Source organism: Adiantum capillus-veneris, chromosome 26 (genome assembly GCF_014529385.1).
Source record: "Adiantum capillus-veneris isolate H3 chromosome 26, ASM1452938v2, whole genome shotgun sequence".
Taxonomy (NCBI): Eukaryota; Viridiplantae; Streptophyta; class Polypodiopsida; order Polypodiales; family Pteridaceae; genus Adiantum; species Adiantum capillus-veneris.
This window is the reverse complement of record NC_140956.1, coordinates 42,558,140-42,702,318: the sequence shown is the minus strand read 5'-3', so window position 1 is coordinate 42,702,318 and position 144,179 is coordinate 42,558,140. Positions and strand designations below refer to the sequence as shown.

Sequence of the window (144,179 nt, the reverse complement as noted above, 5' to 3'; positions counted from 1 at the left end):
ATTATGCTAAACTAGCAAAAAGATACTATGGTCCTTTCCAAATCTTGAAGCCTATCAATGAGATGGCTTATCAACTCAAGTTGCCCAACCATTGGCTTATACACAATGCCTTTCATGTAAGCCTACTTAAGCCCTACAAAGGAGAGCCACCAATTGAGCCAATTATTGAAGACCCTCCCGAAATTGAAGACCAAGAAGAGGTGCTACAACCCAAAGCTGTCCTTCGGCATGAAGACAAGGTACTACGACATGGTAAGATAATCCGACGGTATCTTATTAAGTTCAAAAATTATCCTTTTGAAGATGCTAGATGGATGCAAGGAGTACAACTTAAGGATAGTATGAACCTTGTCAATGCTTACAATGCTACATTAGAGTAAGCAAATGTACAAATTTCTTTTAAATGACTCATGTTTTTGTCTTATATGACTAGTCCTCTTTTTAATTGTGCACAAATTTAACTAGTATGCATGCTTAGAATCATGTTTGTGATGACGACGTCTCTCAAACACCAAGTAGAATTTGTCACTCTACTTTGGGAGAATGAAATGGACTAAAGAGCAGACATGCTTGCGGCAGCTATGTCTCCCAAGCACCAAATGGATTAGTCATCCATCTTGGAAAGATGTCGTAGGGTAAAAAAGGGATCCTCTACCCGCTAAGTACGATTGACTAATGACTAATCCTTTATCTCTTCTACCTCATAGTCGAGGACGACTATGATTTCAAGAGAGAGATAATGTCATAAAATCTAATATCTAACCAACCCAAATGATTTTCTCATATTAAATTGATCACTTAATGTGGGAGAATAAACGGGAACAAGTGTTAAGATATAGATATGTGCTTATAGATCTATCTCAACACGGGGCCAATAGTAAAGGGGCCCAAATGGGAGATGGTCTATCAAGAGCAAGGCTAACGAATGGAGCATAAGACTTTAGGGTTAGCTTCATTGAAGACCTCCAATAATGTGTGTAAAAGTCCTTTGACCTTAGGTAAGCTAGGGCTGAGCTTGAGGTGGGAACCCGGCCCAAGCTCGAGGTGCTTGACCTGCTTGAGGTGCTTGTCGTGCTTGAGGTGTTTGTCCTGCTTGAAGTGCTTGATTAAGGTGCTTGAGGTGCTTGACTTACTCCATGATTGAGGTGATTGACTTGCCACTTGATTAAGGTGCTTGAGGTGCCTTGACATGCTTTCCTAAGATGCTTGTGGGAATACCCCCTAGTCCAAGTGCTTTGTCATGCTTGATGACTAAGGTGCTTGAGCTCCTAAAGTCAAAAGCATCCCTACAAGGGGGGGGGGGGGGGGGGGGGGGGGGGGAGCCCTTTTCCTAGGGATTAGAAAGAGAACACACACTCACACTCACAAGGGAAGCCCTAGCTTGAAGAGGCAGCAAGGACACATGTCAGGTCCCTACCCATGTTACCTTCATGTGTTGCTTGAAGCCTATTGGCTAGGCTTCAAAGGGGCCCAATGATAAATTACTTGAATTATCTAATTGTTTTTGCATTTATCAAGTCCTCTCTCTCAAAGGGGAAAGGGGGACACTTGTCCCAAGGCTATCCCTGTTGCTTGTAATGGCTTCTGCTTGTGATTGGCTAGGCCTGGAGGGGTCCAATGAGCTTCAAGCATGAGCTACAAGGGGGGGTCGACCCAAGCAAGCTAGGGGGGTGCTTAGGGGGTATACACACCCACACACACTCACAAGAACTCTCATTTGTGTGCTATGTAAAGTGGAAGAGCTCCCTCTCCAAGCAAGTAAAGGTTGAGAGCCTACACCAACACTCTTGGCTATGGAGTGCAAATCCAACCAAGATCCATGCTTCAATGCTTAAGCTTGCCATCTCCTTCTTCTTCATTACTATGCTATTATGTATGCTAGCAACAAGAGTATGATAAGTGAGGAACTAATTCTTTCTCCTACGAAATGTTTCTTCTTCCTCTTCCCTACCCTCATTCCCTGCTAGCTCTCTCCACCTTCGAAGGTGTTTGAGGTCTTGGGACTGAGGCTTGGGATAGTTAAAGCTTTCTTCAAGTTTATGTTATGTTTGTGATGCATGAAGCCTTCCATCTTCATGGCATCACCTAGGTCACAAGGAACACAAAGACTGTATTGTAACAAGTCTCTCTTTATGGGAGAAATCATAATACAAATGCCTATTGGAGGGGGGACCGGCTCCACATAAATCCGGTCCTCAACTGTTGTCATGTTCTCTAAACTCTCTCTCTTGCAAAAGTATTGTCTATGCCAAGTTAACTAATTGCTATGATTATGTTGCTATCTTCAATTATGTCAACCCGCTATGCTCACAAAATCATTTCTTGAGAGTACTCTCATTAAATTCGGCTACTCTCAAATTGAATAGGCAAATTCCATTACAATAGATAAGCTTTATAAAAAGCTCTCCGGTTAAATTGGAGTATCAAAAATATTTTTTATTTCTTTTCTAAGTGAATTTACCCAATAGATTGATGTAGTGACTTTTTTAAATAGGGAGAATGTAATATTAACTCAGTCCCTAGCCATTTTAAGTAGTAGCTTCATAATATAGGATTGAGTAGAAACAATTGTTTAGAGTCGAACAGATAGTTGGGCCTGCAATGTTAAACCAAACATGATATTTATCAAGTATCTTGCATTTTTAGCTTGTGAAAGTCAAAGTTTGGTTTAAGTAACATAAAGGAATCTCATGGCCTATAGAGATATATGAGTGTTTCTCTGATAATAGAGTTCAAGGTCTTGAAAATTTACCATATTGAACTAATGGTGTGTGTGTGTGTGTGTGTGTGTGTGTGTGTGTGTGTGTGTGTGTGTGTGTGTGTGTGTGTGTGTGTGTGTGTGTGTGTGTGTGTGTGTATTCCTACCCAAACCAAGGCACACACACTCTATGAGGTGGTTGGCCCATAGAGTGGGGCCTACTGCCTCATCAAAGAGATAAGAATATTTTTGTTGGATTTAGTTCTTGAATGATAGTTTGATTTTTTTAGGTTTCAAAAAATCATTGTGTAGAATTGTTTTCTATAAGTTGAAAATTTTCTTTAAATGCCACAAATGAGTTGCTAGAAGAGTACAAAATGAGGTATAGAATGCCCAAACAAGTATTTAGAGCATTCTTGTATGGTCTATTACTTTTTTCTTTGACAAATTCAACAGTAGTAGTGAATTTAAACTTATCGAGTTTTCAACTATACTTTGTAGTAAAATCCCCCCATATAAGGTTCTAATAGTGTGAATTTTAAAGTAATAAGTGGTGCTAGTAGTAAAGGGTTCCTTGTTTAGGAAAATCATTGTGTCTGCAGTACTTTCAATTTTGAGAATGTCTAACGGATATATGTCCTCAAGTTGTTCTTCAAAGTATTTATTATTTAGACTGAGGATATCATCCATATATCTTGATGTATGGGTGAATGGTGTGAGTATTTTTTGTGTTTCGGAGCTATTAAGTTGTCTAATGTATCATTTGCATTCAAAGTATGCTAGGTAGAGGTTACATAGTACGAAAACTGAACAAGAGAAGCACCCAATTGGATGATGCTATTGTTGAGCAACCAGATGAAGGTGTAGTACTAGCTCTACTTGGTTAAAGTGAAAAGGGGTAGTATGTGTGCATTTTCTAACCCAACTCGGGTCCTTAAAGAGTGAAATAGAGAAGTTTTTTTTTCCTCTATTTAAAGGCAAGGTCAATTAGCTCTTCTAGAATAGAGAGCAAATATATAGGTCCAAAAATAGGGATATTCTCGTAACATTGTGTTGTATATGCCATATATGTGTAATCTATTCTCAAAGATTTAAGAATAGCTCTATACTATATTTAATGATCCAAAAGGGGTTGTAATTGATGCCAACGAATTCATGCGTTGTGTTTTGTTTAGTAGCACAATGGTTTCTACTTCTATGAGAATTGGATTAAGACATTTAGTCATACAATCTATAATTTTTGTATAGATTCCATTTGAAGGAATCTATACAAAAATTTGTGTTTGTGTGCTTTGTAAGTAGGGAAAAGTATAGGACAACAACTAAGCTAAACCATTTTAAGTAAAGATAGAATTGTCACCTACATCCTTATAAACAAGACAACTATTCATAGCCTTGAATACGTATTACATTTTGAAACCTATCAGGTGCTACCATTGTCCTGCTTCAAATTTTTTAACTTGAACTACTATCCGAAAAGTTTTCTTTGTATAAAGGTTTAGAGTATATATAAAAATGTAATGAATAGTAAGGTCATCACCCCTTCCGATGCAAGTGGCAATACATGTCTATATGTTCTGTTTATTGTTTACAAAGTATGAGCCAATCTCAAGTAGTTTCCTTATTACAAGTTTAAAGTTTTCCAAGTTAAAACCACATTTTCCAAGTTGCATCCTTAGGATCATTTCCAGTCTTTATCCGAAAGTATCCATTTATTTAAACCAGGCAATCCACTTTTGTCCATTTGATCCAACCTAAATTATGTTTTAAAAGTGTTTTGAGAAGCTATTTTCTAATAACCAAAACCATCTTAAAGAAAATTCATTTTTTCTTGTATCCTAAGCCATACACCAAACCTAAAAACTGGGGAAGCCCAAGAAGTGTATTACTCAGAGAAAGCACCCAATAAATAGATTAAGAGTATATAAAAATTTAATGCATCAGAAGGACATCATCCCTTCTGATGCAAGTGGCAATACTTGTCTTTAATGCGATAAAGCATTAAGGTTTATTTATTGTCTACAAAGTATGAGCTAGTTTCAAGTAATTGTCCTTATTTCAAGTTTTACGTTAAAACTACATTCTCCAAGTAGCATTCTCAGAACTATTATACGCATTTTCCAAAATTATCATCAAGATTATTGCTAAAAATCTAGAACAAATATTCCCTATCAGAAACAACCAACCAAGCAGTCAAACAAAATGAGGTCATAGATTTGAGGCAGATGGGAAGAAGAAAGCCCCATCATCTTTTGTGCCCAAGACTACATACCCCTACTAATAACCAAATATAACTTTCCTTAACCAAAAGTCACATCAGTATTATGCCATATGCATAGCGTCAACAAAGTTTGAAGGGCAGCAAACCATCAAATAAGCAAGTTAAATTAAGAGGGAGTCAACCGTCAAAACTCAACCTATAATATTTTGTAACAAAAACAAAAACCAGTGCCAGAATCCACTAGACTCTTTATCCGATGCAAGCATAACTAGTCCAACATATGTACTTTGCTATCCTCACAAGGATCACTCATATACACTCAATTGTCTGCAAAATAGAAGAATCAGTCAGATGCACTCATTTCCTAGCCAAACCAAAAGGATCACTCATGTGCACTCAGTCCCACACAGAGGGATCAGTCATATCACATAATTCCCAACAAACCATCTATAGTAACATTATCTTATTATATGCGAGGACAGTTGACTAGTATAAAGTTCCAAGTAATCAAAGTCAACCGGTTATAGCCCACAAATTTTCACCAATTAGTAAGTTTAAAACAATAGGTTCAATTCAAGTCCAACTTTAATTATGTTTTCACAATGATTTGAAAAGCTATTTTTTACAATTGTACCATCTTAAAGAAGTAACAAAAAAAAATCAGATTTTTTTTAGCCATAAACCAAGCCCAAATATTAGAACAACCCAAATAGTGTTTTGATCAATGAAAGCACACAACAATTTACTTAGAAATATAGTGAGCCAGGCCAAAATTAAGTATTATGCATCAAGGTGTGTACATAATGTCTTAAAAGGATCCTGGCCTAGAATAGGTTAGGTCTAGGACATCAAAATTCCTGAGCTATGTACTAACATAAGCCAAAAAATCTTCAGTTCAGCAATTGGCTAGTCAATCAATAATAAGATCAAAGATCCTCAATAGAATTTTAGAGTTCCAACACCCTAAGTGTACTAAGTCAATAAATATAAAGAAGCATTTTCCCAAATAAATCATTCAATAAGAAGTGCAGCCACAATTAGATAGCAACCACACCTTTTGTTGCTCCTCTAAAACCTGAGAAATCCAGCACCAATACCCTATTGTGACTAGTATCTTACCTAGTCCAAAATGCAAAAATCTAGCACCGATGTTACCATATACATGTGGTAGTGATGTGTGTGAACACAATAGGACCGCCGGGGCATTTTTTCCCTCTTTAGGAGGTTTTTTCCCTCGTGCATTGTATATATGCACATCACTCTAGAGCTATCCATCTTTCCATTGCACACTAAGTAATATACTCTCTGTTCTGTGCCTTGAGCTTCCTTCGTCTTCTCCAAGCTGTGTGCATTTCCCTGCAACCCTAATTCAAACAATAAGTATCAAAGCAAGTCACGTCCTCCCAGCTTAGTCTCCAAAACACCCCTGCTCATTTTCTCAAATTTCAAGGAGGTTTGGCGAGCATCAGCAGGTCGATAAAAAATTTGGGTAAGCTCGTAGAGCTTAGTCTGCTCAGAATTTCATTTTCGGGCTCATTTCGACCTTCGTTTCCACTATAGCCAGGTCTGCACATGCAATTTTGTTATTTTGTGCAAAATTTTTGTCAATGTCAATTACTACATAACATGTCCTATACAGTCTACTACGGGTTGTGCTATACAGCATGTGTTAGTCTCACTCAATTTCTCCTCATTTTGGGTAGTTTCCACATCAAGTGCGGGCATTTTCCATGGCTGACAACAACACAGATGTGTTCAAGATATTTGATGTTGAGGACAGATTGGATGGGGACAATTAGCCTATGTGTGCTTGCATGATGCAACATGTACTTGTGTCAAAGGGAGTTTGGAACATTGTGCAAGGCATTGATGTACGTTCTGGTACTGTGGATGCAGGCAATGTTGAGGATGCTCCATGTTTTGCCGTCAAGGTTGCTGTTGTCTGAGCGGGCTCGTTTGGATGTAAGAGATACACAGGCTCATGCATTGATTGCATTGTCTGTGAAGCGCACTATCACTCCTCACATCCATTCAGCAAAATCTACAAAACAGACTTGGGATATTCTGGCTGGTCTTTATGCAAGCCGCAATGAGGCTAAAATTGCTTTGCTGTGTAAAGAGATGGAATTGAAGATTATGAAATGAAAAGCCTTTCAAAACATCTTAAGTGCATAAGTAAAGGGTAAGTTTAGGAGACTTATGGAAATGGAAAACCAAAATACTTTTTGTGTCCATATAAAAAGATGGTCGAGTGCAAATTTATACATGTGTTTTTCTTTAGCTTATTTTCTCTTTAGCATTTTCTTCTATGTAGAGTGTGTCCTTGCCCTATATATATATGTAGTGAATATATCTTTTTTGAGGCCATTAGGAGAGTGATAATATATTTTGATATGTACTACCTTGCAAAATATTTTGATAGTTCAATTATTTATTGATTATGATTATCCTAGAGTTTTAAGCATACAAGTGAACAAAAAAAAAAAATGACCTTGAAAGTTGCTTTTCTATAACATCAAAATTGTGGGCTTTGGGCCTTGCAATGTGGCAACTTGCACAAAATCTTAACATAGGAATCTTGGTATCATCTTTGTGTAAACGGTAGAGAGGTGCATCTCTTGTCTCTATTACTTATCCTTGCAAGACTTATACCCAAATGAGTTTGTGGGCAAAAGCCAAGATCCATCAATAAAGGAAAGTTCAAGCTATCGAGTCATGGTAATAATGCAAAAGGACAATATAAAGTTCAATTTTATTGTCGTATTGATCAAGTACTACAATGTCCCCAATTAACATTGTCATTGCCCAAAAGTGGGTATAGAACTACATACCAATATATGGAACACAAACATATGAATGCACAAGCTTATTTGGTCTTTGTTTTGTAAAGCATCAAGGCTAACAAAACTGTTAAAAAATGTTCCTTGTTTATTGTAAAGAAAACATATGCAAGATCTCTGTAAGTTGTTGGAAGTTAACCCAAATGGGCGCCCTTCGAGTCGACCCCTTCTTCCATGAGCCCTAAAATTTTGATGTATCTTCATTATGTTTTTGGAAATCCTTGTAATTATTTGATAATCTTTGATTCTAGATACGTAATCTTTGAAAAGCTGAGTCATAAAGTCTGTAATGGAGTCTAAGTCTTGTAAAGTCAGCCACCACTGGCTAAGAGAGTTCTAGGTATAAATTATTTTTGTAAAGTGGAAAAAGGACCCTTATTGTTATCAAGTTTTGAGTTTTGAACCGCACGATTGAGAGCGATTACTCTCTTGCAACTGATAATCTTCATATCTTGAGCTCTGGTAATCACATTTCGATTCCAAAACTTGCATTGTGTTCCTTAACCATTGCTCTTTCGTTCAAGAATATTTATTATCGATTCTGTGGTGATTTGTGACTACACGTTAGTATGCTAAATCTGTTATTTTGAGTGCATTAATGACTATTTTTTTGACATTCTGACCATAGGAGAGTGTTCCTAGACCCTAGGGCAACCTTTCTCGTATATTCTGTTACAGTTTTAAAAACCTTGATCATGATAGATCGTGATTTTGGTACCTCCTCGGATTGCAACCAAACTTGGTAAATTAGTGGCCCTAAGGGTCTTAGACATCCTCCTAAAGTTTTGTAGCACTTGAATTTTGTTCGACTTCCAAAATAGGTTGATGACTGAGTGCAGTGACATGGGACATAGACATGTTGCTAGATCCTAGAGTGATCGTTATGCATGTGCTAGAGATATTGTTGTTCCGTAGGTTCACTTCTTTAGGTTGACACCCTCAAAGAGTCTCTCTGCCCCATCCGAGTTGCTTCCTTGAGTATTGACATTATGTTAGTGCCGAAAAGATATGCTATAGATGTCCATCATAGCAATCCGCTAACATTGGCGCCATTGTCGGGGACAACAATCCTTAGGTGGTGACTGACCTAGTCGTTGCTTTTTACTTAGAGACCGATTTTGATTTCCACTTCATTTACACTTTAGCAGTCAAGCAGCTAGACAAGAATTTAGTGCTTAGTAGAGTTTAGATCTATTCTCAAGAGGTAAAGAGAGTTATGAGTGTGATAACCAAAGCATTTTATTCTTTGATTTTCTCGTTACTTTCAGAATGTTGTATCGTTATCCGTTTCGACTTTATTTTGTACTATTTTGCTCGTTTTTGTTTCATGTTTCATTTCAATACTTAGAAGTAGGATAAGTAGAAACTACCACCAATAATTTTGGCCTGAAAGATCAGAGAAGAAAAGAGTGAAAACCATATTTTGGACAAAACAACCATAAACTATGAAAAACTGAAAAATTGATGGTCAGAACTCCAAAGCTGATCTAAATTTAAAAATAAGTACAAAAGGGTATAACCAAATCATAGAGAGTGAATCTCAAAAGTTTCATGCAGTTTGGTGCAAGAAAATGGATCGCAATCCATGTCCCCCTGTGACCTGTTGAGCAAAAATTGATACCATTGGATCTAGTATGGTTCTACATCACAGAATATACGCTTTTGGTGGAAAAATTGATACAAAAAGTCATCCAAATCAAGGAAATTGGGCAAGGACATAAAAAACCTTGGAAATAGAAAAAGATTGGATCTTTTTGACTTTTTGATGTCCAAACTAAAAAATAAGTCAAAATCTGACTCTATGAAAATCTAAAAATCTGGTCTTGAAATTGTTGATCCATAGGTTCACTTCTTGAGGTTGACACCCCCAAATTTTATGACCAGATGAGATGGAACATGAATCGCGATCCATGATTCCTTAAAGAACTTGAGGCTGAGATTTAGGCAATAAGAAGCTCATACCATTTGGAAAAAATTTTGTGAAGGTCATCATAGCAAAAACAAACAACAAAAAGTTGACAAACACACCATAATACAAGCAGTAAATAAAAAAACCGTAAGCAGCCACAAAATTTTGCTTTTGGCAAGGTGAAAGGGTTTCAAATCATAAATAAGTGGATAGGTAGACTCCACTGGCTGCAAGTAACAATCTGACCAAGTTTGGGGTTCACATATGGTGGAACATGAATCACGATCCATGTCCCCATGCTAGTTTTTGGAATTGCATGCCAAGTTTCAAGTGATTTTCACAATGGGATACATGGATCGCGATCCATGATCTCCTATCACAAAAGTTTTCGAGATTGATACCAATGTTAGCACTAGTCCTTGAGAGCATAGTGGGGTTTTCAAAATTCAATTTGGAGTTAGATTATGAAAATTTCAAGCAAAACAGGAGTTGTGTCCAAAGTTCGACAAAATTCTGATTCCACTAGATTTTGACTAACCCAGCGGCTGTAAAGCTATAGCCACTGAGTGAATTTTGTACAACTTCTGTGAATCAGAGTTGCGGTAAGTCACCTTTGGTCCAAGGACTAAATGCACCATAAAAGGTAACAGGTCAGGGTTTTGCAAGCTTCATTTTCTTGATGTATTTGTGGTCAGGAAAATTTTAATAAAGTAGAAACCCTAGCATTAGAGACCAATCAAGCCTTATTTCAACAGAAGGTAGTGTCAATCAAGGGACCATACCCACCTTAGAGCCAATCTTGGAGGAGAGCCTTTCTTATACCTCTTTGGAGAGATCATACACCTATATGGTTGAGGGATCCAAAAGTGTGAGTTTTAAAGAAGAAACCAAAATGAGAGCTAGCGGGGCCATCGCAACCTGCACCAAGCCTGAAACTTTTGCACTTGCAGTATCAGTTCAAGAATGGGCGGGGTTCTCAAATCTATAAAGATGGTATGGATCGTTACTGTGTTAAATATGAAGAGAGGTCTAGTGAGCTTAAGCTCGTAGTGCCCATAGATTACAGTGGCGATTGGTACTTTGATGAAGAGGGAAACATGTATATAGTTGTGCTTAATCCTTTTATTGTGAACAAGTAGGGATTAACAGGCACGAAAGAAAAAGTGGACATAGAGCCAAAGGAGAAGCCTCCAAAGCTAGACATTATAAATGTCAAGCTTAAACGAGTAAATATGGCTACATGCGTCAACACTGACAACACGTATGTGGGCCTATATAAGTTCTACTATAGGTGTGAGGAGCCCAATGTGAGGGTGTTAACGGAGGAGAAATACTTGTACGTATTTATATTTGAGGTTGAGAGAGATACACAAATAATCATGTTAGACAAGTATGGTCGGAAGTATTCAGTAGAGAGCCGTAATGAGCTCGAGGGATATATGTACTTTGGGAGCCCACTTCATCTGTACTCACCCCAAGCGTGCACATACCTACAGTCTCAGAATCAACAAGACTAAAAACTACTAGAGAGAGTCCTCTGAAATATAATGTGGAAGACTCATTTAGTCAAGCGCATCTTTCTATATCGAGCCCGATGGGATCCTTGGATTTCCGGGTTCTTATGTCTACACATGGAGGTAGTGATATTGCAGACACGATCTTTAGCACGAGGGTATCAAATTTCAAAACCAAAAGCCGGGATGTAAGACCCAAAGGAAGAGCGGCTGATCGAACCCCTTCTAGAACACCTATCAGTGGATACGAGACAAGAGATATATGGTAGGAGAACCTAGAATGAGAGGATGGTAGAAAAAACTCAAAGAATGCAAGCTTCTCAAGTGGCTAAGTATGTGCCAAAGAAGTTTAGTGGATCAGGAGATTCATACGCTCATGTTTCCATTTTTAAGCAAGTCTTCAGAGCGAAACGAGTAGCGGATTTTCACACACTATACGATGGATTTGGTTTGACACTAGAGGGAACGGTGTTGACTTGGTTCCAACCACTAAATAGTAGAGATTTTCTAAACATTCATCAACTCTTATGAGAATTTGTTGAGAAATTCTCTAAGAGGAGAATCAAGCACAACACGGTTTCTAAAATTTATGCCTTCAAAAAGAAAATGAAAAGGTGAAGGAATCTTCACTTTGTTTCAAGCAATACATTGAAAGATGTCCAGTGAGAGAGTTACCACAAGACGATCACCTATCGGTTCTCTTTATCGAGGGCTTGAGAAACAAAAATCCCAAAAAGGACTTACACTTAAAAGCATACACAACATTCGAACAAGTCTCTAGGGAAGCATTGTACCTAGCTAATAATTGCAAAATATACGGTGGCGTAAGTGAGGACGTAGAGACCATACTAGCAGTGTCTCTTATCAACTGAAAAACATAGTGCTCCTACTTCAATCACACAAAATGTGGATCAGTTAGTTGAAGAAGTGGTCAGCAGAATGAATCAGACCTACAAGAAAAATCCAGCCAATGCTCCAAGAATGTTGAAGTGGTGTGCCATAGAGAAAAAGTAAATGAACCATGACACTCGTGAGTGCTTCTATAATCGGAACTACGTGAGGAAAAGGTCACATGGACCATCGGCAGTGCAACAATTGTCACCATCTCCAAGGTGCCAGATTGGTACTAACCACGTGATGCAAGGAGGGGAAAAACCGCAACCAGTATTGGGACAACAACTACCTTTACCTCATGATAATGGGATCATTGTGTGTTATATACAACTGACAAAACCTCTCATAACTCAATCGATGATGCCACCAATTGTTTATTCTGAGGAACCAGTTAAAAGCCATGTGAGAGAGACGTAGATTATGATTGATTCAACCAAAAATTGATAATTATACTATTATTGAAAACCACCTTTATCTAAAAGGAATAGATGACAACTTAAGAATTTGTGCTGCAAAATATGAGTACTTGTCCATTCTTGAGCAAGCTCACGCCTACCTAGCTAAACAACACTTTTCAGCTGACAAAACCATGAGAGCAATACTCCTAGCAAGGATCTAATGGCCTACTCTATTGATGGATGTTGAATATTACGTGAAATAATGTAACGCTTGTCAACGTATTAAAGGGACGTGATGACATGTCCTTGTGTGACCAATAATGGGAGAATGCGTCTTTGCCAAATGAAGAATAGATTTTGTAGGGCCTATGTCGCCACCATCATATAGAACGCATGCTCTACATTATAGTGGCAACGGATTATTTGACCAAATGAATTGAGGCTAAGGCAACAAAAAAAAATAATGCTAGAACTACAACACAATTCTTTTACGAGAACATTTTCACGGGGTATGGCCTTTCGATTGAAATTGTGAGTGATCGAGGCACTCATTTTCTCAATGACATGGTTGATTATTCGTTGCATGAATTTATGGTACTTCATTCTAAATCAGTTCCATATCACCCTCAAGCCAATGGACAAGTCGAGAGCACCAACAAGATATTGTGCACAGTGTTCACAAAGATTGTCAGTAAATGTAGATCAGCTTGGAAACTGAAGTTACATTCTGACTAATGGGCATATCGGGTAGCATATAAAACACCACAAAATACAATTCCTTTTAACTTAGTATTTGGGATAAATGTCATACTGCCAATAGAGTTCTTGATTATTACACTACGCGTAGCTCAACACTTGGGGTAGACTGGACATGAGTTGTTTGACAGACTGGACCAACTATGCAATTGGACGAGACAAGACTTCAATTGGTTATAGCTATGTATGCGCAAAATCGACAAATGAAACAATTACATGACCAACATGTGAAAAACAACGAGTTTCAAAGGGGTGACTACGTATTAATCTACACCCTTAAGCAACATTTCAATAAGGTTAAAAATCGGGATAAGGGTCCATTTGTAATCAATTACATATCACCAAGTGGAGCCATCCAGCTGGCAATATTAGAGGGAGAAGTTATATCTAACTGGATAAATGGTTGCAGATTGAAAAAGTATCAACAACCTCCCACCGTGGACATTTAGCTAAGGAGCGAGTAAAAAAAGTTCAAGCAATCAAAGATCAAGCACGGGAGGAAGTTACGGAGTTTAAAGTGAAAGGAACACCATCAACCACCACCTCCTACTGCAGCAGTTCAAGTCAAACAAACTTGGCTAGGCGATATGGATATTTGGATCAATGTCCAGCTAGTCGATGGCACAACCGAAAGAGCACTTGCGAATACTAGAGCATGTGTCAATGTTATGCAATATTCAACCTACCTAAAATTATCAGATTCAATGATCAAAACAACCCAGATTGAACTCAAAGAGGCCAGCAGGGAAACCACAGTTAGTTTCGGACAAGGCGAAGTCTCAATTAATGTTGATGGAAAACAGTGTCCACATCAGATCCACATTATGGCTAATACAGATCTCAATGAGCGCATCTTTTTTGGAGTTTCGTGGTTGCGAATTTACAGAGCTGTTCCAGACTACAAAGATGACGCACTTCATTAATATCTCAAGAATCGGTCTTATGTTACACCATTCGCGCAATCACATTTGGGATGACCAAAAGGATTCAATCAACTGTGAAACAGGGAAAGAGTTGCCTACTACTATGCCAGGACTACATGCCAGTAATCGTGCAAACAGAATTACCAAAGTTTTGATCCGGAAATCGATCGTGGCATCAAAGCTGACACATATTTGGATCCCAAAGACAATGCTTGTTACTTGCTTCTACATCTCACCACCACACATATTTTCAACAAAGCTAAACAAATCCAAGAGTAAAACTTAAATCGACCAATGCAAGCTTCAAACAGGCTTAACAAATTGTAAATGGATTCCCAAACCCAAAGTGGAGCTACAACAAAAATCAACACCCAAATGGGAATGGAAAAGGAACCAACAAACAACCCAATCTTGTCGCAATCTCTCAAAACAAGTGTCAAATGGATTCTTAAAGTTCAAACCGATCATCTCTTGGCCACACAATGACTAATCACAAAACCAATTCAAGAAAGGGCATTTGCGCTTTAGAAACTTCTATTTGGCAAATGCACACATGATGAAACCTCGCCAACAAAAAACACTAAGGAGTTGGTTCAATACCCACCTCTTGCACAATACTGTGTTATCCAATGTATCTCTTCTCTAAGAATAATAGGGCCATCTTACAAGGCCCTGCATAGAGACTTTGTTTTTGCCCATGCACATAGCACGACCTTCGTCCAGAGCCACTCAGAATGGGAAGCAGGAGTAACAATAGTGGCTACAGTAGCTGATGCAGCAAATTGCAAGATACTAAGGTGCAAGATGTTGAGAGATTATGTGTACAATGTATAAAGTGTATTTGATGCTTAATTTTTTTGTAGTTTTTTGACAACTTTTCGCACATTTTTACTCTTGTCTTGCAAAGTATTGAGCTATATCGACAAATTTCAACATAAGAAATAATTAGAGTGAGAGTAGGTACATACAAGTATGCAGAATAATTTTGATAAAAAATTCTACCATAAGATAATATTTGTTAGTAATTTTCTTTGCTTTTTAGCCTAATAATAATCAAAAATTAATAAGAAGAACCGGAAATTTTGGATTTGAGATCTGAAAGAAAACGCCGAACCTGTAAAGCAAGAGCTTCAAGCTGCATAACAAATATGGAATGATTTGACAAAAGTCAAATTTAGGGCTAACTTCAAACATACCAAAATTGCAAAATCAAGAGCAAATCACGATCAGAATTCCAGACGACGAGCCTCTGAGTCAAAGGTGGATGTCTTGCAAAAAGTGGGCAAATAAGATAAGTATGCACTCTGCATTGGAGGTAAGTCGGGCACATATAGTCAAAAGGGACAGAAAACACCTCATTTGCATTATAAGAGTTTAGAGAGAGAGCTACAGAGTTTGTGTGACCTAGAGCACAGTGTCGTGGTTCTGCCTACTACAACCACACCGGACACCTACACTTCACCAAATCGGTCAAGTATGATCCTTTTCAGCTCCGCTACATGTGTGAATTGCGAAAAACACCCAACACATGCACAAAAAGCATAATCAATCAAATCAAATCAAGAATTTGTACAAACTGACAAAAGTCTTTTGGAAGGGCAAACCAGGTTCAAATTCAAAGATAAGTACATGGGAATGCTCCCCTCATCCAGTTGAACCTAACCATGTAATCACAATCCACAAAGGGGGTGGAACATGGATTGCAATCCGTGGACCCCACCTCAGTTCACAGAAAAAAAGTTGTACCTAATACTCCTTTTGAAAGCACCAATAAGTTGCAGCAGTTACAGTTGGGTTCCAAAATGTTGTTGGATTAGATTGCGATCCAGGTCCCCCAACATTCCAGAATGGGGAAATTTTTGACCCCACAGTTTGAATTTATCTTGGGAAATGAGCCCTGAAACTTTGGGATAAAATGGACTTAAGAATCGCCAAAAACCAAGCCAGATAGAAAAGTTAGTCTCCAAATGGTTGTTTTGGCCCATAATGAGGAAATCTGACACAAACCCAGGAAAAAGTGCACCATAGGGGTAGAAATCATGTCCACAAGCTATCCCCAAGGTTGGTCAAATTTGGGTTCCAAAAATGGATCGTGAACCATGACCCTCTGAGCCAAAATTATCAGCAGTTGGTTGTAGATTGTGTGCACAAGTCAAAGAGTATGAGATGTGGAAAAAATTCAGTATTTAAAGTGTCAAGTGCTATGATTCTCAACTTTAAGCATTGTCTAATTGTCAAGTGCAGAAAGTGTGACCATGGGCAAACTTTTGGGTATCAAATGAAGTTGTGAACTCATTGTAACTCAAGCAATGTCCAAAAATGCCTTACAAATGAATCAAAGAGTCACAAAGCTCCAAAGGCTTTTGATGGTCAAAATGCTAATCAGATTGATCACCATCAGGATCTAAAGTGCCACCCAAAACCACATATGGCAAAGTCAAACCAAATCATACCATAACATGGGAAACTGGGAAAAATAGAGATAAACTAGTCCAAATTTGAAATAACTTCACCAGCATGTTAGGATAGACTATATGAACAAGCTTCGAAAGTTTGACCCCAAAAGGCTGCCCAACATGGATCGCGATCCATGACCCCCTATGAGCTCTCCAAGAAAAAACCATATCACCTTATCCCAATTATCAACGATAACCCCTAACCCTAAATTCTCAAGTCATTTGGACTTCAAGATCTTTGTCAAAATGCCAAAAATCTCTAAGTTTCAGAATTTTTTTAAAACTTGGCATGAAATCCCAACCAGTGATCTAAATTCAAAAAGAAGTAAACCATAACATCCACAAGTCATGCTTAATCAGATGATACCACTAGGAGTTCAAAATGATGTCCAACATGGATCGAGATCTATGACCCCCTGAACCAAAATTGACCCGCAGCCATGTGACCCGGCCTAGTGCATGTAGCTACCCTAGATACAGTGGTGAAGTTTGGACAAATTTGAACTTTTTTTGATCTACTTATACTCATTTTTCATTTTATGATCAAAGTTTGCATTTTTTGGCTTTTCTTGACAACTTGTTTGCTAATCTATGCATCTCACTTCCGGAATGTCTGATCATAGAATGCCTCGAAGATGACCAAAGAAGCAATGGGAAGCACCACCCTACCAAGTGGTGGAAATTTCATCGAACGAGAAAGATCATGTATCAGAGGAGGAGCTCGCTCAAATCCCAGCAATCATTTTCATCGGTAGATTCGAAGCAGCCGACGGTGGTGCAACCAAACACTGTCGACCCAAGGACATGCAAGAAGCACGTACAGGAGGCTTAGCAAGTGGATGACATAATGCTTGAGCAGGTGCATGATGCAAGGTTCAACAAGTCGTAAGCTAATGTGTATGTCACATGTGACATTTAACAGGGCAAGGATGGATTTCCACCCTATTGGTCAGGATGCTCAAAGGTATTAAAAATTGGTGGATATCTCTATCAGATCGAGCCATAGTGTATGCAATATGACAACTCCATTTGGACGACTTTGAAAGCTCTTAGAAGGCTTGAAGATTGATGGCTAGTAGCTCTCCAATGGCGGCTCTAGTTTGTCAACAGTCATGGTAATCATGCCACTCCTGGTGAGATGCTTTTCATATGAGATACATTCTGCAGAAACAGTTATATCAGGTTATATGGTTATCGGTGTGAGAAATTCTCTTTTTAACAAAGCTTCATGCAAGGCAAAGCTTTAAGCGGGGCGGCAATGAGTTAAGCATGTGCTTTGTAATGTGGTGAAGGTTTTTCGACCTTCGACAGTTGCAGGCATGTGTGAAACGAAGCCTAATAGGGATCTTTTAAAAAAATAATGGAGCTGAAAGCTAAAAATTAAACAAAAAGAAGTAATTCTATTGATAGAAGGTGGCGGAGCTACGACCTGCAGCAACGCAACAAGGGAAAGGAGAGACAGTTCCACCATCTGGAGGGCAAGCAAACCGGGAGGGTGCATGCAAGACACCATGAGTGCATGAGAAGGAGATGAAGCCAGCTAGTTGCAGGAGGGCCTGGCCATAAAACGAGGCAGGTGGTGCTACACAAGGGGGCTGCAATTGTATGAGGGGCCGGGTCAGTTTGCTGAGGGGAGGACCAATAGCGAGGTCGCTATTGGCCAAAGAGGAGGAGAGCCATGTGTGCCAGAGGTTGAAGGGCCGCTAGCAGGGGAGGCTCAGAGGCGTGACCAAGGGGGGTCCATCCAGGGCCGCCTTGAGGTGAGCAAGGAAGGGAGTGACTTCAAGAGAAGGCAGAAGCGCCATATTGCAGCAAGGTGTTTAAGGGCTGCCAGTAGCGTAAAAGGGAGGAGCTGCAGTGGGCTGAAGGTAATCCGGACAGAGGCCGCCACGGGCCAAGTTCCAGAAAGGGAACCTTCTCAGAGCGTGCAAACTGCCATTTACAGAGGGCGACAAGTGAAGGTAGGAGGGCTGCAGCCCATCGAGTTCTTTGGTTGCGCTATATGCAGAGAGAGAAGGGCTGCCAAGTGCCTGGTTATAAGCAAAGGCAGGGAAGTACAAGGTTGGAGGATGGTACAAAGCCGCCAAGACAACGAAGGGTGTGGCCGCCATTTGCATAAGAAGGACGAGGGGAGCCGGCTATGCTATCCCATTCCTTTAGCCCTTTCAATTCATTGGATGCTTCACCGAGGGAGTTTTCTTAGAGAGGTCCATCATTGTACATGTTTTGCTAATCGAAACAGCTTGAGCCCCTATATGCTCGTTGTTTGAGTGATCAATATATGTCGTATTTTTCTCACCCGCTCTCTTACCTAATGTTATCGGTTATACTTGTGCTTCTGAGGGATGTTGGGTGTAGCTAGGGATTCTCTCTATGTGGATGCAGTGTGTGTCATGAGGGTGTAAACTCGTAAGCAAACTCATGTATGCCAGTGGTCATGAAAGCATCTATACATGTTAGCATACCTTTAATCACCTATATGCAATTATATTTGTTCTGAGGGGTTAGAAGCAGTAGCCATCATGATGTGCTTCGTGATCGAATGTGTGAAGTTAGGGTTGGTCGAGTTCGGGCTTGGACATTGATTGTTTGCAGATAGGGAGTCTAGGTGTTTGTTTGCTAGGGGATAGGGTGCTGTGAAATCACTGGGCTATAGAGAGGCATTCAGATTGTGTGCTGGTGGTTTTCTCATTTCCCCCTTTCCAACGGCATGAAAGTTAAGACCGCCATTTTTCCTAAGGAACTCTAGAATCTACATCAACAACAAGAAGTGCTTGAGGGAATAAGGTGTCCTCAAATAAACACTTTTTTTTTTCTAACATGCATGGGATACAGATTTCCAAAGAGCACATGAATTGATGTCGTTAAATCAATACAACGGACAAGAAGCTCTGACAGATAAGAATGGAGAAATTGTGAAAGTCCGAATCACTGCAAATATGATCAACCAATCCCTATACTTGACACCAAGCAACCACAACTTGCTGTTGAAGACAAAAGCTTCAGACAATGACAGCTTTCGTCAAGCAATAATGACATAAATTTACATGCAAAGATCTTGTGTACTGTGAGATATAATCACCATTGCGTCTCATCTCACAACACTTGAAGGTCCAGAAGCCACATATATACACTGAACCTAATCTTTACATTGTTGTGGTGATCACCATCGGACTATCAGAGCAAAGGATGGTTAGATGTGATCTCAGCACGAACATATTAGAGAATCTGGTTGAAGAAAATCTCAAGAACAATGAAAAAACTAAGACCTATATGAATGGGGGACCATTGTTAACAATAATTGCAAAACAAGCATTGGCAATGATTGATGAGCTACCCCAGGCCGAAACACGGTTGGATTTACTACATAGGTCCAAGCATGTTGTTTGATCAGTGGCAGGGTCCTCAACAGTGCAACCCCCCAAGAAAAGCAGTTGGACAGAGCTCCAGAAGGAAAAAGTCAGATAGTGAGGAGACGGAGTCCAACATAAAGCTCAGCGGGGAAATTAAGCCAAAGAACAAGGACACTCCTTCTGAATACCAAACCTTTGAAGAGGAAGAGGATGATGAGGAAAAGGGAGAATGCACAGTCCGTCGCGTACGCCTAAAATGAAGACCTGTTGAGCATAGACTATGGAAGACCTGTTTTGAAGGCAAAAGTGGTTTGAGAAGCATCCCACGGATGAAACATACTATAGAAACGCACCTCAACATCTAAGGATCAATCTGACCTTCTGTCCTATCAGGCGACGGTCCTAGGATAATTTTTATGAAGACCACACCAAGGATAGCCTAAATTGAAGACCTGTTATGAAGGCAAAAGTGGTTTGAGAAGCGTCCCATAGATGAAACATACTATAGAAACGCACCTCAACATCTAAGGATCAATCTGACCTTCTGTCCTATCAGGCGACGGTCCTAGGATAATTTTTATTCCTGGCAAAGCAAAAGATCAACTGTACTGAACTACTCAGTTCTCATGAAGCCAGTAGGTAACTTCCCTCGAACAAAGAGGTATATGGTCAACAATCTATTAGGCGTCATGAATTAGATGAAGGATGTTTCGAGATGTCAGATGCTAGTGAAAATTGTCACAATGGTCATCACCTGCATGACCTCATTTGAAGACAGAAACTCTTAGCGAGTATTCCTAGAAGGGGGCAGAGGGGTATGTTGAAACCTGGAGACAGAGGTTTCGAGCTGGAACATCATCATGGGGTTGTATGCCCGTGTCATGTTCTTGTCCTCTCACTACATGCAAGCTCTCGAAGAGGCATTCATGACTGAGTACTTTGAACTCCATTCATCCATCTTCAACCCCATCCAAATAATCTACCCGCTCGCCATATTGCTTATTAGGCACTTTAAGTAACAATATTTTCAAAGAGTTGCAGCAAAAGTAAAAATTGAAGCTATGGCTAAAAAGTGAAGGAGTACAAGCGGAAGTGTGACGCGAAGCGAGAAGAAGAACACGACGATATGGTGAACTCGCTCTACTGTAATGTGTAGAGCATAGTGAGTTCTTATTAGGTTTTTACAAAAGAATATGTGTACATATCTGGCGGCCCGCCCACTTACCTGGGCGACCACATTGGGCTTTATACCCCAACAACCTCCCACTTAAAGTCCAATGTGGTACTTTAAGTGTGAGAGAAGCTACTATACAAGCTAATATACAAGAGATGTAGAGAAGTGATGTACTACCCTACACCTAACTGTTTGCGAAAATGCGCAAAGCTCTCTGAGGGAAGTCCTTTTGTAAGTAGATCAGCAGGATTTTTTGTGGTGTGAACTTTGACAAGCTGAACTTGCTTATCCTCGAGCATTTCCCTGATGAAATGATACTTCACATCCACATGCTTTGTCTTTGAGTGATAAACTGGATTGTGAGCCAATTGTATAGCACTCTGACTATCACAATATAACACAGACATCTCTTCTTTGATTCCCAAATCTGTTACTAGTCGATTAAGCCAAATTGATTCTTTGCATGCCTCTGATGCTGCAACATATTCAGCCTCTGTAGTAGACTGAGTAACACAATCTTGTAATATAGAACGCCATGATACTGCTCCACCAGCCAATGTAAAGACATGCCCTGACGTAGACCTTTGGTTGTCTAAGTCACCTGCATAATCTGAGTCTGTAAAACCCTTTACACTTAGCTCCTGACTCCCATAGCATATGCTCATACTCTTTGTAGCTTTCAGGTATCTCAATATTCCTTTCACTGCCTCCCAATGTTTCTTGCCTGGGTTTGCAATGTATCGACTTACTACTCCCACTGTAAATGCAATGTCTGGGCGAGTAGCAATCATTGCATACATCAAACTACCCACTGCAGACGCATATGGAATCTTATCCATTTCAACCTGTTCTTCCTCAAACACAGGACAATCTTGTTTGCTAAGTTTCACATATGGTGGCAATGGAACACTCAATGCCTTTCCCTTCTCCATATTGAAACGTTGCAAAACCTTGTCAATATACTTTGTTTGAGATAACCAAATCAACTTCTTTGATCTGTATCTCTGAATGCGCATACCAAGTATATGACTTGCCTCACCCATGTCTTTCATGTCAAACGATTTTGCCATCTTTGACTTCAAAGCTGAAATTTCTTCCAAGTGCTTGCCAGCAATCAACATGTCATCCACATACAAAATAAGGATCAGCCAACTACCATCCTTAGCCTTCTTTGTATATAGACAGTGATCGAACTCACTACGTTTGTAGCCTTGAGAAAGCATAAACTTGTGGAATTTATGATACCATGCCATCGGTGATTGTTTTAAGCCATAAAGACTCTTTAACAACTGGCATACCCAATCTTCCTTGCCTTTCTCAACAAACCCTTCTGGCTGCTGCATGTAAATTTCCACATCTTAATCACCATGCAAGAACACTGTCTTGACATCCATTTGGTGCAACACCAAATCTAACATGGCAACCAATGCAAGAAAGCATCTCAATGTAGTCATCTTGACCACCGGAGAGAAGACTTCATCAAAGTCAATTCCTTGTTCTTGCTTAAAGCCCTTAGCAACAAGCCTTGCTTTGTACTTTGGCTGACTATCATGAGTGGTGATCTTATACCTGTAAACCCATTTACAAGGTAGAGCCTTTTTGCCTTGTGGTAATTTAACTAGCTTCCATGTCTGGTTTTTATGCAGAGCTGTCATCTCTGACTCCATGGCCAATTGCCAAATCTCGGAGTCCTTCATTTGCACTGCTTCCTTGTAACATGAAGGCTCATTGCAATCAGTCAACATGACATAGTTCATAGATGGAACAAACCTATCAGGAGGTCGCATGATACGTCCAGATCTACGCACAATAGGTGGCTCAGGCTCAGCCACAACCTGTGGTTCCACTCTATCCTGTCCTTGCTCCTCTTGAGCCTTGACATTTTGTCTTGCACGTGCAGGTCCATCTTCTTGGAAGGCAACTCTTCTAATCTCCTCAACCCTCTCTGGTTTAGAATGATATTTGGCTTCATTAAAGTGAACATCATTACTGCGGATAACCTTTCTGGATTCGGGATCCCAAAGTCTGTACCCCATTTCACCAGAATTACCATAGCCTAGAAAGATGCACTTTCTACTCTTTGGCTCAAGTTTGTTCCTAAATTCCTTTGCAACGTGAGTATATGCCTCACAGCCAAAGACTCTGAGATGCTTGTATGAGGGCACCTTGCCGGACCATACCATCTCTGCCACTAAATCCTTCTACAAAGCCTTGCTAGGAGATCTATTTATAAGATGAACAGCTGTTGATACAACTTCAGCCCAAAACCCATTTGGAAGCTGTGCATTAGACAACATACTTCTGAACTTCTCTTGTATGGTCCTATTCATCCTCTTAGCAACACCATTTTGAGGAGGATTGCAAGGAGCAGTAAGTTCACGTTTTATACCTTCTGACTCACAAAAGTCCTGAAAGGCCTTTGAAACATACTCTCCACCATTGTCAGTGCGTAAGCATTTAAGATTCTTGCCCCTCTGATTCTCCACAAGTGTCACAAACGTTTTGAAAACACTAAACGCTTCATCCTTGTGCTTGAGAAAGTAAACCCATACTTTCCTCGAGTAATCATCTATAAATGTCATAAAGTAAGAAGCTCCCCCTAGAGATAGGTTAGGCATAGGTCCACACAAATCACTATGAACAAGTGCCAACTGTGTATCTCTTCTACTGCGTCTATGCTTATGTGGCTGCTGTGTTTGCTTACCATACAGACAATGTTTACAGAATTCAAAATCATTAAATGACAAGCCAGGCAAATAACCAAAACGAGACAAGATTTCCATCCCTTCTTGGACATATGTCCTAACCGACTATGCCACAAAGAAACGTTCCGCTACTCGGTTACATTGATTATATTTTAAGAGACATTTAATACATAAATCATGTAAAGTCCTCCAGACTTTACTCCATGTGCTACTGTCATATAACCCTTGGATATCTTCCACATGTTCTGTCCAAAAGTGGTGACGTAGCCAGCATCATCAAGTAAACCTGTGCTGATCAAGCTCTTTGTAATTGTGGGAACATGTCTCACATTCTTCAGCGTGAAAGAAGAGCCATTCTGAAACTTCAATTGAACATCTCCAACACCTAAGATCTCACATGTTTGCCCATTGCCTAGCCGAACATAATCTTTAGTGGTCACATAAGAAGTAAACCACTCCCTGTTTGGAGACACATGAAGTGATGCCCCTGAGTCTATAATCGAGTCACTCAGTGCATTTCCATCAAATGCTGTAAGAAGAGCTGAGTCCATTGTATTCTTCAAGAAGTAGATGTCTCCTGACACTAGACTGTCATCCTCTGCAACAGTGTCTGTCACATTTATTTCTTGAATCTTCACTGAGGACTTGTTCTTCTCACCATGGTCTTGAGCTTTCTCTTTGCCTTTTTCTGCTTTCCATTCTCTGCAGTCTCTTTTCATGTGACCCTTCTTGGCACAATGGTAGCATTCTATGTTACTCTTGCCTTTAGCACTGCGGGACTTGCTACGAGACTGATTTCTCTTTCCACCTTTGTACTTTTCTTTGTTCCTTCCCCTGACAACTAAGGCTGTTGCTTTGCCTTTGTCCATTGTCTTTCTATTGGTTTCTTCAGTAAGAAGACTTCCTTCTACACCTGCTATGTTCAAACCATCTGGAGGTGCAGAATTACTCAAAGCTGTACGAAAAGTGTCCCAACTTTCCGGCAATGTGATCAACAAGAACATAGCTCTAACAGGTTCATCAAACTTGACACCTTGAGCTGACAACTGACTATAGATTGTGTTGAATTCATTCAGATGATTGGACATAGGTGTCCCTTCTTTCATCTTCAAGTCAACAAGCTTCTTAAGCCAGTATACCTGTGAAGCTGCACTCTGCTTCTCATAAAGATCACTTAGCTTTAACCATGCTTGATAAGCATACATCTCGTCTGCTACATTGAAGTAAACGCTTTCTGCCAAAGTCAGCATAATGGTAAAAAGTGTCAATTCATCCATTTCGCTCCATTCATCTTCGTCCATATCTTCTGGTTTTATCCCCTTGAGCTTTATAGGTTTTATCTGCTTCTTTTGTACCAACACGTGCCAGATCTGCTTCTTCCACAATGGGAAATTGGTTCCATCCAGTTTCTTGATATTGTAAAGAGCAGTGTCCTGTGATCCAGCCATAGCTACGCTTCACAGTAGTTTACTTTCCTTGGAAGAATTCGGTAGAGTTTCCCCTGTAAACCGACCTCTGAACCGATATCAACCTGTCAAATGAACCAAGAAAGCTTCAGATTCTACAAAAACTTCGACAGAGTCTCCTTTGTAAAATGGCTCTGGTGTACTCAAAAACAGACCAAAAACAGCTCAAAAAACCACTATCTCTCTAACATCGTAAGCTGTAGATAAACCTGTCCTGCACCTGTACTGTCTCTCATTGTCCTCCCACTGTCCTGTAAGCATAGACTGCGACAATGCCTCAACGACAGTAAAGCAAAGATGCAATCCCAACTGTCTAACTGACAGTCAATACATCCTAGCTGCCTATCTAAGGGTGCTCGAGGGATCGCTTCAAGACTTGTATCACCGAAAGGATCTCAACATTCGAGAATCCCCCAGCTCAATAAAACCTCACTCGACCCTCAACAAAGGCTGCAGTAAATCTGACAATACATAAACTTCCCACAAAGTCATACATCCACAAATTTTCCACTGTATACTGTAACCGCTGTGGCGGTTGTTTGCTGCGTGACTCACAGCTAACAAACCCTCAACAGACATACATCATCTCTGACAATATATCCCATGTGGAAGCACCTACAATGTCAGGATGAAATCTGGAATATCAAGCAGCAAACACAAGCTACCTGATGAACTAGTGGATGTCGTCTACAGTCTGTGTATAGATGCGCCCGTTTCGTATGTGACACGCCTCCAAGAACTGTGAGCCGTCCTTCGATGTGTAGACAACCACAAATCAACACTCTGGGAGTGTCGATATCCTCAGCACCTGCAGTCGTAGGCCAAAAACCCCAAGTTTGCAGAGTCGGATCTGCACCCGCCAAGACCACGTAGTCGAAAATGGCCTGCGTAGAACTTTATCGAAGCCGAACGGTGGCCGAGATGATCTCAGAATGAAATTCTGAGAACACCTAGCCCATCGGGTTCTTCCACAGGAATTTGGGTCGTCTTCGCCTCTCGAATCTCACTCCAATCTTAGCAAGTGACTGGCTACCTGCAAATGCTACCCCGAGCCTCGATCTACGCTCTGATACCAATTGAAGGAGTACGAGCGGAAGTGCGACACGAGAGAGTGCCAGAAGAAGAGCACGACGATATAGTGAACTCGCTCTACTGTAATGTGTAGAGCATAGTGAGTTCTTATTAGGTTTTTACAAAAGAATATGTGTACATACTTGGCGGCCCGCCCACTTACTTGGGCAACCACATTGGGCTTTATACCCCAACAAAAAGTTCAAGCTATTAACTTGTACTCTTTGTGAAGCGTACACTGGATTACTGAAGAAGTATACATTCAACTCCATCTAGCAGTTGCCCACGCAAAGCGAAGACAACATGACGACACCCTGAAGCAGACCAAGACAGTTTGTACGAGGGCGTGCAAAGACTAGGAAGGGGGAATGTTGGAAGTCTAAGCCAGACAGGCGCCCTTCCAATCCACCCCTTCTTCCATGAGCCCCAAAATTTCGATGTATCTTCATTATTTTTTCAAAAAGCCTTGTAATTATTGCCCATCTGCAATCTCTGATTATAGATGGACAATCTTTGACAAGTTGAGTCTAAAGTCAGTAATGAAGTCTGAGTTTTGTAAAGTCGGCCACTGGCCAAGAGAGCCCCAAGTATAACGTCTATTTTGTAAAGTGAAAAAACGCATGCGATTGAGAGTGATTACACTCTTGCAACTGATAATCATATTTCGATTCCGCCACTTGCATTGTTTTCGTTGTCCATTGCCCTTTCATTCAAGTATATGTACTACCGATTTTGTGGTGATTTGTGACTACACGTCAGTAAGCTAAATCTGATGTTTTGAATGCGTTAATGACTATTTTTAAACATTTTGATCATATGAGAGTTATCCCAAAATGCAAAGTAGCCATATTTGCATTCTACTCTAGCATGTTTTCCACCTTTTGTTTCCCTACAAATTCTTACTATGGCCTAAGTGCAACATCTCAACATGCAAAGGAGAATTTGACAACTCACTATGATGCATAGATTGATATGTCACAACAGTTGAAAGGGACACAATCCAATGCACATTCACCACTTTACTCTGTCCCTTGAATTTCTTGTGAACTTTGCCATCTAGAAATAGGAGAACCACTTTTGCCCCCGGTTATGATTGGCAAAATCTTTGAGCCTTGGAAAATTGACCATCTACCTTAGGTGCGAGATAAAATCTCCACATGAGATCTTGAGTCCCTCTCTCCTTATGAAACCACTTCTTTATTGAGCTTATCATTGCCAAACTTCAACTTCTCAAAGCATGTAATTTACATCATCCCGACATGTCTGAAAGTCTGAAGCACTTCTCATCAGCATAAATTTCCCATTCACACAATACTACACGAGATCCATATAACACACTATGTATATTTTCCAACCACAGGGAACCACTAAATATTTTAAGTCTCACTTCAGTCTAGCCTTGTAGCAAAAGCATAAGCACCCATACCTGGAGAGAAATACTAAAAGATAACACTTCAGCCTCTGCTTAAGGTCATTTTTAATAATTACAGAATAACCATACTTAGAACAAGTAAAAGCCACAATGCATTTCACAGAAAGTTTCCATAGTGAAGGCAACAAGATACAGACATAGCTTGCAGCTCACCTTGAACAACATCACAACTGCACCAGCGGGTGTGATGCACAAATAAAGCATTCATTCACCACATGCTTAAGAACACAGAAGCGTGAAATACAAATTGAAGAGCCAAACCTATGATGCACTTGCCAATAGTAGTTAGTGAGGCTGTGTCGATGGTCGTGCTTGGTGAAATGCAGGCAGGAAAAAACCATGCATGGTGCATCCATTTCTGCACAAAAATTACATATGTGATCCCTTAAACTCATGAGTGTAATAACGACATGAAAAACCGCAGAATGTCGAGACCATAGGAGCCAAATCATTCCTCTATATTCATCACGTTGCTTTTTTGTATACTAAATATATTAATAACTTAAACTTTAGGCGAATCTTTCCTCTAGTGTGTCTGTAAACACAAGGAAAGTAAGCCTGTGAATTACAAGGCAAACCACTTATAAGGCACACGACTTTGCTAGTGTTGTATGGAACTGACTTTGTATTGTCCTAGAAATCCAATCGGCACATAAACCTACGCTGACCCATATCAAAGATCTCCTTCACCAATGGAGGATATGATTATGATGCTCAAAACAATATAAAAAGATCATGCACAAGGAGAGGTATATTCCACACCACTCCATGCAGGCAAGAAATGTAAAAGATTCATCACAATCGCTGAAGTGCTTCGAGTTGCCCAATAGGATCCACATCTGTAGCGAAAAAAGGAGTAAACTTTGTTAATCAGGACCCTGAATTGAATTTTGAATGTGCAGAAATTTAAAAGAAAAGAAAAACGAGAAACTAAGACAAAAATTTGCAGACATTGCAGAAGCAAACAGTCGTGACTGGAATCTCAGAGACCATCTCAATTTGGTGAATACACCAGCCAATCAAATAGATCGCCATGGAATAGGTTGATAATGGAAAAGACCTTCCCAATCAATAATATGAAATCACATACAGTGATGTTTTAGCCCCACGAGATAAACACATTTCTGCCTACAGAAGATATAAGAGGTGATAAGATCAACAATAGATGATGATAATAGACTTCGGTATTTCTTTATATTGCTTGAACTCAGTACAATGGCGGTGTCCAGTATCTGCACCTTCCACATATATACACGCCATGGGCCTATCCAAAAGCCGTACATGAAAAGCATCAAGTTCTAAAAGCATCTGGTCCCAAATACTGACGCCGAAAGCTGCCAGCGTGTTTCACTGAAATCCGTACACCTGCCACATCATCAGCGTAAAACGTGGGCATCCGTACAACTGCCACGTCATCAGCAATTTACACAAGTTAATTGTGTGTGTGAGGGTTCCTGCTTTATTTTAGTGACTTGGGCACTTGGGCCAACATCAGACAGGGTCCCATAAGTTGGTGGGAACTTCTTTTTAAAAATTAAGCCACTAGGCAAGACTTTGTAAGTTCATAAAACTTCTTCTGCTGCTTCTGTTGCTTCTCTTACGGTTTAGGCCCCTCGGCGGGATCTGCAAGTCGGCTCAAGTCTTCAGTGGCTTGACATGTCAACAGTTCGTGACATCCTGCCTTCTTGAAAGAAGAGCAATCGTTCGCGATTTCCGTGTATCTGCAAATCAACTCAAGTTAGCTCAAAAAATTCTGAGGGTCATTCCGAAGGACATCCCATGGGACAATCAGTTTTCTCATTCCCGAGTCCCGATCGGAGCTCTTAATATTCCGACTCTGCTTCTGGGCATCCCTTTTAGGTTTATAAGAGCCCCTAGGGCCACACTCTGCACAGCGTCTGGACGCAGAGTTTGAGAGTAGAGGTCCCTCGAGAGTTGTATTTTGCAATGATCAATGATAAAGAAATACCGAAAGGGGCCCAAGTCTTTGGGGCCAATGCTTCTGGGCGCGGAACTCCGCCGTGCCATGTCGACTCTCTCCCTCTCTCTATTAAAGTTCAATGCGTGTTTTTGCTATTGATTTCTCGCTTGGAGTATCCAAGCCAATTACAGTGGTCCCTCGAGAGTTGTACTTTGCAATGATCAATGATAAAGAAATACCGAAAGGGGCTCAAGTCTTTGGGGCCAATGCTTCTGGGTGCGGAACTCTGCCGTGCCATGTCGACTCTCTACCTCGCTCTATTAAAGTTCAGTGGTTTTAAAGTTTTTGTTCGTGTGTTTGCTATTGATTTCTCACTTGGAGTGTCCAAGCCTGTTACAGTGGTATCAGAGCTCAAAAAGATTCTTCTTCTACAAAGGATCCGATCCCTTCAACAGCACACTTTGATTCTCGAGGAGAATCTCACAGAGCAATGAAGGTTCATTTGTTTGTTAAAGAATCTTCGTGTTGCAACCCCGGACTTATTAGCCACTCCCACCCTTTGTCCATCACTTCCCACCTTCACCACTCTGTCTTAAAGGGCATAAGAGATAAAGAACCCTAGATTACACATGGGTTCTCATAGAGAATCTAACAGAAATAACACCTCTCGAGAGGGAGGCGAAGAAAAATTGGAATCCGGGGCGGAAACTAAAGAAAAGAATGAAGATTTGGACATATTTTTTGCGGAAAAGTTTACCAGAGCGGAGTACTCCAAAGGCACAAGATTTGCGAAACACTTGAAGAATTACCTAAAGTATGAGATTCACTCACGATGGCATGAGACCATTGATGCTCCTCTTAACTCGGGAAGAAAGCTGAAAGGACATATGAGTGCAGAAAAGCAGAAACTATACTCGCAGAAAGAGCTCGACAGAGCTCTTGACCAGAAGACAAGCCAGATAGTTCCAGAGCAACCAAAGAGTACGGAAGAAAAGGAAAGACAAAAGCAGGACTGGTACCAGACTATGTGGGGACCCACCCTGATTAGATGGATGAAAGCATTGAAATTTGCAGAGCATGGGGCAAAGTGCGAAACCAAGAAGCCCTAATTTTCTTTGATGGAGGAGCGCAGGCCAACTTTATTTCACCCAAATTGGCAGCTCGTCTTGGAATTACGCCCGAGGAAATGGGGCCATAGGTCGAGGTTGTTCTAGTGGCACCCGGACAAGATGTTGCCTTTACACCTGTCATTGGCAAACTATGTTTGCATTGTCAAGGGTATTTAGGGCACAAGGACTTTTACATCATGCCTTTGCAAGGGTGTGACGTCCTCCTAGGAATCCCTTGGTTCCACAAGAACAACGCCGTGGTCGATTATAGGGCAAGGAAGGCCATCTTGAAGAATGAGAAGGGCGAAGAGATTATACTTGATGTAAAACTCCAGGACGAGTCCATCCACCTTGTATCAGCTTCAGCCGTTTCCAAAGTAAAGAAATCCAGTTTTTTTAAAAGAATTGAATTACAATCAAAGGTCAAATATGTCAGCCTCGAAAAGAAACAACAAGATTTTCTTCAAGCTCAGACTAACTGTTTCTCGGAAGGCTTACCAAGAGAGTTACCTACTCCACGATCATTCATTTGACCACCTTAATCCAACTGCCCAAAATGAAGCAATAATGAACTAGCTAAAAGAACTTCTTGAGAAGGGTCTCATCCAACCTAGTACTTCACCATTCTGTTTGCATGTGTTGTTGGCTTTGAAGAAAGATGGATCTTGGAGAATGTGCATTGACTATAGAGCTCTCAATAAAATCACCATCAAGAAAAGATTCCCTATCCCAAGGATCGATAATATACTCGACAGACTTCAGGGGTCTACTTGCTTTAGCAGAATCAATCTGAAGAGTAGATATGATCAGATCCGAATTGCTCTTGGAGACGTCTACAAGACAGCTTTCAGGACGACTTTTGGCTTATACGAAAATTTGGTGATGCCCTTTGGCCTCACGAATGCTCCGGCTACATTTAACCGTATGATTAATAGGATTTTCATAGAGTAGTGATCATTTTTGGGCACTTTAATTGACATCGTCGTCTTCTCTAAGAGTGAGGCAAAGCACCGACACCATCTGTTACCCGTTTTCCAGGCACTGCCGCAACATAAATTGGTTATAAATGCGAAAAAGAACAAGTTTTTCTTGCCAGAGACACTCTTTTTGGGACACATCGTCTCAGCGGAAGGTGTGTCACAAGGACGGGCACCACGTGCCAACGGAAAAGAACAGACTAAACAACTTTAAGCGCTTCAAATAACACTGAATAGAAAAAGATGCACGATACACGAAATGAGGAGTGGTGGAATTCCACCCCCAAGGGAGCATTGTATCTAGACCTTGGCGCCCCTTTCGGTATTTCTTTATATTGTTTCAACTTAGTACAAGCCGCTACTCCATGCTCTAGAGTCTACTCCTTCACCCAGAAGCGTGCCAGAGAACGAGCCCATCACACATATTTAAAGGCCCTTGGCCTATGAAAAGCAGTTACATGAAAAGCTTCAAACTCAAAAGCATTTGGCCTCAAAAACTAGCGCTAACAAACAACGTAAAAGCAAGAAATCCATACAATCTGCCACGTTAGCAACTAGCACATTTCGCCGATGTCCGTACAGGCTGCCACGTCAGCATGTGAACGCGTTTTGCGAGCGTCCGTATAGTTGCCACATCATCAATAGTTTACGCAAAAGACTGTGTGTGTGCGTGTGTGTATGGGATCTTGCTTTATTTTAATGTTTTTAGGTCACTTGGGCCCCATCGGACACGGTCCTGTAAGTTGGTGGGAACTCTTCTTTAAAAATAGGCCACTCGGGAAGACTTCGCAAGTTGGTAAAACTTCTTCTATTGCTTCTTCTTCTTCTTCTTCTTCTCTTGTTGCTTGTTCACTTAGGGTTTAGGCCCCTCAAGAGGGATCTGTAGGCTGGTTCTGTCACAAAGTGATGACATGGCGGACAGCAGAAACCCTAATTTCTGCCAGAAACCCTAAAATTCTTGCAAACCCTAATTTTTGCCAGAAACCCTAAATTCCGGAAATCACGGAGGCGGATTATTATTTTTTATTTTTATTTTTTTAAAAAGGAAAATGATGAGCGACGCGAATTTTGCTTTTGCCTTTTTTTTATAAAAAATAAGAAAAGACTCTCTAAGAGAGAGAGAGAACTGATGCTTTTGATTTTAAAAGCTTTTGGGGCTCTGCTTTTGGGCATCCCTTGTAACCTTTAAATTAGTGGCGAGGGCCTCACTTCTCAGAGCATCTGGACGCAGAGTCTGAGAGTGAAACCCTAATCGCTCTCTTGTACTTTGATGATTGATTAATACAAAAAGAAATACCGAAAGGGGCGCCAGTCTTTGGGGCCAATATCTCTAGGCACGGAACTCCGCCGGGCCAGTGCAAATCTATTGTGATCTGTGAATTGTTTTGAAGTGGTTATTTGGTGCTGTCGCGGTTGATTCTTGACTTGGAGTGTCCAAGTTTGTTACAGTGGTATCAAAGCACGGCCGATTTCTCTTCTACGGGAAATCCGATCCCCGAATTTTTTTTCCGCGGCACCTATGGCTTCAAGCAATGATCAGTCGACTCCCTCTGCATCTGGAGATGCGGGCTGGGATCACAACGAAGATTCTGGCAGAGAGTATGGCCCACCTCGGCCTACTCAAGCGGAGCAAAGAGAGATGACGCGTCTTCAATTGATCGGCGATGCTCAATTTTGCCAAGGATCCGAAGATGGCAAAATATATGAACCAGACCTCTTTGGAAGAGGTACAAACAGAGTGGCAGAGAACCACAACACCACTCCCGAAACCCGCTCTCAAGAAACCTTCTGCCTCCAAGAAAATATACGGAGAAGAAACTGGAGAACGTGGTTGATGCACCGATTGCTCAGCTTTTCGACGTGCAAAAGAAAGCCAAAAGGCACGGCAAAAAGCAGAAGAAAAGCACTGACTTTCCAGGTTATTTGGGTCGTCAGTCGACATTCGACAAGGCAAAGAAACAGAAGAAGCGTGTCAAGTTTGAAGGCTTACCCAGTTCTTCTTCTTCTTCTTCTTCTTCTTCAGATAGTTCTTCTAGCTCCTCGGATTCGAGCGAAGAAGACATGAAAAGCAAAAAGCGAAGCAAGAAACAAAGCTTGGGAAAGGGCAAGAAAAAGGCAAAGAAGGCTACATCTCGCCCAGAGACTGACAGTTCTAATGAGGACTCGTCTACAGACAGCTCAGATTCCGATGACGGAAAGTTTTATGCGAACAAGAAGAATTTTTACAAAGCCAACCAGTATGACTTTCTCGAAGATGAAAGCAAGAAAGTCCGAGAGTTTAAGGAAGGTGGCCACTCGATCAAGTTTGATACTTTTTCAGGATACTCAGATGCTTCGAAGGCTTTGTCTTTTATACAACAGTTTGACATCGCTTTCGCGGGAGGACGCTATTCAGAGCACTCCAAGATTCGGAGAGCTGCCTCTTACTTTAAGGGGAATGCTCGTACTTGGTGGTCCACGCTTCTTTTAAAGAAGACTGCGCCAGTTACATGGCTGAAATTTAAGAGGCTTTTTATTTGTTCTTGGTTGCCGCAAGAATATGAACGAGATATACGAGCTGCTTGGAACCATCTTCGGATGACCAAGAGCGATACAGTAAATGCTTATTGTGAAAGATTTTGGAGCTCTTTTCTACCGGCCTCTTCATTCAAGAAGATCTCGTTCAGAGAACAGATTGAGCGGTTTACCATGGGTCTACCCACAGAGATCCGAGATCACTGCTTGGAACAGAAGTCAACTTCTATTCAGGAGTTGATGAGTCATGCGAAGCGGGGCTTTGCCATTCACTCTGGCAGTCTGACCTACCCCACAGATGAGGCCATGACACAACGAGCCGAACAGACTTCTGGGAATGAAAGTAGAAAGAAAAAGAGCAACCCAGAGAAAAACGATGCACGACCCAAGCTTACTCCTAAGGAGAGAGCTCGCTTCATCCGAGAGGGGAAGTGCTTTGGATGCAGGAAACATGGACATATCTCCGCGAAGTGCCCTAAAAAGGCACAGAAAGAACAGAATGATAAAGATGACCACAGGTCTGAGAGTTCGAGAGCAGCTGAGGAATGTGGCAGAAAAGGCAGATAGAAAAGCAGAACTGGTACCACATGGCGTGGGACCTGCACCGAATCTAATGATGAAAGTACAAACTTTGCCGCTTTTGGAGCAAAGTGAAGGATCAGGAAGCTCTTTTGAAGGAGCCAAGGCAAACTTCTTTTCACTTGGAACTGGCGGCTCGATTTGGATTTACGCCCAACAGACTTACGCCATAGGCGGAGGTAGTTCAACTGGCACCCGGATGAGATGTTGCCATTACACCGAGCATTGGCAAACTTCGTTTGCAATGACAAGGGTGTTCAAGGCACGCGAGTGACGTTCTACTCGGGATCCCTTGGTACCACAAGAACTACGCCGTGGTTGACTACCGGGTCTTGTATCTCGCATTAGAAGACTCAATGGGAAAAGAACTTACCTTTGGTGGAATTTGCCTACAATAACACGATACACTCTTCGACGGGGAAGACGCAATGTGAGATTGTTGAAAGTGCTGCGAAGGTTCCATCCTTCCTGAGCACGAAAGATTAGAAATTTGAAGCGGATGAATATTCGCGAGATTTGGATACGGCTTTTGCCAAGGTTCGCGAGACTTTGCAGGAGTCTCAAGAACGACAGAAAAAGGCAGCGGATCGCCATCGTCGCGACTGGAAACTGAAGGAGGAAAATTGGGTGCTCTTACTTTTGAGAAGGCACGCCTAAGAAAGAAAAAGGGAAAGGAGAGGCTTTTTCCAAAGCTTAGTATGTGATACTACGGACCTTTCCAGATTACTGACAAGATAAATGATGTCTCCTTCCGATTGAAACTGCCAGATACTTGGAGGATTCACAATGCATTGCATGTGAGTCTCTTGAACCCTGTTAAGGGTGATGTGCCTGATGATCGGGAGCCTGATGAGCAACCCGCAGTGGAAAAAAACGAGGAGATCGTTGTTCCTGAACAGATTTTGGCACCTAATGATACGAAGAAAGGTAAAGTCCGAAGGCGGTTCTTGGTTTAGTTCAAGAAGTTTCCTGCATTTGATGCGAAGTGGATGGAGGAGGAGGACCTAGCAGATACTCCTCGGATTGTGAAACTTTACCTCGATGTTTTGGTTTAGCATAGTCTACTCCAAATGGAACCCAAAACTCAGCTTGGCCGAAGATCTGGTGCAGTGGGATGCACAAGAGGGGAGTTACTCCGCTCCTTTGTCAACAGATGCCTTGATTTTGATACTAAAGTCACTGATGTCTCTTTGAGCTTCAGGGATACTGAGAGCTGACAGTATTCTGCCGGATGACTTTATGAAATGGAATTCGTGATTATGATACTGATTTGTTCTTGACTTCTTGTGAGTGCAGGAACTGATAGACGAAATGACTGCAGCATTTTGGTCTTATTGATCTCGAATAGACATGGTTGCAATAAGGGTTAGTCAATCGGACATCGATGAGGTCCCGATTGGACCTAGATGTGATTGCTAGCTACATTGCCGATAAATCATGGTCTAAGATCCGAATGAATGTTGAATGTCATGTGATGTCCTGTGATGTCGTGTGATGTGACTGTCGATTTTGTACATGTGCTAGATGTGTGTTCCTAGTACGCAGGTACTAACAGTCAGTGTCTGCTAAGACGGTTTATGGCTTTTGTCGGTTTTGCAGGCGTAATCGCGGTCAATTACAATGCTTTCAAGAGGGGGGTATGTCACAAACTGATGACATGGCTGACAACAGAAACCCTAATTTCTGCCAGAAACCCTAAAATTCTTGCAAACCCTAATTTTTGCCAAAAACCCTAAATTCCGGAAATCGCGGAGGCGGATTATTATTTTATTTTATTTTTTTTAAAAAAAAAGGAAAATGATGAGCGACGCGAATTTTGCTTTTGCTTTTTTTATAAAACAAGAGAAAAGAATCTCTACGAGAGAGAGAGAACTGAGAGTGAAACCCTAACCGCTCTCTTGTACTTTGATGATTGATTAATAGAAAAAGAAATACCGAAAGGGGCGCCAGTCTTTGGGGCCAATATCTCTAGGCACGGAACTCCGCCGGGCCAGTGCAAATCTATTGTGATCTGTGAATTGTTTTGAAGTGGTTATTTGGTGCTGTCGCGGTTGATTCTTGACTTGGAGTGTCCAAGTTTGTTACAGGTTCCATTTTTCCTTTTGATTGACAAGTCAGCAATTTGTGACATCCACCCTTCTTGAAAGAAAAAATAGTCCGTGATTACCGTATATCTACAAAACAACTCAAGTTCGCTCAAAAAATTCCAAGGGTCATTACGAGGGACATTCCGAGGGGCAATCAATTTTCTCATTCTAAATTGGAGCTCTTGATATCCTAGGTCGTTGGCTTCCCCAAAAAATCTCATCCAATAAGGAGTCTCATACCAGATTGGAGCTCTTGATATCCTGGATCGTTGGCTTCCCACAAAAATCTCATCCAATAAGGAGTATTCAGTGATTGGCACATCACAATGCAACACAAATGCTCACATATGCATGTTACAAGACGCAACGAACAGCATCGATGAGCACTCCCCCGAGACAAAACAGTCTGCAATATGAAGCTACTCAACAACTATCTTGTCACATCCCCCCCCCCCGCGCGCGGCAAATAACCTAAAAGGTCCGTGCCATGAGCTCAAAAGACTGGTACAACCAAACGCTCCCCAGACCGCAACATGGATCGCTTGGAGGTTCAAGCATACAACCAAATGCTCCCCAGACATCCCGTCTGCGTCGTTCGGAGGTTTTCCAGCACACAACGAAACGCTCCCTAGACATCCCGTCTGCGTCGTTCCGAGGTTTTCAAGCACACAACAAAACACTCCCCAGACATCCCGTCTGCGGCTTTCCGAGGTTCAGACAAATACCAAACAGCATTTCTCACTACTCCACCCGGGAGTAAAATCACTAATCATTGAAACCAGTATTAAAACCAGAGTCAAAAAATTCAAATCAACACCTAGACAGGTTTAAAACAGATACCATCCATTTCAAACAAATTTCAAACAATACTTCCTCAAACAGATCTAAATACAAAACAACTGGAAAATTCACTCAAGTTTTTGTTCGGACAGCCAAACTTTGAGAGCGACTGGCTTGTCCTTCTGCATCAAGCTAATGGTTCAATTCTGGATGTGGAGAGTCGCATCATTCTTGTCGTGCCAAGGTATGCCCAAGACAACGTCGCAATTGCCCAACTTCATAATGTGCAAATCGGTTTTTCCATGATAATCTTGGATAGTCACTGGAAGAGCACCAATGAACGGTGGCTAGCTCAACTTCAATTTCTTCACCCTCTCCATCATAATCGAAGTACATCTGCTTCAACAATTCTGGATGGAAGAAGTTCTCTGTAGCTCCGGGTCAAAGAAAATAAGGGCTTTCAAGCCGTTGACTTTGCCATATGCTCAACACAATTCATTTGTACTTTCAAGGCGTATGCCTTAGATATAAGTAACTAGTCCAATAGCGGGTCTAGCTCTCTTAGCTGGAGGTGGCCCTCGGGCTCTTTCTATTATGGGAGCAGAAGGTTGCTCTAGAGACATCGAGGCTCGCTCAGGAAACGTAGTGAATGCATGCCATGCTTGAAAACATTCGAAGCATCGGCGTTCTTGTAAAAGGGTTTCTTGTTCGTTGTTGTCGAGAGTTTTGGTTGGTGGCCGCAGTTGGTTCTGTGGTAAACTCCAACTTGCTCTTCATCACTTTGTAGCCGATGTCACAAAATGATGACGTGACAATACTGCCCGGGGACACACATAGTACGACATAGTGATGTGGCACTACTTGTACGAATTGCTCGTGAAACGTGCTCATAGGCTAGCAATACAAACGTCCATGAAACATGCTGGCTATATAGACGTCCATAAAACGCTCTGATAGGATGCTGACGTGGCAGATTCTACAGAATTCCGCAAATTGCGTTGATGCTTTTTGGGCCATATTTTGGAGCCAGTAGCTTTTGGAACCAATTTCTTTTGAGTTAGATTCTTGTTAGGGCTCTGCTTTTGTCATCTTTTGTAAGAATAAAAGGACCCTTAAGGGCCTCACTCTTCAAAGCATCTCGACACAGAGTCTAAGAACAGAGGACCCCTTTGGGTGTTGTGCTTTGCTCAAGCTTTAATATAATAAAGAAATATCGAAAGGAGTGTGAGGTTTCAGGGCCAAGACCTCTAGGCACGGAACTACGTCGGACTGTATCGACTCAAGTTTTAAAGTGTGAAGTATTTTTAAGTGATTCTCTCGAGTGTCGTGTCAGATTCTCGACTTGGGGTGCCATGTCGACTCAAATTTTAAAATTGTGAAGTATTTTCAAGTGATTCTCTTGTGTGTTGTGCCGGATTCCCGACTTGGGGTACTGAAGCCTCGTGACAATGGTATCAGAGTATCAGGTGTGTGCTTTTCTAAAAGCATACCGGTCCTATTCAAAGAGCAGACAGGGCACTTGGGTACTTGTCACAAGACGGGCACCACGTGCCAATAGAAAAGAACAGACTAAACAGACCTTTAGCACTTCAATAACAACTGAACTGAAAGAGAGAGAGAGACGACGCACGACACGGAGTGGCGGAATTCCACCCACAGAGTATTGGCCCCAAACCTTGGCGCCCCTTTCGGTATTTCTTTATATTGCATCAACACAATACAAGCCGGTACTCCAGACTCTGCACCTTCTCCAGGAAGCATCCCAAAGAATGAGCCCTAGCCTCATATTTAAAGGCCCTTGGCCTAAAAAGCAGTTTACATGAAAAGCTTTCAAACTCAAAAGCTTATGGTCCAAAAGCAAAGCCAAAAAGCTGTCAACGTAAATCACGGAAATCCGTACAGCCTACCACGTCATCATGTCAGCGCAATTTTCAGAAACCTGCCACGTTGTTGCAAGTTTTAGGGTTAGGGTTTCCAGAATTAGGGTTTCAACAATTAGGGTTTTCAAAATTAGGGTTTCAGCAGTTATAGTTTTTGGCAAAAATTAGGGTTAGGGTTTTCTGCTCTCGGGCAACCACATTATCACTTTGTGACACTTCTTCTGTTACTTGTTCTTCTTAGGGTTTAGGCCCCTCGGCCACATCTTTAAGTTGGCTCCATTCTTTAGGTTTTGACACGTCAACAGTTTGTTACATCTCCCCTTCGTGAAAGAGAGTAATCGACAATGATTACAGCATATCTACAAAACAACTCAAGTTAGCTCAAAAATTTCCGAGGGTCATTCCGAGGGACAATCAGTTTGCTCTTTTTATTAAGGAGTTAGCTTCTCCTTTCTGCTCTTTTGATCAAGGAGTTAGCTTCTCCTTTCAACTGTTTTGATCAAGGAGTTAGCTTCTCCTTTCTGCTCTTTTGATCAAGGAGTTAGCTTCTCCTTTCGTCCAAATTGGAACTCTTGATATTCCGGCGTAGTAAAATTAGCCATCACACCCAGACCGTACTGATCTTCCACGGGTGTCTAGATGCACTATAATTACATACCCACGCAATCTCATCCAATAAGGAATATTCAGTAGTTGGCACGTCACAATGCAACACAAATGCTTACATATGCATGTTACAAGACATATAAACATAAAGCCGCCGATGAACATTCCCCCCGCAAATAACCATAAAGGTCCGGGCCAGGAGCTGTTCAACGACTCCCTCATCACTCCTCTCGCAAATAACCTAGAAAGGTCCTGGCCATGAGATAAAGAGGCCTTTTACAACCAAACGCCCCCCAGACCACAGCCTGCATCGTTTGGAGGTGCTGAGAGTAACCACTACTCAGACTTCTTAATACTCCCCCCGTAAATAACCATGCAGGTCCGGGCCATTAGTAACAACAACAATACTCCCCCCGTAAATAACCACAAGGGTCTGGGCCATGAGTAAAAACAACACTTTTCAATCATTCAATACTCCACCCGTAAATAACCACAAGGGTCCGGGCCATGAGTATGAACAAGCATTCACAAACATAATTTCTCACTACTCTACCCGGGAGTAAAATCACCAATCATTGAAACCGGTATTAAAACCAGAGTCAAACAATTCAAATTGGCACCAAGACAGGTTCAAAACAGATACCATCCATTTCAAACAAATTCCAAACAGGATCACCAAACAAGATCAAACACAACTCAAACTTAAAAAGCAGTCTCGACATCAGCCGAGCTCGAAAAGTCGATTGACTTTCCATCCTGAAACATGCACCAAAATTTAGGGTTAGGTTTCTTCCATAAGGTTGTAGAGAACCACAACATGGTCCATCAGCTCTCGGACACACAATGTTCGTCTGGCAGCGATGGTAGTCCCAAGATAGCAATCGCACTGAGCCACCAAGGTTATCTGATCGTGAAGAGATATCTATTGGGAGATGTCGAGAAACTTCAAGTTATAATCTGTTAGGGTTTCCATGGCAACCATTTCAGGATACCCCACTATGTCAGAAGTTGCACTCCGAAGGAAGATGTCAGAAACCATATAACTTCAGGCAAAAATTTTCTTGAAAGCTTGCCAAGTACTTGGAGTATGCTTCTTGGTAGTTGTAGACATCAACATTTGCATGGCACTGCTTCTGAGAAAAAAAACAATGACTTGAAACAAATCTGGATCCTTCTCTTGCAAGTGATCTTAATTGGCTTATGCCCTGTAAGACACTGTGGTGAAGACGGGAGCGTGCTTGATGCGCGATGAAGTAAGGGTGGGAGTGACTAATAAGTTCGGGTTGGAGAAGTCCGGGTTGGAGGGCGAAGATACCTCAAATAAAATTCCAAAAGCTCTGTCTGCTCTTTTGAAGGCAGGACCTGTATGCTTTCAAAATAGCACACGCCTGATGCTCTGATACCACTGTCACAAGACGGGCCACGTACCAATAGAAAAGAACAGACTGAACAAACCTTTAGCACTTCAATAACAACTAAACTGAAAGAGAGAGAGAGATGACACGCGACATGGAGTGGCGGAATTCCACCCCAGAGAGTATTGGCCCCAAACCTTGGCGCCCCTTTCGGTATTTCTTTATATTGCATCAACACAGTACAAGCCAGTACTCCAGACTCTGCACCTTCTCCAGGAAGCATCCTAGAGAATGAGCCCTAGCCTCATATTTAAAGGCCCTTGGCCTAAAAAGCAGTTTACATGAAAAGCTTTCAAACTCAAAAGCTTCTGGGCCAAAAGCAAAGCCAAAAAGCTGTCAACATAAATCATGGAAATCCGTACAACCTGCCATGTCATCATGCCAGCGCAATTTTTGAAAATCTGCCACGCTGTTGCAGCTTTAGGGTTAGGGTTTCCAGAATTAGGGTTTGCAGGTTTTAGGGTTAGGGTTTCCAGAATTAGGGTTTCAGCAGATAGGGTTTTTGGTAGAAATTAGGGTTAGGGTTTTTTGGTCTCGGACAACCACATCATCACTTTGTGACACTTCTTCTGTTACTTGTTCTTCTTAGGGTTTAGGCCCCTCGGCCACATCTGGAAGTTGGCTCCATTCTTTAGGCTTTGACACGTCAACAGTTTGTTACAGCACTTTGGAAATTGTTATTGAAGAATCTTCATGTCCCAATCCCCTCGGACTTATTATTGAAGATTGTTATTGAAGAATCCTCGTGTCCCGACACCGGATTTATTAGCCACTCCCACCCTTACTTCATCGTGCATCGGGCGCACTCCCGTCTTCATCGCTCTGTCTTACAAGGCATAAGCCGTAAAGAATCCTAGATTGGACATGGGTTCTCGTGGAGAATCTGACAGAGATAATACCTATCACAAGAGATATTACAAGGCGAGAAGATACTCGCTCTAGAACAGATAACCTCTCAGAGGAGATATTATAGGGCAAGAAGATACTCACTTTTTTATGGAAAGGAAACTAAAAGGGATATTGATATCTTGTTGTCTGTGTGCAGATAAACTAGTAGGAGCAAGGAACATGCATATGAAAGCATTTGGAAACATGGAGCTGGACCTCGACCCTTTTGCAACGAGGTGAACCATTTGAATAAGATGATGAAGAATTGGGAGCGACGACAACTCTGGAATGAGCCCAATCACGATTCGAGATAAGAATCATGAACTTTGAATGAATGATGATGATTCTAGTGCATCAAGATTCCCATATGAATGAGATGACTAGATATTGCTGTAAGCGCATCAAGAGTTCCTACGGGAGGAGATGGCTACACAGGAATCTAGGTGCATTAAGACTTCTGGACGGATGAGATGACTAGATGATTGAAACACCGTGTTCAGTATGAGCTAAGTGTGTGAATGAAGAACTTTGAAATAGGAATCCAAGATGAATTTGATTTATGTATGAAATTAATGTTTTCTGAAAGAACTTGCTAGTTGTGTGCAGATAACACATGAAAATCGAGAATGAGATGATGATTTTGGAGCACTGACAGCTCCCGAATGAGCCTGATAACGAATCATGAATATTGAATCACGACTGATTCAATGGGATTGTCGTAAGCGCATCAAGAGATCCTGCAGGAGGAGAAGATGGCCACACAGCTAGAACTGAATGATTGGACCACTCTGTTCAATATGAACTTAGTGATGGATTGGGATCCCCAAAAACTCGCACGCGACAGTGCTCGAGTGCAGAAGAAATGATTGACCAAACGACTACAGCATTTTGGTCTCGAAAATCTATGGACATGATAGCAATATGGGATTAGTCAACATCAATGAGATCTGGGATAGATCTAGATGCGATTGAAACATGGTCCTATATCAGAACGAAATCCATGGACGTGATCGCGATATGGGATTAGTTAAATCGACATCTCTGACGTCCGGTGCGGATCTAGATGCGATTGCTAAATACGTCGCCAGGAATCGCAATCCTAGATTCTATGTGATGTTATCTGAATGTGATTTGAGTGTGATCTCAATATGATGTGATGTGACTGTCGTCTTTGCCGGATTTGTTTCGTCTAGTGCGTCGATACTTAGAGTCAGTGTCTACTAAACTGGTTTATGACTTATGTCTGATTTTATAGACATAATCGAGGGTGATTACAATTCTTTCAAGAGGGGTTATGTCACAAAATGATGACGTGGCAATATTACCCGAGGACACACACAGAACGGCATGATGACGTGGCACTGCCTATACGGACTATCCGTGAAACGCGCTGACACGTTGGCTGTACGAACACCCGTAAAACGCGCTCATAGGGTGCTGACGTGGCAAATTGTACGGAATACCGCAAATTGCGCTAATGCTGTTTGGTCCAGATTTAGGAGCCAATCGCGTTTGGAACCAATTTCTTTCGAGTTGGATTGCTTTTGGGGCTCTGCTTTTGGCATCGCTTTTAAGAATAAAAGGACCCTTAGGGGCATCACTCTTCAGAGCATCCCTTAACCACCACTTGAAGACTTTAAGAAATGTGCAAGGAAATATTGATAAAACTTGAAAACAATCTTTGCTAAAAATTGCAATCTATTACACGTGTAAAATGCAGATCAAACAAGTGGTTTATAAGAACTTAATTCAGATCAAACAATACATGTTAACAGTCTGACACATTTTAGCATATATTGAATTTTTAACTTATATTTTTCCCCGTGCGCACATACTAGTTCAAACAAAGCACACACCGACTTAAAAACTTCAAAAACATTTAAAACACTGGAACTATACAAATTGGACTAGCAAATTGTGTTCATACACTTTTTTACATAGAATTTATGTAAATATAGCAATCAAAAAAGTGATGATAATTGATGTTCTTTGAAAACATACAAAAGAATATTTAACATGCAAATTGTGTGCAAATTTTTTTTTACAGAGAATTTATGTAAATGAAGCATTAAAAATAGCGATAAGGCCTGAGGTCTTTAAAAAGATAAAACAGAATATTTAACATGCAATTTGTGTGCAAGTACTTTTTTGCATATAATTTATATAAATGGAGCATTTAAAATAGCGATGATTGACGATTAAAGTATTCTTTTGAATATGATTAGCTAGTATATAATTTCATATGGATAGTTAAAAACAACAAAATCAAACAATTCATACATTTGTATATGAAATACTCTTCATAGCCGCGTTACCGACCAAGTATTTCATATTCTTAATACTTAAAAAATTAACTGCACATGCACATACAGATTATATGACGTGAACGCCACATTTATGCAAAAAGAGATGCTTCTAACAAACGAAACTTTATTAGCCGTGTTACCGACCGAGTGCTGCCTGAATCTAAGGAGAAATAATGGCTTGCATACGAACATCATATAGCCGCGTTATCGACCGATGCCCATATGTTTTTAGAGTAAGGGGAAGGGAAGTTGACCTCCCATAAGGATACTAGCTTCGTCGCGTCACCGACATAGTACACAGACAGTAAGCCAATACTTACCACAAGGACACCATCTTCCTCGTGTCATTGAGGTCATGCCCCTGTGATAATCATTGTTCCGTAGAAGAGCTTACACACACATTGTGTGGTAAGGTACCTTATCATTGCCGTGCAATACAACAAAAGGCACGCTACCATAGAACGCATACACACACACAACACATACCCGAATTGTGTGGTTAGGTACTCCGCTATTGTCGCGAACTGTGATACAGAGCACGCTCCCACACGACCCCCTCTCTCCTCTCTCCTCTCTACGTACCTACAAAGGTGGTCGACAAGCGCTCTCTCTCTCTCTCTCTCTCTCTCTCTCTCTCTCTCTCTCTCTCTCTCTCAGAAGATGAAAGCAAGAAATAACACCCAACGGGCCCGATTGGGCCCGCATATAGAATATTGCGTGCCCGCTGTCGTGCAGCTCCGCTCCCAGGTAAAGAAAGATGCAAGAAAAATGCACATTAAGTTTGTTTGAAGCTTATATGTTTAATGAACGGTATGATTAAGGGCTGGTTGAAGGCCGAGTTCAATACTAAATGTATGTCAAATGTGGCTGAAAGGGCCAAAACATGCTTTAATGATGCTAAGAAGTGTTATGCTTGAAGTGGTCATAGCTGGGATTTTATTAACCCAAGTTGAAGTACTCAAAAAGCTCTACATGCCTGTCTTTACGGCTCGTCAATCGGAGCTACGGGTAAGAAGTTATGACAGTTTTAAGTTGATTCCGTAGCAGATCTGTACCGGATCGTGCAACGGCAACTGAGGGGGCAAAAATAAAATGAATGCGTTGGGCTGAAGTGCTCACTTTGTGAAGCGTGTCTGTCTTTTCAGATCGGTGATCGGGTTTACGGTTGCCAAGTTATTGGCTGTTAAAGTATCACTGGGGGCCGGGTTGGAACTGCCCTGGTCGCCCTGTTCAATCACATTTATCTGGCTTAATGTAGTGCGGTGCCGATGTGTATGCCAAATGTGGGCCGATGCAGGTGCAGTAAGTGCTTGAGGAGTATCATGTCCGAAATGATGGCTTTTGGAATGCAATGATTGCGGGTTAAACCTAACAGAAGCAGGGCCAGGAAGCTGGCTAATTTCAACAAATGCAAAGAAGGATAACTTTCCAAAGGCAATCACTTAAACTTGCATCTACCATGCTTGTGGCAAGGTCCGCAATACTAAAATGGGCACAAGACTCAATGACAATGTCGGTCGAGGGCTGCCTGCAGAAAGATGTTAAGGGCAATGCTTTACTCGATATGTATGCTAAATGGGGAAGTACCACAATTGTTGAGTGCTTGGAATTGCCTTGGCCGATATGTATGCCAAATGTTGCCCTTTCAAGGGCCATAATAAGCCATGACCTCAAATAATATGGCCACCCGCCCAAAGGCCAAGGGTTGGCCGGTCACTTAGTAAAAAAAAGGGGGGGTTTTAAACCTAAGGAAAGTGTGAAGAGGGAGGGCATGGTGTAGCAAAGGCGGAAGCGAGCAACGCAGAGAGAGGAAACAACGCTTATTGCGCGCGCTATGGAGTTGGGACGAAGTCGCCGCAGAAACGGGATTTGATCGTAATGCTGGCGCGAACAAATGCGGTGCCACTGCCGCCGCGAACCATGCCATGCTGGTCATCTGCCGGCTTGCCACGTCACAAGGGGGAGGACCCATTAGCGACATCGCTAATGGGTGCCTCGGTTTTTTTTATCAAGCCTCCCATGCAAATATAAAAAGAAAAGGAACGTCTTCTGTCACTTATCATCGTGAGTTCTCTCCTCTCCTTGGGCTCGAGAGATCCCTCCTCAAGATGAAAGCTACTCATAAGCGGGAATATTAAAGCTCATAATCCTCTAATCCTAAGCTCTTAAGCTGAATTAAACCCCATAAGCTCGAAGCCCTTAATCTAATCCTCCTCTTAAGCACCATCTCCGAACCTCCATAGCGGAAAGCTCTTAAGCTTAATCCGGATTACTTAAGCTTCTCCTCCAAATCTTCAAACTTGCTTAATCCTCGTAAGCTTAAACCCCTTCATAAGCCATATCCAAAGCTCTTAAGCTATCAAGAGCGGAGTTAACCCTCAAGCTTATTTTTTTTAACCTCTCTTAATCTAATCTATCACCATAAGCTAAGCCTAATCAAGTTTCTATCGCCTAATCCGAGCCTAATCTTCTAAGCTTTCAATACCCGAGTCGTAAGCTCTCTCAAGAAGTCTTAAACCTTCCCTAAGCCTCATTAGCCATTCGAAATCTGTTCGAAGCTTATTAACCACTCGAATCGAAGAGCAGAAGGCAAAGTAAGCAGAATTTTATCAATCTTGTTTAAGCACTTGGTTTAAGCCAGATTTTTCCTTGTAAGAGCATTTAAGCTTCCATTATGAATTGATTAGTCATGGATTCTGTGGATTAACTGGAAATTAGATGGACTGCTTGTTTGAATACTGTTGTCGGTAATTGCATCTGCTACACCTTGTTTCCCGCACCTCTCGAAGAGTCTGAATTGGTTGATTCACCTCAGCTATTGCAATTGTATCTTGAAGCATTTCATATGGAACCCACAGTGACTTGATGTAGCCTTTTCTGGAGCAAGGCAAGAGCATGGTTCATGATGCTCAAGAGAGTAGTTAAGCAATTGTATCTACTCTTTCCATACACAATTTAGCTAGAGAAGTTTGTGCTTGAGAGTACACTAGAAGACTTCTATGCTTGATATATGTGTCGTAGCCAGGTTGGTCGGATTGTTTAATCGTCCAATGCTACATTTCCGGGAAAGCATGTATATCTTGGATTCCCATCATAGAATATATGTGATATCAGGAGATACTGCATGTATTATTGGCATGCAAGCGAGATCGCTTGCAGTATTTCAAGGGTGGGGTGTGTCACCAGGAGGTGTATTTTTCCTGTTGCCTTCCGTAAATAAGTACTAGATATTTTTATTTATTTTTATTTTTACTTGTTTTCACCGGAACCCTTGAAAAGGTGCAAGTGGACATTGCATGGCCAGTGTGAAACGGCTGCGGCCGAATAGGTTTCTCACAGCAAAAGTCTGCGTCGGTCAGTCTGGGTCGTTCAGTCTGGGACTGGTCGGGCCAGTTAGCACTAAATTCTGATGAGTATGGAAGCCTGTGTGCGCCAAATGAAGTCTGGGCCACTCGGAAAGTCACTTATAACTTTATAAGTCAGTGGGAACTAGAGAATTAACTCAAAAGGGGCAAACTGGACACATGGCGGCTCCTGGTGCAGTTTTCCACTTCCATCAGCAAGAGGGGGCGCCCAATTTGAGAGAGGAGGCTGATTTGACTCATAAGTGAGCTACAGTGTGTGTGTGTGAGTAGTGGGTGCAGGTCTACAGCTTTAATGGAAAGCTTGCCTTCTCCTCTGTCTCATGTAGCGCGATGATTTTCTCTCGTGCATCTCTCTCTCCCTTTTTGGCACATATGGTAATGCCCCACTAGTTTGGCTACTCAGATGAACATGTACAGTTCAGGGGGTTTATGCGCGTTTGCCAAGGCAAGAGCCTTCTGAACAGGAACCGGATTAGCTAATTGCTAATCCCCCACAAGTACGCACAGTTCCATCGCGAAAGAGTTCGGAGAGTTTTCTCGCATGAAAACTCGTCCAATTCACAAGGGAACTGTCCCATTGCGTGCGGGAGCCCTTGGGACACGCGTAGGCGTGTTCGCTCCGCTACAAACGATCCGAAACAGCGAATTACAACCTGCTGTGTTTTTCTGCAGGTTTAGGGTTTCGCACCTAAACTGCAAGGGAACCCCGGGGGAGCCTCGTGAGAGCCTTGGGATGCGTGTACAGGATTTTGGGCACCCGGCAGTGAAAAACAGGGAATTACAGCCCGCTGAATTTCTGTGACAGCTCACGAGAAAGCTTCCAGATAGCGAGGGAATCCATCCTAGATAGGTGCTTTTGACCTACAGGGGTTTCTGCGCCGTTATGCTGCCAAAATCAAGTCGAAAACCTGCGTTTTCAGCCCTCGCCAGGTTTGGACAGCTTTGTGAAAGCTTGTGCGAAGTGGTCGGATCGTCTACATTAATTTGAATAAAGAAATACCGAAAGGGGCGCCAGTCTTTGGGGCCTACAGGGTGTCGGTCTCGTGTGCGCAGTGACATTCTAGTCGCTGGACGCAACTGTGTTCTCTCCCCTTCTCAGTGCTCTGTGTAAAGTTAACAGGTAATTGAAATAGTACCGCCCTCTACATTGTACAGGCCGGTTATACCAACCCTGCCTCTGCTGTGTACCCCATCTCTTCGGCTTTGATACCCAACTTGATGGACAACTCTAGTGAGATAAAGTTTGCTTTAGCACCTAAATCAAAGAAGATAAGTGTTGTCTGGTCTCTGACTTTACCCCACACTCTACATAACTCACTTGCATCTGAGTTTGGCCTATCACCCACCATATCTGAAACTAACCTGGCCATGGTTTGGGCCTCTTTCCCTTTCTTGTCCTCTTTGTCCTCTGCTATGAGTCAGTTGGCCTCCTCCTATGGGGACAATCTGCAGCAAAATGGCAAGGCTGCTCGCATATAAAGCATTTGTTCTCAGCCCTTAAAGCCTTCTTTTCCTCGAATGCCTTGCGCACAAAAGGCTTCCTTTTCTTTTTCTTAGCCAGTCCTTCACACGTCTTGGCTGAGTCCTTAGGTTTCCATGTCTTTTCTGACCCTTGGGACGCTTGAGGAGTCACTTTCACAACGGGCTTCTTTGCTGAATTTTTCTTTTGCTGACCCCCCTTCACGTTGCCTTGAAACCCACTGTCCTCTCCCTTCAATAAGGTATGACCAGTGTTAGCAACTTTCATAAGCTAAGTACGGGTAGCCACTTTGTTCTTTGTACAGTAGTCTCGAAGCCCTTTAGGAAGCTCACAACAATACTTCCCAATTTGCTTTGTCAGTGGCACAAACCTGTAATAGGTTACTGAGAGCAACGCGTAAGAGAACCTCCGATTGTACTCTTGTAGGTGGCTGTAGTAAGTTGGTGCCAATCTGTCATGACGTCTGCTTCAAATTCATTGGACATCCACATAGATGCAAGCATTTGCTTGAAGTATACCCATGTGGCGGGTGCCTGTCATTGCATCATCAGTGTTGTAATGACCAGTGTTAGCAACTTTCATAAGCTGAGTACGGGTAGCCACTCTGTTCTTTGTACAGTAGTCTCGAAGCCCTTTAGGCAGCCCACAACAATACTTCCCAATTTGCTTTGTCAGTGGAACAAACCTGTAGGAGGTTACTGAGAGCAACACGTAAGAGAACCTCCGATTGTACTCTTGTAGGCTCTTGCAGGTGGCTGTAGTAAGTCGGTGCCAATCTGTCATGACGTCGGCTTCAAATTCATTTGACATCCACATAGATGCAAACATTTGCTTGAAGTATACCCATGTGGCGGGTGTCTGTCCTTGCATCATCAGTGTGTCCACTATGTAAGCGCATTGCCTTTCAAGAAAGTGGCAGCTTTCCTAACCTTGGAGGCCTCTGTAAAACTTCCCCTTGCATAAGTTGTATCAAACTGCTGGAGAAAAGTAAGAGCCTTTGTCTTATCCTCAAAGCCGTTGAAAGTATCAAACTTCAGAGCTGCACCACCTTCCTTGTATGCTTTTGGCTTTTCAAGTACTCCTAAATTATCATAGGTAAGTGGCTGCAACATGGGCACTGTAATAGGGATCATCGGTGCCCCTTGGCCATTGACATATTAATTCACAAGTGCCATATGTGCCTGTTGGTCAAAAAAACTAGCCATGCCAAAATTTCCCTCTGGCACCCCGAACTAGCTCTGATTGCACTGAAACCCTTGCTGCATGCCAATGTTAGCATACATGGGGTCTGGCATCATGCCTTGCATACCCCCAAAGACCGTTCTTGGCATATATTGCTAGTTTTCAGGCGCATAACTAGCTGTGCTCTAAAACATAGATCCACCCCCGAAATACCCAGGTAGGACCGTGGGTGGTGGAAAAACCTGTTGCATAGCCTGGAAACTGGTTCCTTGTCCATTGATGCAACATTTGGACTCTGAAAAGTGGCTGGCTGAATTGGTAAAGCGTGTGGACTAGGCGTCCTAACCACGTGTTAGTGGACAGAAGGAATTTGTCTTGGAGCCCCAACTGACTCTGCAACATGTGAGTGCTCCCTGCCTTGCTGAGATGCACAAGGGACCGGAGCTTGAGCCTCAACGTGCTCCTGCATGAGAAAGTTGCCTTGTCAGTTGTGACACTGGTGGCACTTGCAGAAATTCCATAAACCTAGGGTTTTGCACCAACCGAGAAAACACACACAGCAGGAACCAAATTTCCTGAATGCATCCTCTTCTAATTGCCGAGTCATAAACCCTTGACCTTCTGGAGCATTCAAATCAACAAAAGGTATAGACAAGGGTGGCTATGAACTCTCGCCACCACGGTCAAACATTGGAGGAGGAACAACCTGTCTATCCTATGAAGAGGAACTCCCGGTGTCGTTCTCTCTATCAGCCATAGTGTAATTTCGATTTCCTATGCTTTGTGTCTTCACCGCAAACCAACCAAGGCTCACTCTTTAAGGAAAAAGTGATTGTATCCCCGCAACGGAACTATGGTATGCCGCAGTCTATTGTCAGTGATCGTAATCCTCGTATGACCTGCCTATCTTGGAGAGTCTTGTACATGGGCACCACGCTCAAGTTTTTCTCCTCATTTCATCCACAAACTGATGGACAGTTAGAAGAGGCTAATTCTATTGTCTTAAATGTGCTGAAATGCTATGTGTAAGATAAGAAGGGCAAGTGGAAACAGTATCTACCCATGCTTGAGTATGCGTACAACAATACGGTGCATTAAGTCAACAGGCAAGGCACCTTTGGAGATTGTTGAGGGTGGCAAAAAGGTTCCTCCCATTTTGCACAAAAAGGATAAAATTTTCGAAGCAGATCAATATGTTGAGAATATGGATGAAATGTACAAGAAAATCAAGCTTACCTTGGAGAAGACTCAAGCAAAGCAGAAAAGGGCTGTTGATCATCACTGACGTGAATTGTTGTTTTCACCCGGTGATTGGGTTCTTTCATGGTTTGAAAAGGCAAGGTTAAAGAAGATGAAGGGCAAGGAAGAAAGGCTATTCCCCAAGCTCAACATGCGTTATTATGGGCCTTTTCAAGTGCTTGATAAGATCAGCGATGCTGCGTACAAATTGAAATTGCCTCACACTTTGAAGATTCATAATGCGTTTCACGTGAGTCTTTTAAGATCTTTGTGAGAGATGTGCTAGAAGATATGCTGGATGAGAATCAACCAGAAGTTGAGGAACTTGATGAGATCTTGGTACCTGAGTAGATTTTGGCACATGTGGAAAGAAAAGTTAAGGGAAAAGTTGCACAATTCCAATCACCAGTTTATTCGTGAAGTTTCTGTGTGTCGTAAAGTCAAGTAAATTTTATCAAGTAAATAATCCGGTGAAAGCTAAAGTCTACTACCCTATGGGCCCGTTTCAGCCGTGATCCCCTATATGAGCTCTACCAGCACTCCTAGCTCCTGCAATCTATGCATCAATCTGCCCCTCGAAACTGTATCAAAAGCTTTGCTGCAAAAAACCACAAAGCTACAATAAATCCTCCTCCCATGAAATCTGCCCTCCTCAATAATAGCTATTACAATGAGAATGTGATCTAGGGTAGAGAAACCCCTCCTGAAACCAACTTGGCCTGGCGCTCGGATGCCCTCTCTACTGCAAAGATGGTAACGAAGGCTATTGATAGGATGAAGACTGGGAGAGAATATGACCATGATGGTTTGGTTGCTGAGCGTTTTATACATACGAAAGATCTTTGGCCTGATCTTTTTGCATTGATGTTCAATAGAGCTATGTGTGAGGGTTTCCCTGATACGATCATGTCCATGATTGTACCTATTTTTCCAAATCTGGGGACCCTACTTTGCTTGGGAATTACCATACTGTCATGATTGGACACACACTAGCAAAAAGAAAGCGCAAGTGCGTGGGCATGCCACGGTGGAACTGCTCGTTCGGGGCCATGTAGAGAGAAGTAGCATACTCACCCTCATATGTCTATAGATGTAATAGTTGGTGCTGGGGAGTGCTCATGAACAATCTGTGAGCCTCACCAAAGTCTTGGCTCAAGAATAGTTGATATATATCTCTCTCCAACTGAGTTAGGTAAGCTCTCTTCTTCTGTTGCACAAGGCGTTGGAAGAGAGAGAGAGAGAGAGAGAGAGAGAGAGAGAGAGAGAGAGAGAGAGAGAGAGTCATCCATGCCTCGCAGACAGGTTTTGTGCAGGACAGCTGTATTTTGGATAACATCTTCACTTTCTATGAGGCAATTGAATGGGCTGGTCAGACAGATCTGCCTATAGCATTCATGCTTCTTGATTTTGAGAAGGTTTGTGATAGAATAGATTGGGGTTTCTTGGAGGGCACTAGTCAGAGGATGCGTTTCCCCTTGCTTTTAATCAGAGGTATCTGCATTACACCGTACTGCTTCTAGCGTCGTACGGGATGCTCTTGCAACCTTTTGCTTGGCCAACGGTTGCTCTCATCAATTGGCACACGTCCTCTGGTTTTCTTATAGGAGTGGATGCGGATTGTCAGTGGGGTGCGTAGGATAATTTCACTTGGCTACCTAGAGGGAAGACTTGCAGATATTTTAGTTTCCATGTCGGCATTGATGTGTCAGTTGAGTAGCAATTTGCACCCGTGCTGTAGTCTATCAGGAAGAAACTTTGCCATTGGTCATCCTTGCATTCATCTCTGGCCTGGCAGAGCTCTTGTGATGAATTAGGTTCTTCTTGCGACAGCTTGGTTCACCACATCTTGCATGACTCTTCACTCAGTGGGATGGCCTAGATGGCTCTACAAACAATTCACCATGAGTCCTTTGGGAGACAACCATTTTTTCTAAAGAGGGAGGACTCGGGAGTATTGATTCAAAGATGCAAAGCAAGGCATTGCTTGCGAAGCTGATTGTTCGCTGATTGTTTCCAGGAGCAGAGCCTTGGAAACAGTTTTTACACTATGCTTTGTCACATACATCTCCTCATTTCAGCTCTCTAGATACTACAGGCCCGACCATCAGATTCATCATTACAGATGCACCCTTGGATACATCTCATTTGTCATCATTTATGCGCTGCTTGCTGCTGATTTGGAAGGATTTAAGTCTTGCTTTAATTCACCACCCGCCTTCGCGTGTCGAGGAGGTAGCAAGGCAGCCCCTTGTATGGAATGGAATGCACGTGTGACAGATTCAGAAGGCCGTTAGTTAGGATATGTTTTTTCATGTGGATGCTAGCACATGCAAGATTGCCTGTTGGTACTTGGTCGGCAGTCATTGGTCATGACCCAACTTGTTAGAGATGTACTTGGAGCCCAAGTCTTTGAGGCACTCTTTCTGGGTTTGTCCTTTTGTGCAGCCAGTGTGGATGGCAGTTTGTTGTTTGTCGATTCGAGTGGGCATCCACGATGGAGGACTGTGAGCCGGAGCTGCTGCATATTGTTTGGAGTTAGTGGGATTCTTTAGCCGGCTCCTCCAATGCAACAGAGCAATGTCGATGCCTCTTTCTCCACACATGGGCACGGTCACTAGTTATTTTCTGTCAGGATCTAGGCCACATCACATGGCATTATGAACCCCCAAAGTGGTTCATTCTACATTCATCGTACAGACAACCTTGATGTTTACATAGCCTACACAATATCACTCCTCTTTTGTACTTCCTTTGGGAGATAGGCCATTGAGAATCTCCCGAGGTCTCTTATGTACTCAGAATATAGTAGAGAGAGAGAGAGAGAGAGATCTCCATGTGGTGGATCCTGGATGCAGTGGTTCGATTTTCCACTGTGACGAATGGCTCCCTATCTTAAGCAACCATTGTACTTTTAACTACGGTGGTCGCTTAAGGTTTACAGAACCCCTCTCCTCTTCTGTCACATTCCCGCTTTCAGAGGCACCGCCTATCATCCATCAATATGAAGCCCTGAGGACCGCTGTCTCTGCCTGGAGAAGGTTGCTTGCGCAACCTCGTCTCCCACACCAACCTTCTTCCTTTTGGTGTTGTAAACTCCTTGGTAGTTGTTCGGGCGTTTCTCCTTGTGTTGGTCCAGCTGTGTTGTCATTGCCCTGCTTGTTTTGGGTTTGTTTTCTTTTTTGCTTCCTTTTTGTTTCTTTCTTTTCTCTTCTTTCCTTGTTTCCTGGTTGTTCTTGATTGTATCTTTTAGTCTGTGTGTGTGCGTGCTCGTGTGTGTGTTTCATTGCGCTTTGAAGACTTGCTTTCGAGGGAGGGTGTGTGTGTATGTGAGTGAGTGCGTGGATGCATGCCATTCGAGTTTACTGTTCTTTTTTTTGTCCTTTTCTGTTGCTTTTGTTTTTTGTTGTTGTTTTTGTTTTTGTTTGTTTGTTTGTTTTCTCTCTCCTCCCTCTCTGAGGACTCTTCAGATGGTTTTCACTTGGACGCAGTTTTTAAAGCCTCCTACACCGTCTCCCTGGAGTTCCCTCTTTAGTTATGGTCTTCAGGAGCCACCTTCAGCAAGTGGATTGCTTGCTCTTCTGGATGAAAGCTCCTTGACTGCTTGGGTGGAGTGCTTTTTTACCCACCTTGTGCCATCCTGCCGAAGTCTCTTGGTGATGTCAGCTGCCTCTTCTCCCTCACCTTCCTCCCCAACTGCTCTCCCCCTTCTGTTCTTCCATTACCTTTTGCTGTCAGATTTTACTAGCTAGCGGGCTTTGCCCGACACTGAGCTTCTCGTAGCTGCTCATTCTCATCTTCACCGCTGGTGGCTTTTGGTGGCTCTGGTTCTTGATTTACAGTCGCTAAATGGGCTTTTTGTCGAAGTGCCTATCTTTCAGAGGCTACTGCCATCCTCTCTCCATTTAGCTTGCCAGGGCACGTTTTCTCTCTCTAGGAGAGGTTTTTAACCCTGGCCTTAAGTCTTTTCCGTTTGGCCATGTGCCTAAGTTGTATCTTGTTTTACAGCTTTCCGTTTGATGCCTATGGGCTTGCTATGTAAACAGTGATGTATTTGCTCTCAAAATAGGCACCATTTGGGCGTTCTGGGAGATTTTCAAGTAATAGAATCAGCCTCTTTTCCTTGCACACACACACACACACACACACACACACACACAGAGAAGAAGAAGAAGAAGAAGAGAGTTTTAACGTCGTAGGTAACTATCCCAAGAGACCTTAAAGATCTAGACGAGAGAGAGAGAGAGAGAGAGAGAGAGAGAGAGAGAGAGAGAGAGAGATGTGAGGGGGGGTTGATCACTCTGAAGAATTTTATGCCTTTAAATGACCAAGCGGAAGCCGAAGCCACTGTGTGCTGTAGCAGTCACCAATAGACCGCACGGACCACCACCGGATGGTATACTGGCAGGAGATAGCATCCTTCAATGCCTCAAAACACAAGTCAATAAGCTGCTATCCACCCAAAATTGCATAGGTCTGAAAATGCGGCTGTAACGCGAATTTCAGTGTGCTTGTTGCTAATGTGCATTCATCTACTTTTTACTTTATTAGGTGGTCACATCTTTAAGTTGTGATTTTTAAATGTCTGTTTTAATCTCGTATGTTTAAATTGCTTTTATAAGGTTTTTAGTCGGGAAACAAGAACTACTACCACACCTTATTCCTTTGGGATTTTTCAGTTTTAGTAACCTCAGAAAACCAAGAGTCTGAGGATCCTTTCATCTAAGAGAGAGATGTGTGGGTTGATTGTCTTCATCTTTTTTAGCACAAAATAATTGGCCGGAGGGAGCACAGATGCAGGGCTTTTCTTCGAAATAGGGTAGAGTGTTCTTTCTTAGTAGAGAGTAATGGCTCTATCCACTGTGGTTACAAGCCGCCTGTTTTACTTTCCCTCCTGTTTGTGTGTGTGGGACAATCTAGTGATATATAACCATCGGCGACTCTCTTTTCAAGCAAACAATTGGTATCCCTATGGGTACCAATTGTGCTGTTTTTCTTGCTAATTTCTATCTTTTTACTTATGAGTTTGATTTTATGGAGCGTCTTGTCCTTGCTAACACTTGCCCAATATTTTTGCACAAGTTATGCAATGTAAGACGCTATGTAGATGATCTTTTTGTCCCTGACGTTCCTTCTTTTCAAGATTTTATGTACTTGAATTCGAGTTCTTTAGGCGGACGAATTTATCCCAAGGAGTTTTGTGAACTTAACTGTACCACAAATAGTGATTGTTCTGCCTTGCAGAGTCTGAGAGCAGAGGACCCCTCCGGGTGTTGTACTTTGCTCAAGCTTTAATATAATAAGAAAAACCGAAAGGGACGCCAAGTTTCGGGGCCAACACCTTTGGGCAGGGAACTACACAGGGCCGTGTCGGCTCAAATTTTAAAGTTGTGAAGTATTTTAAAGTGATTCTTTCGTGTGTCGTGCCGAATTCTGACTTAGGGTGCCCAAGCCTCATGACAGCCCACCGCGGCATGGTCCATAGTGTATCGCTCGTACTGGCCCTCCAAGGAAATGAACTTTAAGGCCACCGGAAGGTAGACATCGAGAAACCTTTGGTTATAATCGTTCATGGTCTCTGTGGCAAGCATTTTCAAGTAGCGTCATTTTGCCAAGATCCAGACTTCAAAGAGAGAAGTCGTATAAATGCATGCAAATATTGTCTTAAAAGCTTGCAAGGTCCTTGGAGCATGCAGTTCCTTCGCAATTGAACTCCAACATTGCATGGAATTATCTTTAAGAAATCCCACTACTCAAGAAATCTTGTATAGTTCCACAAAGCATAGATGTTGTCGAATTGTTGTAGGAACTGCAATGCTTTCTTCCTATCTTTCATCTCAAAAAAGGTGAAAAATTTGACTGTCGAGCCGCCATCCTTGAAATCTTCTGTAATTAGGCGTGTATCCCGGGTACGGATAATAAGGGTATCCATACCGACTCCAACCATTGTAGACTGGTGGCGGGGAGGTGGGGGCAACGGCGGTGGTAAAGAGAGTCGCACTGGATCAAGGTCAGATGGCTGCACCATATTCCTGAAGACTCCCCCAATCGTAACAAACAGCTAGGAAGGTTGGCGGTTGGAAGCTCGCGTACTTTCTGGTGCGGGAGGAGGAGCTACCTACCACCTGGGGCATCAGAGGGGGTAACATGTAATTCATTGCATACCCCCCCTTTTGGTGCAGACATCTCCCTTTGCAGCAATTCCTTGTGGACTAACGTGCTTCGACATTTGTCACAGGTGGGATTTCTTTGCCTACAACTTCATGCGGTTTCTCAGCGACCCTTCACCAAACTTTCAAGCAACTTGTTTCAGAGTTCATGAATTGTTCCTTGCAGCTAGAGGGATAGAGGCCCTGGACTCAGCGGTTGGATTCTCTTTTCTCTTATGTGGTAGGGATCACGCTGAGTGGACCTTGGACTCAGTGATGGAGTGGTTGCAGGCACACGCCCTCGAGTTCTCTCACCACACGGGAGACCTAGGGGTTACAGACCTGGTACAGACCTTGTGGCCGCTGGCCAAGTTCTCAGTGACACCTCCAGACTCAGCAGGGTGTAGACACGAGGACTGTTGGATAGAGGAGGTTGCCATGCTCATGGCACGCTATTCTTGGGCTTGGGCTAGACAGTCTTTGCAATCACGCCTATCTCGGGGATGCTCAGATGCGGATTACTCCCCATCCAAGACCCCCTCGAAGATAGCGCGGTTAGCTAGTGCTACAGCATCACTCATTCCCCATGAGGATCGTCTCATGGAATGTTCAGGGATTAGTTGGGCCCCACTTTCAGCGCCACTGGGGTCGATTGCTTCAGGAGCTTCAACGATGCCTTGTGGAAGCAGAGATTGATATTCTTATGCTGCAGGAGCATCATCTTTGTGAGAGCGGCATTAGGCAATGTGGCCAGCTTTTGCGTGGGCGATTTGAGACATTTTGGTCCGTTGCATTTGGACCCAGTGGTATCCAGGGAGGGGTATGTATGACCATTGCGGACTATTGGCAGCAGGCCATTGTGGGCAAAGGCATTATTGTGCCTGGCAGGGCTAAGTGGATTACTATGCAGGTTTAGGGTTTGCCTCTTGGGTTTCCTGAACATCTATGCGCCCAATGTGGCAAGTGCACGTGCAGAGTTTTGGTCTCACATTGTAGACTCTCTGCCACATGCAGAGCAATGGTGCATTAGGGGTGACCAACATATTGGAAGACCCCTCAGACGGGATCGGTGGTAGCAATGCTACTGTGCATGGAGCTGAGTTGGCAGCTTGGGAGAGGCTATGTAAGACTTTGAGGGTTTCAGATGTTTGGCAGCACTCTCGCTTTGTGAGGCCCCCAGACAGCTTGGCCTTCTCTCGCTAGGACCGTAGAGTGGGAGGAGTGAATCTATCTCGGATAGATCGCTTCTACGCTAGTGACCACATATGTGACTTGTGTGGGTCAGTTTGCACCTTCGCTGGGACATCTTTCTCGGACCATGCACCAATGATCCTCACGATGACAGATAGACAGGGGAGGGGGAGCACGCTGCTACGCATCCCTGAGAGGATCTTGTTGGACTCAGAGCTCAGGGAGCGAGTGGTGGCTCTTTGGACAGAGGACACGCAGGACTCTCCTGCTGACACAGTGGCCTCTGGACTTGGTCAACTTAGTCATTTTTTTCTCCAGGAGTCTACAGCCCACCTGGCTGCAGTGAGGCAGGAGGAGCAGCGTCTCCGTCGCGGCGTTGCTTCCTAGCAGAGGATGCAGGAGCAGCACCCAGATAGTCCTTGGTTGGAGGAGCAGTTGCAGAAGGCTCGCCACGAGCTTGCCAGCATAGAGGACAGGCGTCACGAGTTTGCTTTCTGTTGACAGGCATCTCAATGGACCCAGGTGGGTGTCACAGTGACTAGATCGTTCTTTGAGGTAGTGGCACCCAATCATGCGCACACCAGTGTCAACCAGTTGAAACGACCTGACGGGTCAATTGCTTCAAAGCCAGAGGATGTGCGTGCAATTGCTACTGACTTCTACCGTGACTTGTTGTAAGCAAAGTCTCAATTAGAGCGTCGCGATGCATGCAGAGAGCATGTTTGGGCACAGATGCCTTGTCTTGTGACTGAGGAGATGCATCAGAGACTTGAGCTTCCTCTAGCTAGAGGACCTCCATGTGGCTCTTAGAGCACTTCCCCATGGTAGTTGTCCCGGGCAGGATGGTTTGACTCCCAGTTTTTACTTGGAGTACTGGGTCTTGCTGGGCACAAACCTTTGCAATGCTTTTCAATACATCTTGCACACAGGAGAGATGCCTGACAGCATAAGTGAGGGCTTGATCTACCTCATTCCCAAGGAGCGAGGCTCCTTGGATGAGATTCGGCAGTGGCGACCCATCACCATCCTCAACTCAGCCTACAAAATTCTAGCCAAGGCTATGAGCTTGAGGATTCAGCCACTTCTAGAGAGCATTATACATGAGACCTAGACAGGTTTTGTCAAGGAGCGCAATATCCTTGACAACATCTCACTTTTTAGGGCACCTTCGACCGCATATGGGAGCACAGAGAGGAGTTCCTTCGACTCTGGCACCCTGGGCCATTCTTCACCATGGCTCGGGCGAGCTTAGATGGCACTACCGTCCACCTTGTGGCTTCTCCCTCCTCCAATCTCTTGATTTAGCCCTCATTGTACATATGCTGTTTTTTCATTGGGAGAGTCTCCCCTTATGGTTGATGTAGCCCTCTTTAGTAGAGGTGGTTATAGCCCTATGGGCAGTTTTATTAACTAATAAAAGGATCTTTTCTCGGATTAAAAAAACTGAGAGAGAGAGAGAGAGAGAGAGAGAGAGACGAAATGGGGAGTGGCGGAGTTCCACCCCAAGAGAGCACTGGCCCCAAACCCTGAAGCCCTTTCGATATTTCTTTATACTGCTTGAACTCAATACAACGGCAGCGTCAAGTTTCTACACCTTCTCGTGGAAGCATACCACATATTGAGCCCTTGCCACATAATTTACCCTTGACCTATCCAAAAGCAATGCATGAAAAGCATCAAGTTCGAAAAGCATCTGGTCCCAAAAACTGACGCTCAAAGCTGCCAACGCGTTTCACGGAAATCCGTACAGTTGCGACGTCATCAACATAAAACGCAGGCGTTCATACAGTTGCCACATCATCAACAATTCACGCAAGTTAATTGTGTGTGAGAGGGTTCCTGCTTTATTTTAATGATTTGGGCACTTGGGTCCCATCGAACAGGGTCCCATAAGTTGGTAGGAACTTCTTCTTAAAAATTAGGCCACGCGCCAAGACTTTGTAAGTTGGTGAAACTTCTTTTGCTACATTTGCTTCTTCTCCTACTTCTTTTGTCACAAACTGCTAATGTGTCAAGCCACTGAAGAACAGAGCCAGCTTACAGATGTCGGTCGAGGGGCCTATACCCCAATAGAAACAGAAGAAGCAGAAGTTCTCAGCAACTTACTGATCCTCGCGGTTTGGGGGCAAATTATTAAAGAGAAGTCTACAAACTTATGGGACCCCGTGCGATGGGGCCCTAGTGCCTAAGGGCTTTAAAATAAAGGACTCATACACTCAGATTAGAGGTGTGATGACATGGCAATAGCTGTCAAACGTTCCGTGATTTCCGCTGGATTGCTAACTGGCAGCCTGTACGAACTTCCGCGTTTTATGTTGCTATCTGATGACGTGGCAGGCTGTATGGAATTCCCTGATTTTACGCTACTTTCTTTTGGAACTTAAATGCTTTTCATGTAACTGCTTATAAAGAGCAGGGGCCTTTAAATATGACCCATGTCCTCACTCTACCCGCACGAGATGCAGAACAGAGCCATGGGAGTTGCACATTGGTGCAATGTGAAGAAATACCAGAAGGGGCGCCAAGGTTTGGGGCTAGTGCTCTCTTGGGATGGAACTCCACCCGTGTGTCGTGCATCTCATTCAGTTCAGTGTTATTTGAAGTGCTTAAAGTTGTTCAATGTGTTCTTTTTCGTTGGCACGTGGTGCCCGTTCCCGTTACATCTTCTCTTAGGGTTTAGGCCCCTTGGCCGAGAGTTGCAAGTGGGCTCAGGTCTTCAGCGGCTTGACATGTCAGCAGTTTGTGACAGCTTCAAGATAGGTTTTCCTATCTAGCGAATTTTTGCACCTTTGCCCACGTTTTCCATCAATCTGGCAACGTGAATTGTGCTGCAAATCAGAGGCATCTCTACAGCTCTTTTGGCAGCTTTTTTTGCTTGCAGCTTCAGGTCTAGTGGCTCAGTTATTATTTTGTGTTCAGCTAGCTCTACCACCTCATCAAGCTACGACGAGAAGTAGGACTCATTTGCTTGGTTGATAAGCAAACTACTCACCTTTGATACCACTGTAACCAGCCAACTCTACATCCTAACACGAGAATCACTGAAAAATACTTTAAACAACTAGAAACACAACCGAAAGTTTCAAGCTTGAACACGTTGAGACTTGATAACGACACGGAAGTGGCAAAGTTCTCCTTCAAAGAGCAATTGTCCCTCAACTGGGAACCTTGGCAGTACTTCTCTAATGCAAAAACTACCAAAATATACCCAAACTGTGGAATTTTCAAAAACACCCCTCAAATTTCTAAAATTCTATCACAAATTGTTGGCGTGTCAACCACTGAAGACCAAGGGGGTTAGGACTCCCTAAGCCTAACCCTAGCCAACCTGCAAATCCCGGCCTAGGGGCCTAAACCCTACAAAAGAAGAAAAGACCAACTTACTAAGGATGGCAGAGAGGCCTAAAAGACAAACGGGGTTAGGATTTAAATCCTTAACCCAACCAACTTACTGATCGTTGGCAGAGAGGCCTTAACCCTAAAATAAAGCAAGGTGCTTCCTTTCGGACCAGATGCTTTTAGAACTAATGCTTTTCATGTGAGATGCTTTTGGATAGGCCAAGGGCCTTTAAATATGTTGTGTGAGCTCTCGCATTGTACCACGTGGAGAAACATAGAAAACTTCCCAAAGCTTGTACTTTGTGGAAGCAATATAAAGAAATACCAAAAGGCGTGCCAAGGTTTGGGGCCAGGCATTCTCGGATTGGAACTCCGCCATTCCGTGTCTCGTGTGGATTCTCTCTCTCTTTCAGTTATGTGGTTCAAGTGCTAAATGTCCGACAAAGTTTGTTCTTTCAATTGGCAGATGATGCCCTTCCCATTACAGTGGTATCAAAGCTTTAGACGTGTGCTTTTCTAAAGCATACCAATCCTTTCAAGAGGAGAAGGAATGAGACAGCGCTGCCAAATTCTACAAGAATTTTTTTCAGTCGATTGCCATTCTGATGAGCAAACCAATCCTACATCAACCTACAAATGGAAGCTATGGAGTTGGATGAAGAAGAAACGACAAGAGGAGGAGGAGAAGAAACATGAGCGGCACAAAAAAACAAGCTTTTTGATGTTTTTCTGTTTTGCAAAGGCCTCTGAAAATATCTTCAACGGTTGAGATTTGGATATGCAACAAAAGTCAAACTTGATTCTCTCAACGAGCCCTGCGTCTTGACGTGAATGGCTTTTGATTCCGTCAATTTATAAAATTTAGGGTTTCCAGCAGCAAATTAGGGTTTTTGCCCCAAAAAAAAAAAAAAAAAAACAATCAGCATGCGAAAATTAATGTTTTTGGAAGCTCTTGTTATTTGTGTGCAAATACAAAAGACAAGAGTCAAAAACATGCGTCTGAAAGCATTTGGGAGCATGGAGCTGGACATCCACTCTATTGCAAGGAGGAGAACCATCTGCTTGAACTTTTTGGTTGAGAATATGGTTTGGAATTTGTTTGGATTGGATTTTATTCTTAGTGCCGCTTGAGATTGCTTGATTCTTGTTTTGATGTTGGTTTCATTGATGTTGGAAAAACCTTTGAATTACTCACGGCTCGAGCTTTCCTAGGAGTATTAAAGGGGAAATTGTGATTGGAAAGTTATGTTTTACTCATTGCTCAGGCTTTCCTGGGAGAATCATTAAAGAGAAAATTGGTGCTTGATAATGTCTGAATATGGGTTGCTGTCTGGAGAGCGTTTGGTTGTAAAACGCTCTCTATGGCCCAAACCTTCTTGGTTTATGGGGGGAGGGATGAGGGAGTTGTTGAATATCTCATGGCCCAAACCTTCTTGGTATTTGCGGTGGGAGTGTTCATCGGCGATTGTATGGTTTTGTGTTCTCTAACATGCACTGAGACTGCCTAGGTATGTAACTATAGTGCACCGAGACACCCCTCTAAAGATCAGCGCGGTTTGCGTGTGATGGCTAATTGTGCTAAGCCAGAAGATCAAGATCTCCGATATGGAATGAGAAAACAGAATGACCCTTAGAATTGACCCTCGGATTTTTTTATCTAACTTGAGTTGTTTTGCAAATATAATCATGGATGATTACTCTTCCTTCAAGAGGGGGCGGATGTCACAAACTGCTGACGTTTCAACCACTAAAGACCAAGGGGGTAAGGACTCACTGAGCCTAACCCTAGCACACCTGCAAATCCCGGTCCGCGGGCCTAAACCCTAGTAATAGAAGAAAGGACCAACTTACAGAAGATGGCCAAGGGATCAAAATGACAAAAGGGGTTGGGATTAAAAATCCTAACCCAAACAACTTACAGATCATTGGCCGAGAGGCCTAAAAATATAGCAGGGTGCTTGCTTTTGGACCAAATGCTTGTAGAACTAACGCTTTTCATGTGAGATGTTGTAACACGCTTGGACACTCCAAGCGAGAAATCAATAGCAACACACGAATAGAAACTTCAAAATCACTGAACTTTAATAGAGAGAGAGAGAGAGAGAGTCTCGACACAGCACGGCAAAGTTCCGCGCCTAGAAGCACTAGCCCCATAGATTGGCGCACCTTTCGGTATTTCTTTATCATTAATCATTACTGCCGAGGGACCTCTGCTCTTAGACTCTACGTCCAGATGCTATGCAGAGTGAGGCCCCAAGGGCTCTTTCATTCTTACAAGGGATGCCCCAAGCGCAGAGCGCCAAAAGCAAAACATGAAAAGCTTTAAGTTTGAAAAGCATCTGGTATCTCCGGCTAGCGTCAAAAGTTGCCGACAAAAATTGTGCCGCAATTTGCGGGTGTCGATACAACCTGCCACATCAGCAACCAGCGTGATTTACGGTCGTCTGTACAGCCTACCACATCAGCAGTCCCCACGCAAAATCTTTATTTTTAAAGTTTTAGTGTCCTCTGGGCCCCATCGGTTGGGACCCCATAAGTTGGGACAACTTAGACATTTTATCAATCAATTTCTCGGGTGAACATGCCACGTCATCATTTTGTGACATACCCCCCTCTTGAAAGGATTGTAATCGCCCTCAATTACGCCTACAAAATCAAACATAAGCGAGAAACCAATTCAGTCGACACTAACTCTAAGCACTGACGCACTAGAAAACACATATCCAGCAGTTGAACAAAGACAACAATCATTGAACATTCAAATCACATCACACAAAGTCCATCGAGATATTAGATCGTGATCTATTGGCAACGTGTTTAGCAATCACATCTAGATCTATCCCAGATCTCCACAGATGTCTTGATTGACTAATTCTTATTACTATCACGTCCATCTCTTTGGAATCACAAGACCGAAATGCTGCAGTCATTTCGCCTTTCAATCATGCACTCAAACACTACTCACATGAGAGAGCACATATATATCAGATTCATTTCGGGATTCCCAGTTCAAAAGTACTTTCATAAAATCATCTAGCAGCCCCATCAGTACCCTTGAAATCCAAAATGAAAATCAATGACTTTATTCCATCTGGATAACTTGTGACAAAGGAGAGGAGTAACTCTCCTCTTGTGCAATCCCATTTGCACGACATTCAACGATGCTGATCTCCGGGATCTCTCAGAATAGTCGAAGCTCGACCGAAAGCCTGAAGGTAAAGGTCCAGTATCCGAGGAGTATCTGCTAGGTCCTCCTCCATCCACTTTGCATCCAATGCCGGAGATTTCTTGACTGAGTAAGAACCGCCGGTTAATTTACCTTCCACTTTTCTTTCCTGGTGAGCCAATATCTATTCCAAAACGACAATCTCCTCGCTTTCTTCCACTTCAGGTTGCTCCTCAGGCTCCCTGTCGACTCGCACCTCACCCTTGAAAGGTTTTAATAGACTCGCACGAAAAGCATTGTGAATTTCCAAGTATCTGGCATCTTCAGTATAAAGGATACATCATTTATCTTCTCTTGAATCTGGAAAGGGCCATAGTATCGCATACTTAGCTTTGGAAAAAGCCGCTTCTTTCCCTTTCATTTCCTTAGGCGTGCCTTCTCAAACCTTAAGAGCACCCAATCATCTTCCTTCAACTGCAAATCGCATCGATGTTTATCGGCTTCCTTCTTATGTCGTGCTTGAGACTTCTCGAGAGCCTCGAGAACCTTGGCAAATCCAATGTCCATATCTCTCGTATACTGATCCACTTCAAAAGTCTTATCTTTGGTGCTTAGAAATGGAGGAACCTTCTTAGCACCCTCGATAACTTCAAATGGCACCTTCCCCGTCGATGAATGAACTGTGTTGTTGTAAAAAACTCCACCAAGGGCAAGTACTTTTCCCATTGAGTCTTCTGATCTAAAATGTAAGACTTAAATAAATCCAAAACCACAGAATTGGCCATCTCATATTGCATGTCTGTCCGTGGGTGAAACGAGGACGAGAACTGCAACCGCATGCCAATGTTCTCCTAGATTGCCCTCCGAAACAAACTAGTGAATCGGGGAACTCTGTCCGAAACAATGGCCTCAAGCATACCGTGTAATCGAATATCTGTGAGAGAAACAGTTTTGCCAAATGATCGGGCTTAACTATATTCTTTACCGGAATGAAGTGGGTCTGCTTATTGAAGTTGTCGCTGGCTGTCCAAATGTCATCATGCACACATTGAGTCTTGGGAAGATCAAAATAAAATCCATGGCTTAATTGTCTTCTTTACTGGGATGGGAGGGTATGGGTAAAGGCTATAGGAGTTCTGGTGCCTTATGCCTGCCAAACATGACCTTTTGGCATACTAAGCAACTACGAACAAACTCGCCCACATCCTTTTTGAGACTCGGCCAGCAGAAGTAGTGCTCAACACCCTTCAAGGTGCTATCTATGTCGCACTAGCCCGAAAAAAGTGGACAATGGCACTCTGTCCAAAACCTTTTCCCTCAATGGATGTGTAACACACAATATCGTTTTCCGCATCAAATAGCCGTCCCATATGGAATAGCCTGCAATTGTCTCCCCACTCTGTAATCGGGTAAAGATGTCTGCAAAATCAGGATCAATGGCATACTGATCTATCATATCCTCGAAGCTTCTATGATGAATTGCGGAAATAGCCAGAACCAGGGGCTTGCGAGACAACTTATCTGGCACTTAATTCTTCTCACCTTGAATATTGACTATCTAGAAATGAAATTGTGACAGAATGTTAGCCCATCTCATCTGCTTTTCTGAAAGTTGCTTCTGGGACAAGAAGTAGCGTAAATTCTGATGGTCCGTAAAGACAATAAAATCAGCTCCGAGTAGAAAATGTGGCCACTATGTAAGAGGATGGATAACTGCCAAAACCTCTTTCTCATAAATCTGTGCAACCCATTCAAGACGTGAAAACAACCTGCTCTCATAAGTTATGACATGGCCTTCTTGCATCAAGACTACTCCCAAACTGCGACCACATGCATCACAGTAAACTTCAAAGGGCTTTTACAAAGTCTGGTAAAGCCAATACTCGTCCAGTTGTCAACTTTTCCTTGAGAATCTGAAAGGCTGCAATCTTTGACTGTCCACAAGTAAAGGAAACCCCTTTTTGAGTCAGCACATGCAAAGGAGAAGCTATCTCTACAAATTTTCGAATGAACCACCGATAGTATGAGCACAAGCCCAGAAAGCTTCGAAGTTCATGAACATTCTTCAAATCGGACCAATCACGAATCGTCTCAACTTCGGCCCTTCCGCTGAGACAATGTGTCCCAAAAAGTATATCTCTAGAAAGAAAAACTTGCTCTTTTCCGCATTTACAACCAGTTTATGTTGCCGCAGTGCTTGGAAAACTTGTAACCTATGGTGTCTGTGCTCTACCTCACTCTTGGAGAAGACGATGATGTTGTCAAAGAAAGTGCCCACAAATGATCGGTACTCTTTGAAAATTATATCCATCATGCGTTTGAATCATAGTTACCCGGAACACAGAACGGGAACGGCGATGGGATCCCTGCGAAACGGGGGAACGGCTAGGGGTCTGGAACGGGAACGGCGCGGAACGGGAGGTATAAAAAACACCCAAATAGTGCATTTTTAGCTCCTTGTGTTTAAATACAAGGAGTATTAGAGTGCTTTGACTCTAATACTCACAAAAAACTCGTTTTGAAGACCATTCAACCTTGCTATGACTAGATGATGATGTGAGAGAGAGAGAGAGTGAGAGAGAGAGGGAGAGATTTGAGAGAGTGGGAGGGAGAGGAAGAGAGCTTGAAGGCGTGAAGCCTTGAGCCTTGAGAGAGTGAGTCTTGAGAGGGAGAGATCTTGAGAGTGTGAGAGAGAGAGAGCTTGAGCCTTGAGGATTAGCTTGTGGAGAGAAAGGGGGAGGGGGGTGCATTTTATGAGTCCTTGAGGCCTTGCACACTTCAAAACAAAGCCCAAACATTTACTTCAATTTTCTCAATTTTTGCCAAATTTGTTTGTAGCCGTTGGCCGTTCCAGGGGCGTTCCGGAACGTTCCGGAACGGCCGTTCCGGTTTGCATTGGCCACCCGAAACGTCAAACGTTCCGGGACGTCTCGGAACGTTCAGGAAGGGAACTGCCCCCCGGAACGCCGGAACGGGGGCTAGGGGGCGTTCCCCAGTAACTCTGGTTTGAATGTAGTCAGAGCATTCGTAAGGCCATATGGCATCCCCAAATATTCATACAAACCAAAAGTAGTCCTGAAATTTGTCATGTAGACGTCTCCAGGAGCAATACGGATCTGATGATATCCACTCTTCAGATCGATTCTACTAAAGCAAGTAGATCCCTGAAGTTTGTCGAGTATATCATCTATCCTTGGGATGGGGAATCTGTTCTTGATGGTGATTTTATTGAGAGCTCGATAATCAATGCACATTCTCCAAGATCCATCTTTCTTCAAAACCAATAGCACTGGCGCCAATAAGGTGATGTATTGGGCTGATAGAAACCCTTCTCTAGATGCTCTTTCATAATTTTCCTCTTTCTTTTCTGAAATCCTTTGATGATCTTGCATCAGGTTTCGTTCGTCGAAACCCTCGGATGCGCTACCATCTGATTCTGGTACTGCTCTGGAATCCGGTGATGATCTCTTATCCGGCTTCTTCGATTCGTTCTCTTAATTGGAAGACTTTCCCTAATGAGATGGATATTGCCATGTCCATGAGCCGGCATGCATCCCAAATCCTAGCTTAGCATGTCTCATAATTCTCTGAATGGAGTCGAGACTTCTATTACAGACAATGCTCTCGAATCTCTTTTGGCAAACCGTAGCAAAAGCTGCTCCATTTGGTCTCTCAAATAATCTTCCGAAACAAAGACATAAGTATCCCAAAACCTCTGGCAGTAGTCATCCAATATATCTTTCTCAGTCATTTTCAAGTGATGCCAAGCCGTGATGACATCTCTTTCATATTCATCTGATATCCAAGTTGACATGAAAATTTTCTTGAATTTTAACCACGTCATAGGTGCTTCTCTGCGTAACAACAGATTAGACCACCATGTCTGTGCAATTCCTTGCAATTAAGATGCCGCCCTTCGCATCTTCGAGTGTTCCGTGAACCATCCTCCAAAGAAGGCGACGTCAAACTACTACAAACCCAAGGGTTCGGCGAACTCAGTAGGGTGGCCAGTTCTGTGGTGTACTGCCTCGAATCAAATCAATCGTATGATCGTTCAAATGTGCAAGAGATAACTCTCCTGGTAAGCCTTCAAGGAAACAGTCATCCTAAGCTTGCAGAAATTATTGTCGTTCCTTTTCGAGGTCAGACATATTTGACCTTTGATCATCATTCAATTCTTTCAAGAAGATCGATTAAACAAAAAGACTGGATTTCATCAAGTGGGACAGGCTTGCCTTTCAGCTTTACATCAAGTACAATCTCTTTGCCCTTCTCATTCTTCAAGATGGCCTTCCTTGCCCTATAATCGACCACGGCATTGTTCCTGTAAAACCTAGGAGGACCTCACACCCTTCCAAAGCCATCATGTAAAAGTACCCGTGCCCTAAATACCCCTGATAGTGCAAACGTAGTTTGCCAATGACAGGTGTAATGGCAACATCCCGTCCAGGTGCCGCTAGATGTTACAAGAGGGGCACCGCGTGCCAATAGAAAAGAACAAGCTGAACACATTTTTAGCACTTCAATAACAACTGAAACTAAAAAAGAGAGAGCACACGCGACGCGAAGTGGAAAAATTCCACCCCAGAGAGTATTGGCCCCCAAACCTTGGCGCCCCTTTCGGTAGTTCTTTATATTACTTGAACTTAGTGCAATGCCGATACTCGCGCTCTGCACCTTCACCCTGAAGCATGCCAAAGACTGAGCCCTCTGCACTTATTTTAAGGCCCTTGGCCTTGAAAAGCAGTTTACATGAAAAGCTTGAAACTCAAAAGCTACCGTTGAAAATCACCCAACGTAAATCACGGAAATCCGTATAGGTTGTCACGTCAGCACAGTCAACGTGAAACGCAGAAATCCGTACGGGTTGCCATGTCAACATAGTCAGTGTGTAACAGACTTGGACACTCCAACTCAAGATTCTACCGCAACACGACAGGAATTCACTTCAAAACAGTTCACAATTCACAATTGATTTGATACGGCTCGGTGGAGTTCCGTGCCTAGAGATATTGGCCCCAAAGATTGGCGCCCATTTCGGTATTTCTTTTTGTATTAATCTGTTGCACAAAGAACACAGAGTGGTTGGGTCTCACTCTCAGACTCTCCGTCCAAATGCTCTGAGAAGTGGGAGCCCAACTACCCTTATAAGAGTTACAAGGGTTGCTAAAAGCAGAGCCCCAAAAGTTGTAAATCAAAAGCTCTCAAGCCTTTTCAAATAATAAAGCAATTACTCAAAAGCTCTCTCTCTCTCTCAAGTATTGCGTAGAATCCAGCCCACGTAAAAAGCTGCCAAAAATTCCGTACGCAATCTGCCACGTCAGCAAGCTGTACGGATCCGCGTTTTCTGGTGCCATTTCCGGGAGTTCGTACGGCAAGGCCACGTCAACAGGACGGCCAGCTTTTCCCGAGACTGTTCCTTGCCAAAGGGGTGTGTGTGTGTGTGTGTACTTGGCAGCCACGTCACCAATACATACTCCCCTCTTCAAAGCATTGTAATCGTCCTCGATTACGCCTGCAAAACAGACAAAAGCCATAAACTGTCTTAGCAGACACTGATTGTTAGAATCGACGCACTAGGAACACACATCTAGCACATGTACCAATCGACAATCACATCACACGACATCACAGGACATCACTTGACATCACAGGACAAATCACATTCAAAACTCATTCGGATCTCAGACCATGATTTATCGACAACGCAATTAGCAATCGCATCTAGATCCACTCAGGACCTCATAGATGCCCGATTGACTAATCCCTATTGCAACCATGTCTATCGAGGTCATTCATACAAAAATGTTGTAGTCATTTCCTCTATCAATTCTTGCACTTAAGCAAGTCAAGAACAAATCGGTATCATATTATCGAGAATTCCATTTCATAGTCATACAGCAGAATAGTGTCAGCTCACAGTATCCCTAAAACTCAAAGAGACATCAGTGACTTTAATAGCAAAAATCGAGGCAATCTGTTGACAAAGGAGGAAGCAACCCCCCTCTTGTGCATACCCAGTGCACAAGATTCCGCCCAAGCTGAGTTCCGGGTTCCATCTAGAATAGACTATGCTAATCCAAATGCTTCAAGATAAAGATTCACAGTCTGAGGAGTATTTGCTAGGTCCTCCTCCTCCATCCACTTCGCATCCAATGCAGAATAGTTCTTGAATTTAACCAAGAACCCCCTTATCACTTTACCCTTAATCTTTCGGTCTTTATGTGCCAATATCTGTTCTAAAACAAGGATCTCCTCGTTTTCTTCCACTTCGGGTTCGCTCATCAAGCTCCCCATCTTCGGGCACGTCGCCTTTAAAAGGCTTCAAGAGACTCACATGAAAAACATTGTGAATTCTCCAAGTATCAGGCAGCTTCAATCTGAAGGAGACATCATTTATCTTTTCAGAAATCTGGAAGATCCGTAGTATCGCATACTTAGCTTTGAAAAAAGCCTCTCCTTTACTTTTTCTTTCTCAGGCGTGCCTTCTCAAAACGTAAGAGCACCCAATCGTTCTCCTTCAATTTCAAATCGCGACGATGGAGATCTCCTTATTCTGTCTTTCTTGAAATTTCTGCAAAGCCTCGCGGACCTTCGCAAAAGCCGTGTCCAAGTCACGCGTATACTCATCGACTTCAAAAATCTTATCTTTCGTGCTTAGGAAGGGTGGAACCTTCGTAGCACCTTCAATAATCTCAAATGGCGCCTTCCCCATCGAAGAGTGTATCGTGTTATTGTAGACAAATTCTACCAAAGGTAAATACCTTTTTCATTGAGTCTTCTGATCCGAGATGTAAGATTTCAATAAATCTAGTACCACTGAATTAGCAATCTTAGATTGCCCGTCAATATGCAGGTGGAACGATGACGAGAACTGCAACCACGTGCCAATGTTCTCCCAAATAGCCTTCCAAAACAAACTTGTGAATCTAGGGTCACTGTCGGAGACAATCGTCTCGGACATGCCCTGTAATCTAAAGATCTTGGCCACAAACAGTCTCGCTAAGTGATTCGGCTTGATTGTTTTCTTCACTGGAATGAAACGAGCTTGCTTGCTAAATCTGTCAATAACAGTCCAGATACCATCGTGACTACTCTGTGTTCTCGAGAGATCAAAAATGAAATCCATTGCAATACTTCCCCAGGGGCGGGTGAGTATGAGCAAAGGCTGTAACAATCCCTGTGCTTTATGCCTGTCAAACTTGACCTTCTAGCAAACCAAGCAACTGCGTACAAAATCGTCCACATCCTTCTTGAGTCTCGGCCAAAAGAAGTATCTCTCTACCCCTTTCAAGGTGGTAGCAATGCCGCGGTGACCCGTAAAAGGTGGACAGTGGCATTCGGTCATAACCTTTTCCCTCAATAGTTGTGTAACGCACAACATGGTTTTCCTCATCAAGTAGCCATCCCCAATGGAATATCCCGCTACTATCTCCCCATTCCGTATCCCAGTGAAAATATCTGCAAAATCTGTATCTGTGGCATATTGATCTACCATATCCTCGAAGCTCCTACGATGAATCGCGGAAATAGCCAGAACCAACGGCTTCCGAGACAAAGCATCTGCCACCAAATTCTTCTGTCCCTGCACATGATCTGGAAGTGAAACTGTGACAAGATGTTCGCCCACCGCATCTGCTTTTCCGATAGCTTCTTCTGTGACAAGAAGTAGTGTAAACTCTAATGGTCTGTGAAGACAGTAAAATCCGCTTTGAGGAGGTAATGTCGCCACTGAGTAAGACCATGGATAATTGCCAAAAGCTCTTTCTCATAAATCTATGTTGTCAATCCCGGTCTTGAGAACAATCGGCTCTTGTAGGCAATGACATGGCCTTCTTGCATTAAGACCGCACCCAGACTACGACCACAAGCATCACATAATACTTCAAATGACTTCTGTAAGTCCGGCAAAGTCAAAACTGGTCTTGTAGTCAATTTCTCTTTCAATGTTTGAAAGGCAGTCACCTCTATGGGTCCCCACGAGAAAGGAACTTCTTTCTGCGTCAACAAATGCAAAGGGGAAGCAACCTCTGCAAACTTTCTAATGAACCACCTGTAGTACGAACACAACACAAGAAGCTTCTAACTTCATGGACATTCTTCAAATCGGGCCAATCATGGATAGTCTCTATCTTGGCTGGGTCCATCTTCACTCCTGCTGCTGACACAATGTGTCTCAAAAAGTGAATCTCTGGTAGGAAAAATTCACTTTTCTTTGCATTAATCACCAGTGTGACATGAAACGTTTCGTGGTTTCTGTTGTTTCGGGGTTTCAAGGTTTTGAAACGTTTCGTTTCATAGCGTCAAAAACATGAAACAGGTTTCATAAACGACATTAAATTATATATTAATAAAATATGATAAATATGTATACAATGTAGCACACGTGACTCTAGACTTTAATGTCCACAAAAAAGAGAGAGAGAGAGAGAGAGAGAGAGATGTGCTCACTGCTCAGTGCTCACTGCTTAGAAGCGACTTCAAGCGAGCACAATCAATGAGATGTTCAGTATTGATGAAAGTTAAAACACAGCCACTAGTTTCATGAATCATAACTGATACATCATTGATTCATTTAGCAAAGTACTTCTATTGAACAAAGTTCAAACTTAATTCAATGTCACAAACCATAAGTTTTAGGGACCACAATCATCGTTAATTGGAGCTAGACCTCAAACTTCAATGAAAAACCAATGCATAAAACCGAAGCCTAAAATCAAAACGAGCAATGAAACCACATCAAAATGTGACCAGACTCCATAATAGCAATCTTGACCAATGAAACCTGAGTTCTAATACATAAGCCATCCAACATAGTAGCTACTCGCTAACTATCTAGTATAAAGTCATCACTAGGATCATGTAGAATCTGAGTCTGAAGTCGCATCCATCTCAGTGTGACCACTGGAAGAAGAAGTACCACTCTCATCAGATGGCATATCTCTCTCATAATAGCAATACGCACTTCGCTACGGACAACGTTGGGTTTCTGGAAAAAAAGCCCCAATTTTAAACGTTTCATAAAAAATGCCTGTCTGTTTCATGCGTTTCGGCAAAACGTTTCATAGGTTTCGGGGTTTCATCTGCATGAAACACGTTTTTATGTCACACTGTTAATCACCAACTTGTGATCTCGTAATGCCTGAAAGACCTATAGCAGATGTTCTCTATGTTCCGCCTCATCCTTGGAGAAAACAATGATGTCGTCAAAGAAAGTGCCAACAAATAGTCTGTACTCTCGAAAAATCCTATCCATCATCCTGTTAAATGTCACTGGAGCATTGGTTAGGCCAAAAGGCATCACCAAGAAGTCAAATAACCCAAAAGTCATCCGAAAAGCTGTCTTGTAGACATCTCCCTGCGCGATTCGGATCAAATGATCTCCGCTCTTCGAGTCTAATCCTGCTAAAACACGAGGATCCCTGTAGTCGATCAAGAATATCATCGATCCTAGGAATCGGAAATCTGTTCTTGATGGTGATTTTGTGGAGAGCTCTATAATCGATGCACATTCTCCAAGATCAGTCTTTCTTCAAAACCAAGAACACTGGAGAGCAGTACGGTGAAGTAATAGGCTGGACAATAACCTTTTCCAGGAGATCTTTCACTTGGTTCATAACTTCTTCGTTCTGGGCTTGGCTCACACGGTAAGGTGGCCGGTTCGGTGGTGTGCTTCTAGGTATTAGATCAATGGTATGATCCTCGGGTCGAGCGGGTGGTAACTCACCTGGCAGGCCATCTGAAAAGCAATTGGCATGAGTGTGGAGAAAATCTTGGCGTTCTTTATCAAGTTCAGACATATTTGTCCTATTCTCATCATTCAACTCTTTCAAAAAGATCAAGTAAATAAACAGACTGGATTTCATTTTTTGAAACGGCCGAAGCCGATACAATAGGGACAGACTCGCCCTTTAGTTTTACATCAAGTGCAATGATTTGGCCCTTCTCTGTAGTCAAAGTCGCTTTTCTCGCCCGATAGTCGACCACGGCGTTGTTCTAATGGTACCAGGGAATTCCCAAGAGCATATCACAACCTTCCAAGGACATTATGTAGAAGTCCTCATGTCCCAAATACCCCTGACAATGCAACCGATGTTTGCCAATGACAAGTGTAATGGCTACGTCCCTGCCGGGTGCCACTAGAACTGCCTCTGCTAGTGGTCCCATCCGATCGGGTGTGATCTCGAGCCGTGCCGCCAATTCAGGTGAAATGAAGTTGGCTCCTTTATCAAAGAAAATCAGGGCTTCTTTGTCTTTCACTTTTCCCCAAGCTCGGCAAAGTTCTGTACTCTCGTGAATCGTGCTTGGGTCAGTACCCATGCAATCTGTAACCAGTTCTGCTTTCATCTTGCCTTTTCGTCCACGTTCTTCAGCTGCTTTCGAACCTTCTGGCCTGTCTTCATCCTTGTCGTTCTGTTCTTTCGGAGCTTTTTTAGGGCACTTCGCAGAGATATGTCCAGTTTCCCCGCATGCAAAGCACTTCCCCTCTTTGATGTAGAGAGCTCTCTCTCGAGGAGTGAGCTTGGGTCGTGCATCCTTTTCTTTCTTTTATGGGTTGCTCTTCCTCTTTCTACTTTCATTGTTCAAAGTCTGTTCGGTCCTTTGCATCATGATTTTATTTGTGGGGTAGGTCAAACTGCCTGAGTGAATGGCGAAACCCCATTTCGCATGACTCATCAAGTCCTGAATGGAATCTGACTTTTTCTCTAAGCATTGATCTCGGATCTCTGTAGGAAGTCCCAAGGTAAACCGCTCAATCTGTTCTTTGAACAAGATCTTCTTGAATGAAGAGGCTGGTAGAAAAGAGCTCCAGAATCTCTCGCAATATGCGTCCAATGTATCCTTCTTGGTCATCCGAAGATGGTTCCAAGCAGTTCGTATTGCTCTAAGCATTGATCTCGGATCTCTGTAGGAAGTCCCAAGGTAAACCGCTCAATCTGTTCTTTGAACGAGATCTTCTTAAATGAAGAGGCTGTTAGAAAAGAGCTCCAAAATCTCTCGCAATATGCGTCCAATGTATACTTCTTGGTCATCCGAAGATGGTTCCAAGCAGTTCGTATGTCGCGTTCATACTCCCGAGTCAACCAAGAAGAAATAAAAAGCCTTTTAAATTTCAGCCATTTAACTGGCGCTGTCTTGTTCAATACAAGCGTGGACCACCAAGTTCAAGCATTTCCCTTGAAGTAAGAGGTAGCCCTCCGAATCTTGGAGTGCTCTCAGTAACGCCCTCCAGAGAAAGCTATGTCAAACTGTTGAATGAAGGCCAAAGCCTTCGAAGCATCTCGATATCCAGAAAACGTGTCAAATTTAATTGACTGTCCACCTTCTTTAAACTCTCGGACTTTCTTGCTTTTATCCTCCAGAAAGTCATATTGGTTGGCCTTAGAAAAATTCTTCTTCTTTGCAACATATAAGAGACAAATGGAGGAATTACCGCTTCAATCAAAGTTTGAAATGCTCTATGTGAAAGATACGCATTATTAATATGCAACAACCGCTTACGAAGGAGCGGGAAATCTACATCTAATGCCTCAAAATAGACCCAGAGCCAAAGAGGAAAATGATCAGATAAGGTGAAAGAACGATCAATCCTCATATCACATGCTATATTGCAGAGTGCCAATACATACCAGCGATCCAATCGTGCTCTATATCCGGAGTGAGCATTATAAGTAAATGTATAACCCCGCTTTGAAGAGTGCCTGCTGGCCCATAGATCCAAGACACCGGTATCACTCACCATGGCATCCCAAGAAGAGCATTCAGAGCTCAATATATGCGAATGACCAGTTGTGTTGTCTGTGTTTGCAGGTGCATTATTAAAATCCCCGCACCAAAAAGCATGTGAACGCCAAGGGTATTTGACCAACTCTTGCCCAAGATGACTTCTTTGTGCCAAGCCAGTATAAGCATAAATACCAACAAATTCCAAAATATTTCCTTGGGCAAGACATTGAACTACCATCCAACACCCCGCCAGATCATTATGAGCTAAATCCGGCTGCAGTTCATGACGCACCATCATCAAAACATCCAAGAAAGAACCGGTACCAACGTAAGCAATTCAGAATCCCGCATAATACGAAGATTGACCTACAAAATCATGTTGATTATGCTCCTGTAGCACCACTATATCTGCTTTATTTGTGTGTACATAATGCCAAATTAACTTCCACTTGTAGTGGTTGCACAATCCGCGCACATTATACATAAAGCATCTAAGAGGAGAATTCATCTATACAGTATTTACAAGAGAAGCATGAGGCACTAAAATCAAGTGGTATTGCCCATGGGCACATCCGCTTCCATATTAACAATCAATAAAGCGGACTCCATATGCGTTCCTTGGTGGGGATTCTGATGCAGTGGCAACGACACAGATGTCGATCCAAGTAGAGCATCTTTATATGAGTGCACCATTCTGCCCCACGCTTCAACGAGCAACTTGTGATCACGAGATATAGATGTAGAAGGTCCACCAGTTCTCGCATCCAAAGCAGCCACATAATTTCTTGAAACAGGCGAAATACGAGGCTTAGCTGTCTTCTTTGGAGTTTGCCAACCATCAGTAGAATCTCTCATTTTGGCTTTACCTTTGGTATCTGCCTTTGCAGCAGGGTGCACATTAGGCATGCTTTTATTTTGATCTTTTCCCTGTTTGGCCTGCATGCTTCCATTAGCATCCCCCATCTTTGGTCTCACAAATGAAAAGGAGGGAGAGGCAACATGGGTTCCATATGCAAGAACAGCAGAGGGTGGTAGTTTCAGCAAAGATTCCTGGCATTCAGACTGCATGTGGCCAAATTTGCCACAACTGAAACATGCACCTACAAATTTTTCCCATTTGAGTTTAAACGGCCTTTTGCCTACCATTGGATCACCAAAGTCAACCGTTATTCCTGGCGGCGTCGGCTTATCCGTATCCCACAACACACAAAATCTATTGGAATTAGTATCCAAGTTTGGGGGGCATATTACTTTGCCCAACTGAGCAACTAGGAGAGGCAAGAAATGCTTCCAAGTTCGTGGAGATCCAACTATTTCCACACAAACTGGGCACCTATGTCCTATCCAGCTCTGATAGTCTTTAGTAAGCCCCCATGGCAATACATGTGTCATTTGCATATTGAAAAACAAGGGCGACATTTCCAATAATTGCGAGCGAGCTTCCATGTCTGCCAGTAACACCTCAAAAAAACCGCAGGTACCAAAATACACTCCTCGGACAGCTTGTCTTTTCAAGAGGAAATCAATCCATTGACCTACATCTTGCGCGCGCGCACACACGCACACGAGACTAAACGTCAACACAAAGATTAGCTTACTGAGTTTCTGTCATTATTCAAGAGATCAGATCGTCCCGAAAATTTACAACATGATCAAACACAGAATGCGTGCCTTAAGCAAATGAGCTACAAAATTCAAAAGAAAAAAACTACATAAACACCGGAAAAAGAATCAGACAACTTGCCTTCTTGCACAGCCTCCTTGTTGCACCCCGATGCAGCTTCATGAAATGCATGGACTTCATGAGAGAACACCCCTTCAAAATACAGACAGGAATCATACAGGTCTGCAGAAGTAAAATTGCTCTAGGCCATGCACAATCTGATGGCCGAAAAAGTGCAATCCATTTGCCCAATCATTGTTACAAAGTCAACAGCCAGCAGCTCGCAAAAAATTATCATAATGACTGACTGGAGGAAGCTGCAAAGTTTGCTTCAGCTCATTGGTCAAATCAAAAGGAATTTTCACAGCAACATGCCCTTTTGATGCCTCCATGAGCATAAACTTTTCGTTTTCTAGTAACCCATTATCCTGCATATAATCAAACGAAGCCATTATCAAAGGAGTTGATGATGACTACCCAAATAATCTGAAAACTTGCACATGTTTGAAACCTTACTTCGCCAGTTTGGCCCTCACTACCAGATGTTAATGAAAGTGTTTGATTAGTTCCACCCAGGTTCATCCAGACAGATAAATTTCTCCTTGCATTCGTACCAAATGCTTCACATCGCATTGCAACAGCAGAATATGACAGAGGGGTTGCAGCAGCTGGAACACCAGCTACCTGTCCTGCTGTCTCAAGGGCCTGCAGATAACACAGTATCAAAAAACACAGTACAGAAGCTTATTATAAAGATGATAACTAGTGTAATACATGGTGTTCAACAGACTTACCGACTCCAAAAGTTGACTTACACCAATAACATTAACAGCAGGGGTGTGAATTGGTGTTCTTGAAAGCAGCTGTGGAAGATCTGTGCAAGACATATCGCTAATGAGGTCATCCTTGGGTTCAATAACCTGCAGAGGAATAAATTTTTCACGTCTTCTCCTGATGCATTTCAACAGGTTTGTCAAAATTTACAATGTCCACAGCCTGGTCTGAGTTCCTTGGTAACTGACATTGCAGCTCATTATACCTTTCATAGAAGTTCAAAATTAGAACCACCCGTACCTCATGAAATGAAACCATCTTCTCGAAAAGTAGCGAATTCCAAGGGTGCACAGTGTTCAGCTGTATATCCAGGCCAAATGTGAACCCATCATCAGGTGAAAACATTTGCAGCAACTCATCTCTCAAACTGGAGAGCTCTGTCTGCATGATGTGACGAAATTGTCAGATCTGATCATCCTAAATCGAAGACTTTTTTCCAACATCAAACCATCATACTTCAAATGATGTCGATAAATTGCTTAACACAAGGGACACTAATGTGTCGTTTGAGAGGTTCTCCATCCTGATTGAAGCTAACAGTTCCAAGGCAGATGCATTATTTGCAGGGGTTCCATAAAGCTGTGCATCCAGCTTGGTTGCCCTCAAACCAGTGCTGTCAATTTCAAGAAAAGGATCAACCTGAAAATGACATGGAAAACAAAGTAAGCATGCAACCAGTCTATGAGATGAATCAGATACGCCTGTCTCGACTCTCTGTCCTCTCGATATTCAGAATGAAAAGGACAAAAGGTAAAACAGATGATGTGAAGCTGCACGGGATGGGTCAAGCTCTGACACTAGTAGAGGAATGCGATCATATATGCTCCAGGAATACACCAGTGGTATGCATGCCTATCTAGCTCCATTCAGGACAGTACTGTGGCTATGCCCTTTATCACAGGGATTGGAGTAAAGATCCCAATAAGAGCGCTCAAGGATCCCAGTAAATGCGGTGTAATCTCTCCTGCTGCCTTAAATGTTCCGATGCAACCTAGGTGTCCAATAGCCTGGTGCTTGTAATTGCTTGTGTTAACAACTTCTACCTATTTGAGTGTGACACCGCTTTGTGCTAGTATCGAGAGTGGTGTGATAGCTTATGGGGCTAAGGTTTCTGCGTCTAGGACAAAGGCACGTCTAATCATTGTGTTCGTCTGGCCAAGCTTAGAGATTCTCTCTCTCGAAGGCTCGTTCATACCAAACTGTAAGTCAGAGCAAGAATTCTCCCAATTGTGCACTGCCTTGAAACTTCCTCTATCGACATTCTTTCCTCTGCAGAAAGCGCTGACTCTCTTACTAAAACGAGAACTGCTTCTCTCTAGAACTTGTCAAATGGTTTTTTCCTGTCTTGCACCCGCTTTTCCCTAAAAGCACTTTTTTTGGTGCAAAAAAGACCCTTCTATTAGTTATCTGCCAACAGTGCACAGTGCACTACATCAACCCCTACGACAAGGGAAACTGTACCAAAGCTTAGTCGCATGAAACCCCATGTCATCCCCTTGAAACAAAACAAAACGAAACTCAAAACACGCTCTTGGCCGAATGCGAAGGAAAAAGAAAAAGCCGCCTTACGTTCGCCGCTCAAAGGTAACCGCCTTAAGGTCTAGCTGCCCGAAAGATACCGCCTCACCTCAGGACGTACGTGGGTTTACCCACTACGACCCCAGTGGCGCAGAGGGGTTTGTGGGCATATCTATGTTCCCTGCATGCCCCGCCTTGGGTTTTTTTCCCTTGGCATGAGTGCAAACGCGTGAGAGCCCCAACCGAGCTACCTCTACACAGGTGAAGAGCCATCCCACAGCCAGTTGTCTGTGCTGAGGAGCCTGAACGCCTGCGTTGCTCTTTCTCTCTGCAAGACAAAATCACATATTCCAATCAATTCCTCTCACCGCCAGGTGCTCACGGAGGGGCTGCCATGTCCTTGGAGTGGCAGCTTCCAAGGACACCCTCAAGCACACTTGGCTTACACAGAGACCTAAGACACACCAAGCATCCATGTGGCTGCCTCCACCAACCGACGTTCCACACATGAGAATCCACGAGAAACAAAAAAAAAACTCGCAAAATTTCTACCATCGGCTGGCATGTGCTCCCCTTGCCCTCCTCTCTCGTTAGTAGCATCCCATACCACCCTATACAAGAGTTGGGAGGGCCTGTCAGGCTAGACCATCACGGTCCCATGAGATCTAGTAGTTTTGTGCACGTCGCCATGTCGCGCATACGAGCAGGAAGGAGGCTTTGATACCAATGTTAGTCCCTCGCCAGATCCATCCTGCACACATGACATGACACAAGCCAAACTCACACCTAGACACACATAGTGAGCAGACATCAGGGTCACCTCCCAGCCATAGAGCCGATACGGGCTCACCCTCGAGCCTAGGAGCCTACAGCCAAGCGGGCTAGCCTCTGCCACAAGGGCCAGTGTCCCATACCACCAAACCCACCCCAGTACGGGTGTGCGGGCAGAGCTACCAAGGGCGAAGAGTCCAAGTGTGGTGATCACACAAGATGTCTCACAAATAAGACTCAAGTCCTATTTATAGAACTTCATAACCAAAGGGCCATGTTCAAACTGGCTGTACATAACTGCAAGCGCCCCTCCTGATGTCTGGGGACGTAACACTGAGTCCATCGCGTATCGAGCGCGCTCCCATCTTCATCGCTCTGTCTTAAGGGGCATAAGCGAAAAGAACCCAAGACCACATGGCATTTATGGATTTGGAAGAGTACTTGCAGTTTCTCCTCGACGAGCTTCGCGACATTCTTTCACAACACCCACAGCAAAATCTCCCAATGATGCACGGTTTCCAATAGTTTCTGAATTACATGTTACCTCCTCTGATGCCTTGAGTGGTACCTCCTCCTCCTCCGACACAAAGTACGAGAGCTTCCAATAGGCAACCTTCCTAGTTGTCTGTTCCAATCAGAGGAGTCTTCGGGAATATGACTCCATGATCGGGCTCACAACAGACAAGGTGAAGGAAGTCGAAGAAAAGGTCACTCAAGTTCACAGGATCGCAATCGCCAAAGTGGAAACCTGTGTGAAAACAGAAATAAGGGAACATCAGCTTCAAGAAGAGAATGCCCTCAAGCTTCGAATCGGAGGGCTGCCCCAAGCCTGGGATAAGTGCCAACAGGATTTCTGCAAGTTAATCGATCTTCTCAATGAGACTCTTCAACCGGTCCATGTCGACTACGATGCAGTAGAATGTATCGTCAACAAGTTCAACACCAAGCGCACACCTAGTGGACACGCTATTCTTGAGTTCAAAGACAAAGAGGAGCAGCTCCGACTACTCCAGCAATCACGTCTCTTTCGAGACACCAGGTTTTGGATCGCCGAAGAACTCACCCCGACACAAGTCAAGCACAAAAGTGAAGAGTTGAAAAAAGTACGTGAAGCACGAGCCAAAGGCAAGTGGGCAGTATACCGCCGAGGGAAGGCCATCATCCAGGAGTTTCGAACCCCTAAACCAGCCCCTGATCCATAGGACCCCCCCTTAGACTTTTCTTTTTCTTTTGATGGACCCTCAATCCTTAACTGATATGTATCGATTGCCCCTACTTAGAAGAAGCGATTGTAATGTTTTGATTTTGGTCCCATGGGTCATATTTGACCTCCGAGGATGATAATTCAATCTCTCTCTCTCTCTCTCTCTCTCTCTCTCTCTCTCTCTCTCTCTCTCTCTCTCTCTCTCTCTCTCTCGCTCACATATGGGTCTCTCACTGTTTTTAGGGCTTCGCCACTTCTTCTTTGCTGTTTTGAGGGTTTCAAAATTGCCTTTTGGCCGTCTCTAGGGTTTCGAAACTGATTAGTTGCTGTTTTTTAGGGTTTCGTCATTGTTTTTTGTTGTTTTCTAGGGTTTCGTAACCATTTCTTGCTGTTTTTTAGGATTTTGCCACTGTTTTTTGCTGGTTTTTAGGGTTTCAAATCTGTGTTTTGCTGTTTGTTAAGTTTTCACAAGCGTTTCTTACTGTTTTTTAGGGTTTCTTAAACTTTTTTGTTGTTTTAGACTCTCTCTCTCTCTCTCTCAATCATGAGAAGCGTCGAAGAAGTGCCAACGGCTTCCCCCACGTGTAAGAAGACGCATCCCTCGCCGGCCGCCCATAAAGCCTCTTTCATGCGGAGAGGGAAAAGAATGTCGACAATAGAGAAGGAAATGAGAGAATGGAGAAACGAAGTTGAAGAGTGGAGGAAGTAGAGGAGCACTATTCTTCAAAGATGGACTAAAAAAAGAGATGGCATGTGTAGGAGGATCGCATCGCTCGAGGAGAAAGTGGTCATTCAAGATTCCATCATCCGAAATCTACAAGCAAAAAGTGGGCAGCTCGAAGAAGGCGAAATTCAGTCATCCATGACGAAAGAATTGAATACCATGAGAGAAGAAATATGGGTTATCAAGGAAGGTGAGGAGAAGAAGTCATGGGCTACGGTCATCTCCGCAACACAAAAGAAAGTAGAGAAGGCCAAAAAACGGATTGAGGTTGCCAAGAAAGAAAAAGGTAAGGAAGCTCCTTGTACACCCACTCTTATTAACATGACCCTTGAAGAGGAACAAAGGAGGAGGATGCCAGCTCTATATATGAGGGTAACTGGCCTCAAGGACATAAACAATGTAGAAAAAGAGGTCACAAGCCTCACATCCATGATGGGGGTGGACAAGCCTTCACACACAAAGGCATGGAAAGTGGGCAAGAATAGTGATGGCCCGGGAGAATCTTCAAAAGGGAGAGCTCTTATACTACGCGTCCCCTCCTTGGAAGAGAAGAAGGAATTCTTGAGAAAGAGGCCTACTCTCAAGAAAGGTATTTTTCTCGGTAATGATCTCACTCTCCCACAGCTTGCGCATATGAGAGAAGTAATGCCAAAGATTACGGCGGCAAGGGAGAAGGGAAAGATGGCCTTTTACAGAGATGGTCGGGTGGTGCGACGCTCTACATGACGGTGTGGGACCTATGGGACCACACTGAAGATGGCTACTTTGAATTGTAATGGATCTATGAGGTTGGACATTGGTGCCTTTGAGGACAGTTTCAGAGACAGGGACATTGTTTTCTTCTCAGAGACGCATCAGGCCCCCGAGCAGCTTATGCCACATGTGGTGGGATACATATGGGAGACAGCCCACAGGACCGTCGCAAGATCTGAGCATGGGAGTAGAGGTTCAGGAGGAGTAGCAGTGCCATTTAGGGAGGAGTCACAGCCACTACTATATATTGTAGGGAGAGATGATCATGCTAGATACATGTGGGTGAGGCTGAGAGCTAACACAAGCCGATTTCTATACATTGACATATGTTACTTCCCCCCCAGTACGTCAGTATATGCTGCATCCAGAGGACAGTCGCCTTTCTCTATACTAGATGATGATATATGGGAGTTTTCTAGGAATGGTGATATCATCCTCCTAGGGGACTTCAATTCCCGAATGGCCAACTCTCAGACAATCTTCTACGACACTTCAGATGAGATGCTTAGAGAGCCGGATGTGGGTGAGTTGGGGCTTCACAGATGCTCACATGACAGAGAGCGGACAGAGTATGGGAGATACCTCACGGAGATGACGACAGCACATGGGTTAGCCATACTTAATGGCTTACAGCGATTTCCTCAAGCAGCCGGTTTCACATGCTTTCCACACAGACACGGGGCCAGTACAACGGACTATGTTATGGCACAGCCGAGCTTTATTCCTTGTATTCAGGATTTCACAGTGGGAGCCAAACCAGTGGGCGTAGCAGTGGATCATGCACTTTTGACATTTTCTAATTTATTTCAGTTAGTACATCCCAGACATCAGGAGGTAGGTCACATACCCCTTATACACTTACACCAGAGACTGACTCAGTTTATACAGAGGAGATCTATAGCCGTCTATGCGCAGCTGGTCCCTGCCTCTGAGCGGAGTGCACCACTTTACTGACTGAGACACTGCATGGGCAGCATAAGAGGCATACCCACACACTCAGCCGAGTCGAAGGCGATATTCTGGGAGCATGCCCCAGAATAGTTGATATGATGAGGAGTGCAAAGAGATGAGAGCCCACCTTCAGAGGGATCTTCTTTTAGGAGTCATCAATAACAGACAATCTCGGATTTCTTCCCGACGCCTCGTGCGACTGAAGAAACGAGCTTACTCGGCCCAGATGGAGCGAGACTTGTATCAGTTGTTCTTGAGTAGAGACTCGGGAGAGGAGTGATTACTTCTCCTGATGTGTGGGGCCAGTATGCCTCATCATTATATACGGTTCCTGGACAGGACCCCCTTCCAGATCCTACAAAGCCATGCCCACCTACCAGCACCTCCTTTACCACTGAGATGGTCAAGAGAGCCATTGATAGGATGAGGACCAGCAGGGCATATGATCATGATGGTCTAGTAGCAGAGCACTTTACACATGCTAGAGATATGCTGGTAGAGGTTCTTGCAGTGTTGTTCAATCGTGCTATGTGTGAGGGGTTACCTTAGACTTGGAGGTTGTCTACTATTGTGCCTATCTTCAAAGCAAGTGATCCTATAGAGCCTAGGAATTACCGCACTATTATGGTTGGGCACACATTGGCACGGTTGTATGCATCCATTCTTGAGCAGTAGTTGAGTAATTGGGCAGAGGGTGAGGGTGTACGAGCAAAGGGCCACGCCGGTTTCAAGAGGGGTTTCTCCACTCTTGATCATATTCCGACACTCAGAGCCATCATTGAGGAGGGCAGGTCACATGGGAGATGGATTTATTGTAGCTTTGTGGATTTCCGCAAAGCATTTGACATGGTACCGAGAGCTAGATTGATGCGCACATTGCAGGAGATGGGGGTGCCCATAGTGTTGATTTGGGGGATTATGGCTCTATACAGATCAATGATGGGACATGTATGCACTCCGGAGGGGATATCTGATTTAGTTCACTCCACCATTGGGGTGAAACAGGGTTGCCCATTGTCTCCTGCTCTATTTGGTATGTATGTTGATAAGGTGTCTGATTACATTGACAGAGAGGGTGATAGAGGTGCCCAGCTGGCAAGGACGTATCCCATTGTTGTTATATGTTGATGATATTGTGTTGATCTCTGACTCACGAGAGGGTATGCAGTGACAGTTGGATGCATTACACAAATTTGCAGAGGATAGTGGATTGTCTGTAAACCTTGGTAAAACCAAGGTTATGGTGTTTAACACCACACCACAATGGATCAGGAGATCAGCACCGACTTTCACATATGGTCAAGAGATTGTAGAGTATACAGATGCATACACTTACCATGGGGTTGTCTTCATGGGGCCGAGGTTTTCTTTGGGGAGAGCAGCAGAGACTAGACTGACTAGAGCTTTTGCGGCCTTGGGAGGCTTGGAGACGATGTGTTCGCAGGTTCAGTTCCAGGAACCTCAGACAAAGTTATGGCTCTTTGATACCTTAGTAGCCTCAGCTATGTTGTATGGGGTGCAGACACGGGGACCTTCTGTAGGCCACGATGGTTGGAGAGGTATGGAGAGGCCCTTGGTATCTATGATCTCTCGGCTGATCAGAGCCAAGGCCTCTGTACCCCACGCTATCATTTGAGCAGATCTAGTTGCCCCCTCCTATGGAGATTGAGGCGCTTACCAGATCAGTCTCCTTTGTGCACAGCTTGTGGGATACTACTAGAGACAGATATGCTAGACTGGCCCTTGAGTCTTCCAGACAATTAGCTCTTCAGGGGGACACTTCATGCTGGTATGCACAGATGAAAGCATGGTTTCAGACGCATGGTTTCACCATGGACAAACTGCCCCCTTTCCAGTACTCTCTTCAGGCACCCTCGATGTCTCTTACATGGGTGGAGATTACTAGACTCATTTGTCAGGACCTAATCCAGCTGGATACCAGGAGGACATGGATAGAGCCACCACAGGAGTTGGGCATGAAGATGGCTTTCTATAGAGAGCATCTTCTCCATCCACAAGTTTGCAATTCGACCCAGCTACATGGAGACATATATGTCTCATGGTTTGCGGTGTGCCATTGGTCAGATACGCACATCCTCACATCAGCTGAAGATTGAGACTGGCAGATTTAGAGGAATACCAGCAGACAGCAGGATATGCCGCTTATTCCAGTTAGAGCCAGAGACGGAGCTACATTACATATGTCATTGCACAGTGTACTATGAGATACGGGGCCGTTTCCACTGCTTATTCAAAGAGGGTTTCGGTCCTTTCTCTAGGGTCATGAGTTATGAGGATCAGAGATGTCTTGGGCTATATCTACTTGAGTTACGCAGATATAGAGACACTTTATTGGGAAGAGATAGAGAGAGACAGTCCCAGAGACAGATTACAGGTTTCTTTTCACTAGATATAGGACAACCAGAGGAGCAGTCATCATTGCAGAGCTTGGCCCACACTCATTCGACCACTACCGGCACTCTCATCGACCGAGCACTGGAGATACGGATATCTAGACGGCCATGCTTGAGGAGAGGGGCTACACAGCATCGACGGAGACTACAGCAGTGGATTCGAGCCATACTCTCTCGATATCCAGAGTGCAGATGAGGATGAATTCCAATAGTAGTATCTAGTTCTTTTGTACCCAGACATGGTATTAGATTCACCATTTTGTAACAGATTGATCTCATAGGTCATTTTGGCCTTTTGAAGACGTTAATATAACATTTCGTTTCTCTCTCTCTCTCTCTCTCTCTCTCTCTCTCTCTCTCTCTCTCTCTCTCTCTCTCTCTCTCTCTCTCTCTCTCTCTCTCTCTCTCTCTCTCTCTCAATAAAGTTCAGTGATTTTTAAGGTTACTTTTCGTGTGTTGCTATTGATTTCTCGCTTGGAGTGTCCAAGCCTGTAACAATCCGAATCATGTCCCAACTCTAAAAGTGCTCCACCCTCAAGAAAAGAGTCAAAAAGCTGCACCTCCGGTCATATACCACATGCCAGAATCTCCAAGCTCATACAGGAAGTCCAAAGCATGGGACAACCAAGGCTATTGAGGAATGAACTATCCGATGACAAAGAACCAAAGAACTGCACCAACCATCATATACAATAATGAACTGCACAATGTATCTGAAGGAACTTCATCAGAACTGAGAGTGAAACTGCAACTGATCTTCATCTGTCTGGAACACATCCCGAGTGTATATCACCCCACTCTCAAAGTAAATTGGGAACAAACATCCAGCAGAAAGGAGCACGCATCAATACAGAGACTGCAGCTAACACAGCAAGATCAAGAGACCCTGCACCCAAGCTTTCTAAGAGAAGAACAACGTGCTATAGAAAGCCACCAACTAGACAGTCAATCATGTCCGCTGCACATGAAACCACTGGTACTAAATCACTCGGGATAGGTATACCACTGTAGCAGACTTGGGCACACCAAGTCCAGAATCTGGCACGACACACAAGATAGAATCACTTTAAAATACTTCACACTTAAATCACAATTCATTTGAGTCGACACGGCTGGGCGTAGTTCCGTGCCCAGAGAGATTCCTAAAGACTGGCGCCCCTTTCAGTATTTCTTCTTATATTAACACTTGAGCAAAGTACAATTGCCTACAGTCCTCTCTGCTCGAAGACTCGTCAGCACAATTGAACCAGAGAGAGGCCCTTGGCCATGGAAAAGCAGTTACATGAAAAAGCAATCTCCCCCAATAGCTGGCAGCCAGTGCAATTTACGAAAATCCGTACGCTGCCATGTGAGCTCTGTCAGCGCGAATTACGGCCGTCCGTACAGCCTGTCAACGCAATTCACGGCGCTCCGTACAGCTTACCGCCAGTTCAGCCTTTTTAATTCTTAATCTCCCCAGGGCCCAATCGAACGGGACCCTATAAGTTGGGACAACTTATAACCTTGGGCGAATCCATTTGGCATGCCACGTCATCAGTTTGTGACAAAAAAACAGCAAGCTTCTCTCTCAATCAAGTCCAAAACGGCACCGGATCAGCCAAATCCGAGCATCGAAGGTGATCGTGACACCATGTCATAGGTGGCAGCAAAAGATGCAATGAAGAGAAGAACTCGCTCGTGATCCGGTGGACACCTCGACTCCGATCTAAAACACCTGCAATGCCACACACATGAACAAGGCAAACCTGTGGAGAAGAGAGATCACTAAGGTAGAAAGAGAGGACATCTGAGAATGAGAGAGAGAGAGATGGGAAGCCTCTCCATGTTGATAACAAGTTGCTCACCAAGGGTGGTCCGGCATAGATCTGACATGTCAACTAGATAGACCCGAGGTACACACAACTGCGACTGCTATCGACACTGCCAACTGTTATTGCACACGAGACCGCTGACACGGTCTCCACATGGACATCACCTCCAACATGCTCTGCGAGCATAGATCTGGTGCATCTTCTCCTGGCTAGATCTAGATATAGATCTATGTAACAAACTTGGACACCTCAAGTGTGGAATCTGGCACAACACATGAAAGAGAATCGCTTTAAAACACTTCACACTTAATTCACAGTTCAATCGAGTCGACATTGCCCGACATAGTTCCGTTGCCCAGAGAGATTGGCCCCAAAGACTAGCGCCCCTTTCGGTATTTCTTTTTGTATTAATGCTTGAGCAAAGTACAATTGCCCTTGGGTCGCCTCTGCTCACCCACTCGTCAGCACACAGTGAGCCAGAGAGAGCCCAGGGGACTTATTTAAAGGCCCTTGGCCATGGGAAAAGTGTCACAAAGTGATGACGTGGCTGCCAGATTGCTAGGATTTGGATGACATTAATGCCCAAGAGCAGAAACCCTAACCCTAACTGCTGCTGAAAACCCTAATTCTAGAAACCCTAACCCTAAAACCTGCCAAAAACCCTAACCCTAACCCTAAAAGCAACAGGAGATCCCGTAAAATGCGCAAACATGCTGACGTGGCACCGTACGACAAGCCCGAGAAAAACGGGGCGGAAATTGTGCTGACTTTTTTTTACGGCAGAATTTGTGGTTGTTTTTTATCTACGCAAATTCAGAGAGAGAGAGAGAGAGAGTCTTTGCTTTTAAAATTGATAAAGCTCAAGAGAGCTTGTGAGAGAAAAGAGCCTTTGCTTTATTTTCAGCCTTTTGATTTTAAGTTTTTGGGGCTCTGCTTTTGGCAACCCTTGTAAATAAATATGTGGTTTGGGCTCCCACTCTGCAGAGCATCTAGACGCAGAGTCTGAGAGTGAGACCCAACCACTCTTGTACTTTAACTTTGATTAATACAAAAAGAAATACCGGAAGGGGAGCCAGTCTTTGGGGCCAATATCTCTAGGCACGGAACTCCGTCGGGCCAGTGTCAATCTATTGTGAACTGTGAACTGTTTTGAAGTGGTTATTTGGTGCTATCGCGATTGATTCTTGACTTGGAGTGTCCAAGTCTGTTACAGTGGTATCAGAGCACGGCCGATTTCTCTTCTAGGGGAAATCAAATCCCAAAAAAAATTCTGCGGCACCTATGGCTTCACGCAAGGATTAATCGACTCCCTCTGCATCCGGAGATGCGGGAAGGGATCACAACGAAGATTCCGTCAGAGAGTATGGCCCGCCTCGGCCTACTCAGGCGGAGCGACGAGAGACGGAGCGTCGTCAATTGATCGGCGATGCAACAAAGATGATGCTTAGTTTTGCGAAGGACCCAAAATTGGCAAAATATATGAGCGAGACTTCTTTTCAGAAAGTGCACGAGCAGTGGTTGGCAGAAAACCACAACACCACCCCCGAACCCCGCTCTCAAGAAACCTTCTGCTCACAAGAAATATTCAGAGAAGGAATTAGAAGAGGTGGTTGATGCACAAATTGCTCAGCTTTTTGACGCGCAGAACAAAGCTAGAAAGCACGGCAAAAAGCAGAAGAAAGGCACTGACTTCCCGGGTTATTTGGGTCGTCAATCAACATTTGATAAGGCAAAGCAACAGAAGAAGCGTGTTCGATTTGAAGGAGTACCCAATTCTTCTTCTTCTTCTTCTTCTTCTTCTTCTAACAGTTCTTCTAGCTCTTCTGACTCGACGAAGAAGACAGAAAAGGCAAAAAGCGAAGCAAGAAACAACGCTTCGGAGAGGGCAAGAAAAAGGCAAAGAAGTCTAAATCTCGTCCAGTGAGTGACAGTTCTACAGAGGACTCGTCTACAGACAGTTCAGACTTTGATGACGGCAACTTTTATGCGAACAAGAAGAATTTTTATAAAGCCAACCGGTATGACTTTCTGGAAGATAAAAGCAAGAAAGTCCGAGAGTTTAAGGAAGGTGGACAGTCAATCAAATTTGACACCTTTTCAGGATATAAAGATACTTCGAAGGCTTTGTCTTTTATACAACAGTTTGACATTGCTTTCGCGGGAGGACGCTACTCAGAGCACTCCAAGATTCGGAAAGCTGCCTCTTATTTTTAAGGGGAATGCTCGAACTTGGTGGTCCACTCTTCTTTTAAACAAGACTCCGCCAATTAAATGGCTGAAATTGAAGAAGCTTTTTATTTCTTCTTGGCTGACTCAAGAGTATGAACACGATATACGAGCTGCTTGGAACCATCTTCAGATAACCAAGAGAGAGACAGCGGATGCTTATTGCGAGAGATTCTGGAGCTCTTTTCTACCCGCCTCTTCATTCAAGAAGATCTTGTTCAGAGAACAGATTGAGCGGTTTACCTTGGGTCTACCTACAAAGATCCGAGATCACTGCTTGGAACATCAGTCAGCTTCTATTCAGGAGTTGATGAGTCATGCGAAACGGGGCTTTGCCATTCACTCTGGCAGTCTCACCTACCCCACCAGTGAGGTCATGACACAACGAGCCGAACAGACTTCAGCGAATGAACGTAGAAAGAGAAAGAGCAAACCCAGAAAAGAAGGATGCACGACCCAAGCTTACTACTCAGGAGAGAGCTCGTTTCATCAGGGAGGGGTAGTGCTTTGGATGCGGGGAACATGGACATATCTCCGCGAAGTGCCCTAAAAAGGCACAGAAAGGACAGAATGACAAGGACGACGAAAGGCCTAAGAGTTCGAGAGCAGCTGAGGAACGTGGAAGAAAAGGCAAGACAAAAACAGGACTGGTTCCAGATTGTGTGGGTACCGATCCCAACACCATGGACGAGAATACATAACTTTGTCGAGCTTGGGACAAAGTGAAAGACCAAGAGGCACTGATCTTCTTTGATGGAGGAGCCAAGGCCAACTTCATTTCACCAGAATTGGCGGCACAGCTCGTGATCGCTCTCGATCGGATGGGACCACTTGCGGAGACTGTTCTAGCGACACCCGACAGGGACATAGCCATTACACCTGTCATTGGCAAACTTCGGTTGCATTGTCAGGGGTATTTGGGGCATGAGGACTTTTTCATAATGCCTTTGGAAGGTTGTGATGTTCTCTTGGGGATTCCCTGGTACGACAAGAACAACGCCGTGGTCGATTATCGGGCAAGGAAAGCGACATTGACTACAGAGAAGGGCAGAACCATTGTACTTGACATTAAACTGAAGGGTGAGTCTGTCCCTATTATATCGGCTTCGGCCATTTCTAAATTAATGAAATTCAGTCTGTTTGTTTACTCGATCTTTATAAAAGAATTGAGTGATAAGGATAGGACAAATATGTCTAAACTTCATAAAGAACGCCAAGATTTTCTCCACTCTCACACCGATTTTTGCCCACAGAGGTGACTACCTTTCAGACATTGAAAGAGAAATTGACTACGGGACCAGTTTTGACTTTGCAGGACTTGCAGAAGTCATTTGAAGTATATTGTGATGCTTGTGGTCGTAGTCTGGGTGCAATCTTAATGCAAGAAGGCCATGTCATTGCTTACGAGAGCCAGTTGTTCTCAAGCCCGGAAATGACAGCACAGATTTATGAGAAATAACTTTTGGCGGTTATCCATGCTCTTACTCAATGGCGGCATTACCTACTCGGAGCGGATTTTACTGTCTTTACAAACCATCAGAGTTTACGCTACTTCTTGTCACAGAAGCAGTTTTCGGAAAAGCAGATGCGGTGGGCGAACATCTTGTCACAGTTTCACTTCCAGATTGTCCATGTTCAGGGACAAAAGAATGTGGTGGCAGATGCTTTGTCTCGGGCCGTTGGTTCTGGCTATTTCCGCGATACATCATAGGAGCTTCGAGGATATGGTCGACCAGTATGCCACGGATACAGATTTTGTAGACGTTTTCACAGGGATACGGGATAGGGAGACAGTAGCGGGATATTCCATTCAGAATGGCTACTTGATGAGAAAAACCATGTTGTGCGTTACACAGCCGTTGAGGGAAAAGGTTATGACCGAATGCCACTGTCCACCTTTTACGGGTCACCGCGGCATTGCTACCACCATGAAAGGGGTAGAGAGATACTTCTTTTGGCCGAGACTCAAGGAGGATGTGGAAGAGTTTGTGCGCAGTTGCTTAGTATGCCAGAAGGTCAAGTTTGACAGGCATAAAGCACAGGGATTGTTATAGCCTTTACCCATACCCACCCGCCCCTGGGAAAGTATTGCAATGGATTTCATTTTTGATCTCCCGAGAACACAGAGTGGTCATGATGGTATCTGGACTGTTATTGATAGATTTAGCAAGCAGGCTCATTTCATTCCACTGAAGAAAACAGTCAAGCCGGATCACTTAGCGAGACTGTTTGTGGCCCAGATTTTCAGATGACATGGCATACCTGAGACGATTGTCTCCGACAGGGACCCCAGATTTACGAGTTTGTTTTGGAAAGCGATTTGGGAGAACATTGGCACGCGGTTGCAGTTCTCGTCATCGTTCCACCCACAGACTGACGGGAAATCTGAGATTGCCAATTCAGTGGTTTTAGATTTATTCAAGTCTTATATCTCGGATCAGAAGACTCAAAGGGAAAAGTACCTACCTTTGGTGGAATTTGCCTACAATAACACGATACACTCTTCGACGGGGAAGGCGCCATTTGAGATTGTTGAAGGTGTTGCGAAGATTCCACCCTTCCTAAGCACGAAAGATAAGATTTTTGAAACAGATGCATATACGCGAGACTTAGATACGGCTTTTGCCAAGGTTCGCGAGGCTTTGCAGAAATCTCAAGAAGGACAGAAAAAGGCAGCGGATCGCCATCGTCGCGACTTGAAATTGAAGGAGGATGATTGGGTGCTCTTAAGTTTTGAGAAGGCACGCCTGAGAAAGAAAAAAGGAAAGGAGAGGCTTTTTCCAAAGCTTAGTATGCGATACTACGAACCTTTCCAGATCTCTGAAAAGATAAACGATGTCTCCTTCCGACTAAAATAGCCTAACACTTGGAGGATTCACAATGCATTTCATGTGAGTCTTTTGAAACCTTTCAAAGGTGATGTGCCTGATGATGGGAAGCCTAATGAACAACCCTAAGTGGAAGAAAACCAAGAGATCCTTGTTCCTAAACAGATTTTGGCACATAAGGATACGAAGAATAAAGGTAAAGTCCGAAGGCGGTTCTTGGTTAAGTTCAAGAACTATCCTGCATTGGATGCGAAGTGGATGGTGGAGAAGGACCTAGCAGATACTCCTCAGATTGTGAAACTTTACCTCGAGGCTTTTGGTTTAGCATAGTCTACTCCGAATGGAACCCAGAATTCAGCTTGGCCGGGGATCTGGTGCAGTGGGATGCACAAGAGGGGAGTTACTCCACTCCTTTGTCAATAGATGCCTCGATTTTGATACTAGAGTCATTGATGTCTCTTTGAGCTTCACGGATACTGAGAGCTGACAGTATTCTGCTGTATGACTTTATGAAATGGAATTCCTGAATATGATACTGATTTGTTCTTGACTTCTTTTTAAGTGCAGGAACTGATAGACGAAATGACTGCAACATTTTGGTCTACTTGATCTCGAATAGACATGGTTGCAATAGGGTTTAGTCAATCGGACATCGATGAGGTCCCGACTGGATCTAGATGCGATTGCAAGCTAGATTGCCGATAAAAAAGAGAGCTTCACGGATACTGAGAGCTGACAGTATTCTGCTGTATGACTTTATGAAATGGAATTCCTGAATATGATACTGATTTGTTCTTGACTTCTTTTTAAGTGCAGGAACTGATAGACGAAATGACTGCAACATTTTGGTCTACTTGATCTCGAATAGACATGGTTGCAATAGGGTTTAGTCAGTCGGACATCGATGAGGTCCCGACTGGATCTAGATGCGATTGCTAGCTAGATTGCCGATAAATCATGGTCTAAGATCCGAATGAATGTTGTATGTCATGTGATGTCCTGTGATGTCTAGTGATGTCCTGTGATGTCGTGTGATGTGATTGTTGATTGGTACATGTGCTAGATGTGTGTTCCTAGTACGTAGGTACTAACAGTCAGTGTCTGCTAAGACGGTTTATGGCCTCTGTATGTTTTGCAGGCGTAATCGAGGGCGATTACAATGCTTTCAAGAGGGGGGTATGTCACAAAGTGATGACGTGGCTGCCCGATTGCTAGGGTTTGGATGACATGAATGCCCGAGAGCAGAAACCCTAACCCTAATTGCTTTTGAAAACCCTAATTCTGGAAACCCTAACCCTAAAACTTGCAAACCCTAAAACCTGCCCAAAACACTAACCCTAAAGGCAGCAGGGAGATCCCGTAAAATGCGCAGACATGCTGACGTGGCACCGTACGGCAAGCCCCGAAAAAAAGCGGCGAAAATTGCGCTGACTTTTTTTTACGGCAGAATTTGTGGCTGTTTTTTATCTACGCAAATTCAGAGAGAGAGAGAGAGAGTCTTTGCTTTTAAAATTGATAAAGCTCAAGAGCGCTTGTGAGAGAAAAGAGCCTTTGCTTTATTTTCAACCTTTTGATTTTAAGTTTTTGGGGCTCTGCTTTTGGCAACCCTTGTAAATAAATATGTAGTTTGGGCTCCCACTCTGCAGAGCATCTGGACGCAGAGTCTGAGAGTGAGACCCAACCACTCTTGTACTTGAACTTTGATTAATACAAAAAGAAATACCGAAAGGGGCGCCAGTCTTTGGGGCCAATATCTCTAGGCACGGAACTCCGTCGGGCCAGTGTCAATCTACTGTGAACTGTTTTGAAGTGGTTATTTGGTGCTGTCGCGATTGATTCTTGACTTGGAGTGTCCAAGTCTATTACAAAAAGAAATACATGAAAAGCCTTCACCTCAAAAGCTCGTGGCTCCAAAAGCACTAGCGCTAAAGCTACCAACACAATACGTGGATTTCCGTACAGGTGCCATGTCAGCACACCAACGTAAATTACTAGTTTCCGTACGGTCTTCCAAGTCAATACAGCCAACGCGATTTGCGAATTTCCGTACAATCAGCCAGTCCGCCAATTCTTTCATTTTCCCACTTGTCCCCAAGGCCCTGTCGACAGGTCCCCATAAGTTGGGACAACTTATAGCATGCCACATCATCCGTTTGTGACATACCCCCCTCTTGAAAGGAGTTGTAATCGCCCTCGATTACGAATGCAAAACAAACAAAGGCCATAAACCAGTTCAGTAGACACTAACTCTTAAGTATGGACGCACTAGACAAACACAAATCTAGCACTTGCACAAAGACGACTCAGTCAGGGCACATTCACATCATAGACATTGATTCTAGATCTAAGACCATGATTCCTGGCAACCTATTTAGCAATCGCATCTAGATCCATCCCGGACCTCACTAATGTCGGATTAGCTAATTATAATTGCGATCATGTCTATAGATTCTCAAGACCAAAATGTTGCGGTCATTTCATCTTTCAATCCTCCACTCAAACAAAATCACATGAGAGAGTACACATCAACCAGATTCAAGTTCGGGAATTCCCATTCTCAGTTTCTTATTCGTAAAGTCATACAGCAGAATATTGTCAGCACAGGTGTTTCCCTGAAATCCAAAGGGAAATCAATTACTTTATTCCATCCAGGTAATCTGTCACAGAGGAGCCGAGAGACTCCCCTCTCGTGTAGAGTAGTCTGCACCAGAGTCAACCCTGCTGATCTGCAAGATCTTTCGGAATAGACGCATCTAAACAAAAGCCTCAAGGTAAAGTTCCAAATCTGAGGAGTATCTGCTAAGAGGTCCTCCATCCACTTCGCATCCAATGTCGGATAGTTCTTGAATTTCACTAAGAATCGTTGGGTCACTTTACCTTTCACTTTCCTTTCTTTATGGGCCAGTATCTGTTTCGGAACGAGTATCTCCTCGCTCTCTTCTACTTCATGTTGCTCATCAGGCTCCCCATCAACCGGCACGGTTTCAAGAGACTCACATGAAAAGCATTGTGAATCTTCCAAGTGTCTGGCAACTTGAGTTTAAAGCATACATCATTTATCTTTTCTTGAATCTGGAAAGGGCCATTATCCTCATGCTACGCTTTGGAAAAAGCCGCTCCTTTCCCTTTCGTTTCCTTAGGCATGCCTTCTCAAAGCGTAAGAGCACCCAATCATCTTCCTTCAACTCCAAGTCGCGTCTATGTCTATCTGCCGTCTTCTTGTGCCGTGCTTGAGACTTCTCTAGAGCATCGTGAACCTTGGCAAAAGCAATGTCCAAATCCCTTGTGTACTGATCTGCTTCAAAAATCTTATCATTGGTGCTTAGAAAGGGAGGGACCTCTTAGCACCTTCCATTACTTCAAATGGCGCCTTCCCCGTCGAAGAGTGAACCGTGTTATTTTAGGCAAATTCCACCAAAGGCAAATATTTTTCCCATTGAGCCTTTTGGTCGGAGATGTAAGATTTCAATAAATCCAAAACCACTAAATTGGCTATCTCAAATTGCATCTGTCTGCGGATGGAATGACGATGAGAATTGCAACCGCGTACCAATGTTCTCCGAAATTGCCCTCCATAACAAACTTGTGAATCGCGGATCTCTGTCCGACACTATCGTCTCAGGCATGCCATGTAGCCCAAAAATCTGAGCAACGAACAATCACCGTCTTCTTTATTGGAATAAAGTGAGCTTGCTTGCTAAATCTGTCAATGATTGTCCAAATGCCATCGTGCCGACTTTGAGTCTTGGGGAGATCAAAGATGAAATCCATAGCAATGCTTTCCCAGGGACGGCTGGAAATGGGTAAAGGCTGTAAAAGTCCTGGTGCCTTATGCCTATCAAACTTGACCTTTTGGCATACTAAACAACTGCGAACAAAATCATCCACATCCTTTTTGAGCCTCGGCCAATAGAAGTAACGCTCCACACCTTTCAAGGTGGTATCTATGTTACAGTGGCCTGTAAAAGGTGGATAATGGCACTCTGTCAAGACCTTTTCTCTCAAAGGTTGTGTAACACACAACATCGTTTTCCGCATCAAATAGCTATCCCGTATGGAATAGCCTGAAACTGTCTCCACATTCTATATCTGGGTAAAAATGTTACCAAAGTCAATATCTGTGGCGTACAGGTCAACCATATCCTCGAAGCTTCGGTGATGTATCGCGGAAATAGCATGAACCAAGGGCTTCCAAGACAATGCATCTGCTACTAAGTTCTTTTATCCCTGAACATGGACAATCTGGAAGTGAAACTTTGACAGGATGTTAGCCCATCGCATCTGCTTTTCCGAAAGCTGCTTTTGTGAAAGAAGTAGCATAAACTCTAATGATCCCTAAAGAGTGTGAAACCGGCTCCTAGTAAAAAGTATCGCCACTGTGTAAGAGCATGGATTACTGCCAATAGCTCTTTTTCATAAATCTGTGCTAGCAACTCAGGCCATTAAAATATCATGTTCTCGTAAGTAATGACATGGCCTTCTTGCATCAAAACTCCTCCCCAACTACGACCACAAGCATCACAATAAACAACACTGGTCCAATAGTCAGTTTCTCTTTGAGCGTCTGGAAAGCGGTAACCTCCGTCGGTCCCCACATGAAAGGGACTCCTTTTTGAGTCAATGAACGCAAAGGTGAAGCTATCTCTGCAAACTTTCGAATGAACCGCCGATAGTAAGAGCACAAGCCCAAAAAGCTTCGAACTTCATGAACATTCTTTAGATCAGGCAAATCGTGGATAGTCTCAATTTTGGTTGGGTCCATCTGCACTCCTTCTGCTAAGACGATGTGCCCCAAGAAATATATCTTCGCTAAGAAAAACTCACTCTTTTTCGCATTGATAACCAATCTAGGCTTCTGTAATGCGTGAAAAACTTGTAGCACATGATGTCTGTGCTTTGCTTCATTCTTGAAGAAAACTATAATGTCGTCAAAGAAAGTGCCCACAAAAGATCGATACTCTCGAAAAATCCTATCCATCATTCGATTAAATGTTGCTTCAGCATTCGTGAGTCCAAAAGGCATCACCAAATATTCATATAAACCAAAAGTTGTCCGAAAAGTTGTCTTGTAGACATCCCTCGGAGTAATTTGGATCTGATGATATCCACTTTCCAAATCATTTCGGGTGAAGCAAGAGGATCCCTGACGTCTGTCGAGAATATCATCAATCCTTCGGATAGGGAATCAGTTTTTGATGGTGATTTTATTAAGAGCTCAATAATCAATGCACATTCTCCAAGATCCATCTTTCTATAGTACTAGCAAAACCGGAGAACAAAAAGGTGACGTGCTAGGTTGGATGAGACCCTTTTCTAGAAGTTCCTTTCCTTGAATCATTATTTCTTCATTCTCGACTCAGCTGACTCGATAGGGTGGCCGGTCCGGTGGTGTACTTCCAGGAATCAAATCAATCGTATGGTCTTCAGGCCGAGGTGGAGGTAACTCACTTGGTAGGCCTTCACAGAAACAATCATCCTTTGTGTGCAAAAATTCTTGTCGTTCCTTATCCAATTCAGACATAATGGTTTGTTGTTCATCATTCAATTCTTTCAAGTAGATCAAGTAAACGAAAAGACTGGATTTCATTAATTTGGAAATGGCCGAAGCCGATACAATAGGGACAGACTCGCCCTTTAATTTTACATCAAGCACAATTTTTCTGCCCTTTTCATTCGTCAAAGTGGCTTTCTTGGCCCAATAATCCACCATTGCATTGTTCTTGTGGTACCAAGGGATTCCTAGGAGGACGTCACACCCTTCCAAAGGCATGATGAAAAAAGTCCTCGTGCCCTAAATACCCCTGACAATGCAAACGAAGTTTGCCAATGACAGGTGTAACGACAACACCCCGTCCGGTGCCGATAGAACTGCCTCCGCCAGTGGCCCCATTCTGTTGGGCGTAATTCCAAGTCGAGCCGCGAATGAAGTTGGCCTTGGCTCCTCCGTAAAAGAAGATGAGGGCTTCTTGATCTCGTACTTTGCCCCATGCGCGGCAAAGTTATGTGTTTTCATCCATCTGATCTGGGTCGATACTCATACAATTTGGAACCAGGCCTGCTTTCATCTTTCCTTTTCTGCCACGTTCTTCAGCTGCTCTGGAGCTCTCTGGCCTATCTTCTGATTGTCCTTGCTGTGCCTTTTAGGGGCACCTTGCAGAGATGTGTCTTTGTTCTCCGCAGTCAAAACACTTCCCCACCTTGAGATGGTCTGATCTCTGTTCCTCGGTCAATCGGGGTCGTGCATCCTTCTTTTTCTGAAACTTCCTTCGGCTTCTGTTATCATTTGTCGAATTCTGTCCGGTCCTTGGTGTCGAAACTTGATCAGTGGGGGTAAGTCAAGTTACCCGAATGCATACCAAATCCCCGCTTAGCATGTCCCAGCAATTGTTGTATGGACTCGGACTTCTGCTCAAGGCAATAATCTTAAATCTCTTTGGGAAGTCCACAACAAAACCGCTTGATTTGTTGCTTAAAAGTAACCTTCTCAAAAGAAGAGGCCAGTAGAAAAGCATCCAAAATCTCTCACAATAAGCATCCAAAGTGTCAGCCTTGGTCATCCGAAGATGGTTCCAAGAGGTCATCACATCTCGTTCGTACTCCCGAGTCAGCCAAGAGGAAATAAAGAGCCGTTTGAACTTTAACCACTTGATAGCAGCTTCTTTCCTTAAAGAAGAGTGGACCACCACGTTCGTGCATTTCCTTTCAAGAATGATGCTACCCTCCTGATTTTGGAGTGCTCTGAATAGCGCCCTCCAAAGAATGCTATGTCAAACTATTGAATAAAGGCCAAAGCCTTGGGATCATCTCCAAATCCTAAAAAGGATTCAAACTTTAGAAACCGTCCGCCCTCCTTACATTCCTTGGTCTTTTTGCCCTTGTCCTCAAGAAAATCATATTGGTTGGCTCTGTAAAAGTGTTTGTTCTTTGAATAGAACATGTGGTCATTGGAGTCCGAACTCTCAGAGCAGGATGAATCCTCGAAGAAACTGTCAAAAACATGTCGAGATCTGCCGTATAGTCTGCTCGTCTTTGCCTCTTCTTGTTCTTTCCAAATTTCTGGTTGTTTCTTCGTTTCTTGCCCTTTCTGTTCTCATCACTCGAATCGGAAGAGGAAGAACTATCCGAATTGTTAGAAGAAGATGAGGACGAACTGCACAGTCCTTCGAAGCGTGTACATGCTTCTTCTGTTTTCTTGCACTTGCAAAAGAGATTGACGGCCCAAATAACAGGGGTAGTCAGTCCCCTTGTTGCGTTTCTTTGATGGTTTCTTCGCCCCCAAAAGTTGGTTGACTCGTCTTTCGACGACATCATCAAGTTCTTCAGTAAACATCCTTGGGATAGCAAGTTTCTTGAGGGCTGATTTTATTGGTGCGTCGATAGCATTCTGTCAGTGCATATGCACTTCATCAATCGGGTGTCGAGTCAAAAATTTTGCATATTGTGGATCCTTTGCAAACTGGAGCATCTGCTTTGCGCAGTCATCAACCTACTACTAACGTTGCATCTCCATCAGTTGACACTCCGTAGGCCAAGGTGGCCCGTATTCTTGGTCTGCTGAACCATTCAAATTTCCTATGCTGCCTCCCGTTCCCGAAGTGGCAGGAGTCCTTTGATTGTTGTCAGAATCCATGTGTCGCGAGAAAAGGGATCGGATTTCTTGGTACAAGAGCTCTGATACCACTGTAACAAACTTGGACACCCCAAGTCTAGAATCTGGCACGACACAGGAGAGAATCACTTTAAAACACTTCACACTTGATTCACAATTCAATTGAATCAACATGGCCCAATGTAGGTCTGTGCCCAACGAGATTGGCACCCTTTTCTGTATTTCTTTTTGTATTAATTCTTGTGCAAAGTACAGTTGCCCTTGGGTCGCCTCTGCTCACCAATTCGTCAGCACACGGGACTTATTTAAAGGCCCTTGGCCATGGGAAAAGCAGTACATGAAAAGCCTTCAACTCAAAAGCTCCTGTTTTCAAAAGCACTAGCACTAAAGCTGCCGACGCAATATGTGGATTTCCGTACAAGTGCCACGTCAACACAGCCAGCAAAAATTACAGGTTTCCGTACGGTTTTCCACGTCAACATAGCCAGCGCGATCTACGGATTTCCGTACAACCAGCCAATCCGCCTATTCTTTAATTTTCCTATTTGTCCCCAGGCCCTGTCGGCAGGTGCCCAAAAGTTGGGAGAACTTATAGCATGCCACGTCATCAGTTTGTGACAATCTGGATCTCTTATGAGAAACCCTGCCACTGCATGATCACACGGCTTGTGAAAGGCTGCCCTGAGGAGGTACTCCACCGTGTGGAGGGTCCCCTAACACTACAAGTGCTGCCCATCAAAAACGCTAGGGCTGATCTGACAAACGTTGATCAGATGGACAAAAATGCTAGGTGTATAACCTGCAATGACTGCCAACCAGGTCCAAATCTTCCCCCAAGGACACCCCAAGTCAGAAATCCGACACGACACACAAGAAAAAAATCACTTTAATTTACTTCACACTCGATAGATTCGGCCCGGCATAGTTCCGTGCTCAAAGGTGTTGGCCCCAAAGTCTGGCGCCCCTTTCGATATTTACTTTTAAATCAACAATTGAGCAAAGTACAAATTCTGCGAGTCCTCTCTGCTCAGTGCTCCCGAGAAAATCTAACAGAAGAGAGACCCTTGATACATATTTATAGGCCCGTGGTCTTCTCAAAAGCAGTACATGAAAAGCTTGGAGTTCTAAAAGCTTTCTGGCCCAAGAGCTGGCGCTCCAAATTGCCAGCGCAATTCGCATAATTTCGTATGTTGCCACGTCAAGAGTCAGCATAAAACGCGGTCTTTGTACAGCGATTTCCATGTCATCACTTTTGCAATCTTTCTCTTTTATTTTCTCTATGTGTCCCCAAGGGCCCCATCGGACAGGTACCCTATAAGTTAGAACAAATTCTGACTGGACATGCCACGTCATCGTTTTGTGACATGTTTGGCTATGTAAGTGAGCAAAGGCCTACCTCTTTGCAAAGCCTTATCACAATCATCTCAATTTCTTTCTGATTCATTCTCGGGTAAGAACTCTTTCAAAAAAACCTCTAAGCCCAATCTTCTAGAATTTTACCAGTTTCTTTGAGGCTCATCCACCATTTGTAGGCTTTGGGACCTAAGGTGAGACTTGCCTCCATAGTGACAACCCAAAATGGAAACGGCAAAAACGGTAAAACACGAGTTTCACAGTTTCGACCGAGGTCGAAAAGGCTAAGAGATGAGGTTTTTTTATTTATTCAAAAAACCAATATAATACGTAAGTCTTAAACAAGAAGCCTAGAAACACAAGTCAATGATCGTATTCTACAGAACTTCAGAATTTATAAGATAAAAGCTCAGAACCTTCAACCTACGGTCTACCAATGACCACTTTGAACTTTGAAGAAGGTCTGCAATGTTCAAACCAAGACTCGAGAGACAAAATAGGTTCGCTGGACATTAGACATCTGCCCTCGACTGTTTTTCACTCCGAAACTCCCAAGAAACTTCATTCCGTTTCTTGGGGCAAGAAACGCTGTTTCATGTCACTATGCTTGCCTCGAGCACATGGTACTCTTGGAGGAGTGCTTTTAAGCCTAAACAAGTCTTGCCATTTATGGAGGAAAGTGTAAACAGAGTCTTTATTTCTATCTTTTTCCTCACCACTAAACTAGGGTGGTTTCATATCTTAATGCACAAGGTTTTTTCTAGCCCTAGCTGCATGATCTTTACAAGGCATATTCTGATCTTTGAGCATTGCCTCGATATCCTTGGATGTAGACGAAGTGTCCAACATTACCGATTCTTGAATTATTTTTCCCTTCTCGATCAATTGAGTAAGTTTAATCAATTGTGTTTTCATAACATCTAATGCACTAAGGAAAGTTTGCATTTGCAGTTTCAGAGCGCACACCCTGTTTGTTAATTGTTCATGTTGCTCACGAGAAACAACATCCCATTCTTCTTCATTTTCCGGAGTCCCAGTCTTTGTCCTATGGAGATCTTCTTCATTTATTATGGTGTCAAGAGGGACATTTCCGATTTCCTTTTCCATTTTTTGTTCACCCTATTATCTCTCTTTTTTTTTTGCGTTTTTAGATCTATTTCAAACTTGAAGAAAATAACGTAAAACCTATGCTCTCAACATGGATAATATGTACCAAACTTCCTTGATTTTACTTCAAATATCACAACGATTCAGGCCATCGCTTCTTGGTTGATCACCACGAGCTGTCTTTGCCATGGTTTGCCTTTGACCATCGAAAGACATACGCTTTAGAGACTTCCTTCACTGCAATCCCTTTCCCAAGCTCACCCTCTTCGTCACTATTTCCTGCTTGCCACAGCCACAGCCACCATTGTTGTTAATGATTATTGTTTTGCCTTAAACAGTTGTTGCGAGTAGACATGGTTCTATTAAGGATGCGTGCCCAAACTCCAAAAGTCGAAGGCTAAGCTTAAAGATTTAATGTTTAGGCAAGATGAGCCAAGTAATTTGACACTGATGCCAGCCTGCCTGACTTGGCTACTCTTCGCAGCCTATGGTTTTGTCAGCCGATTCGTTGCCGTTAAGACTCGGTGTATATCGGCAGCATCAAGGGCCAGCCAGCTGTGCAATTGGATGCAGCCGAGAGCTGAAGTTATCATGAAGCTATCGTGACAAGCGTGCAATCAAAAGAGAACATACAGCTAATAGGCCATGCAGCAACGCACAGCAAGGCCCTCACATACTGTTGCAGGAAGGCAAGGCTAAGCAAGACTGTAATGTGGGAGTCTGGATAAGGTGGGGCAAAACACAAATTAGCCGGCTCTGATATTAATGTAATGCAGACGTAGCAAGCCCAGCTGCCAAAGCTCACAACAGAGAAGTTAAAAAGAGTGGAACGAAGCAGACTCCTCGAGGCTAACACGCACGCGCGCACACACACTTTTTTTTTTAGTAATATCATTTGATTTACTAATGGGAAACCTCAAAACAAGGAAAACCCATGGAAAACATTACATGTGGTAAATCAAAAACAGTCAAAGTAGAGCTCATAGTGAAGAGGGGAGAGCTCATCCAAGTCCTGAGCAAATTTAAGCGACTGGCAAAGGGAGGTTTTGAAGAGGAAAACATAATCCACCTGCACCTACTGGAACATGAGATAATTACGTGCTTTCCAAACTGTCCAAAGCACCCAGAATCTAACCCAATCAAAAAGGTACGCATACGACCGAAGCAGTGGCGGAAGCACTCCAAAAATCCAGAATATCGGCCAAAATGTATCCTAGGAAAACAATTACGAAGACATGTAGAGGTGTAATATACAAACCGCTGCGTGTGAGAACAAAACCACAGTAAATGTGGAATATTCACATTATCGGCACCACAACGAACGCATCTCGAGGAAGAAATTTACCAATTGGGAGAACCCCAATAATGATTCTCCACATGAACAAACACTCTTTCAAGGGAAGTTTAGCATGCCACACTTTCATAACTTTGTTGCGCCACCATGTAGTACCTTTATCCATATGCCATGCCTTATTGCAGTGCTCCTCTAGCCCGGGAGATAACTACAAATGGCAATATGCCTTTTTTGCATAAAGAGAGGATCATGGATCCTACGTAATGCCAGTCACAAAGTCGATCCTCAACAACAAGCAACAGAATGGGAGATCTAGAATCAACAATCTTCTTGATCATCTGCCATGTGTGTCTGTAATCATTCCAAGACCAAAAGTTAGCAGCTTGTCGAAATGAGAGTACATACCCATCAGCATCGACAACATCTGATATCACATCGATGCCTTTCTAGGAGAGAAAATATGCCGGTCTTGGAGTCCATTGAACAAGGTTCTGATCAAAAGCCAAACTCCAATTCAAACTCTCAAGTCTGAGCAAATTTCCACTCACAGCATCCCTACCATGCCATCACACACACTTTTTTTTTGTAAATCTATTTGATTAATTTACTAGTGGGAAACCTCAAAGCGAGGAAAACCCACCGAAAGGGTAATGTACAAGGGGAAGAACACAGAACTACTCAACTGTACAGAGTAGCTAGAAACAATCATAGGAAAGCCGATGTATCTCTGCGGTGATATCACCAACTTCCAAAGAAAATCGTAACAATTGCCTAGGGGAAAGCTTGAAGAGTGGGAACGGGTCTGCATGAGTATGACGAAACATGCAAGCATTACGCTGACTCCACGGGGTCCAATAAGCCCAGTATCTGACCCACATAAAGAAGGGCGCAATCCGCTGTAGTGTCGATGAGAAAATGCCAAATACCCAGAACCGTTTGTGAAAAACAACCCCAAGGAAGCAGAGCCGCATACAAGCCGATTCACGGCGAAGGAATTCTCTAGTATTGCAGCAATCCCACAACAAGTGGCAAATATCCTTTTATGCATTGGAGCAACGGAAGCAAGAGGAAGGGCGAATATGACGCGCCCTAAGAAAAGTGCCAACAGGAAGCACTCCAAGCAAACAACACCAAAGAAACAGTCGCTCCTTCAACGGCAAATGGATTTTCCACAAGGCAGAGAGAAGCTTCCTCCACCAGAGATCAAATTTGTGCATGTGCCTCCAAAGAGCATTGCAATGATCAGCAAGCCATGATTGTGGTAGAAGAAGAGCATAAATTCGACCCGCAAAAATATCTCGAAGAGGCGTTTCCCGAAGATCCCAATCAGACATGCGATCACATCACGTAAGGGCAAAACTGGCAAAAAGTCAAGTAACATACATTGAAGTTCCCTCCAAAACTAACGGTAATGCGTACCCAATCCAAAACGGCGAGCGGCGAAGGGAAACTCAAAAGTATATCCAACCTCATCGACTACATCCTCAACCACACGAATACCACGGCCAGATAGAAAGTAAGCCTGGTGAGGGGAGCGGTCGACCAAAGTAAGAGAAAATGCTCGGCTCCAATGGAGGCTCTCCAAACGCATTGAATCACCTTCCTGCCGAGGATTCCATGAAAGATGAATCGTAACCTCTTTCCAGGCAGACACTAAAGTGGAAGCAAGAGGACATCCAGGAATGTACCCTTCCATCTTGCCGAAAACCACCTCCCAGATAGATGGTTGCCAATGGCCAAAAGAGAAAGTAACAACATGCTGACCAAGGTGTGCAACATAAGAGTCCAAGGCTGAATTTGTTGCACAACTATCGACAACAACATAGCTTTCCGAGCAAGAACATGCCTGCGCAAATCCAAGATGTTAAGGCCACCCAGGCGTTTAGGAGTGCAAAGCTTCTCCATAGACATCAAGTGCAAGCCTTTTTTCTAAGCATAAGTCCGCCACAGATGGGACATGATGTCCGAGATAAGAGAATCACGACAACAACGAGGCCAATGCATCAACGGCAAAAAGAACTGAACAAAAGCCAACAAAATGCTCTGAACAATTCGCAGACGAACAGGTAATGGCCAAGTGGATAACTTCCAAAAGCGCAGTTTGACATTCAAACGTTGGATAACCCAATCCACTTTCTGAGAATGAGTGACATTCCATCCAATTGGATAACCCAAGTGCCTAGTAATCACGATTGGAGAAACAATCTCACATGGCCACAGCAGACTATGCCAATCACAAGAACGAAGAGGCAGAAGCTTTGATTTACAAAAGTTGACTTTAAGTCCAGCCGCAATGCCAAAAAATTCCAAGGCTTCCATAATCACTTCGACATCAGCCTTCTGATTACGAAGCATAAACAACGAATCATCTGCGTATGCCTAGCCAACAAAGGTACGACCCGAAGGTAACCGCAAACCATGAAGACGCTCAACAGAAATCAAGTAATCAAGATAAATCAACAGCGGGTGAGTGGCTATAGCATACAACAGAGCACTAAGGGGGCAACCATGCCTGACCGAACAACCAAGAGGCCAAGATTCTGTTAATTCGCCTTCCAAGACCCCCGAAGACGTGCTACATGCATACAAGAAATAAACCACATTTGCGAATTTAGGACCAAACCCTAGGCACCTCATCGTGGCAGCAATGAAATCCCACTGTACAGTGTCAAAGGCCTTTTCAATATCACCAGCACATCCTGATGAGTGTACTTAGCATACTCCATCCCAATCATAACATTAGCCAAATTGTCCATAATCTGGCGACGTGGAATGAAACCATATTGAGCCTGATGGAGTCCTGCAAAAGATGGTCCTTAATGCGGTGCACCAGCATCTTAGCCAATATCTTATAAATCACTGGCATCAATGTAATCGGGTGTTAGTGAGAGAATTGCTTGCTTAGGCAGCAATTTAAGTAAACCTTCTTTCCAAAATAGTGGCAAATCCTGTTTCTGCCATGCTGCATTTATCATGAAAAGCAACGGAAGTTCAAGAGCTTCCCAAAAGGAGAGGAAGAATTCCACAGTAAGCCCATCCCAACCAAGAGACCGCCAACAGCCCAAAGCAAGCAAAGCACTATGCAATTCCGAGGCAGTGAATGGGTCCTCAAGGCGACATGCATCCTGTGGGGAGATGATCGGATGAACAAAGGAAAGCATCAATTGACGCGCATGGCAAACAACCGAGGATGCCTGAGAAGGAGCAGCAAACACCTGTCGATAATGCAAAACCATGGCATCAGCAAGTTCTTGCTTCGAAGAAGTCCAAACACCTAGGGAAAGCATAACCTGCTTGATTGCTTGCGAGACCCTTGTATGATGCAAATGCTTAAAAAATTGCTTCGAAGCACAGCCTTTATCCATGAAAGCCTGTTGACGGGCATGCATCTGCCATTTAGCAAGTTTACGCTTGTCATTATGCTGAATCACACACAAGCTTCGCACAACTCTGACATCTCAGAGTCAGACAAAGGCCGCAAATCAGCCAACACTTGCAACTGTTGACAAGCTTGCTTCGCATCCGTAACATCCCCTCGAGTGCACTGCATATAATGCGTGCCATAGTCATAAATGACACTTTGCACCCTCATAACAAAGCGATACCAGGAAGCATCAAGATCTAAATGCATGTGAGCAAGAATATCAGATATCATGTCACAAAAAGCTGCATGAGTGAGATAGGCATTGTTAATATGTAACAGACATTTCCTAGAAAGAGGTCGATCACAAAGAGACTGCCCAAAACTCACATTCAACAAAACAGGGTAATGATCAGATAATTGCAAGGTGTAATCGATGCTAGCCTCACACACAAAATCCTCATATTGTTGAAGATTAAGCAAATACCATCGATCCAACCGCGCTCGATAAGAAGAGTGAGCAACATGCTGAAAAGTAAATCCAGAGACATTTGGGTGCAAATGCCGCCATAAATCAATCATCGAAGCAGTAGCAAACAGATTATCCCATTCTAGCCTTTCCGCAGACAACATGTGAGAATTACCTGTGGTACTATCATGCATCGCAAGGGTATTACTGCAAAGGAATGCATTTCAAGTCCACAAACGAGAAGAGATGTCTCGCCATAGAGCAGCCCGTTGCCCAGATGTTGTATGCGCATAAACACCTCCAAGTTCATAAACATGACCGTTCAACAGGCATTGAACCACCATCCAGCGGCCCTACGGATCATTATACAAGAGAGCTCGTTGAAGCTCATGTCAAACCAGCATCAATAAACCTGAATAATCCTGCAAGCCAACATATGCGATCCAATAACCAACAAAATAGGAACACTAACCAACCAAGTCATGCTGGTTGTGTTCTTGCAAAACCACTATGTCTGCCCTACATGTATGTACATAGTGCCAGGTCAATCGCCATTTGTCAAGGTTACATAACCCACCCACATTGTATGTCATGCATTTAATGCAACTGTGCATTAGAAACCATATGTACAACGGCAAAAAAACACATGGATCAAGTCGAGATGCCCATATGGACATCTCCATCCACCACATCCATGCCAGAACCCGTCTGCTGAGTGAAAACAAGAGACTTGTCCATAGGATCTGCCTGAGAGGTGAAAGCCTCACCCAAAAGCATATCCTTATAAGAATGCATCGCTTTTTCCCAGGCATCAATCAACGTGCGATTGTCATTGCAGGGAAGCTGTTTAAACGATACATTCTTGTTGGCGTTAACCAGAGGAACATAATTACAAGAGGAAGTTGGAGTACGAATTTTCACTGTCTTTTTAAGCACCGCCCATCAGCCCAACATCACCTGACCCAACATTTTTTTCCCACATCAGCATACTGCGGATTTTTGTTTTTCCCTTTGTCTACATTGGGAATCACCTTCATAGTAGAAACACCATTCAATTTAGCTTCACCAACAGATTTTCCTATAGGGGCAGGGACAGAAGCAGGAACAGCCAAGAGAGGGGGCTGTAGAACTGGTTCAGGACATTCAGATGTGACCAAATCTACCACATCATTTGAGTTTAAAGGGACGCTTGCCAACCCATGGATCCCCTGAATCCACCATAATTCCATCCGGGGTATGCTTATCCGTATCCCAAAGAATGCAAAACCTATTGGTATTCGCATCCAATTTCAGAGGGCAAGTTACCTTGCCAAGCTGAGCAGCCAGCAACGGAAGAAAATGCCGCCACGTGCGAGGGAAATCAACAATTTCCACCCACACAGGACATTTATGACGAATAAGGCTTTGATAGTCCTTCGTAAGTGCCCACGGAAAAACATGAGTCATCTGCGTGCCAAAAAAGAGCGGAGACATCTCCAACAAAAGGTTTCTAGCTTCAGTGTCTGCCAGTAAAACCTCATAGAAACCCCGAGCACCAAAATAAACTCCTCAGACAGCCTGGAGTTTGAGAAGGAAATCAACCCATTGTCCGACATCCTGCACAATGGGCATTTTGCCCGGGAAAAACAAAATGACCACATTCATGGCATATTGTGCAACCGGATCCATCAGGTCCTGTAGAAGAATTCGCACCTCAAGGGCAGGTGCTTGTCCACTCCATGCTTTCCGGGCCTCTTCGAAGTCTTCGTACAGGTAGCTTTTGATTTCAGAAGCACTCTCTGAGACATTGTCCATGGCTTTACGAAGCTTGAAAACACACTGAATTTCTGACATACAGCAAGCGAACCACGAGCGAAAACCAAAACAAAAGAGTTTATTTGTATTTTGATTTGTTGTGTCTATTTACAAGCCCTCAAAAATATATACATCTCCCACAGAGGACATACATCTCGCAAAAAAAACTGAAAAACTGAATACTGAGATGGACTGTTTAGGGTTTAGGAGTAAAGCTAAATACTGTTTGGGAAGCTGTGTCCTGTCGCTACCTGGAAAATTACATACTGTCACTGGCTGCAAATGTTGTGGCGCAGTTGCTGTAGCAGGTCGCACAGAGCTGACAGTTGTCAAGCAGACTGATGACAGCAAAGGCAGATCACCTACAAGCCTGGAGCAGTTACGCACAACAAGTGGGAGACCTCACGGGCACTACTGAGACGCTGACGCAAGCGCAGAACACCACAGCAGGGAACAGGGAGACCTTCACGACAGGGGGCAAAGTTTCAACCCTCACACACTTTTTTTTGTAATTTCACATTGAATTACCAATGGGACCTCAAGACGAGGAAAACCCATGAGAAATACTACAAACAGGAAATCAAAAACAATCAAAATAGAGCTCATAATGGCTGACGGGAAGCTCATCCAAGCCATAGGCAACTCGGAGAGACTGTAGAAGAGATGGCTTGAAGAAGGAAACATAGTCCACTCGAATCTGCTGAAACATGAGGGAATTATGTGCTCTGCACACCGTCCAAAGTGCCCAAAATCTGACCCAACCAAAAGAGTATGCATACGGCCGAAGCAATGGCGGAAGTACTCCAAAGATCCAGAAAGATCTACAGAAATGCACGGAAGGAAAACGCGTGCGGAGAGCTGTAGAGATGCAATCCACAAATTGTAGCGTATGAGAACAAGATCATAGTAAATGTGGAATGGTCTCAACTGCTGCACCACATCGGACACATCTCAAAGAGGCCAATCTTCTGGATCGCAGAAATTTGCCAATCGGGAGAACCCCAATGACGCATCTCCACATAAACAGCCGCTCCTTCAGAGGCAATTTCTCACGCCACACTTTCATGACTTTACTCCGCCACCATTTAACACTCTTGTTCATACTCCATACCTTATCACAATGTTCATGGATCAAGGAGGACGACTGCAAATGACAGTACACTTTTTTTGCAGAAATCAAAGAGATCGAAGAACCAGCGTAGCGCCAATCACAAATCCGGTTTTCTATCACCAGCGGTGGAACACGCGATATGGAGTCAACCAGATTTTTAATGTTGTCCCACATGCGCCTATAGTGCGTCCCAAGCCCAAAGGTAATAGCAGCCTGTCTAAATGAAAGCACCTGTCCATTAGCGTCCGTCACATCAGTTATGCTATTGATACCTTTCTGGGAGAGAAAATAAGCCTATCTAGGAGAGCATTGAACAAGAGTTTGATCAAAAACCCGACTCCAATGCAACCTTTCCGATCGCAATGAGTTTCCACAGGCATCATCTCTACCATGCCACAACAATTCCCGTGTGACCAATTTCCAATCCGCTACAAGACTGGAAGCAAAGGGGCATCCAGGTATTGTAGCCTCAAACTTACCAAAAATCACATCCCAATACGACGGCTGCCAATGGCCAAAAGCAGGTGTAGAAACCGCATGAGAGCATAGAAACGCAAACATTTGCGTCAAAGGTTGCTTTTGCTCAACCAACACCAACAACAAAGTGGCCTTTCTTGCTATAACATGAGAGCCCAAATGCAGAATATTCAGACCATCACAACGCTTTGGAGTACATAACTTATCCATCACAAGCAAACGTAGACCCTTTTTCTGAGAGGAAGTAGACCAGAAGTGCTCCAGTATCCGAGACATCAAGGTCCAAAGACAACGGGGTGGCCAATGCAACATAGGCAGGAAGAATTGCACGTAAGCCACCAATATGGACTGCACTATTCTGAGTCTTACATGTAGCAACCAAGTGGATAATTTCCAATGGTGCAATTGAGACCTCAATTTGTTCTCAACCCAATCCAACAATTTTGCAGACCAAGCCAACGGATATCCAAGATGTCTGACAATTTGATCAGGCTTCACTATCTCACCTGGCCATAATACCGAGTGCCAATCCATTTGACGCAACGATAACAATTTAGATTTTTGGAAATTCACTTGCAGACCTGCAGCCAGGCCATAAAGATGTAATGCGTCCACCATCACACACACACACCGAGCACCTCCACTACCCCTACTCATGGCAAACGTGGACGCCACCATCTTGCATGGCAATCTCAACCTGCTACCAACACTTGACCTTATTAAGTGATAGCTCAACGTTTTGATCTTTAAGAGGAAGTTCCCACTCAGCCATGACCCCTAGCTCAATTACGTGTGTGGCCGTGTGTGTCACACGTAGACAGGCAGGAAGAAATAGAACACACAATCTCTTGCACAATCTATTTTGAAAGCTGTCTGCAGTTATTCAAGTGTACTGATTGTTGATATGTTGAGGAACCAGCATACACAAGTAAATACGATTTTCATCCACACTACTGTGCTTCTCTCTTTAAAATTTGGTTCTCTTACCTGACCTCTTGCCAAGGGACCCTTGACTTGCGTAGCAATCCCACGTATATTGTGCACCTTTAAAGCCACTGTAAGCATGAAAACCGACACTACAAAAAGAGACCTTTGCCTAGAAGCTGATAAATGGGCTGTAAATAACACAAAAAAAAAAGAGCCTAAGAACCTGATCAGTAAATCAAAAAAAAAGGAACTTTTTGGCATAACTTTTGAATCAAAAAAGGGAGAAAAAGAATCAATCTCAAAAGTTACAATCACAAAATCTCCACGGATAACCCCACTTCATATTTCTTTGACTCCCTTTAATCAACGGTGTTCTGTGAGAATAAAAACAAAGTGTGCTACAAATACATAGTCAATAAGGGTTTAAATCTGCAAGAGAGATTACATGATCCCATAAGCAAATACAATGGCTGATGTCTACCACAGCTCAAGAAGTCATGGCTCAAATTATGGCAATACTTTTGTCATCAAAACATTAAGCCAGAAGATTGCTCCTAAACACCAATAATCAAAGTCAACTGGCCTAGAACACACTCTACACAGCCACTAGTGTTTTCAGGTCATTTCTACATCTGTCTTTTTGCATGACACCTTCTCTGCTCATTGCTCACAAAGGTGAGCCTTGCCAACTATATATAAGAATTCAAAGTTTATGCAATGAATAAGAGTAGCACTCAAAAACAATACGATCCAGAATCTAGATACTTTTGACATACATCTGTTCACAGAATGCACATATTAATTCAACTCTGCAAGTTCATTTGCATGAATAATGGGAGCCTTCCTAGAGTAGATGTATTTAATTATAAATGCATACAAATTATTGATATACCAGTTTTATCAAGAGCCACAGTCCTCAGCGACAAGGCCAATTGGAAAGCTCGGACAAAGACAGCGTGACTGGGATTCTGTGACAGGATACAGAAAGAGTTTTATTTGTCTTTTGTTGTGTGACATAATAAATCTGATTCACAAGCATTGAAATAACTTGAAAACATAATAATTATTTAAATTCGAGGAGGCCATTCTTTTATAAGAATAATTGTTGGAGTTCTTAGGATGCTTGCAATCTCTAGCACTGAATATTCCGAAAACTCTTCATGTGATTTGTTTCCGTGATCCACCAAAAGCTTTTTCTAGAGATTAGTTCCCAAATACACGCCTACTATGTTCTTTTGAACAGTTGAAGAATATCTTCTGCATCTAAGAGCCTTGAATTTTTCGAAAAATAGGACCACCATGCAAATGAAGAGTAAAGAACTATGGCCAAAGCAATAGCTCCTATCTCAATGCAGAATCTTTTACCTTCATCCAAATGTTTGTGCATAGTCAGTTCAAAAATCCTCAGGTCAAATATTGAATCCTGAAAGTGGTAGTCCAGAGCAAACTAAGTTCTCATCCTGCGTCCTGGACGCAGAAAACTATCGAACATTCTCAGGTGGAGTCTTTGACTTCTGAATCTGGCAGCCTATAGCAAAATAAATTCTTATTGTGTGTCCAAGATAGATCCCAGAAACTTGAGAAAAGCCAGTCACAAGACGTGACTGTTAGTGCACATAAACTCGAATAGACCCTTACACCAACAACTATTAGTTGAAGGCAACAGACAGCGAATAAACTTGTTGGAAAGCATTCGAAAAGAGGCATAGGGATGTCAAGGCATGATGAAAGTGGCTTCAACATCAAAAAAGAAACCTAAATAAGACAAAGACCATGCTACACGAACTGTAGTGAAGCTAACGTCACTAACCAAACTCAAGAACATATAAAAGCCTCATTTCATGCCTGCACCAAAACTTTTTGAATTTCATGCTAAGACTCGTATATTTGCAAACTGACCTTTGCTGAAGAGAACGTTAAAACCAAATTAAAAGTCTTAGACATGGCTTCATAGTTGGCTGGTAGATTGTTATCCATGTTTGCTTCAGTCCACAATGCTGACAAAAGTAGGGCTGCTTGGTCTCCACTTAATTGCATGGTGGCCATTTCCTGGAAAAAGGATAGAAGGGCATGAATTTAGTTCAAACCATGTTGCCCATTAGGCTACTAAGCCCCAAATAGTCTATCATTATGCCGAACTGCAGCAATATGGCAATTTCAAAGAGATTATGAAATGCTTTTGCCATGAATCATATTGAATTGGCATGAGCCATACAATAGTCTCCTCAGATGGCTTTACACTCTTGGATGTATCCTCCACAGTGCCACATCATGATTAAAAATCAACTCTTTGTAGCTCATCTCTCGCCTCCTTGTGATGATGTATGATGTCACATGTAGAGAGACTCACCAGTTCGTCACTGAAGATGACTGGGTTTCTACTTTCTACTTTCAACACCTCATCTCGTGCAAAATCTTGCTTGCTATCCATGTTTTCGGTCGTTCCTAATGTCAACCCAAATGGTATGTTTCCATTTGCTTGCTCCAATTTTCCACTCAGACTAGTATTTAGTACATGAGAAAGACCATCTTCCTTTATAAGGGGCCCAAGTAGCACATTGGCCACATTAAGAGCTGATGCGCTTTTCAACAAACTCTTCTTAAGATCCTTTGTGAGGGCTCCAGAACTAATAAGTTCATCGCTCCGGTATGACAGAGACCTCAATACAATGCCAAAAATGTCATGTGCACCCACTCGGGTATCACTGTCCGGATGAACCATTGCAAGGGACAATTGATGAAGCAACGCCTCTGAAAAATTCTGAAAATAAATAAGAGTAGTTAAACGATCAGGGTTGGCACAAACATGGTTTAAAATTCACTTCTTAGATCAGGAAAACTTGCCTCCTGGGATCTGGCCAGGCTAGGAAGAGAAGCCAAAATGTCAGCTATAATCAACAAAGAGTGTATTGTGCTCCTGGAAACTGCTAAATTAGAAGATAGTTTCTCAAGAGTCAACGCCATTGTTTCGCATATGAGAGTACAGTCACCCAGCTTTCTTGCAAGCTCTATTAAACATTCTTGAATTGCTGATTGCAGGTCTTTGTTCCATCTCGAGTGCTCGTGACTAGAGTCCTCACCACACGCCTGTAAACTTATGCGTAAGTGCTGTAAAACATCACTCAAAACACTGATATCAACAACCGTTGACTCCGATTTTGACTGCCGAGCAAGATTGGCAACAACTTTTGCAACGTCAGCTTTCATCTGAGGTTGCTGCTTTATGCTTTTATGATCAAGATGTTTGACCAAAACCACTAACAAAAAGCAATCAATTCCTGCAGCAGCGAAATAAAATCCAATCTAATCAGAACATGACAAATACTGAAGGGTTCGTAGAGCAAAACCACAATAAGAGATAAGATCAGACATTATAATGACAGATTCTTGAGTTTCAGAAGTATAATATAGCTGAAGAGGGGGGGAGAGACATATGCCTAGATGAATCCGAGATAAGCCCAAATTCACCCTAATAGGAAAGTGCAAGGTATAGACCCATGGTAGTCACCCACAAGACAATATAACCATCAGCTCCATCATGCATAGTATTGACTAAATACCACGACATCCCCACTAACATCGTCAGTGCCCAATAGTGGGTGTAGAACTAGGTACTAACATATGCTCCCAGCACAGCACACAACACATGAGCATACAACAACACATAATACAGCATACTAAGTTTCTGTCATGACTCCGGAGGTCAAGGGCAGACTCAGCCATAATGAAGCCTAGCACTAAAAGAGGCATTAAATCGGAAAAATTAGCACAAAAATGAGGTAGTTGAGAGGGCATACGCACCACAAAAGATAGAAAGGATTAGCACAATATCACAGTTTATATAGCTGATGAGAGAGGAAAAGACATACAAAGACCAGGAGACATTATATGCAAATCATCAAACAAGAAAAATTAAAGAGTTTTTGGAAAACTTAAAGTTTTCAATTGATGCGGCTAAGGAGAAAGAAAGAGACGTGGCAAAATTGAGAGAAGAAAACAGAACAAAAAACAGTGTTTCCATCAAGTATACAGTAAGCAAATGGTCAACTGATACCTGACTTTTCCACAGAATGAAGAATTTGCTGTAGGACAGCCAAAGCTAAACCTTGATCTGATCTCCAATGTTTTCCCATATCAAAATAATGAAAAATTGGCTCCATAAAACGCCTTGTTGTTGTTGCTTCTTTTGCAGCATGAGCTATCTTCTCTATGCAGCTCCTTGCCCATACACTGGGAATATATGAACTGTACACCGAAATGGTAAGAACAATCTGACCATTCACCTATAATATACACCTTTGTAGTTAATTGTACAATAAATACTGGCTTACCCTAAGTCTTCCTTTGGATGGGAAACTTCTTTTCGAAAAGAAAGCTTTGTAAAAGAGTCAGATACTCGTAAAGGTGTTCGCCCTTCCCCTTTGACAACCTCTTTCACCCAATACTGATATGCCTCACCTTTGCCAGAAATTTCATCACCACTCACATAGTTGTGTCCATAGTTCTCCATGATCACAGAGACAACCTTCATGCCAAAACTTAATGCATCAGCTTCATAACATCTAAACTTCATTCATCCAGACTCTTAAAACTTTCCCACAACTCCCCAATAATTGAAGATTTTGCAAAATTACTTATAAAACTTTCATTGGCAGCATCGAGCTGCCAGCCTAAAGTTTCCAGTCATATGGATACCAAAAAAATCACTCCGCCAAAAAGTTTCTTAAGGCACTTGCTTAAGCCAAGGGCTTCTTAAGATTGTGGCAACCCTTCCAGTAGAACCCAAAAACACCATCACTGATTGAACATTATGTTGATTTTCAATCCAATTGCCTGATTGTGTCATTACTAAAATCATAGTAAACCATGACTAGATTATAAAATATAGTTCTCGAAAAGGGTGAACCAAACAGCTTCACGCTTACATGATTAAAATCGGAAGGCATGTGTGAGTTTTCTCCCATGAACCAGACCTGCCCATAGCATACCAGTCAAGCTGATCAATTTTAAAACTATCAATTAATTGCAATTGTGAATTTGCATCAGAAAGCATTGCTAAGTTATCATGAAGTATCACAAGATTGATAGCATGATGAAAAAACGTTTCCATTTTATGCAAATATAATAGAATCTCTTGATAAAACAACAAGACCAACCAGCGCTGACAAGGCCCGCAGCCCAGCAGATCTTAGCTGTTTTCGCCTTTGTTCCTCTCCAGTCTCCTCAGCAAGCAAGCATAGACTAGGTAGGAGCCCATCAAGATGGTGAATGTAAGTGCCATCTACCTATATTAACCCAACGAGACAGGATTCACTTTAATTTTATTAACGCAGCCTTACAGATCAATTGCTGTATCACCATTTGCAGCAAAAACAGATATTGAAAAGATGGGGCTAATAAATAAATAGGTAGTGATACCTGACAGTGAGCAAACTCAAACAATGTATCACAGCCCAGAACTCGTGCATCATCCTGTCGAGTCTGGTCAAGAAGAGTTTTGATCAAGTTGATTGCACTGACTGCAAATAGTGGCCTGCAGAGACAATAGATTTGAGGGATAACTGATGAAAATCCAATTTGCACAACCAAAATCGACAACAATTCTGACTTACATTTGACTTTTGCATGCAGAAAATAACTTGGTATACACGGCCATGATGACTCTGACTGATCCAAAATGATCATTTCGCAGTTCTTTGTAGCCTCTTTGTTCAAGAGATGATGCAATCTGCTTGGAGCTAAACCTCTCAAACGGTGACAAATAAGAAAACCAAACTTGTTTTGCATAAACTTATCTGAAAGTAGTCTTTGCCAACCTTGAGAATCCGCAAGGGATTTTTTGATGCATATTCACACAGTTTTGCAATCTTTCTATCATTGGGGAGCTCATCCTATCAATCAGCAAATAACAGGCATTAAAAAGAGAACTTATATGCATAGACCATCTGTTTTGTAAAATCTCCTTCATATATGCATGCAAGTTCCCTTCCCCAGCCCACACACAACCCATACAGCATGTGCGCACAACACAACAAAAAAAGAGGTTAAAAAAAAGGCACTCCTCAAAACAATTGATTACTATAAGTAACAATTGAAAAATGTACTTAACACACCAGATGATAGCTAATAAAATTGCAGAAATAACATGCGTCCAAAAGAAAAAAAGGACCCAAAGCGCCCACTAGTAACCACAATAAGCAATGGCAGAAACTTCTCTGAGAGTCGTCCTGTCCAACCGACAAGAGAAATACAGACCTTTTTAGCACGAAGCACATCTCTTGGTGATAGCATTGGCCACCCATGAGTTGAGCACCCCCTCTTTAACAGGTGGGCAACCTTTGTATTCATGATAGCTCAAAAATCGCTCGCTGCTGCTGCCGCACACTCCCCTCTCCCCCCCCCCCGCCTAGCGCTGCCAGCAACCCTGCTGCACGCGCGCTGCCCCCTGCCCTTTCCTTGTGCTGCCCACTGCCAGCCCACCATTGCGCCCGCCCACTGCCAGCCATACCATTGCGCGCGCTGCCCCCTGCCAGCCTCGCCATTACGCCCGCTGCCCTCTCCCACTGACGCTTCCAGCCCCCCCCCGTGCCACCCCCCCCCCCCCCCCCCCCCCCCCCCCCCCCATACTCCTCTTTTCGCTCATTGAAGCCCCCCCCCCCCCCCCCCCCCCACTCATTTCGTTCTCTACCGTACTCTCCCCGAAGGTTTTCTCTCATTTAGGTTCTCGCAATGCTGGCTGCTTGACAGTGCTTGTCGGGGTCTTTCTGCAGAGAAATTTCTTTGTCCACTCCTTCTCTGCCACAGCAGCAGACACAGATGGAGGCTCAAGCTCCGCCACAGAGGGACTCTGATGAAGTCCCCTCGCCCGACCTTGCTGAGCCCACCATTCGACTTGCTCGACCTCCGACAGAGCAAGCGAGCCTAGCCGCAAAGGTGGAACGCATGCAGGCGACTTTCCGTCATCTGCAGGATTCTCGGCACCAGACCCAGCAGAGGAGAGCTGCGTGACCTTCTCCAGGCCCGCCTTCTTGCAGAGGTGGGTAAGATCTTGGACGTTCAATTCCTTGGACGCGGCTACTATCAGATAGAGTTTGAGACCTCCGACATGGCGTCCAAGGTCATCGCGATGAGCCCCCTGACCATCAGAGCAGTTCGAGCCCACTTTCCACAATAAAGACACGGTTTTGACCCAACTTCGGATGTTCTGGTAGAGGAGGCAGACCTTACCATCTCCGTTGCTTTCCTGGTTTGAGGAGGGAGTACCTACCACTTTTGTCCAGGATAGGCTCAAGCATTCCCTCAGTTCGAGTTCTGGTTAGGGACACCCACACTCTCCCGAAGGTCATACTACTTCCTTGGGTGAGTGGGGGTTGGTTCAGACAGAGCGTAGAGTATTCGAGCCTCCCGAATCAGTGTTTCATTTGTCGACAGATGGGCCATCTTGCGAGGCCTATCCACGGAGGAGACCCCGACCTACTCCACAGGCCCAGGCCCAGGCCCAACCCTCAAGGGCACAACAGCAGCAGGCAGAGCCACAGAGTACGCAGTTCATTAAAGACCTCCAAAAGTTAGTGTTAAAAAGTCATTTGACTTTAGGCAAGCTAGAAGTAACCTTGAGGTGGGAATCCTACCCAAGCATGAGGTGCTTGTCGACTTGCTAACTAAAGTGCTTACAGTGTTTGTGGGAACCTTGCCCAATCTTGAGGTGATTCTCATGCTTAAATGACTAAGATTCTTGAAGTGTTCAATTCAAAGATAAACTCTCAAGAGGCATAAACGGTTTCCATGCTTAATTGACTAGGTGCTTGAAGTGTTCAATTCAAACCAAATGACTTAAGAAGCATAAAAGACACACATGTGGCCTTCATGATGTGCTTGAATCCTATTGGATAGGCTTTAAAGGGGTCCAATGGGAATTTAGATGCATAAAAATAAAACGAGAGAGAGAGAGAGAGAGAGAGAGAGAGAGAGAAAGAGAGAGGTGGACCAAGCTTGTGAGGGGGTATACTCTCCCACACACACACACACACACACACACATTCTCTCATTGTGTGCAGTGCAAAGTGCAAGAGCTCCATCTCCTTCTCCAAGCTTGTTGAGAAGTCGACAGCCTATACCAACAAATCTTGGCTATGGAATGCAAATCCAACCAAGAGCCATGCTTTAATGCTTAAGCTTGCAATCTTCCTCACTTATCGCCACTCTTTTTGCTTAGCATAGCATAATAGCGTAGTAATAAAGATGAAGAAGATGGAAAGCTTAAGCATTGAAGCATGGCTCTTGGTTAGATTTGCATTCCATAGCCAAGATTGTTGGTGTAGGCTCTCAACTTCTCAACAAGCTTGGAGAAGGAGATGGAGCTCTTGCACTTTGCACTCCACACAATGAGAGAATGTGTGTGTGTGTGTGGGAGAGTATACCCCCTCTCAAGCTTGGTCCACCCCTCTCTCTCTCTCTCTCTCTCTCTCTCTCTCTCTCTCTCTCTCTCTCTCTCATATTATTTAATTATATCATTTGGACATGTGTCCTCTTTTTCCTCTTTGAGAGAAATAACTTAATTATTTATTTTTCATCTAAATTCTCATTGGACCCCTTTAAAGCCTATCCAATAAGATTCAAGCACATCATGAGGGCCATATGTGGATATTTTGACATGTGTCTTTTATGCTTAAAAGACACATGTCAAAATCATCCACATATGGCCCTCATGATGTGCTTGAATCTTATTGGATAGGCTTTAAAGGGGTCCAATGAGAATTTAGATGAAAAATAAATAATTAAGTTATTTCTCTCAAAGAGGAAAAAGAGGACACATGTCCAAATGATATAATTAAATAATATGAGAGAGAGAGAGAGAGAGAGAGAGAGAGAGAGAGGGGTGGACCAAGCTTGAGAGGGGGTATACTCTCCCACACACACACACACACACACGTTCTCTCATTGTGTGGAGTGCAAAGTGCAAGAGCTCCATCTCCTTCTCCAAGCTTGTTGAGAAGTTGAGAGCCTACACCAACAATCTTGGCTATGGAATGCAAATCTAACCAAGAGTCATACTTCAATGCTTAAGCTTTCCATCTTCTTCATCTTTATTACTACGCTATTATGCTATGCTAAGCAAAAAGAGTGGCGATAAGTGAGGAAGATTGCAAGCTTAAGCATTAAAGCATGGCTCTTGGTTGGATTTGCATTCCATAGCCAAGATTTGTTGGTGTATGCTGTCGACTTCTCGACAAGCTTGGAGAAGGAGATAGAGCTCTTGCACTTTGCACTCCACACAATGAGAGAATGTGTGTGTGTGTGTGTGTGAGAGAGTATACCCCCTCACAAGCTTGGTCCACCTCTCTCTCTCTCTCTCTGTGTCTCTCTCTCTCTCTCTCTCTTTTTATTTTTATGCATCTAAATTCCCATTGGACCCCTTTAAAGCCTATCCAATAGGATTCAAGCACATCATGAAGGCCACATGTGTGTCTTTTATGCTTCTTAAGTCATTTGGTTTGAATTAAACACTTCAAGCACCTAGTCAATTAAGCATGGAAACCATTTATGCCTCTTGAGAGTTTATCTTTGAATTGAACACTTTAAGAACCTTAGTCATTTAAGCATGATAATCATCTCAAGCTTGGGCACGGTTCCCACAAACACTTTAAGCACTTTAGTTAGCAAGCCGACAAGCACCTCATGCTTGGGTAGGATTCCCACCTCAAGGTCGGCAATAGCTTGCCTAAGGTCAAAGGACTTTTTAACACTAACTTTTGGAGGTCTTTAATGAAGCCAACCCTAAGTTTTTTTAAGCTCAATTAAATGCATGTTGCTCTTTGATAGACTATCTCCTTTTGGACCCCTATTGAGATGTAACCATTTCTTCTCTTGGTCCCTTATGGAGGTAAATCTAGAAGCACTTATTGCACATTGCTCTTTGGTAGACCGTCTCCTTTTGGACCCCTATTGAGATGCAACCATTTCTCCTTTTGGTCTCCTGTTGAGATAGGTCTAGAAGCACATATCTATAGCCTAACTCTTGTTCCCCTTTTATCTTCCCATATTAAATAATTAGTTTAATATGAGAAAATCATTTGGTAAAGTTAGAAATTATATTTCATGACAGCGCTTCCAATTTGCACTCAAAATTTTATCAAAGAATCTCCGTGTCTCGACCCCGGACTTATTAGCCACTCCACCCTTACTCCATTGCGCATCGGGCGCGCTCGCGTCTTCATTGCTCTATTTTACAGGGCATAAGCCATTAGGAATTCAAGATCACTTGCAGAGAAAAAGGAGTTCATTTTTGCTCTAAAAAGCTCTAAAAACATGCTTTTCGACGCTTTATTGTGTTGCAGAAACTTTTAAAAATCTCTTCGACGGTTGAGAATTTGGAAATGCGACAGAAAAGGCAAAGTTGATTGTCACGGGACAGGCACCACGTGCCAACGGAAAAGGACAGACTGAACAAACTTTTAGCACTTCGATAACAACTGAACCGAAGGAGATGCACGACACACGAGACAGGGAGTGATGGAATTCCACCCCAAGAGAGCACTGGCCCCAAACCTTGGCGTCCCTTTTGGTATTTCTTTATATTGTTTGAACTCAGTACATGCCAAAGAATGAGCCCTTGGCCATGAAAAGCAACTGGCCTCAAAAGCTGCCACCCAAAGCTGCTCGGCGTAAATCACGGAAATCCGTACACTTACCACGTCATCATGTCAACACGGGCTTGCTTTATTTTAATGCCCTTATGTCACTTGGGGCCCCATCGAACGGGGTCCCATAAGTTGGTGGAAACTCTTTTTTAAAAGTAGGCCACTCGGCAAGACTTTGTAAGTCGGTAAAACTTCTTCTGATGCTTCGACTTCTTCTTCTTCTTAGGGTTTAGGACCCTCGCTCGGGATCTACAGGTTGGTTCCGTTCTTATGTGGCTTCACACGTCAACAATTTGTGACATCCCTCCTTCTTGAAAGAAAGTTATCGCCCGCGATTACAGCATATCTACAAAACAACTCAAGTTAGCTCAAAAAAAAAAACCCGAAGGACATTCCGAGGGACAATCAATTCTTATTCCAAATCGGAACTCTTGATATCCTGTGTCGTTGGTTTCCCAAAAGTATCTCATCCAATAAGGAATATTCAATGGTTGGCACATCACAATGCAGCACGAATACTCACTTACGCATGTTACAAGATATAAAAACATAAAACTGCCGATGAACACCCCCCCCCCCCCCAAAAAAACCATTCAAGTCCGGGCCACGAGTTGTTCTACAACTCCCTCATTACTCCTCCCGCATAACCTAAAAAGGTCCGGGCCGGGAGATATAGAGGCCTTTTGTCACAATATGATGACGCGGCAGTGTCTGCCCACATAGAAGATGCAGCAGACCCGTATGGACAGGCCCGGATTTCACGCTAACTGTTAACTGGCTGTACGGAAGCCCGTAAAACGCGCTGAAATGCTACTGGCGTGGCTATACGAAATTCCGCGATTAGCCTGACAGTTGCTGACGTGGTTGATTGTATGGAATTTCTCTTTTTGCGCTGAAAGCTTTTATTGGTAAATTTTGGAGCCAATTGCTTTTGAGTTAGACTACTTTTGGGGCTTTTCTTTTGGCATCCCTTCTAAGAATAAATAGACCCTTGGGGCCTCACTCTTCATAGAATCTAGACGTAAAGTCTGAGAGCAGAGAAACCCTTCGAGAGTTTTACTTTGCTCAAGCATTAATATAATAAAGAAATACCGAAAGGGGCACCAGGTTTTGGGGCCAATACCATGTCGACTCAGTTTAAAGTTGTGAAGTATTTTACGTGATTTTCTCGTGTATCGTGTTGGATTCTCGACTTAGGGTGTCTAAGACTATGACAGTGGTATCAGAGCACGGTCAATTTCTCTCCTACCAGGTGTCACAAGACGGGCACCACGTGCCAATAGAAAAGAATAGACTGAAGAGACTTTTAGCACTTCAATAACAACTGAACTGAGAGAGAGAGAGAGAGAGAGAGAGAGAGAGAGAGACGACACGCAACACGAAGTGGCGGAATTCCACCCTAGAGAGTATTGGCCCCAAACCTTGGCGCCCCTTTCGGTATTTCTTTATATTGCATCAACACAGTACAAGCCGGTACTCCAAACTCGACACCTTCTCGAGGAAGCATGCCAAAGAATGAGCCCTTTGCACATATTGAAAGGCCCTTGGCCTATGAAAAGCAGTTTACATGAAAAGCCTTCAAACTCAAAAGCTTATGGTCCAAAAAGCAATGCCAAAAAGCTACCGGCGTAAATCATGCAAATTCCGTACAACTGCCACGTCAACAATTAGCGCAAAACGCGGAAATCCGTACAGTGCCACGTTATCACGTCAGCGGAAAATCCGGAGCGTCCGTACAGCTGCCACGTCATCAGCTTTTGCGTAATTCTTGGGGGGGGTGTGTGTGGGTCTTGCTTTTTAATTCCTTTATGTCACTTGCCATCGGACGGGGTCCCATATGTTGGTAGGACTTCTTCTTCTGTTACTGTCACAAATCAGTGACGTGGCAGCCATTTGGGCAGGAGAAACCACACACACCCCCCGGGTGATGTGTCAGACATGGCCCTGGACATAGGGAGCAACACAGCAAAGCATATGCAATACACTCCCAAGCTAGCTGGCTGCAGAAAACCGGAAATTCCGCTGTGGAAGCGCAAAGCAGAAGGTATCGATAGGTGCGCGTCGCGATGTAGTGCAGGATTGGGGCAAGAAGCAAGAGGCACAGAGCAACTGAGAGCTAGCGCTAGAGATCGAAGCAGGAAGAGAGAGAGAGAGAGAGAGCTCACGTTTTTGGGGAAAACTCAATAAGCGAGTTTTGGGTTTTCCCACTTATATTATAAGTGACTTTAAAAAAATGTGTCCAAGTTCAATGTGAACCTGGACAAAGTATAAAAATGTACAAAAAGAGGTTATTTAGGCCTTTAACCCAACAACCTCCCACTTAAAGACATAAATGACGCCTTTAAGTTAACCAACTCCCACCAGTTGTATGCAATGCTCGTGTTGAGCCTTAACAAGACGCTTGGTGAGAACATCTGCAGGGTTATCCTATGTATGGATCTTAGTCAAGGTGACTAGACCATACTCCAATACCTAACGTATGAAGTGGTACCGCACATCTATGTGTTTGGTGAAACATGGCATTTTTGGCTAAATAGACAGCACTCTGGCTATCACAACTCAACACGAGTGTATGAGCAGGCATGCCAAGTTGCAAGTCTGCCCAACCAAATAACCTCCTTTGAAGCCTCTGTGGCTGAAATATATTCAGCCGCAGTAATACTCAATGCCACAATTTTTTGCAACCTAGAACACCAAGAGACTGCACCACCAGCAATGGCAAATACATATCCACTGGTAGATTTCCTAGTATCCATGTCACCTGCCATGTCTGCATCACAGTTATCCTTGCAACTTTAAGTCACTTTTGCCATAGAAAATACACTTTGATTGTGTACCTTTCAAATATCTCAGAATGCATGATGCGCTTCGCCAGGATTCGACATGTATCGACTAACAACTCCCACTACATAAGCAATGTCGGGACGAGTGGCAACCATAGCATTCATAAGAGAACCACAAGTTGATGCATATGGGATTCCCTTCATTGCTTTCAATGCCACCTCATCCTTTGAGCAATTTGCTTTGCTAAGCTTAGTGTATGCAGGTAAAGGTACTCCAAGAGGCTTAGCATCAGCCATATTAAACCTGTCAAGTACTTTTGCAATGTACCTTTCTTGAGATAAAAACAGCAATTTCAGCCTTCTATCTCTTTTAATACGCATGCCCAAAATATGATGTGCATCACCCAAATCCTTCATAGCAAATGCTGAATTTAGCTTACGTTTCAGAGCATCAAGACTAGCCTTATGTTTCTCGGCAAGCAGCATGTCATCAACATAGAGAACAAGTATGATGGAACTACCATCTTCATTCCTTTGCGTATACAAACAATGATCTACATGGCTGCGTTTAAAGCCTTGAGACAGCATAAAAGTGTCAAACTTCTTATACCACTGTCGTGATTATTGTCTCAAACCATACAGAGCCCTTTTCAGTTTGCATACTAGTTCCTCACGTGTAAGAACTACAAAACCTTCAAGTTGTTTCATGTATATGTCCTCTTCAATGTCACCATGCAAACGTTGTCTTTACATCCATTTGATTCAATTCCAAATCAAGCACCGCAACGAGAGCAAAAAGCGCACGTAAAGTTGTAAGCTTTACAACAGGAGAAAAGATTTCTTGAAAATCAACTCCTTTCTATGCATATCCTTTTGCAACCAATCTTGCCTTGTACTTCGGTTTTTCATCCACAATTTTAATCTTGTATACCCATTTGTTAGGAAGAGCCTTTCTCCCTTTAGGCAATAGCACAAGATCCCAAGTATCATTTACATACAAGGATTTCATTTCCTCCTGCATTGCAAGCTCCCACTTACTGCTTGACTCACATGACTTAACCTCTTTATAAGTAAGAGGTTTACCCTCATCTGTCAACATTACATAATGCAAAGAGGGATTAAATCTCTGCGGTTGCCTTCTCAAACGAGTTGACCTGCGTACCCAATAATCTACATTCTCGGGCAACGGTTCTACATCATAAGGCAACTCATTTTCAGCTCTATCATGCTGCTGAAAATCATTTTCAACCAATTCAAATGGCAGTCCATCCTCATTAGGGGCATCAAAATCATGTCCTACCTCTTCTAGCTCAAGGTTAACCCGCTGATTATCAATTTCAACTTGCGGTAATGCATCGTGAGGCTCTTTTTCAACATCAATGGGTGGCACGGAAAGCTGAAATCTGGCTGTTTTCTTGTCAGCATCAGATTTTATAGCATGCCACACCATTAGAAGACGCATTATAAGGGGCTGTCAACTCCCTTTTAGTCGTCGTCGTCATCACCATCGTCGTCATCGGCATAGTCCCAGATTGCATCAGTCCATTGCATCGTCATTGTACCACTTTGTGCAATCATAAGTAGACCACTCTTGCCGACGAGAGTGGGGCCTTCGGAGGAGGGTTTTACGTCTCTGGTGTCGTATCTCTCTTCTCTCTCTATCTCTCACTCTCATACACTTGCACACACAGTGTCCATTCACTTTGTTTGTGCTCATAGCATTCTCTCATTAAGAACGGAAGGCTCTACCTTCCATAAGAACAAAAGGAACCTTGAGCACAGTTCGGAGCACTAATCTTGAGCAAAGCGCAAACAATCATTCCGCTGCACCTAACAGAACCGTTTGATTTCCATCGAGCCGTTTGATTTCCATCAAACTTTTAGTGTCAGATGCGGAAGAGAAAGAAGCCGTCTTAATTCAACCACAAGTGTGTATACAAGAGAATAGGCTGAAAATTTCAACAAATAGTAGCAACCACAAGACTTTGCATACAAAGAGCCACGGTTTCTTTACATGAAACAGTCCAAATCTGAAATTTCAGCTGAAATGTGCAATTTCAAGCACCTGTACTCAGCTTTTCACTCAATTTGTAACGACAAACATCAATACATGTGATCCCACAACTTTGGTACACCTGTGTATTGCTGTTTTGACTTGTAATAACCTGTAAATCACTTTTTTGACCTAAAAACAACATGTTTTGGACTATTTTGGCAGTCTTGGTGACCTTTTCAACTCCGATAGCAAGGGGCTTCGCGATGGAAGCGAAATTGAACGGGGAAGAGCAAATTTAACTTGTTGTCCAGCAGACTGCGCAGGAGGGCTCTGATACCAGTTGGAAGCGCAAAGCAGAAGGTATCGGTAGGTGCGCGTCGCGATGTAGTGCAGGATTGGGGCAAGAAGAAGGAAGCACAGAGCAGCAGAGAGCTAGCAGTAGGGAGAGAGAGAGAGAGAGAGAGAGAGAGAGAGAGAGAGAGAGAGAGAGCTCACGTTTTCTGGGAAAACTCAATAAGTGAGTTTTGGGTTTTTCCACTTTTATTATAAGTGACTTTAAAAAAATATGTCCAGGTTCAATGTGAGCCTGGACAAAGTATAAAAATGTACAAAAAGAGGTTATTTAGGTCTTTACTCAACACGCTAGAGGATGACGTGGCTGCACAATACGAACAGGCCTGCAAAACACGTAGCTGACAAGTGGCAGCAGCTGTACGGAAATGCAGATTTTACGACAGCTTTTGGCTACGCAATTAGAGAGAGAGAGAGAGAGAGAGAGAGAGAGAGAGAGAGAGAGAGAGAGCTTTTGCTTTATTTCTCTCAAAAAGAGAGAGAGCATGTGAGAGAGAGACAGGAAGCTTTTGCTTTATTTTTGGCAAGGCTTCTGATTTTCAGCTTTTGGGGCTCTGCTTTTGGCATCCCTTGTAAACTCTTTAAATTGGTAGTTTGGGCTCTCACTTCTCAGAGCATCTGGATACAGAGTCTACGAGTGAGTCCCGATTACTCGCTTGTACTTTGAGTTGCATACTAATACAAAAAGAAATACAGAAAGGGGCACCAGTGTTTGGGGCCAATATCTCTAGGCATGTGTTGCTAAATTGGCTTTATCTGACAGAAAAAATAATTCTAAATGAATTATTGGATTTATAAGTGAGAGGGTTTTCTCGCTTGGAACAACATGAAAAATAATTCTAAATGAATTATTGGAATTTTAAGTGAGAGGGTTTTTCTCACTGGAGACATCCGAGTACAGAGTATTCCTAGTGCATCATTCAAAGTAGTGACGGGAGCACTGAGAACGGGAATATCTGTAAGACCACCAAGAACGGGTACTTCTGATGCGTCACATCGGATGGGTGACAGGGAGCATCGGAAAGAAGTATCCGACCATCCGGGAACGGACATCTCTGATGCGTCATAGGATGGGTGACATAGAGCATCGCGAAGGAGATTGTACCGTAAGTTCAGTAGGAAAGGACTAGGTCATGGGTATTCCTGATGCGTCACAAGGTGGGTGACGGGTGCATCGGAAAGGGGATATCCATAGTCAAGAGAAATTCCGAAATGTGTTAGAATTGTGCACAAGGAAAAAGCAAGCACTTGAATGAAGATGGGTTCAAAGTAAACTTTGAGGAAAAACAGATGCTTTCTGAGAAAGCGGGATTGCTTTTCGGGAAAGCAGATGCTTTCCCGCGAGGAAGTCTATGTCTGCATTGCAACTGTGCATGTGATTGCATCCAAGGACGACTGGGAAGTACCGTGAAAGCATTGTTTTTAACTTATAAGGTTTTATTGAGTTTTTGGGCAGGTTCAGACTATTTTTAAAATATGCCAGCCGCCCACTTAATAAGTGGGCAGCCATCTGATACATAAGGCAACAGATAAGCCAACGTTTTCTCTCTCTCTTTTTTTGGCAGAACAACGAAAAAGAAAATGAAAAAAAAATTTTATTAAAAACAAAAACAGCCGCGATCTCTACGCGAGCAGCTATTCGTGCCCGTGGCTAGGAGCTATAAAAGCACCACATGCCCTCACTCAGAGGGGAGGATCAGATTTTGCAAGAAGGAGATGCTGCTGCAAAGTTCACCCGCAAAGAAGACGTTTGCCGGTGATACCCATGATTGTCCCAACTGTACCCGATGTCGCCAAGACCCAATGCGCGAGTTCCCTCGCGAAGAAGTGTCTACGGAGCATGACAAGCTGCTGTTTTTCTCAGTTTTCAGCCCATAAACGTCGTAGACGGGGCTGATTTACGAGAAGGAACCCGAGACCACACCTCTTTTGTGTGTAGGATTGAAAGAGAGGATTTTGTATGGAGAGATCTCTTCCGGGGAATTCCTTTTCAAGAACGGAGTTGCGTTTCGAGCGTCGAGACTTTGAAGGTAACGATTTTCATGTTATGAACTCTGAGTATTTGTTTGCAGGTGTACTTCCTCTTAGTGAGGGAGTAGGAGCAGAGGAAGGTATGAGCCTCTGCAGGAGAAAAGCGCTCTGAGGAACTAGAGCCAGATCAGCCCAAGGGTTTCGTACCCGAGTTTGGGAAGTAGATCCACGGATCGGAGAGAGGTAGTCTCTCAAGTTGTGATCCGGAAGTTGGGATTCCCAAGTAAGGACTTCGTGTCCGGGAAAGCAGAGTTGTTCTGCGGGAAGAGGACTCTGGAAAGAGAATTGGAAAAGAGTTGCAGGGATGCCATGCCCTGAGTCTGGAAGGTGAGATCCAGAGGTGAGAACCTTGATTCTCGAGGAATTGGAATAAGGAACGGAAGTTCCTTGGAATAGGGTTTTGCCCTAGGAATCGGAAGCTGAGGCTTCCGGGAACCATCAAGTCTTATTCTAGAACGAACGTGGTAATGCGTTCGGTTCAAGTGCTTGTATAGACTTCTCCTCAGTAATAAAGATACTATTACGGGGGGGGGACCAGCCCATCTTCTGGTCCCCAGTACTGTGTCGATCTTCTCACTCTCTATCTCTCTCTCTATCCATTTCTCTCTATATCCTTTGGCTGCAGTAATAAGTGATAAATTCATTTATCTGAATGTATTTTATATTGTTATGCAAAGGGGAAGTGAAAGAAAAGGAAAAGGACGCACGACCCCAGCTCACTCGTCGAGAGAGGATCAGCTATATCAAAAAGGGGAAGTGTTTTGAATGCGGGGAAACTGGGCATATCTCCGTGAACTGCCCTAACAAGGCACCGAATGAATAGGATGAAGAAAGGCAAGAAAGTTCCAAAGCAGCCGAGGGATGTGGCAGAAAAGGCAGATAAAAAGCAAAACTGGTACCACATTGCGTGGGGCCCGAACCGAATCAAATGAATGAAAGTATTGAAGGGGAGGAGCCGGGAGCACAGCAGAAGCGGAAGAAGAAACGCACACACTCACACACTCAACGCCATAGCCACACACACAGATTGGAGGAGGAAAGCCAACACGCACTGTGTGCCCCCTTTCTTTCTTCTCTACCTTATGCACTAAGGCACAATACACATTGTACTTAGTGTTAGTGGCTCACACAAGTGTATAGCTGTACACTTAGGGTTAATAGCAGTTAGTGACGGGCGATCGGTCACATGGCCATTAAACCTAACATTCTCCCACTTGATGGCCAATGTGGGAGACCATAAGAATGGAAGAGAACCACTCTTCACCCAATGCCCATCAACTCACGACAGTGCTGAAACTGGTGGCTGGAGAGACTCTTAGTGAGAGCATCCGCTGTGTTCTCTGACGTAGGAATCTTCACTAAATCAAGGCTCTTGTTTGCCAGACATTCACGACTGAAGTGATAACGCACATCATTGTGTTTCGTTCTGGAATGAAACACTGGATTGTTAGCCAAGGCAATAGCACTCTGACTGTCACAATGGAGAACTGGTGTACACTACTCCAATCCAAGATCTTTCACTAGGCGAGCAAGCCAAATAACTTCTTTGCATGCCTCACTCAATGCAACAAACTCTGCCTCTGTGGTAGAAATGGATGTACAGTTTTGAAGAACGGATCTCCAAGAAATAGCAAAACCAACAAAAGTGTAAATCTAACCCGTTGTTAATTTACAACTATCAACACAGTCTGCATAATCACTGTCTACAAATCCCTGAATGGATGACTCTCCACGACCATAGCATAACTGTCTATCTGCAGTATCACTCAAGTATCTGAGAATCGACTTGACAGTATCCCAATGCTTTTTACCTGTGCAATGTCATGTCTTGTAGTCACTATGCAAACATGAGACTACCACAAGCTGAAGCATAAGGAACCTTAGCCATCGCAGCTTTTTCCTCAGCAAATTTGGGACAGTCGTTCTTGCTAAATTTCAAATATGCACGCAATGGAGTACTCAAAGCCTTCCCCTTCTACATGTTGAAACGATCAAGAACCTTGTGCACATACTCTTTTTGAGAAAGGTACAACAACCTCTTCTTACAGTCACGAGTAATGCGCATACCCAAAATGTGATTTGCTTCACGTAAATCTTTCATGTCAAATTGACTTTTCAGCTTGGTTTTCAAGTCAGTAATGTCCTTCTTGGAATGACCAGCAATAAGCATGTCATCTACATAAAGGATAAGCATAATAAGTTGTCCATGTGGTTGTCTTTTCACGTAAAGACATGGATCCTCATTACTGCGCTTATAGCGTAGGGAACGCATAAATGCATCAAATTTTTGATACCATTGTCTAGATGATTGCTTCAAGCCATAGAGACTTTTCAGAAGCTTACAGACCAAATATTCCTTGCCCTTTAGCACAAACCCTTCAGGTTGCTGCATATAAATCTCTTCCTCGAGATCACCATGTAAGAAAACTTGTTATGACATCCATTTGATCACTGGCAACCAAAGCAAGCAACATTCTCAATGTGGTCATCTTGACCACTGGAGAAAAGATTTCTTAGAAATCGACACCATATTCTTGCTTGAAACCTTTGGCCACTAAACGAACTTTGTAAGTGTCAATCTTCTTCTTGTAAACCCATTTACAAGGCAATGCTTTCCTACCTTTTAACAGTGGAACAAGTTCCCATGTTTTATTCTTTGCAATATTGGACATCTCCCTCTTCATAGCATGTTCCCACCGAACCTTATCATTGGTTAGCATAGCCTCTTTGTAACAAGAAGGCTCACCACTATCTGTCAGCAAAACAAAATCCACGCCCGGAACAAAACGTTCTGGCCAATGTGAGACTCTTTAAGATCTCCGTGGCTGATCAGAACTCGTACTAGCCTGCGTAGTAAGTGGCTCGGAAGCTGTTTAGACAGGAGGTGATACATCGGAAAATGTCACTTTCCAGAATTCAACCTCTTTCACTGGCTGTCTATGCATCTTAGTTTCATTAAAGACATCACTGCTACGAATCACTGATCGACTTTCCGAATCCCATAAACGATAGCCAAATTGACCATCTACACCATAGCCAATGAAGATGCATTTCCTGGACTTAAGATCTAGCTTAGCACGCAACTCCTTGGGTACATGGGCATAAGCTTCACAGCCAAATGTGCAGAGTTTTTCATAAGACAATTTATGTCCTGACCATAACTCCAAAGGTACACGAAACTGTAATGAAGCATGTAGTGATCTATTGATCAAGTACACGACTGTGTATAATGCTTCAGCCCAAAACGCTTGCGGTAAATTAGCCTGTGATAGCATAGACATAATCCGCTCTTGGATGGTCCTATTCATTCATTCCGCCACACCGTTTTGTACAGGAGTATAAGGAGCTATAAACTCACGCTTAATTCCCCTACTTGTACAGAAGTCTATAAACTCTTTAGAGACATATTCTCCACCATTGTCTGAGCGCAAAGCTTTCAACTTATGTTCAGACTGAGTTTCAACACTAGATAAGAACTTCTTGAAGCAAAAAAAGGTCTCATCTTTAGACTTCATGGCATAGACCCAAATATGCCGTGTTGCATCATCAATGAATGTAACATAATAGGATGCACCACCATGGGACTTAGAAGGCATAGGCCCACATAAATCACTGTGCACAAGCTCTAAGGGTTTTCTTTCTTTGTCAAAAGAATGTGTACGATGTGTCCCTATTTGCTTTCCATATTGACAGTGCTCACAAAAGGGAAAATCGGAAAATAACAAAGACGGTAAGTACCCAGACGAGAGTGTCTCCATTCCCTTCTTTGACATATGTCCTAACCGGCTATGCCACAAAGCAACGGTTAGCACCTCGGTTACAGAAAGAACATTGTTTTTATCAGATACAATAGGAGGATAAAGTGAACCAACTTTAGAACCATGAACTATAATAAAGTGACTCTTCCCAATACGCCAAAACTGCTGATGAAAAGTAACTTTGTAACCCAAGTCATAAAGACGTCCAAACGAAATCAGATTGCGTGTCAAGCTGGAACATGACGCACCTTATGGATGATAAACTTCACCCCATTTGCTATAACCATGGCAATATCACCTACGCCAACAATGTCACAAGAGTAATTGTCACCAAGTGTAACAGAGCCAATGGTTTCCTCGTATGTAGTAAACCAATGCCTATGAGGTGTGACGCAACGAAGCATCCAAATCAAGAATCCAGGAGCGTGCTGGATGCGCAATGAAGTTAGGGTGGATTGGCTAATAAGTCCGGAGTCGGGACACGAAGATTCTTTCAATAAAATTTCCGGTGAATTTTGGAAGTGCCATCTTGCTCTGTCTACTCCTTGATAGGACCGGTATACTTTCAAAAAAGCACACGCCTGAAGCTCTGATACCACTATCACGAGACAGGCACCACGTGTCAACGGAAAAGAACAGACTGAACAGACTTTTAGCACTTCAATAACATATAAACTGAAAGAGATGCACGATAGAGTGGCGGAATTCCACCCCAAGAGAGCATTGGCCCCAAACCTTGGCGTCCCTTTTGGTATTTCTTTATATTGCTTGAACTCAATACAACGACACTACTACATCCTCTACACCTCACGCGGAGCATGCTAGAGAATGAGCCCTTGGCTCATATTTAAAGGCCCTTGGCCATGAAAAGCAGTTACATGAAAAGCATCAAACTCAAAAGCATATGGCCTCAAAAGCATATGGCCTCAAAAGCTGCTGCCCAAAGCTGCTCAACATAAATCACGGAAATCCATACACCTACCACGTCATCATGTCAATGCAAATTGCGAAAATCGGTACACTTGCCACGTCATCATGTCAACGCGAATTTCGGGAATCCGTACAACTGCCACGTCATCAGTTCTCCGCACGCGTGTGTGTGTGGGCTTGCTTTATCTTAATGCCTTTATGTCACTTGGGCCCCATCAGACGGGGTTCCATAAGTTGGTGGGAACTCTTCTGCAAAAATAGACCACTTGGCAAAACTTTGTAAGTCGGTAAAACTTCTTCTGCTGCTTCGGCTTCTTCTGCTTCTTCTTCTTAGGGTTTAGGCCCTTCGGCCGGGATACGTAGGTTGGCTCCGTTCTTCAGTGGCTTGACACATCAACAATTTGTGACATTGATCCTGTCAACAAGCTCTCCGCATTGACGCGAACAGATTTAGTATCCAACAACTTTGGAAAATTAAGGTTTTTGCAGAAAATTTCAGTATGTGTGGAATTAATGTTTTTAAAAGATCTTGTTTTGTGTACAGATAGCAAGTAGTAATAGGAGCAAGGAACTCGCGTCTGTAAGCATTGAGAAGCATGGAGCTGGACATCCACTCTTTTGCAACGAGGTGAATCATCTCCTTGAAATTTTGCATGTTTTGCAGGTGAAATCGAGGATGAGATGGTGAGGAATTTGCATATGGAAGCAATTGGGAGCAATGACGGCTCGAGAATGAACCGATCACGATTCAAGACAAGAATCATGAATTTTGAATGATGATGATGATTGATGATAAATGATTGAATGAGATGACTGGATACTATGGTGAGCGCATCAAGAGTTCTCCAGGGATGAGATGGTCACAGAGGGATCTAAGTGCATCAAGATTTTTGAATCGATCAGACGACTAGACTAAATGATTGAAACACTTTGTTCAGTATAAACTAAGTGTGTGATTTGTGAACTCGAATTCCCGAAAAATGAACATGATTTTTGACGTACTCACTCATGTGATTGTGTTTGAGTGCACGATTGAAAAACCAAATGACTGCAGCATTTCTGTCTTGAGAATCTATGGACATGATCGCAATAAGAATTAGTTAATCCGACATCAATGAGGTCCAGTGTGGATCTAAATGCAATTGCTAACCACGTTGCCAGGAATCATGGTCCTAGATCTAGATTGATTTTTATGTGATATGATTTGAATGTGTCCAAAACCGCACCGGATAAGCCATATTTGAGCATCCAAGGTGGTCATATCACCATAGGGCTCCGATACCATGTCAAAGGTGGCAGCAGAAGATGCAATGAAGACAAGAACCAGCTCGTGATCCGGTGGGTACCTTGACTCCGATCTAGAACACCTACAATGCCAAACACATGAACAAGGCATATATGTGGAGAAGAGAGATTACTAAGGTAGAAAGAGACAAGACATCTGAGAATGAGAGAGAGAGAGAGAGAGAGAGAGGGATCTAGGAAAGGCCCTCCATGCTCATAACAATCTACTCATACAGGCCATCAAGGGTGGTCCAGCATAGAACTGAAGTCTGACATGCCAACTAGATAAACCCAAGGTGTACAACTGCAACTGCTACTAACACTGCCAATTTCTCCTACACACAAGACCATTGGCACGGTCTCCACATTGGCATCACCTCCAACATGCTCTGGGAGCATAGATCTGGTGCATCTCCTTCTGATAGATCTAGATGTGGATCTAGATCTCGGATGAGGAAACCTACCATCGCATGGTCACAAGACCTATGAAAGGCTGCCCAGAGGAGGTACTGCACTGTAGAGAGGATGTCCTAACACTGCACCTGCTGCCCACCAAAAACGCTAGGACTGATCTGAGAAAACGTTAATCAACTAGCCAAAAATGCTAGGTGAAAGGCCTCCAATAACTGCCAACCAAGTCCACATCTGTGTTGCTAAATTGGCTTTATCTGACAGAAAAATTATTCTAAATGAATTATTGGATTTATAAGTGAGAGGGTTTTCTCGCTTGGAACATCAAGGAAAAATAATTCTAAATGAATTATTGGAATTTTAAGTGAGGGTTTTTCTCACTGGAGACATTCGAGTACAGAGTATTCCTAGTGCGTCATTCAAAGTAATGACGATAGCACTGTGAACGAGAATATCTGTAAGGCCACCAGGAACGGGTACTTCTGATGCGTCACATCGGATGGGTGACAGGGAGCATCGGGAAGAAGTATCCGACCATCCGAGAACGGACATCTCTGATGCGTCATAGGATGGGTGACAGAGCATCGTGAAGGGGATTGTACCGTAAGTTCGGTAGGAAAGAACTAGGTGATGGGTATTCCTAATGCGTCACGAGGTGGGTGACGGGTGCATCGGAAAGGGGATATCCATAGTCGAGAGGAAATCCGAACTGGAAAGAGGAATACGCGTAAAGACGCAAGCACAAGAATAAAGATGGGTTCTGAGAAGCTTTTCTTAAAAAGCGGAAAATTTGAACGAGTTTTCCGGGAAGAGCAAACGCTTTCCCGCGAGGAATCTATGTTTGCATTGCATTCGTGCATGTGGTTGCATCCAGGGACGCCTGGGAAGTGCTATGAAAGCATTGATTTTAACTTATAAGGTTTTATTGAGTTTTTGGGCAGGTTCAGACCAATTTTAAAAATATGCCGGCCGTCCACTTAATAAGTGGGCAACCACTTTGGAAATAAAGCAACAAAACCAGCCAGCGAATTCTCTCTCCCTATTTCGGGTAGAACAGAACAAAAAAAAAAAAAAACCCGGCCACAATCTCTCTGCGAGCAGCTATTCGTGCCGTGGTGAAGGAGCTATAAAAGCACCACATGCCCTCACCGAAGGGAGGTTGCCAGCCCCAGCAAGAGAAGACTGCCGCCAGAAGACGCGAGAGATCGCGAGACTACGAAGCACGGAAGTCGCTTTTCTCGCGCAAGAGCAACAAGTACCTATTGTGGATTCGCTATACGAATTGTTGTCGTGTGTTTGCGTGTGTGTTTGTAGATACTTCATCGCGAAGGAGAAGCGAGAAGGCTTCGGCCTACGCTTGGGAATTCCGGAAACGGAATTCGGAAATTGTCTGCAGAGTCTCAACTCCGAGTACAGACGGAAAAAGGATTGAGAACTTCTCTCAGATTTCCCTTACGGGAAGGAACGACCATCGAGTCAAAGATTTAGAACGGAGGGGTTTTCTCCGCTTCTTGTGCTTGTAAAAAGATTCTTCCTAATAAAGAATTCTCTTTAAGGGGGGGACCAGCCCATCTTATGGTCCCAGTACTGTGTCGATCTTCTCACTCTCTCTCTCTCTATCTATCTATTTCTCTCTATATCCTTTGGCTTCAATAATAAGAGATAAATTCTATTTATCTGAGTATATTTTATATTGTTATGCACTCTCGTTTGAGACAATCTGCCCCAAGGACTGCCCCCTAAGGGCGCCCCCTCCTGTGGGCTCAACTGCTGTGTCTCTGAGGTGACTCCCCCCTGCTCGATATATAGGTCCCTAGGCTGGCTGCCCAACACAGCCCTCAGCCCCCACGACCATGCATAAATGGGAACAATAGGGAGAGAGTGGAAAGGGGCACCAAATGCCTATGGGGCACTAGGGAAAAATATCACAAGGCTGAGAAATAATATTCCCAGCCTGCAAGAGCACAAATGGCCATAGAACCAAGCCAAAACCCAAGGCTAAACATGGCTAGACACAAACCAACATGAGAAACCTACCTCACACTGGCCGAGCACAGCCACAAAACAGCCCACTCCCTAACACCTGTCCCTAGGAGAAACTTGAACGGATTGGACGAATCCATAGAGATGCCTAGACTCTAACAAATAGGACACCTCGCAGTGATCTAAGACCGCATAGATCTAGAGAGTAAAAAATCTTGTGCAAAGATTGACTTATGAAGTTATGTGGCTCGCCTTGTGCATATACAACAAAAATTGTGCAAGATGTACAACCTACTTTTCTTGAGAATGTTATCAAAAATGGAAGGCAGAATCAATCTATGGACGAGGTAATGGCTTTCCTTGATGCTAATGAGATATGGGATTTGGTGCCATAGCCAAAAGGAAAGAATGTGATGGATGTAAATGGGTTTATAAGGCGAAACACGATACAAATGGCTCAGTGAGCAGGTACCAAACTAGATTCATAGCAAAGTGCTATGCAAATACTTATGGCATTGATTATGACAAGAGGTCCGGCCTTATGACTGAGCTCTTTATTGTCCATACCATTTCAATGGTTACAGCAAAGCTTAGATTCTGTATCAAATGAATGTGAAGAATGCATTCTTGCATGTTGACTTGCAAGGTGCGTATATGTAGCAACCATAGGGACATGAGAACGTCTCACGAGGATGTGAAGCATCCTAGGTTTGTATGTAAGCTGAAGAAAGCACTTTATAGGCTTAAGCAAGCACCTAGAGCTTGGTATGAAAGAATTTCAACTTACTAGTTGCATTGGTTTTCGTATGGTTAATGGAGATCACTCTTTGTCTGTGCGGGAGAATGATGCACATATTGTGAACATATACATTTATGTTGATTGGTCGATGCATCAAAAGGCCAATGTTAAGCATGTAAAGAGCCTCTTAAGGCAGGAATTTAACATGAAGGATTTGAAAAAGCTGTGCTACTTTCTGAGCATGGAGAACGATTTTGTGCTCACTGAATCATACCAGCAATGGCAAGATTATAGCTTTATGAATCAGATCACAATTTGGCAGAGGTTTGAAGATGAACAAGGTTCAAGGCTCAATTTGATTTTGGCATTATATGATCAGAATTACCTTCCATGTCAATCTCAGTGAGAGTAGATAGATTAAACATTATTTATTTAGCATGATCATCCAAAACTTGCATACCCTCCAGCTAAAGAATGGTATTGAATTTACCTGGCTCTTGGGGAAAATATCAGTAATCAATTTCTTGTAGCGCTTGACGGGCTGTCGTGATCGTGATCGCAAAGCTGGACAGCAGACACAGAAGCTACCGCAGACGGGCAAGACTCTCCTGGACATGAAACCCATTGTTGTGCGGAAAGAAAAATTTCAGAACAATGCAGAAGAGAAGGCGTAGTCGTCCCTTCTGCTGCTTCGACCTCCGATCCACACTGCATTTGGCGAGTATCTGAAGCGGATAACCACCGCCACCCCTGGAGTGTTCGAGCTTTGCTCCTGCTTGAAAACCTTTGAAACACTGTGTAGTCCGGCAGCCTTCCTATGATGGGGGAATTTTGCAAAAGGGGGGCGGGGGGGGGGGAGAGAGAGAGAGTGTGTGTGTATATGAAATCACTTTTTGAATAGGCTTTTGACCTGCCTGGTTGAGTTGAGCGTGCTCAAATTTCTCAATTATTGATACCACATTGACGGCTCCTATTCTGAACTTTTGTGGGAATGTACCTCGAGCCGACTACTTAAGTTGAAGGTGGGTCAAAGGTCGGCAAGTGAGTTCACTTGTGAAGTGCAAGGCCTCTTGAGGCACGTGAGAATCCCTATGGATTTGGTTTTTGGAGGTGCGTACAGACTATAGTGGGTTATTAGTGCTTGGCTCGCTTGAAGCATTGTACATGAAGCTCCTCAATGAGTGTGTCTTGTGAGTGTCTATGCACATTGAGGAGTGAATACTCTTCTCTACACTCGCTTCAAAAGCACGCGCAAATTAGGACTCGAGAGCTGCAACAGGTGGAGTTCCATCTACCAGATGAGGCCGGGGTACATCGTCTTGCTAGTGCACATGTTTGAACCCTACGTTTTTGGACTTTTCCCTCCTCACTTGTTGATCCACTTTGCTACAATGTTAATAGCATAAACGTTCATCCTAGTGGCCAACTGATAGCGCCCTCTACGACACACAATAGCCACCGAGCTTAAAGTTGTGGCTACCTGCATTGAAGCGTATTACACACCTCGAATTCTTTCGCTTTAGCTCTTGCATCTAGGATGCCTTCAAAGTACTTAGCTTGTAGATGAAGATTTGGTCGTTAAAGTATTATTTATAGTTGCTTATCTTCATTATGTAGCTCGACTTGCACACATTCCTAGTACCGTGTAGGTTTAGCTTCATGGTTTCTAGCATTGCACTGCCTGCATGAGGAGATTGGCTTCTCCAGTATAGGTGTGTGCTGGGAAGCTATCACAACAATAAGCACAACCACAACACTTGCATGTTGCAGTAGGTACATTAGGAAGAGAACATTGTGACTTTATTGTGACTTGCACTTATCTCTTCTAAAATGTTGTGAAAAACTTGCAAATGAGTAGTACAAGTAATACCTTAGTGATCTTTCAATCCTTTGTACATCGTTTTGGAACTTTGAAAAATGATCCTTTTCAATCCATTATCACCTTCTAATGCTTTCAGTAATTTAGATCACTTCGATCATTCTAAACAATGGTACACTATACATGTGCTTGTATGCTGTAAGTTGTCAATGCATTTTAGTGGAGGAGTTTTCGTTTCTAGTTCTTGAAGGTTAGAGAGCTTCAAACTTCTGCAGACTTCCATTAATATGTACCATGTAGAGCCTCAAGAACTCCTATGAAAGGTTCTCCACCGTTGGGTTGGAAGGGAGGAAACACCACGAGACTAAAATCATGTAAAGTCTACACACAATCAAGCATGACTTTTAAGCTTTCCAAATCAAATGTAGACATGTCAGATACAAACTTACTATCAGGACAATGGTAGGACCAGGGAGCATGACTCTTAGGCTAAGCATGCATTGTCAAGTGGTCTCCTAAAGAGGGGTCATGTAAGCTATAAAGGATTA

General features: G+C 43.3%; 2 protein-coding genes across 2 annotated transcripts; both read right to left on the bottom strand.

The window, feature by feature from the left end:
* Positions 1 to 28,249: 28,249 nt before the first annotated feature.
* On the bottom strand, positions 28,250 to 142,674 carry LOC147423340 (protein SEMI-ROLLED LEAF 2-like). The gene is made up of 19 exons (XM_086501033.1): positions 142,303 to 142,674; positions 120,723 to 120,797; positions 120,519 to 120,634; positions 120,325 to 120,439; positions 120,063 to 120,191; positions 119,832 to 119,879; positions 119,238 to 119,431; positions 118,961 to 119,151; positions 117,751 to 118,184; positions 117,257 to 117,667; positions 116,806 to 116,955; positions 115,799 to 115,874; positions 114,967 to 115,094; positions 80,661 to 80,843; positions 80,445 to 80,585; positions 80,165 to 80,290; positions 79,887 to 80,075; positions 79,452 to 79,798; positions 28,250 to 28,649 (listed from the first exon to the last, which is right to left on the bottom strand). The coding sequence occupies exons 1-18, from the start codon at positions 142,435 to 142,437 to the stop codon at positions 79,637 to 79,639; spliced, it is 3,003 nt and encodes a 1,000-aa protein (XP_086357159.1). The 5' UTR covers positions 142,438 to 142,674; the 3' UTR covers positions 28,250 to 28,649; positions 79,452 to 79,636.
* On the bottom strand, positions 78,254 to 79,113 carry LOC147423341 (uncharacterized). Its single transcript, XM_086501034.1, has one exon. It carries the CDS (start codon positions 79,103 to 79,105, stop codon positions 78,254 to 78,256), a length of 852 nt encoding a protein of 283 aa, XP_086357160.1. The 5' UTR covers positions 79,106 to 79,113.
* Positions 142,675 to 144,179: the final 1,505 nt, after the last annotated feature.

Excerpts from the sequence above, each read along its gene's own strand:
- LOC147423341 (XM_086501034.1), bottom strand. The coding sequence starts at position 79,105 with ATGCAAATGACACATGTATTGCCATGGGGGCTTACTAAAGACTATCAG.
- LOC147423340 (XM_086501033.1), bottom strand. The coding sequence starts at position 142,437 with ATGGGTTTCATGTCCAGGAGAGTCTTGCCCGTCTGCGGTAGCTTCTGT. Across the intron at positions 120,635-120,722 it reads ATCCCTTGCGGATTCTCAAG|ATTGCATCATCTCTTGAACA; the intron begins GTTGGCAAAGAC and ends AGCTCCAAGCAG. Across the intron at positions 119,152-119,237 it reads CATCCAAAGGAAGACTTAGG|TTCATATATTCCCAGTGTAT; the intron begins GTAAGCCAGTAT and ends TTCGGTGTACAG.